The sequence below is a fragment of the Pelophylax lessonae genome (assembly GCF_965119305.1).
Source record: "Pelophylax lessonae genome assembly, chromosome: 2".
NCBI lineage: Eukaryota > Metazoa > Chordata > Amphibia > Anura > Ranidae > Pelophylax > Pelophylax lessonae.
The window spans coordinates 290,881,273-291,025,451 of NC_138769.1; the positions used below are offsets into that span (position 1 = coordinate 290,881,273).

Below are 144,179 nucleotides of genomic sequence, written 5' to 3' on the forward strand. Positions count from 1 at the left end.
CTCTCTCTGCATTGAAGGGGGCACACTGATCTCTCTCTGCATTGAAAGGGGCACACTGATCTCTCTCTGCATTGAAGGGGGCACACTGATCTCTCTGCATAGAATGGGGGCACGATGATCTCTCTGCATTGAAAGGAGGCACGCTGGTTATTCTGCATTGAAAGGGGGCACACTGGTCATTCTGCATTCAAAGGGGGCACGCTGGTCTTTCTGTATTGAAAGGGGGCACGCTGGTCATTCTGCATTGAATGGGGGCACGCTGGTCATTCTGCATTAAATGGGGGCAAGCTGGTCTGTCTGCATTGAATAGGAGCACGCTGGCCACTCTGCATTGAAAGGGGGCATGCTGGTCATTCTGCATTGAAAGGGGGCACGCTGGTCATTCTGCATTGAATGGGGGCACGCTGGTCATTCTGCATTGAATGGGGGCAAGCTGGTCTGTCTGCATTGAAAGGGGGCACGCTTGTCACTCTGCTTTGAAAGGGGGCACGCTGGTCACTCTGCATTGAAAGGGGGCACGCTGGTCACTCTGCATTGAAAGGGGGCACGCTGGTCACTCTGCATTGAAAGGGGGCACGCTGGTCATTCTGCATTGAATGGGGGCACGCTGGTCTGTCTGCATTGAATATGGTCAGGCTGGTCTGTCTGCATTGAATAGGGGCACGCTGGTCTCTCTGCATTGAATAGGGGCACGCTGATCTGTCTGCATTGAATAGGGGCACACTGGTCTGTCTGCATTGAATAGGGGCAAGCTGGTCTGTCTGCATTGAAAGGGGGCACGCTGGTCTGTCTGCATTGAATAGGGGCACGCTGGTCACTCTGCATTGAAAGGGGGCATGCTGGTCTGTCTGCATTGAAAGGGGGCATGCTGGTCTGTCTGCATTGAAGTAGGCACATTATACCTTGATTACTGAAGGCCCCTTTCACACTTTTGTGACCTCAAAGTCATGCAATTTTTACAGCGTTTTTTGCCGCAAAGCAATGCCTATTAAATTTTTCTGTTTGCGCCCCCCCCCCCCCCAAAAAAAAATTTTGAGCACCAGCCGCCACTGGTATGTAGGTAATCAAGGGTGGAAAGAAAAGATTCAGATCTTTATTTCTCTGGTCGTCTGTCCAGAACAACACAGAAGAGAGCATGACCCCACCCCTGGAGGCAGGAAACTGGAAGGACTTTTAAAGGGAGGTCCCAGGCCAAGGCTATCCTTATTTGTGTATTCTGTCTTTTTATTGTAAAAATTCCAGTCTAACCTGTTTTTAAAGATTCTTTTCTGGGGTACATATTGGATTCCATTAAAAAAAGAGAATTTATCTCCCCAAGGTCTCCTTTGGTACCCGTTCTCCCTGAGACTTATGAGGGATGCAAATGCCTGGGGCTTGGGCACATATATAGTAGAGAAGATGGCTCACGATTCCTAGTTCAGGATGGATTCCAAAAAGTCCTCAAATTGGAAACAATTGATAGCAGTTTGGGAAGCTCTTTAGGTTTTTGGTCAGGATCTGGAAGGTCACAATCTTCAAATTCTGTCAGACAATGTGGCAATGGTAATCTAACTAAAAAAACGGAGATACCTGCAGTCAAGCATTGAACTTTGACAGGCAGCATTCTTTCCTGGGCAGAGAATCCCCTTCTGTCTATCTTAGTGCTTCACCTCAAAGGGTCTCTGAGTCTGCTGACAGATTACTTGAGCCACCATCAGGTGCAGGGATTGGTGGTCTATGAATCAAAGAGTGTTTCTGTCGATAACCAGGGAATGGGGGGGGATGTGTATTTTTGTCTGCCAGTCAAGTGCCAAAGTTCCACTCTTTTCTCTTAGGGGAGATGGGGGGGAAGTTGACTAATGACACTATGGCTCACCTGTGGCACTTTTTGTCTTTGTTAGGTATTCCCTTGATTCTGACTCATTCCTCTAGTTTTAAAGGAAATTCAAATAGGCAAACACTACACTGATTCTGGTAGCTCCTCGTTCCCTGTTTTTTGCATATGGCGATGAAAACAAGTTTAAATTCTGAAGTGATCGACTTGATTTTTAAGGACCTGCCATATAGGGTAATAATCAGCACCTTCCTGCTCAGTAGGAAAAACGTTACTCAGGCTATCTTTTTGGTGAAGACTTGATTTTAGAAAAAACAAAGCATTAGTTGGTATTCCATTGGTCTTAGCATTTTTACAAAATGGAGCTGATCAAGGCCCTGCCATTACCACACTTAAAGTGCAGATGGCAGTTTTTTTCTTTTGAACAAAGCCTGGATTCTTAGATTTAGGTGTTTTTCAAAATTGGATCTTTCTCTTGTCCTGCTAAATAAGATTTCCCATGTGGGTGCGCTCCCGAGCCAGGTTGTGTGCATTCATAGACACACACAGTGCGGCTTGGCCTTTCTCCTCTGCTTCCTCACAGGATTTGACTGACAACAGAAGAAACCAATGGCTCCCATTGATGCCCATATCTCCTGTGAGACAGGAAAGCCCCGACCAACACACCAAGCCAAATGATAGTAGACTGGAACATAAAAGTAGAACATAAGTAGCTGGCGATGGGTACTCATGGACATTGCATAGCTGGAGTGGAGGTGAACATAGTTATGCTTTAATGCTAGCCCTAAGCTCAGGTTAAAGCCCATCTCTGAGCAGAATTGCTTCAACCTCTATAAAGCTCCACTCCTACCTAGTTACAAATTTAAAAACTTTGTTAAGCCCTTTTTACTAATCTGAGTCCACTGTCACTGGAACCTTTGCAGAGCCTCTTTCAGGAGATCCACTGCTGTAGCCTGGGCCCACAGCCAAATAGTCTTGTGTGCTGCCTCTGGATTGGAAATCAGCACACCACTGATGTAGTCTAAAAAAAAATGTGAAGACTCGACATCTACTTCATTTTGTTAACGAGTTTAAAGTGGAGTTCCAGGCTATACCTAGCTAATCTTAAAAATGTTCCATCCCCCCCCTCCTAACATCTATGCTGACTAACCTGTGTAAGAAAGGCGTATATGCTTACCTGTATCGGGCTGCTCCAGTCCGGTCACGTGATCCCCCTAATGTCAGGGGGGAGGAGAATGCCTCACTTAAAGCCTGCTGTATTCCACGGAAGGGCCCATACAACAAACCCTTGTGGGAGGAGAGTGCGGCTGCTGCTGGCTGACACAGGGGAGCTGGATCACAAGGCTGGACTGGAATGGGCTAAAAATAGGCAAATGTAATTATTTTACAGGTAAGTCAGCATAGGTGTTGGGAGGAAGGAGGAAGCATTTTTAACCCCTTCACGCCGACCGTACGCAAATATGCTGCCTCGGCTTGAAGGGGTTGTACTGGGGTGATGCCTGCAGCTGCACGCATCACCCCGGTAATGTTTCTTAGAGCCGGTAGTTGGCTTTCTTGGCATAACAAGTGATGCGGCTAAAAAGCTGCCCTGCTGTTATCCCAAGCAGCAGGAGGGAATGCCGCCCTTCCAGGAGGCCGAGCGACAAGCCGGCACTCCCGCTGGCTGGTCAGAGACCCGAGCAATGCCGGAATCAGCTTTGATTGAATCTCTGATCTAGTAATCTGGAAGCGACTTCAAGGTGGCAATTTTAAAAAAATTACAGCATTCAAAGCAGCCAAACTTGAATGCTTTTAAGTGCAAAGGAAGGATTTGGGGTCTTTTAGACCCCAGATCCCTCTATAAAGAGTACCTGTCACTGCCTATTACTGTCAAGGGATGTTTACATTCCTTCTGACAGCAATAAAAGTGGTAAGAATTTTTTTTTTCAAAAGGACAGTGTAAAAATATGGAAAAGAAAAACAAAAAATAAAACGCCCCATCCCTCGGTGCTCGCACACAGAAGCACATACATACATAAGTCACCACCACAAATGTAAACAGTGTTTAAACCACACATGTGAAGTATCGTCACGATTGTTAGTGAGTGAGAGCAATAATTCTAGCAAAAGACTTCCTCTGTAACTCTAAACTGGTAACCTGTAGAAATTTTTAATTCATCGCCTATGGAGATTTTTAAGTACAGTAGTTTGCCGCCATTCCACGAGTGTGCGTATTTTAAAGCAAAACAAGTTGGGTATCTATTTACTCGGCGTAATATCATCTTTCACATTATAAAAAAAAATTTGGCTAGCTTTACTGTGTTTTTTTTTAAATTCATGTGTATTTTTTCCAAAAAAGATTACATTTGAAAAAACCGCTGCGCAAATACCATGTGACATAAAATATTGCAATGATCGCCAATTTATTCTCTAGGGTCTCTGCTAACAATATTTATATAATGTTTGGGGTTCTATGTATTTTTCTAGCAAAAAAAAAAGATTTTAACTTGTAGGAAACAAATTTCAAAAAAAGGCTTAGGCATGAAGGGGTTAAGATTAGTTAGGTATAGCCTGTAATTCTGCTTTAAGGTAAACCTTTGGGCCATTCAATTGTTTTTTAAATTTTATTATTTAATGGAATGATTGTGTGGTTGGAGGTGGGGGGGGGGGTATTATTTAGTTGGGGACCCCTTGTTGGACCTACTGCTTTAGGGCCCCTTTCAGACCGAGTGGATCCGCTCGGCGGACTCCGCTAGCTCACCGGGAATCGCTCCGTTGATCCCCCACTGAGCAGGCGGATAACAGGTCAGTCTCTGTTCACTGTGCAGAAACGGACCCGTCAGAGTCCCGCTCTCCTATATGGGGAGATCGGATGAAATCGGACGGTGTATCCGTTTTCATCCGATCCCATTAAATCTGACCTGCTGGAAGGATGGTGAACGTATCACCATCTGTCTGTTTTAGGCGGATCTTGTCGGATCAGATGACAGATGGGTGTCAGCGGACACATCTCCATTGACATCCACCTCTCCATAGAGGAGAATGGGTGGCCCGATCAGGTCTGCCTGAAAAACGGACAGCAGACCTGATCGGTCCAATCGTGTGAAAGGGGCCTAACTGTTTAGGGTTATGACTTAAAGCTTAAAATGTTTGTAGTCAGAAGGAACACATTACTGGAAGCCAACTGTAATGTTCATACTGTAGTGTACATACTACATTTTCAGACATCTCAAGTCTCCCGCAAGTCGCGGGAGACTCCCGCTTTCCGCCCTGAGCTCGCGGGTGTCACGGACACCCGCGAGCTCAGGGCAATATCCCGGCTCTGTGTGTGAGTCACAGTGAGTCAGATGACTCATCGATGCAGGCAGAAGAGTGTGTCAGCTGTCAGCAAGCCTGCACAGAGAAATCATGTCGGAGCCGAAGTAGTGCCGGCTCACAGGCGGAGTGATATGAGTCATGCGCTCCGCCTGTGGGAGGAGCTGCAGAGAGCAAGCAGTGGCTTTGCTCTCTACTACAGCCACATCTTCTACTCCAGGAGGCATTTTGGCGCGCGTGGGACCAATCATCGTGACACCCCACTCTGTGACAGACACAGTGACCTAACCTGAGAGCAGCACCAGAGAGCCAGCACCTGAGACCAGTACCAGCAAATGACCAGCACCTGTGACCAGCGCCAGTACCAGCACCAGTACCAGCACCAGTGACCGGGCCAGTACCAGCACCAGTGACCAAGCCAGTACCAGTGACCAGCACCAGTGACCAGGCCAGTACCAGCACCAGTGACCAGGCCATTACGAGCACCAGTGACCAGTACCAGCATCAGTGTGCAGTACCAGCATCAGTGACCAGTACCAGCCTCAGTGTCCAGTACCAGTGTCCAGCACCAGTGACCAGTACCCGCACCAGTTACCAGACCAGTACAGTACCAGCACCAGTGAACAGTACCAGCATCAGTGACCAGTACCAGCATCAGTGACCAGCACCAGTGACCAGGTATACTGATTACATTTAATTTCATTATTCTCTGGTAGTGTTAAATTGGAAAGGGGGGGGGGGGGGTGCGGCGCAGGCGTGCGTGGGGGGGGGGGGGCTCACCTCCCTGAAATGACTTTGCCACCTCCCTGAAATTAGTTTTTGCAGGTTGGGATGTCTGCATTTTTGAGATGGTATAAACTGCCTTATTCAGTGTGAAGTGCAAAATGTTTAAAACTACAGATGAGTGTTACCAAAGACTTAAATATTAGTGAATAGAAATTTTGAGTATAATTATTATCAGTGTTGTTTGCCAGTCCTTCCAGTCTTCTAAATTAATCTGAATAGCTGGATATGTGTTTGAAGTTGAACCATGTGAAGCTAAAATGTTCTCCTTATGGCTACCTGCTGAGCAGGTGGAGTATATTTATGTATTGTTTTGTGTTTGTTATAGCTTCATAAATCTATAATTTCATATAGGTTTATATACTGGTGTAGTGCACTATGCTGAAACCACAGACGGAAGACTGGTGATGACTAAGCTTTTGTTTCAGCTCTGAGCTTGGTTTATTTTTGTCCATGTTTTGTTCTGTGGTTGTGAGTCAATGACACTCTTATGCTGATTTAACATTTAGGAAATGACCAGGATCATATGAGTGAACAGATGCTACATTAATCGCTGGTTGGTTCTTATATATGCAGGTTGGGGAATGCATGCCCCTTACACGCGTTCCCTGACCCTTCGGCAAAAGGCGCTGCTCTTCAGCAGACTCATGGCAATGCCATTAATTCTTAATGGCACCCATATACATCAGGAACTGCAAATGGCAAGTTCTGTGCGGCCAGGTTTTGAAAAAAGGGTTGGGGACATTTTCACTGCATTTCCTGCAGGAATAGCAGCCCATTTCAAATAAATAGGCTGCTGCGCCTGCACAAATGTGTCACACAGGACCCGCCCAAGTGTGAACTTACCTAACTGCTCTCTGCTGAATATTAAATAAATATCCTCTTGCTTGTTGTCCAGTAGAATTGGCATTAGCAACTTCAAAAGAGAAATATTTTTGGACACCAATCTCTGCTTAGCCCCTTTTTCCTTTTAATTTCCCTAAAACATTGTTGTGATACTGGTGTAGCACTGCCCCCTTGAGGGCTGCTGAATTCTTCACCTCTGGGTTACCGTTAGCAACTGCATGCACAACTTACCACTTTACTTTTCGGCTCAGTCAATAATCAGTCTAGGGGTTGTAGTTGTTTTTGTTGTTTTATTTTAAATAGGGATGGGATAGAGTGGGATACTCAAGAACTCACAGTTGATGAGGACTCCTATCTGAAGATGCGGCCAAGCTGTAGATTCACCTTGCCACTAGATGAATTTAAGGTAAAGTCTCTGAAGTGAAGACTTGACACCCGTGCTCTGTCTACTCTACCCTGGGGTGGCCCCTCACAGGTCAGGCCCTCAGACACAAACCCTTGTACTCACAATACTGTTTTTCCAGGTTCTCCAGTGTCTCAACCCCTCTAGTCCGCTCTCCTGGACCTCTGGGTTCAGCTCCTTCCTTCTGGTTCACAAGGCTGACTGCCTGTGACCACATGCCACCAATGCAGAGGAGGAGACAGCCATCATTCTCCCTCCAGGACTTTGCTCACCAGCCAAAGACCCCGAGCACATGTGCTCCTGGCTTTTATACCACACCCCACAATGCACTGATACAGCAGTCTGTGCCAATTACTGGGGCTGTATCAAAGCCTGTGTACCCATTGGTCCGGTTTCCTCCACTGTCCACTATGCCTCCCTATTGGACCAGTGTGAAACATTCCCTAGACCAGATGAATCACACACTGAGCACCATGAGCAGACCTAACTCACAGATCCTGCTATCTGTTAAGCAGAAAGCAATATAGAATTTGCCTGCTGCTCCTCTGATAGGCAGACAGAGCCAAAACTATACATTTAAATAATGCCGAGCAATCTAAAGTGCTCCAAAAGCATATACTGTATGTGTACATATATGTGCACAATACAATCACTGAGTATAAGATTAATAAATTATTGCATACATAAAGTGCATTCAATATTAATGTAGTGGCAATCAATCAGATATAAAGTGCATAACGTGCCAATACGATCAACAATAAATAAGTAAATATATAAAAGTTTCAAATAACTTATAAAATATAAGTGAAAATATCCAAGTGTATAAACGTATTAAAATTAAAATAGTTGGTGCAAAAAGTGCCAGGTGCTAATCTGGATGCTGGATATCGCACTTCCCACAGACTTCTATATGTAGTCCATTAAACAGTGCATCCAGCAACAGCCTCTGTGATGACCTCCACCAGTCGCTTTTCCCAGGGTCGGTGGTATGTCAGCCTCCCAGGAGAGTGTTTCACTTTGGTTGATGTCCCTCACATTACCATGCAATGTCACATGAAAGAAAGGGGGGGGGGATACTCCAATAGTGCTTATATCTTTTTAAAGTGAATTTGTGAAAAAAAAACAGTATTGTACTCACATTTAGTGGGTGCTTCAAGTGCACCAAGCATATAACATCTTTAATAGCAATCGCAAAACAGTGTTGTTGAGTCCGCCGTTCGCCTCTTTTCTGTGCACCATAGTTGTTTCCATCTGCTAGGAGTTATTTTGTTGACGTGCCTTCCGAAGGGTTGTGCAATTTATTGTGTTTTTTTTTTTTTACTTTTCAGTAGCCAAGTGAGCAATGTATCTCAAACACATTCTTAGCTGTACTATCTGGATGATTTTGTATTTGTCGCCCAAGTATAGCTTGGTTTTCCACTGTCCGGCCCCCCCGACCCCAAATGCCCACCCCCCCATGTTAAGGGCATGTGAGCGCTCACTTGTCCCCCCCTCCCTCCCCCTTTTTCTGACCTGCCAGGCTGCATGCCCGGATAAGGTATGGATTTTGGGGGCTTTTTTTATTTTGGCATGGTGTTCCCCTTAAAATCCCGTACCAGACCCGAAGGATGGACTGGGGGGGGGGGGGGGGGTGGCAACTGAACACAAATATTTTTCTTTATTTTTTTTCTTTATTTGTTTTTTACCTGCACTTTTATTTTTTATTCAGCTGTCAGTGGGAAAACCAATTGATAGCTGATGACTCATCGGTTAATGACGCAGCGGCCGGTTTCCCGGCCCCACTCCCTGACAATCCGCTTACACTGCTCCCTGATTGGGCAAGGCCTTGCCCAATCAGGGCATAGAATGCACGGTGCAGTGCTCAGTGTATTGCAGGGTGTGTGTCAGTGCGAACGGCCAAACAGGCAAATGTTCGGCCCCAACTTATGCTCAGGCCAAATCGTTTACCCATCCCTACTCGGTGGATATGCTTGATGCTACTCTTGTTTCTTCCTTTATTAGCTGCTGGAGCTCCCACTCCCAACTACTCTGATTCTCCTATGTGGCTGCAGGGCCCCCGATCCTTCGTCTGGACAGTGCTGATTGGCCCTGTGCTTATAACATGCAAAAAAATGATCTAGCAATACACACCAAACTGAGCATGCGCAGAGTGCCTCCAAGGCTCTGTACTATAAGGAGATAGATTGGGGACAGTGGAAGAAGGGGAGGATCAGATAGGACAGTATCAACAGCTTTTTTAAAATGAAAAAAACACGAGCGGGATAGTGAGGATTAAATTATCAAAAAAAAAAAAAAAGAAAAGAAATCTCACAGATTTCTGTTCTATTCTATTCAGGCAAAGTTTTCAGTTGGTCATTTCTGCTCAGTCCAAATCGATTCAGTTCTGGGAGTGGGACAGGAAGTTCCATTCTGCTGTCGGAACACAGTGATGTATACTGCATGTGGCAGATTCTACAAACTGTTTTTTCAGCACACAAAACTGCTGTATATGTTAGTTAGGGAAATAGTTTGTTTGAATCAGGTTGGATCAAATAAATTATTTAAACTTCGCTACAGCTTTAATATTGTATTTGTTATGAATTAAAAAGAAAATCCATAACAGTGTTATGATACATTGTATTTGCTTATGGTGGTGCATTGAAATGCTGTTTATATGGATGGCCTTATATACTCTACATCCACTTAAAAATTATTTATGCTTGTTTTTATATTGTTTTTTTTATTATATGCCCACCAAAAGTTCATAATGATAAAAGTTAATTTGTTGAGAAGCAGTTGGAAAAAAAAATAATAATTTGTTGAGAAGCTGATGAATGGGAGGTCCTATCCCTGAAATATGCTCCTGTGATTCCATAAGATCTCTGGTTAGGGTTTGTCCTGTGTTCTGATGGCTTCCACCTCTGCTATCTGTGCTGTACAGGTTCCATCTTCCAGATGCTGACTCAGTTGTGCTTCCCCTGCCTGCAGCCAGGGCAGGAGTGCATTGTTTGTGGATTCTTGTCAGTTCAGCAACTTAGGCCTCATATACACTGCTGCCGTTAAAATGACATTTAGGAGCAGTTGGGCGTTTTTTTCAGCAGCCCCTGAACTCTCCTCTGCTATATCTTTTCATGTACACTGAGTATTTTATAGTTGTTTAGAGGCAACATTTTTCCTGATGTCCGTTGCCAAAGGCTCGATCGCTAGGGCAAACAGAAGGGGGGAGAGTGGACAACCCTGTCTCGTGCCCCTTTGTAATTGAAAAAAGTTGGAGTTACACCCAGGGAGGCGAACTCTTGTCTGCGGGGACTCATACAGAGCTTTGAAGCCGTGAATGAACCTGTCACCCAGACCGTACTTAGGCAGAAGGTGTTCTAGATAGGGCCAGCTAACGCTGTCAAAAGCCTTGTGAATATCTAAACTCACAAGGCAGGTAGGGGATTTGCTAAGGTTAGCATCATGGACAATATTGGCGACCAACCTAATGTTGTCTGAGAGCTATCTCCCTGGAATAAAACCCGTCTGATCCAGGTGGATCAATTTATGAATAATAGTGGACAATCTGTTAGCTAGAAGTCGGCCAAAAAGTTTAAGGTCGTTGTTCATGACCGAGATGGGTCTGTAGTTTTGAGGGAGAGAATGATCTCTATCGGGTTTTGGAATGAGGGACATGTTAGCGAGGAGCATTTCCTCTGGGAAGCTTCCTCCCTGAAGGACGTGGTTAAATAGCTTAGTTAATCTAGGGGCCAGAAGTGGGGCAAAGGATTTATAATAAGAAGAGGAAAATCCATCAGGGCCGGGGGCGGTGGACGATTTGAGTGATTTGATCATTTCTAAAACCTCATCGACCGTACAAGGTGCTTCCAATAAATCTTTTTGGGTAGCCAAAAGGGACGGGACTGATAAACCATCAATCCAGGGGTGAAACTCGGTAAAGGCAGCGTAGAAGGTACTGAAAGAAGATCTTTATAGAAGTTTGTAAAAATATCTAAGACTTCTTTAGGGTGTGAAACAACCCTTCCATCAGGCCTTCTAAGCTTGTATACGTGAGTAGGTTTAGTTGTCTGAGTTAACTTTTTAGCAAACATGGTAGATGTAGAATTGCTGTGAAGGATAAATTTGGCTTTGGACCACCTAAGAGCCTTTTCCGTATTATTGGAGAGGATATCATCCAGGGCCTTTCTTTTAGTGTAAATTTGGTCTATTAGTGTAGAGGAAGGGGAGAGACTATGTTGGTTATATAAGTGATCTAATTCTTTCGTGAGGGATTTAATGTCAGACAATCTAGACTTGTTCTTGGCTGAGGCTAGTGCAATCAATTTACCCCTAATGACCGCTTTGTGTGCCGTCCAAACAATGGGTGTAGGTGAAATACCGTCTTCATTTATTTGAAAATAATCCACCAGAGAGGAGGAAATCTGGGCAACCAACGCAGGATCGTTTAGCAATGAATCATTTCATCTCCAGTTATACGTTGTGCCACCCAGTCCCACTCCTCCCGCTTCAAACATTACTACTTGATGATCGGACCATGGGCAGACATGGATCCACGCATCAGAAGAATTTGCCAACCAAACCGGTGTACAAAAAATATAGTCGAGCTATCGTGTGGGTGAGAATAAAAGGTATAACTTTTCACTCCGACATTGTGCGCACGCCAGGCATCTATCAGCTGCATATCACTGAGAGCTCGGGTCAGGCTTTTGGGGAAAGCCTTAGATGAGGCTGTAATGTTACTCCTATCTAATGCGGGATGAGCTGCAAGATTGAAATCCCCTCCTACCACCATATGGGGGGACTCAAACCTGCCTAGCACTTCGAAAAAGTGAAAAATGAGGCATGCGTGTCATTAGGGGCATAGAGAGAAGCAATAGGAATTGATTTGCCAGCAATACTACCCTTAATAATCAGAAATCTGCTCTCTGGATCACTATATGTGGAGGAAATATCGAATATGATATTATTTCGAATGAAAATAGCGACACCTCTGGTCTTATTCTGGAATGAAGAACATTTAAATTGTCTAAAGGATTTATCAAAAAATTTTGGGTGTCTATCTATCGCAAAGTGTGTTTCCTGTAATAGGAGTATAACCGCACCTAATCTTTTATACTGCTTGAAGGCCTTATGTCTCTTGTTAGGGGAATTGAACCCTTGGACATTATGTGACAAAATTTTAAGCCCCATGATCAATGTAAGGAGGACCACTCTCAAACTGAAGCAACTGAGGGTTGGGGTTTAGATTAAAAGGTAAATGGACCAGAACTGGTCTTGATTGAACCCATACAGAAAACACCTGGGAAACACAAGGATATGGCCCAGATCCAAATGTGGGCGGATTTCCAGCTACGGTGGAACGTGAACCAGGCCCCAATTTAAGGATCACAGGAGTGTATATCGACCAATGTACCAGCATTTTAAGTATAAGGACCTGAAAAAATGACTTTCTGTTTTCACATGAATTTTTCCTAAAACAACTACTGACTATACAAGAAAAGATCAACCAAATGTATTGAACCTGAACATACTTCTTGGAGATGGGCAGAAAAAGAGAACCCATCCAAAAAATTACCGCCCAATGGACATAACCGTCCAATAGCCGTGTGCGGAGACCCGGGCCCCAAAGGCGTGGAAGGCCCAGGAGGGACCCCCACAACCCAGGTGCCCGAATCCTCACAAAACCGCGCATAGGGGACAAACCAACGGGAGAGGAGAGAGAAAGGCAAATAATCAACTTCAAATATATGCGTCATTGAAAATAAACCATCTGAGTATCAATGCAAACACGCCGGCTGGCACTGTCGCCCCAGCACGGCCGCCCCATGGAGGGGGGAGCGGCCACCCAGGGGCAAGGGTCCACCAACGTCCATGGGTCAAATGGTATAAGCACGTAAACTCTAATGTAGCACCAGAAAAGCACCCATCAACTGCAGACTTAATCAGAATGCTCCATCTCTGAACGGATTGCGCCATCTACGCTGATCTCTTCTAGTTGCTGGGGTGGACCAGGTAGGTGAGGGCCTAGGAGTGATCTGCGGACGAGCATCAGGGGCAGCATCCAGGAGGCCCAGTTTGCAGAGAAGTTCCTTTCCTTCTGCTAGGTTATAGACCACATAAACAGTGCCATTGTGAGGGACTGATAGTTTAAAGGGGAAGCCCCATCTATACCGAATTCGAGCTGCTTGAAGCACAGAGGTGACCTCTTTCATTTTGCGGCGCCTTTCCAGTGTAGCCTGAGATATGTCAGGATAAATCTGAATACGTGTACCCTCCATTAAAATATTAGGAGTGTTTCTGGAGGCCCGCAAGATGTCCTCTTTGATCAGGAAGTCCTTGAGGCACAAGATTATATCTCTTGGGGGCTTATCAGGAGGAGGTTTGGGACGCAAGGCTCTATGAATCCTGTCACAGATGAAATCGGACTCCTGCTTGTCAGGCAGTAAGTCAGTGAAGAGCTTGGAAAGTGCAGGGATCAGATCGGTGACCGATTCTGGAATGCCTCTATGGCGCAAGTTATTCCTGCGATTCCTATTGTCCAAATCTTCCACCTGTGTCTGTAGTAAACTATAATTGTCTGATAGCAGCTCAAAGTCCTTTCTAAGGTCATTATGGGCAATAGAAAGTTCATCATGCTTGGCTTCTAATAGGTCTGTGCGGCCCCCTAAAGCAGCTATCTCCTGTGTCAATGTATTTGTTGATTTGTGAATCTCAGACTGGAATTTGTCTGCCAGCTTCTCATAAATGGCAGCAAACCCTGCATCTGCCTTAGTAACCCCACAAGAGTACTCACGAGTCCCGGATTGTGTGCTGGGAGTAGAGGGTGGCTGCATGGTCTCTGCTTGTGGCGATGGGAGAGCCTGGGCGCCATCTTGAGGCATCTTAGTGATCTCCTTGGTGCGCAGCAAATAAGTCGTCAGGGAGTGCTTTGGCGGACCTTCTGTAATGTTCCGGTACCTTTGGTACCCTAAATTACACTTTCCACAAGTGTATGCGCCCCACCATTTACTTTTGGAAAGGTGCGCATACACCTTTAAGACTGGAGCTGTCATCACCCAGCGCCGGACTAGATGGCTATTTAAAGCGCCGGTTCTCACTCACATGTGTTCGTTCAAACACCTTTACCTGGATGCTAACCTTGCTTGAAGCTTCCATGCTTGCAAGCTTACCTCGCTGACGGAACCTCGCCGCGCTGATCCCTGTATCCCGCTACTGGATCATCCGCCACTCCTGAACCACCCTTTGGCTGTATCGCTAATAGTGCTAAGTACCCCGCAGGGGAATTCTCTATAAACTTATACTAAGCTTACACTATCTAGCTCTGCATAGTAAAGACTGTTTATCACATCTGCATAACTAGATTGCTACTGCTACTTTTCTGCACTGGGTTGATCTCTTTTGTATGTCCACCTGCTATTCTGTCATCTGCTACCATACAACATTGCTAAACCTTCCTGCATCCATCTGCTACTGTCTCACCTTCAAGTGTCTATCACCTACCACCTCCACTCAACCTATCCCTCAACCTTCATCATTGTGTTACCACATACATAAAGTCATTCTAGGAACCAGCTTGCTAATTATGTGTATTTACTGGCTGAAATAAGACCTTCCACACATGATGAGTCATTGAGGTTGGGAATGGTATCTCAGCATATCTCTTACATGACTACTGACGTGGAACTATTTCTGCAGCTGAAAATCCACACCATATAAGAAACGCAGAAGCGTTACACCTCCCCGGTTCTTTTTCTTTGCTGACGGCATGCACAAGGTATTCCCACGGGGGTGCTGAAAGTTTCGGGCTAATGTGTGCAGGAATGGCCCCGGGGATCACGCCGATCTCTCTCCTCTCCGACGGAGCTGCGCTTTTAGCAACTGTCCAGCTTCGCGCCGCGCATGCGCCCCCTCGTTTTGAGATGTTTTGAATGGGGATACATTTCTGACCATTTTACAATGTAAAAACGCTTCTAAACGTAGACGCTGCATTTAAACGCGGAAAAACTGAAGTTTTTAACCATCGGTTGCTAGCTGTCAAGTTCCAGCGTTCAGGAGAGGTTTTCAAATGTCCCGTGTACATGAAGCCTTACTGTTCCCCTTTGATGTCACTTTATTGATAAAAGAATAAAAAATCGTACTCGCAATACACTTCCAACCCTTCTACGCTATGGATGTGCTCTGTGCTACTATTTTTTTTTTTTTGTTTCCTATTAGTCTACAGGTACTGCTGGAACTCCCATTCCTGTCTCTCAAAATTGGCTGCATGATTTATCTTTAGTTCTGTAATGCTAACCATAGATGTCTGTTTATTTATCCAGACTCTCCCTGTCAATGAAGTATGTAGTTTACATAGAATAACCTATCTCTGCTGAATATTATTATTATACAGAATTTAAAGATTGCCAACAATGTGCACAGCATTTTACATAATTATATTCCAGTTATATAATTTTTTTAAATTCTTGATCAACATAGAATTTATTTGCTTCTACATTATGTCCTTTATTGATGTAGGGCAGTGATGGCAAACCTTGGCACCCCAGATGTTTTGGAACTACATTTCCTATGATGCTCACCTACACTACAGAGTGCATGAGCATCATGGGAAATGTAGTTTCAAAACATCTGGGGTGCCAAGGTTTGCCATTACTGATGTAGTGGGTTGTGGGAATAACAAATAAGCGTTGCAAAGTGTTTCAGAAGACACTTCAGTGGTACAGGCAACAGTGGAGGTAAGTATTCACTTTGTTCTTTTACCTTTCTTCACATTTATTCTCTCGACTGCTGGCTTTTTTGTAGAAGCAATTCAGGAGATCCCTGCTACATCCTGAGGAAGGTTCCCCTTGGTTAGTGTGAGCCAGAAAGTACTCCGCTCTGAGCATTTCTGGGCACTTCTGGGTTTACAGCTGTCTGCTTCCCACCACTATGGCTATTACAATCTGTGTTAGATCAGCTTCAACAGTATGTACAGTTGACATTAGAGTGGGCCTCTGGGCCTCAGGGGTGTAACTACAGAGGTTGCACGGGTTGCAATTGCAACCAGGCCCCATGTTCCAGTGGGCCCGTGCGGCTCCCCGTTACACCTGGATAGGAGGGGTGGTGGGGGCAGCATGTAGAGAAATCACTGTCCTCCTTTTTCCTCCTGTAGCTGCATGAGGAAAATGGAGGAGATTGGTTCCTCTGCATGCTGCCCCTGCCACTCCTATGCAGTTCACTAGTGTTCTGCCATCTGTGGGCCCTTGTAATTTACCAGTTCCTTCCTTTTCTAAATGGACAGAGTCACAGTCAGTTACATTGTAAAAAAAATAAAATAAAATGATAAAAAAGAATACAATTAAAATACCAAAGAATAAAAACTACTGACACCAGTGGCTGAACTTCCAGGATGGAAAAGGTCACTCTTGCGTCTGGGCCCTGGCATTCCACCATCGTGGGGAGCCCCCAAGATGGCAGGAAGGGGGCCACTGCAGAACTTGTGAAAGGGTCCCTCTGCGGAACCGTAATAAAGGGCCCCGCAACAAGAGTAAAGAGCCCCAGGATCAGTGGAAAGAGCCCCAGGCTTGATTGGAAGGGCCCCGGCCTGGGGTCCGGGGGGCCCTTCATGGTTTCTTGCACTGGGGCCCTGAAGGTTCTAGTTACACCTCTGGTGGGCCTCCCCCTTGTGATAACAATATAATTAAGATAATGAAAAGAAAAAATGTTTCAAAAAAGTAAAGTTTAATGAAATAAAAAAAAATTAAAAATACCCCCACCCTTACACACATACATATGCTGTGTGTACACGTGTACGATAACCACAAATGCAACACACTAGATTTTCAAATGCATACCGGAGTGAAAGCAATAATTCTAGGGCTGTCATTTACTCTTCACTCTGAATTGATGAGAAGAAAAGGCTTTAAAGCATTGTCTAATGTACAATTTTGGGCGCTATGTTTTTTTTGTCATTTCACAAGCATATACAATTTTGGGGCCTGATGTTATTAACAGACTGCGTTCAGAGCCGCGCATCAGTCCTGCACAGTTCACAGTCATGTGAAAAAGGAAGAGAGAGAACTTGTTGACTTTTTCAACATTTTTGAACAAACAGATTTTAACCCCTTGGCGCCGGCTGCACGCAAATATGCGGCCTCTGGGCACCTGGGACTTGGCCTGAATATTTTCGTGAATTGCGATCAATCACGCTCTGCCAAGAGTGTGCGCCCAGCACGCTCCCGGCACAGTGATTGGCTTCTAACCGAAAGCAGCGGCAATCGGGAGTTTTCAGATTGCGTGACCGCTGAGACAGCCAATCGCATGATCTTAAGCCATGTCCCACCTCCCGGCATCTTAAACCTCATGAATAGCCGGGAGGCGCCAGTGTGTAGAGATTTCATCAATTAGTGCATTGATATGAACAAATGACACATACAGTTGTCATGGCATATTCATTTTCATGATCTTAATGCAGATTTGGCATGTATGCACACCCCTATATTTACCACCACTTGAAATTCATAACATTAGAATAGAGGGTTCCAATTTAAGTGCCAATGATTAAAACCCCGTTTTAGAATATGCAGATGGGACTTATGTTATTTAAACCTGAGATATATGGGGTCTGATGTTCTCTTTGCAATTGACATGTGTACTGCTATCATGCCAAGAATAACAGAGCTCTCTAAGGCACTCAGAAAAAGTATTGTTGAGTCGACTATACTTTCTGCATCCTTTCAATGTGTGATTGATGTGACTGTGAGGCAATCTGTCTAATCAGAAGTTGAAATTGGTCTTTCACGAGAATACTGATCTAAAGCACAAGTTTAAATCCAGCGAGGAATGGTTCAAAAAGAAGAAATAGAAGGTTATGGATTTCCCTAGTCCAAGGCCTGATTTGATTCTCATAGAATGCCTACATGAACTAGTTTTGAGCTAAAAGACGCAGTACTGGCTAATGCCAAGGGAGTTCTTACTTTTTCACAGTACACCATTTCATCTTTTATATTATTTTTTTAAATAGATGACTGAAAGGCAAATTTTTATTCAAGTGCTTAATATTTCACATGACTATTTATTTTATTGCTCTGTAATATCATATTCAAATTATTATTTTTAAGTATGGCCTGGTAGGTCATTCCTGCCAGTGTGGTTGTTCAAGTTGTCCCCTGTAAACATAATTTATATAGTCGGGACCACTATCTGGCTCTTCATATCTGTCTTCAGGGCGCAAGAGTTGCTCAGCTGATAAAAAAGGAAACGATTCATGTTTCAATCTGCAAGAAAACAGATTAAGTAATACATATCAGTACATGTGGCAGATATAGCACACTACAAATGTATTTTATTTATATAAATGTATATTATATAAATATGAACTTTATGTAAATATCTCTCTTATTTTTCAATAAATATTCTATGATTTAATGTGATATTATCAATTACCTGCCATAAAAGTCCCACACCCCACTCCCTTGGCTTGAGGTACCAACCAACATATACGATACTACAAATGTATATAAGATGCAAAATAGGAGTATTTTTATGCTCAAAACACTTTTTTAATGCACCAATAAATATAGCTAGTTGTAACCTCTAAAACAGTTATCACTAAATGGCAGACCGGGGGCTGGATGCGGACTGAGTGACTGTCCCATCCGGACCACAGCGGTTCCGCCATTTAGGAGACTGTTCTTTGCCGCTGTCATCACAGCACAGTAGCCGCGGGACAATGCTAGACAGGGATTGGGAGACAAAGCAACTTTGGATGAAGGACGGGGACTGCTGGAGTTAACTATTTAGGTGTCCCAGCAGGTGATTGGTTTTTTGGGTGAAGAGCCGTCCTAGCAACCAATCATCTACTGGGACACTTGAAAAAGGTAACTCCAGCAGCTCTCCTGTCCTCCATCCAAAGCTACTGTGTCTCCCACTGTCTAGAGCTGCCCTGCCTTCTGCTCTCCACACATAATCAGGGAGTAGCAGAATTTATTTAGCAGTTTTGTTTGGAGGGTTGTGGTAATGCTATAACAATATACAGCCTAAAAACATTTTTTTTTACTATTTTGGGCCAGTTTTTCTTTCATATTAAAACAAAATCAGGAGATATCCATTAACATTTACCACCAAATGAAAGTCCAATCTTTCCTTAAAAACATGATAAATCCACATGTATACATTTACATAGTTGGTAAGGTAGAATAAAGACCTCAGTCCTCCCAGTTCAACCTGTGTGGGTGTGTATATGCATTTATGTCTCTAACCGTTCCCATATCCCCGTATATTAGTTACACTAAGATGCCTATCAAAAAGTTTTTAAATTGTTGATGCTTTCTGCTGACACCACTGATTGTGGTATGGAGTTCCAAATCTTTACCTGTTTTAACCGCAAATAACCCTTTAAGCAGTTCAATGTTAAACTGCTTCTCGTCCAACTTCATTGAGTGACTACGTGTCCTCTTGAACAACTTGAGACTGAACAGTTTCACCATTTAGATATAGTAATATATTGCGATCCTTTCTCCTCTTTAAGTTTCTCTTATCCAAAATTAAGCTAAATGTGTTTAGCTTTTCCTCCTAACTGAGATCCTCTAGTCCCCTTTTTAGTTTAGTTGCCTTTCTCTGGACTCTCTCCAATTCCAGCACAACCTTTCTGAGGACTGGTGACTAAAACTGAACAGCATACTCAAGATGCAGCTGAACCAGAGTTTTGTAAAGTGGTGGAATTATGGATTTATCACTTGTGTATATCCCTTTTTATTGCATCCTAATAGTTTAGCCCCCAAGTGCATCACTTTACATTTCCTTACATTGAACATCATTTGCCTTGTAATTGCTCACCCCTCTATTTTATTGAGGTGGTCTTATAACATTTTTATATCCTATATGAAGTTTTTGCCCTGCTTAGCTTTGAATTGTCTGCAAATACCGAGATAGAACTATTTATACCAACCTCTATATCATTTACCGTATGAACAAGTAAAACTGGTTTTATCCCAGGCTGCTCTGGGGCACTCCACTTACAACTCCAGACCATTCAGAAGCTACGCTATTTATCTCTACCCGTTTGATGCGCTCCTGTAACCCATTCTCTATCCAGGTACATACACTTTCTGTGATGCCGACATACCTCAAATCAGGCCTTTATGGGCTACCATGTCAAATGCTTTGGTGAAATCAAGATACTCTACATCTACAGGCTTTGCCCTATCCAGATTACAGCTCACTGCCTCATAGAATGTTAACAGGTTGGTCTGGCAAGAACGATCTTTCATACACCCGAGCTGGTCACCACTAATGATATATGTTCATTGGCAAATTCTTGAATGTGGTCCCTTGTCATCCTCTCCATCCTCTCCAATAGTTTACAAACTATTGATGTAAGGCTGACTGGCCTAGTATGGATCTCTTACAGATACAGCCCTTTTTTGAATATTGGAACCACTTTGACTCTCTGCCAGTCCATTGTTACCATTCTGGTCAGTAGGCTGTCCCTAAAGAATAGGAATAACTGTCTAGCAATCATCTGGCTAAGTTATTTGAGGATTCACAGGGGTAATCCATCTGGCCCTGGTGATTTGTTCACATTATGCTTTTCAAGTTTTTTTAAGAACACTTGCTTCTGTTCGCCACAAAGGTACATTGCTTGCTGTGTTGCTAATTCTACTGTCTTGTTTATTATACGCCTTCTTTTCCAAAGTGAATACTGTGGAAAAAATGTAATAAATTTGCCTCCTCCCTGTTACAGGCGGTCCCCGGGTTACAAACATCCAACTTAAAAACGACTCCTATTTACAAACGTAGGGAGACAACAGGAAGTGAGGAGAAATCTCCCCCTAGGAAGGGAAATTTACTCCTGTAGGAGTTATCATGGGAAAAAGGTGTCACCACTGAAGCTTTAGCGCCAATCCTTGTTTCCACAAAAACTCAGAATTTTCAAAATCCAGTTGTCATAGGTGATATGGAAATACTCGCGCCAAGGAGTGCAAAATAATGTCTGTGGGAAGCTGCAATGTAATCAGGTGCACTAAAAATTAGTGATCTAGGATTGTGAACAGAAAAGCTTACTGCGCTACCCTTTTAGCTAGTGAAGAGCTCTTGGTATGGGTTGTTGATTAACAAAGTGCAGTAAAGTGAATAAAAATAAATAAATAAGTAAGTATGGATCACTCCAAACTTAAATGTAAAGTGCAATAATACCCATATAAAATAAAATGAAATAAATACAATAACAATATAAATATCAAAGAATGGTGCAACAACAGCATACATTAATACTATGACTTAAATAGTGACAGTCCGTTTATCGTGACTAAAGTGCAAAGTGTTGGATAAAAGTCTCTTGTGCAGATTTCAAACGGTGGTGACTCCTGTGACCCTTTGATCACCCTCCAGTGCTCGAAGGTAAGGTATCCCACTTACCAGATATGGTGGATTCTTATGGCGTACGCCAAAAAGAATCTATAAACGCTTGTGTGTTTCTCCTAACCTCGGATGGTCCGGTTCTGTGTTTGGCCCATAGGTACTCGGGATAAACAAGAAAGAGAAATGCTCCTCATAGTGTAGAAAGGTAACGACCTTTATTACTCGAACACATGCATAAAAACACACTCTTCATGTAAAAAACACATCCAATAAAAGTCCTTGAAAACTGTGATAAAAAACTCCAGAAACTCTTGTGCAAATATCGCAAAGGAAAACCGTGATAGGTCACAGCAAAAAGTGTGGGGTACCCATATGGATACTAGTACCGCTGCTGAGCTTCCATAGTGCCTCGCGGCACGGTAAGTCTGGACGCTGTGTAATCACCGCTGGGTTCGCCGTACCCGGAAGTGGTGTGGCGGCGTGCGGTCCAGCGATAGCTCAGAGCGAGGCAGCGTGCGTACCAACTTGACGCGTTTCGTCAGAGATGTGACGTCTTCGGAAGTGGTACGTGCGCTGCGTGTCAGCTTGGTTTTATGCGGAAGGATCAAGGTTCAGCCCATCTTGATCCCGCCTCAATAATTTATGCAAACCGGAAGTAATTCATTGAATCCGCGATCTAATTTCTATGTACATAATATTGAGGCTTGATGCGGATAGCTTATTTTGGGTCGGCCTAAGACCATTTGTTTAAATTCATCCCGAAGCCATTTTATTACTATTGTGCCATAATATATATATAAGGATCTAGCAATTACTTCCGTATGGAGCATAATCGATTCTCATTACATTCATAATTACTAAATCACTCTTTAACCAACAATAATAATTTACATCATTATCATTATACTTATAAAACATGTTACAATACACTAAAGGTTTAATTAATAAATAGCTCGCTCAATATTAATAGGCCTACTATAATACACTAAGGAATTTATTCAATGTGCAATAAGTATTGATAAAATATAATATATAAATCCCCTTACATTATTTGCATTATAAACCCCTTGGTGTGTTGCAAATATTAAAATGATAAAAAAGTATATGTCCATTTATATTAATAGCATTTGAAAATAAGTTACTTCAGATTGGAAACCCCTTATTCTATTTAAAAATTTGTTATGAAGCAGTTTATGTCTAAATCTTTGTTCATTCCACCAGGTTGTAATGTGCCTAACTCACATATCCAAAAAGTTTCGTTTTTAGATATTGCGATTTTTCTGTCTCCTCCCCTCCAATGTAGATCTACCGTGTCTATGCCGCAAAAACGTAATAATGAGGGGTCCCTATTGTGATGGGTCCTGAAATGCATGGAGAGGGTATGTTTCTTATATCCTCTTCTAATGTTACCCAGGTGTTCACCTATTCTTGTGCTCAGTTTTCTAGTAGTGCGGCCTACATATTGCAGACCGCATGGGCATGTGGCCAGGTAGGTGACATGGGTGCTTGAACATGTTATTAGTTTTTTAATTTCATATTCCTTAGAAGTGACGTGAGAAACAAAGGAAGTTTGTTTTCTAACCCTTGTTCTCACTGTGTTGCATGCCTTGCATTTATTGCATGCGTAGAAGCCCTTAAAATCCAAAAAGGTGGATACCATCCGCCTTGGTGGGTCAGGAATGTTATGGGCTAACTTATCTTTTAGGTTAGGTACTCTACGATATATGAATTGTGGCTTTGGTGGTAGTATAGTTTTTAGGGTGTTATCCCTCATTAATATGTGCCAATGTTGTTTAAAGACTTTTTCTACTTGTTTATAATTTCTATGGTACTGTGTAATAAAAGCTAAATTAAAGTGGCTGGTGCTTGGATCATTAGCCCTATTTTTATCTTGCAAAAGGGTGGTCCTGTCCTTATTTTTTACTTGATCTCGCAATGTGATTAGTTTTTGTGTATCATATCCTTTGTCTGAGAATCTTTCTATGAGGGTATTAGTCTGCTCAATATAATCCCTGTCATCCCTGCAATTTCTTCTCATTCGTAACATCTGGCCCTTTGGGATTCCCTCAATCCATCTAGGGTGATGACAGCTGTGGGTGGGTATGTATCCATTGCGGTCTGTACTCTTAAAAAAAGTTTTGGTATAAAATTTCCCCTCTCTGATGTAAATGGTCAAATCTAAAAAATTTACTTCATGTTTGTTGAATGTCCCAGTAAAACTTATCTTATAGTTGTTAATATTCATGTTTTCCATAAAAACTTTTAAAGACTCCTCTGTTCCGGACCACACAATAAAAATATCGTCGATGTATCGTTTGTAAATTAAAAGATTCTGATTGAATGTGTGGAATATTTCTTCATGTTCCCATTTGCTTAAGAAAATATTAGCAACACTGGGGGCATATTTCGCCCCCATAGCAGAAGTAATTGCTAGATCCTTATATATATATTATGGCACAATAGTAATAAAATGGCTTCGGGATGAATTTAAACAAATGGTCTTAGGCCGACCCAAAATAAGCTATCCGCATCAAGCCTCAATATTATGTACATAGAAATTAGATTGCGGATTCAATGAATTACTTCCGGTTTGCATAAATTATTGAGGCGGGATCAAGATGGGCTGAACCTTGATCCTTCCGCATAAAACCAAGCTGACACGCAGCGCACGTACCACTTCCGAAGACGTCACATCTCTGACGAAACGCGTCAAGTTGGTACGCACGCTGCCTCGCTCTGAGCTATCGCTGGACCGCACGCCGCCACACCACTTCCGGGTACGGCGAACCCAGCGGTGATTACACAGCGTCCAGACTTACCGTGCCGCGAGGCACTATGGAAGCTCAGCAGCGGTACTAGTATCCATATGGGTACCCCACACTTTTTGCTGTGACCTATCACGGTTTTCCTTTGCGATATTTGCACAAGAGTTTCTGGAGTTTTTTATCACAGTTTTCAAGGACTTTTATTGGATGTGTTTTTTACATGAAGAGTGTGTTTTTATGCATGTGTTCGAGTAATAAAGGTCGTTACCTTTCTACACTATGAGGAGCATTTCTCTTTCTTGTTTATCCCGAGTACCTATGGGCCAAACACAGAACCGGACCATCCGAGGTTAGGAGAAACACACAAGCGTTTATAGATTCTTTTTGGCGTACGCCATAAGAATCCACCATATCTGGTAAGTGGGATACCTTACCTTCGAGCACTGGAGGGTGATCAAAGGGTCACAGGAGTCACCACCGTTTGAAATCTGCACAAGAGACTTTTATCCAGCACTTTGCACTTTAGTCACGATAAACGGACTGTCACTATTTAAGTCATAGTATTAATGTATGCTGTTGTTGCACCATTCTTTGATATTTATATTGTTATTGTATTTATTTCATTTTATTTTATATGGGTATTATTGCACTTTACATTTAAGTTTGGAGTGATCCATACTTACTTATTTATTTATTTTTATTCACTTTACTGCACTTTGTTAATCAACAACCCATACCAAGAGCTGTTCACTAGCTAAAAGGGTAGCGCAGTAAGCTTTTCTGTTCACAGTTGTCATAGGGACAGAAAGTGAGGTGAAATCTTCTGAACAGGGGTAGAGACAGCAAAAAAATGTTACAGGGGTGTTAACCCTTCCCTATTCTATCCAAAAAATGTAAAAATGATTCTTTTGGCTGGGCTACACTTAAAGCGGCGTTCCGGCCACAAAAAAAAAATTCAATGAACATACCCCCGGGACAGTCAGGGCTAGTACATTACACTAGCCTCTGATCTGTCCCGGTTCGCACTTACCTTTTAGAAGAAATACTCACTTTTAAAATTTCTTCTCCAGCGCTGCCATCTCAGGTGTGGGCAGCTTGAAGCCAGCGCGATCCTCTTCTGCGTCCTCTTCCGTCCTCTGCGGTCCCACGGTGCACTGCACCAGCCCCGCCGTCACTTCCGGGGCCGCAGCGTCATCCCTGCACAGCTTCTGGGCATGCCCCGAAGCTGTTTAGCAAGGTATGACGCGCCTGAACCGGAACTGACGCCGGGGCCGGTGCAGGCGCATTGATTCCTGGGAGCGATGACGTTCAGCTCCCAGGAATCATTGCAAAGCGGAAGCGACGGCGCGGGCCGCGCGGCCGAGGGAGGAAGTGGAAAAAAGGTGAGTAAATATTTCTGCAATTACAAGGTAAGTAAAAAAAAAAAATCGTAACTACCCATTTCTTTTTCAGGTGACAAATAGGAAGCGGATGGCCCAAAATCGACTATGTCGATTTTGTGGCCGGAACTCCGCTTTAAAAAATGTACCTGTTCCGACTTAATATTCAACTTAAGAACAAACCTACAGTCCCTATCTAGTTTGTAACCCGAGGACTGCCTGTACTTGAAACCAACTTTCCCTGGCTATCCTTTATGGGGCAATATGTTCAGACTTTCATTTTTTAATATATATGTATTTAGAACATTTTTGGGGAATCTTTTTTTACTCTCCTTAAACATGCTGTAAATAGAAAAGACAGAGCGCACAGCCTCCTAGTGCAACACCGTTTATTGTTTAAAATGAAAAGATAACAAAGTAACACTAAACTCACATTATGTTCAGAGAACAAGCACGTCTATGTGAAACCGTAGTGACTCTCCCATATGTAGGGTAGAGATGGCCTTGCGGTTCGCCCGGCGTTGGTTTGCGGAAAACTTTGCTTGTTCGCTACACGCCAAATTTTCGGACACATGGCGTCGTTCGCGGCGGCCATATTTATTTACATTGGGGAGAACTTTGGCCCATGACACAGCCGTCAGGTGGAACGGGACAGCCAATTGAAACATTCCAGCACATGGACAGTCCCCCTACCGTATAAATAGACCTGACCTGGCGGCCATTTCACATTCTGTTTTCTGCCAGTGTAGGGAGAGGTCTGCTGTGCTCATCAGGGAGAGTTTGCTAGACACATATAGCGCTGTGAAGATCCACAAAAGTCCTTTCCAGGGCTGGTATTTCGGTATAGGTCTTCTACAGTCTCTTTTCAGGTTAGGGACAGGTATCCTGTGGTTGCTTTAGGGGCAGTTAGAGATCGGCTGCAGTCACAAATCGCTCTGTCAATGTCCACAAAAGTCCTTCTCAGGGCTGGTATTTCGGTATAGGTCTAGTATCTTTTGAGCTTAGGGAGAGGTATCCTGTGGTTGCTGTAGGGGCAGCTAGAGATCGGCTGCAGTCGCACAGAAATCGCTTTGTCAATGTCCACAAAAATCATTTAAAATGTTCCAATGTCGTTTTAGGGTCTATTACAGCCTCTTTAACATTAGGGCCAGGTATCCTGTGGTTGCTTTAGGGACAGTTAGATATCGGCTGCAGTCGCACAGAAATCGGTTTGTCAATGTCCACAAAAGTCATTTAAAATGCTCCTATGTCGTTTTAGGGTCTATTACAGTCTCTTTAACATTAGAGCCAGGTATCCTGTGGTTGCTTTAGGGACAGTTAGATATCGGCTGCAGTCGCACAGAAATCGCTTTGTCAATGTCCACAAAAGTAATTTAAAATGCTCCAATGTCGTTTTAGGGTCTATTACAGTCTCTTTAACATGAGGGCCAGGTATCCTGTGGTTGCTTTAGGGACAGTTAGATATCGACTGCAGTTGCACAGAAATCGCTTGGTCAATGTCCACAAAAGTCATTCAAAAGTCATTTAAAATGCTCCAATGTCGTTTTAGGGTCTATTACAGTCTCTTTAACATGAGGGCCAGGTATCCTGTGGTTGCTTTAGGGACAGTTAGATATCGGCTGCAGTTGCACAGAAATCGCTTGGTCAATGTCCACAAAAGTCATTTAAAATGCTCCAATGTTGTTTTAGGGTCTATTACAGTCTCTTTAACATTAGGGCCAGGAGGGGGCGGGGCCCGGAAGTAGCCATGTGAGTGCGCTCAGCTAGGCTCTCAGCGGTGGCGTGCACCTCTCCCTGCTCGATCTTACATGGAGGTTGAATCCATGCCAGCCGCCAAGGAGGGATAGCGGTCTACTAAGCCACGGACAAGCCGCTCTCCTAGGAAGGTCCCACGGAGCGAGTGGAGAAAGGAGGTAGCGGTAGAGGGCGGGCCAAGAGGAACGGATCGGCGGGCTTCCCCGCGGGATCGGTAAACCCTGAACGGCACCGTCATCCGCCTGCTGCTTCCACCAAGCTCCGCCCTGGTAGTGAAGGGACCTAGAAGCGCAAAACGGAAGGCTCTAGACCGGGAAGGTCTCGCCGGCAGATCAGCCAGGTACTATCAGCAGAGTGGAGGGAAGGAGAACTCTGAGGCTATCTACCGCGGCGGACCCCAGGAGGACCTTGGAAGGGTCCACAAGAGGAGCTGCAGTGCCCTGGTAGACACGACCCCTCTAAAAACCCTGGCAAGCTCGTTTTAAAAGCTGCAGCACTAAGAGGATAAGTAAAGCAGACAGGAGAAAGCCGGCTGGTAAAATTGGATCCTCGGGAGGGATCGGGTCCCGTGAGTACTGTGATCTGTGTACTGTGGAAATTAAGGCAAAGTAATATGTTAAGTGTCACTGCGGTTATGGGCTTTACACTTTAAATGGAAGGGGAATGAATCAACATAGGCTAATATCTGAAAGAGTCTGGTTAAAACTCTAGCGGCTAGAAATTGATCTTTCTGGAATTATTTGGTGGTATATCAAGAGAATAAAGGCCCTCACACGGCTAGTATAAGAGAAAGACAGGAAAGGAAAGGATGACCCTCACTAAGAGAAGGAAAGGAAGGAAAAATACAGAAAAGACAAATACTAGCAAGCTGGAAGGTGAAATTGGTCGTTTTTTTACCAACAGCCAGAAATCGGCCGAAGGCGCAAAAATGGCATCAGTAAGCCCAGAAGCTAGTGACCGGCCTAACTCTTTGCTCACTTCCCCGAATTCAGAGAATAGTGTAAATAGCCCAGGATCTAGAAAAGGAGAGTCGTCAGCTCCAAGTACCCCTACACAGACTTCCACACAGATGTCTGAACTTAAAAAAATGCTACAAGTTTTACCAACAAAAGCTGACATTGAAAAAATGATAACTAGGCTGGAGGAAAAACAGCGTCAGGAACTACAAGGAGTCAAAAAAGATTTACAAAAAATTAAAACTCATTTAGCAGAACAGGAGGCCTCCACAAGCCAGATAAAAGAAAGACTTGTAGCATTAGAGGTAAAAAGTGACATCCAGAGAGAAATGGAAGATATAATACAACTGCAACTTGAGGACATAGAGAATAGGAGTCGTCGCAGTAACCTGCGATTGCGGGGGATACCGGAGTCGGTGAGTAGTGAAAAACTGGAAGGATTAGCGACAGGGATCTTTAAACAAGTTTTGAAGGAAAAATATCCGGAAAACTTCGAAATTGAGAGGATTCACAGAGCCCCCGGCCCCAGAAGAACAGATCTAATGAGACCAAGAGATGTGATTTGCAGGATACATCGCTATATGCATAAGGAACTTTTATCGAGAGCAGCATGGGAAACTAGGGATTTATTGGTGGAAGGAATGCCAGTGAAAATATATTCAGACTTATCCAAAGGGACGCTACGGAGAAGAGCTCTTATAAGACCCCTACTAGATTTGGCGAGGAAGGCGGGGTGTACATATAGATGGGGTTTCCCCTTTTCCGTGACATTTAGTAGAAACGGCCGTTACTTTAACCTTAAAACTTATCAAGATAGAGGGGCTTTTTTCCGATTCATAGAGTCGGACCCAATAGAGGTGATAAACTGGTTAGGTCGAATCCCGGGGGAAAGAGGCACGGAGTTTTCACAACAGCAAGAAGAGAGAACAAGAAAGAGAGGAGTAGACCCTGAAGAACTGTAATAACTAGGGAACTCCTCTGAGTGTTCTAAGTACTATGGCTTGTCCCTCATTTTTGTCCGAATGTTCGGAGGATCAATGTCCCTTTAAAATTGTATTTCCTCCCCCCCCCTTTTTTTTTTTTTTTTTTTTTTTTTTTTTTTTCAAAATTTTTTAAAAATTCTTTTTTTTTTTTTTTTTTCTTTTTTTTTTGCATTTGAAAGAGGGGTTTTTTAGATCCTCCCCTGTGTCTGGATCACATAAGAGAAAAATTTCTCCCCCCTTTTTTTTTTTTTTTTTTTTTTTTTTTTTTTTTTTTTTTTGCACTTGAAGGAGGGGGTTTATAGATCCTCCCCTATGTTTTGATTACATAAGATAAAAAATTTTTCCCCTTTTTTTTTTTTTTTTTTTCCTGCACTTGAAGGAGGGTTTTTTTAGATCCTCCCCTGTGTTTTGACCACATAAGATAAAAATTCTTTCCTTTTTTTCTTTTTTCTTCACTTGATGGAGGGGTTTTTTAGATCCTCCCCTGTGTTTTGATCACATAAGATAAAGAATTTTCCCCTTTTTTTTTTTTTTTTTTTTTTTTTTTTTCCACTTGAAGGAGGGGTTTTTTAGATCCTCCCCTATGTTTTGATCACATAAGATAAAAATTTTCCCCTTTTTTTTTTTTTTTTTTCCCTTCCCCCCCTCTTCGACTTAGCACACTTGTATTATGTAACATATTCTGAATATTTGTAGTATATTGTTTTAAACAGCTGGCGCAAGAGCCTTGAGAGATTCTGCTGTATAGTTATGTTATCAGCTAGTGGTAATTTTTCTTTGTTTTTTTTTTTTTTTGCTGTTTTCTTTTTAGGGAGTGGGAGGGGGGGCTGGACGTGGGTGGGGATGGGAGGGAGAGGGAGAGGGAAACCAGAGGTGGACACAAGTATAGGGTGGTCTCACCTGAGGCTATAAGGCTAGCCGGGCACTGGGGTCCCTCCCCTTTCCCCCACCAACTCTCGCCTATTTCCCATTGCCCTCACCTAACGGAGGGGGGGGGGGCGGGGTGAGGAAATGTGATGAGATCTGGGGGAAACCCCTATATATAGGATAATAAGAGGAAGAGAGTAATACGAACTGTTACATATCGGGATTTGGGGACATTGAAGGGACGAGGAGATAGTATGGGGGGGCGGAGGGAGAGGGGGGAGGCAGTTAAGTGTCCCCACCCTCTGCCTGCCATGGGTGGGGGGGGGGGTGGGGGAGAGAGGAGGAAAATATATTTTTTTTTTTTTAATTTTTTTTTTTTTTTCTCTCACTTTAAGGATGGTTCCTTTTTTTTTTTTTTTTTTTTTGGACCTCCCTTATATTTGGATTGCACAGATTTAGAATATTAAGTCCCCCTTTTTTTTTTTTTTTTCTCTCTCACTTTAAGGATGGTTCCTCTTTTTTTTTTGGACCTCCCTTATATTTTGATTGCACAGATCTAGAATATTAAGTCCCTTTTTTTTTTTTTTTAACTTTCTTCTGCTCTCTCCACTCCTCTGCTCTCTATCCCCCCCCCTTCAGGTTGTAATTATAGCTTGTATCCCTAGGCGGGAGACGGGGGTAGGGGGAGGCTTTACTTGGAGTGAGGGGAAATTGGCTTGGGCTTTACAAATTAAAAGATCGAAGATAGATCGAGCGGGAGGGGGCGCGGGAGAGCCCGCAGGGGAACACTCCGGGGCATATCGACCCACGGAGAAAGTCACACAGGTGGCACCCATAAAGTGCCGTGTGAAATAGGGATAAAATATTTATCCAAGGTGACGGGAGAGAGAAGCGGTCCTTAGGGTAGGACTGGTATCTCTTACACATCATTAGAGGGAGAGGGAAGGGGTGGTTTTTGTTTTTCTTTTTTTTTTTTTTTTTTTTTTTTTTGAGTATTTAGTGATCCACGGCTGTCGATGGAGGATTTAAAAATTGTGTCATATAACGTTAAAGTGGTAAATGTACCAGAGAAAAGACATATGCTAGTGACAGATTTGAGACGTTTGCACACCAGTGTGGCTTTCATACAGGAGACACATTTCAGGACAGATAAACTACCTTTTTTAAAAAATAAACACTTCCCATATGTATATCATTCTACGTACTCAAAATCGAAGTCAAGGGGGGTATCCATATTAATAGCAAAAGAGATTCCATGGACCCTTCAAGATAGTGTTCGGGACCCTGAGGGGAGGTTCCTATTTGTCAAAGGATTATTTGGCGATATACAAGTTACAATGGCAACGGTGTACGCACCGAATAACCGACAAGATAGGTTCATATATAGAACTTTAGGTGAACTGGTAAATTTTACGGAAGGCCAACTAATTATAGGTGGGGATTTTAATGTTCCTATGTCACCAAAAATGGATACTTCATCAGGGTCCTCAACACTTACAGGGGGAATGAATAAAAGGATTTTAAAAGCTTTACATGAGGCCCAATTGATTGAGGTTTGGCGCCTGCAACATCCATCCGAAAAGGATTACACATTTTTCTCTATACCACACAAGAATTACTCCAGAATTGATTTTTTTTTTATACCACATGGGCAACTTCAGGCAGTGAAAGAAACCGGAATAGAAAGTATCACGTGGTCCGACCACGCACCTATAACGCTAATATATAGCCTAGGAATAAACCCTACTCAGAGGGGGAATATGTGGAGGCTAAATGAGAGCTTATTACAGAAAGAGGAGATATTAAAAGAAGTAGAGGAAGAGATGAAAGCCTTTTTTGAGATAAATGATCTGCCTAGTTGTAGCATAGGAACGTTATGGGAGACTCATAAGACAGTGGTTAGAGGCATTTTTATTAAACACGGCTCACGTATTAAGAGGGAAAGGAATAAACAGCTGTCACAACTTGTGGAAAAACTTAGGACCCTAGAGATAGAGCATAAACAAAGCGCAGAAGACAAAACAATAGCAGAATTAAAATCAGTCAGAAGGCAAATAACAGACTTACTGCAGTTTAAAGCGAAGGCCGCAATACAAAGAGGGCATAAGCTAAATTATGAATCTGGTAACAAATGTGGAAAAGTGTTGGCTAGATCCATACAAAGACAGAAATCAAGGTCATATATTCCCCATATAACTACAGCAAAAGGTATTAAGAAATCCTTACCAGCACAAATACTGGGGGAATTTGAAAACTATTATACTGCATTATACAATTTAAAAGAAACGTCACCTAGGCAAAAAGATATGGAAAGTTATTTAGCTCAATCACAACTTCCCAAATTAAAGGAGGAGGATAGAGAATATCTAGAGACTAAGATCACCATTGAGGAGATACAACAAACACTAAAAACAATGAAACAGGGGAAGGCTCCTGGCCCGGATGGCCTGACAACAAGCTATTATCAGACATTGATCCATATCTTAGGTCCCTATTTGGAAAAATTGTATAATGCAACAGATGTAGAGGGTAAGCTGTCTAGGGACACGCTTACAGCTCACATTTCACTAATATTAAAAGAAGGGAAGGACCCAGCACAATGTAGTAGTTATAGACCCATATCTTTGTTAAATATAGATCTAAAGCTGTATACTAAAATCTTAGCAAATAGACTAGCAAGATCCCTCCCGAGCATAGTGCAGCTAGACCAGGTTGGCTTCTTAAGATCGAGGGAAGCAAGAGATAATACTACAAGAATATTGAATATTTTACAAGTAGTGAAGGAAAAAAAAATCCCTTGTGTAGTCCTGAGCACGGACGCCGAGAAGGCATTCGATCGTGTGGGATGGCCCTTTTTGTTCTCGGTGCTTGGTTACATTGGCTTAGGAAAGGTCATGCTGGACAGAATAGCGAGAGTATACACAGAACCAACGGCAAGGGTGAAAGTTAACGGGCTCCTGTCAGAAGCTTTTCCGGTAAGCAATGGTACAAGACAGGGCTGCCCATTGTCGCCCTTGCTATTTGCTCTGACAGTGGAACCTTTCTTGTGTAGGGTTAGACTTAACCAAGATATCGAAGGAATAAAAATAAAGGGAAAGCAATACAAGATAGCTGCATATGCAGATGATCTTCTATTTTCTTTGTCGAACCCGGGAATCTCGTTGCCAAACCTGATTCAGGAGTTCAAAAAATTTAGGACCATGTCGTATCTAAAGATTAATTATGGAAAATCAGAGGCAATGGGGGTGGGGATGCCAACGAACCAAGTTAACCTGTTGAAAAGCAATTTTTGCTTTAAATGGAAAGACGAAGCAGTAAAGTATTTAGGGACATATATACCGGCAAAGTTATCACAAGTTTATGACTTAAATTTTCCACCCTTGTTGAATATGACCAGGAAATTATTGGAACAATGGCAGGGAGGGTTGCATTCCTGGTTTGGTAAATGTAATCTATTAAAGATGATGATCTTACCAAAATTCCTCTACCTGATAAGAGCATTACCAGTGAAAGTCCCAAGGGCCTTTTTTAAGGCAACACATTCCCTATTTCTGAAATATATATGGTCTTATAAAAAATCTAGAATAGCGCGTAGAACTTTATCCTTGCCAAAGGAGAGGGGCGGGTTGGCAATCCCTGACGTTTACATATATTATCAGGCAGCTCAGGTGAGCAGAGTACTCGACTGGTGGCATCAATCAGAAAATAAAGTATGGATACAAATTGAACAGGCACAAACGAAAGTAGACCTAAAAAGGGCTTTGTGGTGTTATGAATCCCTGCCCAAGGACCTGAAACAACACCCAATAATTGGCAACACACTTCGAGTATGTACACAACCAAGCACATATAATAAATTGACAGAGAAAGAGTCACCTTTGTTCCCAATTCTGGGGAATCCCCAGTTTACCCCAGGTCTAGATACTAGACAGTTCCCAACATTGAGGAAAAGGAAGCAGGAACAAGCCTCGTCTTTTGTAATACAAAATAAATGGCCCACAGTAAACCAACTGGTGGATAGAAACGGACCATTTGATATATCCTTTTGGCAAGCGGTCCAATTACATCACTACTTGGTCTCAATATCAAACCCGGGTAGCTATGGTAGAAAACTAACGAGATTTGAAAATTACTGTGTAAAATCAGAGAACATATCACGCACACTATCGGTTGCCTATGACATGCTAATAAATCCAGAGGAACAACCGCAGCTCCCGTGGGTGGCAAAGTGGGCAAGAGATTTGGCAATCGATTTGTCGGGGGACCAGGTCCAGAGGATATTGAAACTTGCTTTTAAGACAGCTAGATGTACGAAGATTCAGGAGCTAAATTATAAGGTCATAACAAGATGGTACATCACACCCAAGAAAATACATACTTGGTTTCCGAGAGAAACAAATAATTGCTGGAGATGTAGGAAAGAAATAGGCACGGTGTTCCATATCTTCTGGTCCTGTCTTGAAATAAAGCCATTCTGGGCGGGAGTCAGGAATATTATACAGAAATTCACGGAACATAAGGTGGAGGAGGACCCGGGGTTTTTTTTGCTACATCTATCAGATATACCGGTAAAGAGATATGAAAGTTCTATCATCCCCTTCCTGGTTAATGCGGCTAAAGCATGCATTCCAGGCAACTGGAAGAAAACACAACCACCCGCATTAGCAGAATGGATAAATAGAGTAGAAGAAATGAGAAGAATGGAAGAGTTAATTGCTTTTTCACAAAATAGACAGGAGAAATACAAAAAAATTTGGGATCCATGGAACCACTTTATGGTTTCTGAAGAGGGTAATAATATGTTATAGGACAAGTTAGGAAGAATAGATCTGAGGAGAAGATGACTTCTCCTAATCGACAGCCGTGGTTCATAGGGGTTTAGAATTTTTTTTTTTTTTTTTTTTGGGGTGGGACGGGAAAGGGGAAAAAAAAGTGGGAAAAAATACAGGATTATAGGATAAATAAGATATAAAAAAAAAAGGAAGTAATAATAACTATTGTAATAGAGATGGCTTTTTATGCTGAAATGTTACATGTATGCATTGTTGGAAAATCCTGAATAAAATTCATATTTGAAAAAAAAAAAACATTAGGGCCAGGTATTTAGTAGTTGGATATCAATTCTGTATCCTGTGAATGCCTACCGTACCTCTAGCCATCAAATACTAAGTTTTTTGCTGTCAGTTCAAACCATGTGAGCTAATTTTTGCAGCCTATACAGGCCGACACTTACTTCTGTATACTGTGTGAATGCCTAATGTACCATCAACCACAGAATACTTTATTCTTAGCTGTCAGGTAAACGCATTGTGGGCTAATTTTTGGGGCCTTTCATGGCCGACACTTACTTCTGTATCCTGTGAATGCCTAATGTACCTTCAGCCACAGAATACTATGTTCTTAGCTGTCAGGTAAACGCATGTGGGCTAATTTTTGGGGCCTGGAATGGCCGACACTTACTTCTGTATCCTGTGAATGCCTAATGTACCTTCAGCCACAGAATACTATGTTCTTAGCTGTCAGGTAAACGCATGTGGGCTAATTTTTGGGGCCTGGAATGGCCGACACTTACTTCTTTATCCTGTGCATGCCTAATTTTTCAGACTGGAAATGAAAAACAATGGGTTTGTAAAGGTTCCGCCAAATTGTGGAATGGATGCGGACCCATTTTACAGATGTGTGAATGGACCCTATATGTATTAGACAATGTATTTACCGGCTGCTGTCAGTCCTGGCTGATTTATGAAAGAAATATATATATTTTTTGCTGTAAAAAAAAATAAAAAAAATTTAGGGCAACTTTTTCAATTGCAATACTTCTTTTATGACATTGTCCATGTGCTGGGACTATTTGTGCACAGCGAGAACGTCTTTTGTGGCTGCAAATAGGACCTAAAGGTTTTTAAAGTTCGCCTCCCATTAAAGTCAACGGGGCCCGCCGCGAACTCGCAGTTCGCGGACTTTTGAGAAAGTTTGCGGCTGGCGTTCGCGAACCGCCCCGGCCGATGTTTGTCCATCACTAGTGTAGGGCTCCAGGCTGGAACCAGGGTAAGCTGACATGGGAGAGCCACTACAGTTTCACATAGATGGGCTTTTTCTCTGAACACAATGTGAGTGTTTAGTGTTACTTTACTGTTTAAAATTTAAAGACAACAAATGCAGGGGCGTACCATGGGGTTGGCCAGAACAGCGCCCGCACGGGCGCAGGCCGAGGGGGGGGGCCAAATCACTGGCAGTGTAGTGTAGCAGACGCAGTGACTTACAGATCCTCCATGCAGCCTGCGCCCCCGGCGGCTGGCGCCCCCCCCTGCTCCAAGGGCCAGGCAGGAGATGACAGTCTGTGTCGGAGCTCGGTGCGATGGACGGCTACTACCCTCGTCACAGTGCTCCGCCCACATGACCTCATCAGTTGGCTCCTAGGCAGCTCCAGGCTGGTGGATGAATACAATTTCTCTGCAGTGACGGAAGACCTGCCCTGGCTGGCCTCTCAGGTACCAGAAGCATTCTCTCCCTGTCACCCCCTCTCCCCCTGTCACTCCCCCTCTCTCCCTGTCACCCCCCTCTCTCCCTGTCACCCCCTCTCTCCCTGTCACCCCCCTCTCTCCCTGTCACACCCCCTCCCTCCCTGTCACACCCCCTCTCTCCCTGTCACCCCCTCTCTCCCTGTCACCCCCCCTCTCTCCCTGTCACCCCCCTCTCTCCCTGTCACCCTCCCTGTCACCCCCCTCTCTCTCCCTGTCACCCTCCCTCTCTCTCCCTGTCACCCCCTCTCTCCCTGTCACCCCCCCTCTCCCTGTCACCCCCCCTCTCTCCGTGTCACCCACCTCTCTCCCTGTCACCCTTTCTCTCTCCCTGTCACCCCCCTCTCTCCCTGTCACACCCCCTCTCTCCTTGTCACACCCCCTCTCTCTCCCTGTCACACCTCTCTCTCTCCCTGTCATACCCCTCTCTCTCCCCGTCACACCCCTCTCTCTCCCTGTCACACCCCTCTCTCTCCCTGTCACACCCCTCTCTCTCCCTGTCACACCCCTCTCTCTTCCTGTCACCCCCCTCTCTCTTCCTGTCACAAGCCCATCCCCCATACAGTTGGTAAACACTCCCCTAGGCTCACACTTAACCCTTTGATCATCCCTAGGTTGACCCCTTCCCTGCCAATGTTATTAATACAGTAATGGGGGGATATGATCAACATGTATAAATACATAAGGGGTCCATATAGTGAACTTGGTGTTGAGTTGTTCAATTTAAGGTCAACACAGAGGACAAGGGGCATTCTTTACGTCGTGAGGAAAACAGATTTCGTCTCCAAATACGGAAAGGTTTCTTCACCGTAAGAGCTGTAAAAATGTGGAATAGACTCCCTCCAGAGGTGGTTCTGGCCAGCTCACTAGATTGCTTTAAAAGAGGTCTGGATTCTTTCCTAGGTGTATGTAATATACATGGGTACTAAAATAATTTTAGGTAAAGTTAAACCAGGGAATATCCGATTGCCTCTCAGGGATCAGGGAGGTATTTTTTCCCCCTGCTGTAGTAAATTGGATCATGCTTTGCTGGGGTTTTTTCACCTTCCTCTGTATCAACTGCGGGTATAGGATTGTGTATATGGGATTGTATGGTTGGGTTTTCAAAACATTTTTTTTTTTTTTTGGTTGAACCAGAAGGACTTGAGTCTTTTTTCAACCTGACTAACTATGTAGCTATGTAACAGTAACAGTGCATATTTTTTGCACTGATTACTGTAGTAATGTCACTGGTCCCCCCAAAAGTGTCAAAAATGTCAGGGGTCCGATCTGTCCGCCGCAATGTTGCAGTCCCACTAAAAATCGCAGATCACCCCCATTACTAGTAAAAAGAAAAAAAAAACAATAAAAATGACATAAATCTTTCCCGTAGTTAGTAAACGCAATAACTTTTGCGCAAACCAATCAAAATACGCTTATTGGGTTTTTTTTTTTTTTACCAAAAATATGTAGCAGAAAACAAATTGGCCTAAAATGTTAAAAAAATTTAGATTTTTAAATTTTTTTTTGAGAATTTCATATAAAAGAATGTGAAAAATATTGTTATTTTTTCAATACGCTTATGGCGATTTTTTCTTTTTTTTAAGAAAAATATGTAGCAGAATACAAATTGGCCTAAAAAGGATGAAAATTTTAAAATTTTTAATTTTTTTTGGGGAATGTTGTATAGCAGAATGTGAAAAATATTGTTTCTTTTTTTCAGAATTGTCGCTCTTTTGTGGTTTATAGCGCAAAAAAAAAAAAAAATATTGCACAGGTGATCAAATACCACCAAAAGAAAGCTCTATTTGTGGTTAAAAAAAGGACATCAGTTTTATTTTGGTACAGTGTCACACGACCGCGCAATTTTCCATTAAATTATCACAGTGCTGAATCGCAAAAAATGGCCTGGTCATTAAATCCCTTCAGGCCAGAAGTGGTTAACCACTTGCCGACTGCCTAACGCCGATCTACGTCGGCAGTCAGCCCCTCACAGGCAAAGTGACGTAGGGCTACGTCACTAGCTTGTGAGGGTCTAGGGAGCGAGCGCGCGCCCCCGGAGGCGCGCTCCCGCTCCCGCGTGGTCACGGACCCCCCCGCGCGTGTGACCGGCGGACCCGATGTCCGCCGGTCACTCGTTGATCGGCGGGGGAGAGGGAGAATGTCAGGCAGCTTGTGTAAACAAGCCACCTGTCATTCTCCTTGCTGTTAGGATACTGATCACTCGGATCTAGTATGTAGATCCGTTGATCAGTGTCCATACAGCTCAAGCCCCAGCCAATCACAGTAGAAAGCACGCCCCTAGGGATACACACAGCCCCTCCCTCCCAAATAAAGTTAACCCCTTCACTACCAGTGTATTTTTACAGTAACAGTGCATATATATAGCACTGATTACTGTAGAAATGTCACTGGTAACCCCAAAAGTGTCAAAAATGTCAGTCAAGGGTCCGATCTGTCCGCCCCAATGTCGCAGTACCGCAAAAAAAAATCGCAGATCGCCGCCATTACACGTTAAAAAAAAAACAACAAAAATGACAGAAATCTATCCCTTTGTTAGTAAACGCGATAACTTTTGCGCAAACCAATCAAAATACGCTTTTTGCGATTTTTTTTATCAAACATAGGTAGCATAAAACAAATTGGCCGAAAAAGTTCTTTTTTTGTTTATAGCGCGTGATCAAAAAATCGCACAGGTGATCAAATACCAGCAAAAGAAAGCTCTGTTTGTGGGAAAAAAAGGACGCCAAATTCGTTTAGGTACAGCGTCGCACGACCGCGCAATTGTCCGTTAAAGTCACGCAGTGCCGAATCGCAAAATACCCCCTGGTCGGAATGGGGGTAAAATCTTCCGGGGCTTAAGTGGTTAAGGACAATTCTGATTGTTTAGGATCAACTAATTTTATTGGGGTTTTAATTTGTTCTTACAGACTCATTGGACTCAAGCGCTATGTTGATATTTTTTGTTTAATTTATTTTTTTTACTTTCCTTCACTATGTGTCTCTCGTGAGCTATTTTCACTGCCCTGATCGTGCTCTTAACATTTCTTTCTTTCTTTGTAATATTGGAATGCCAGAGGTGTCCCCTCGGCCCTATATTTTTTAAAGGACAGGTTTCTTTTCTCTTTATTGTGCCTTTTTGCATTCAAATTCAGCCACCCAGATCTTTTATTTTTTTTTTATTTTTGTTGCCTATTTGAATACATTGGCTAATGCTATTAATTAAAATGCTATTAAAGCGCTCTCACTTTTCGTCCATCTTTTTTGTTTCTAGAATGTCTTCCCATTAAATGTCAACTACATTGTGTAATTGCAATGATATCAATCAGTTTTACTAACACATGTCAACGTTGCAATATTGGGTCGGGCCATTGTTTCTTTTTGACCCTAGTTGCAATCATTTAAAATCATTTTTCCACATTTGCAGTCAAATTTGAGAGAACCTAGTTCCCATTTAAACAGTATACCTAAACAAAAAAAGTTAAAATGTTCCTTTTCTTTTTAGATGTTTGTAAGGGTGAGTGTTCATGGTGGACACTAAGAATTTCTGAAGTCTCACAGTGGCTTTGTCCCCACACAGACCAAGCTATACATCATTGCCATACAGTGCAGGAGAGCAGGTTGTAAATGTTTAACCCCTTAGTTAGGATAAACTGCGTTCACATCTAGTTTACAGCTGATAATGAAAAAATAGTGAACACAGTCCAGACGGGGTAATTATGGTAAGCTTTACTCCACAGCCCCCTCGTAAGCATTACAAAGAATGTACGGATTTTTAAGCAAAAAAGGCACTTGAAAAGGTAACCAACAATTATTTTTTTCTTTATGCTTTGGTAATGGAAACATGTAAAAAATATAAAGCTGAGCTCCAGCCTTCCCTTTGGTCTTGCAAAGCTGTGGAAGCAGCAAGTCAGATGAAGCCTGCCTCCTTTTTTGGATGGAAAACATCCAGCACCATCCAGTACTTTTCTCCTATGCCTTACTGTCCCTGGCCACCCCTTGCATTTATTAGATTTAAGTTTTTTAAATCCTGCAGACTCAGCATCACATGTGGCCATTATCTAGGGCAGTCTGCATGCAAATGTAGCCTGCCTAGAAATTCAGACTTCTCCAAACTGACACCCACCAATGTGGCATTTTGATGTCATTCCACTCCCTGTATCAGAGATTAGGGCTCTTGAGAGGAGTAGGGTACAGTGAAGTCGGGTATTGTGATGTTTTTTAGGAAGCCATTTACAACATCTTGCTAGCCCCTCCCACCAGCCATGATCTGGCTGCACTGCATAGAGAAGCACAAAGATCCATTGATAATGTTTCTAGGTCTAAATTAATGTATGCACAGAAAATGTAAATGTAAAATACCATTAGCATGTTGATGGGGTTAGAGGAGGAACCAAGGAAGACTGAACTTCCCCTTTAACAATGCAACATAAAACACAAGAGTGGCACCCTGGTCAGATGCCTTGCAACATGAAAAGCCCTAATCCTTTCAAGCATAACATGGTTTGCCTCCATTCTTACTTTTCTGTCTGAATTTTCCACCAGCTGTAGAGCAGTCCCATCACTAGCACTTTGCAAAGCAGAAGGCTGCTTCCAAGAATGAACAGCATCAAATTGAGTTGATTGTCAGACTGTGACCTTTAAAATAGGAAACACATAATGACTTATTTAATAAAATGCATTTAGAAACCTAACTCAACTCACTTTTTCAGCTTTGTCCCACTCAAGAGTAGCGATCACTTCAATGCACATGGTACCTGAAGATATGCGCATTACAGTGTGCTTTAAATCATTTTACAAGGCCCCCAATGCATATATTCAGTAAGTCAATAGAACACGACAATGCACAAATGTGGGTTGCTTGCAGTACACTACTTTTCCAAAACTAGTGCATATACAGTATTTCACAAAAGTGAGTACACTCCTAACATTTTTGTAAATATTTTATTATATCTTTTCATGTGAAAATGTCCAAATTGGGCCCAATTAGCCATTTTCCCAACCCTGGTGTCAAGTGTTACAAGGTCTCAGGTGTGAATGGGGAGCAGGTGTGGTAAATTTGGTGTTATCACTCTCACTCTCTCATACTGGTCACTGGAAGTTCAACATGGCACCTCATGGCAAAGAACTCTCTGAGAATCTGAAAAAAAGAATTGTTGTTCTACATAAAGATGGCCTAGGCTATAAGAAGACTGCCAAGACCCTGAAACTGAGCTGCAGCACGGTGGCCAAGACAGTGGCAACCTGTAAAGCTCTGGTGAACTCCATGCCCAAGAGGGTTAAGGCAGTGCTGGAAAATAATGGCGGCCACACAAAATATTGACACTTTGGGCCCAATTTAGACATGTTCACTTAGGGGTGTACTCACTTTTGTTGCCAGTGGTTTAGACAGTAATGGCTGTGTGTTGAGTTATTTTAAGGAGACAGCAAATGTACACTGTTATACAAGCTATACACTCACTACTTCACATTGTAGCAAAGTGTCATTTCTTCAGTGTTGTCACATGAAAAGATATAATATATTTACAAAAATTTTAGGAGTGTAGTAACTTTTGTGAGATACTATATATTTTCTATGTGTATTCACCTATTCAGAATCAATAGGCTGCCTTAATGCAATATTGTTTAACACATGAAAGCACATAGTTTGCCTATTAAGGAGATTTCCTTTCACTTCCTATTCTGTGTGAATCTTGGAAAGGAAGTGAGGAGAAATCTCCCTAATTGACCATACATGTAGCCATATAATCCTGATGGAGGCACTAAACCTTCCTCAGCAAAAAAAATAAAAAAATTATTTTCTGTGGACTATGTCATTTTTGGGGGTACAGTATTTCCTCTAATTTCCTATTCTGTATGACTCCCAATAAATAGAAAGTGAGGAGAAATCTCCCAAACAAGGATGCAGATATCAAGAAAAAAGTGTCGGCTGTTATAAGAAGATGCTGAAGTTGGTCTTTCAAGTGTATTTAAACCTTTTCAAAAATGTGTTTTGTATAGAGAGTGGAAAGGTAAAAACAGTTTTTTATCTGTGTACCTACTGGGGAGATTCCCATTCACTATTTGTCCCGCTGACCTTTGTCTCCAGTACAGTATGTGATGGGAAATACAACATTTTTAGTTGTCACAGGGACAAGAGATAAAGGGAAATCTTTCAATGGTCTGAGAAGGAATCTTCCTGCTGTGTCTATGGGGCAGGAAGAAACATCCCCGAAGTGACTCAAGATGCAAAAAAATTTTATAAAAAATTGCTTTACATGCACTTTTAGGAATATCTGAAGCCAGATTGGTTAGTTTTAAATAGAGTAGGAAAAAGTATGTTTTTTTTTTTCTTTTTTTTCCGTGTCACTTTAGGTAGATTTGCTTTCCAAGACTCAACAGCATGGTCGACCATGGGGAGTAGAAATCTCTCCGAAGTAAAGAGAATTATTTTTTAAACCATGTTACATAAGAGTGTTTTCCTTTACTGACAATTAAAAATTTTAGATTTCCCTCTCACAATGGTCACCAGGACACTAAGAAGGTGAATCTCCCCAGCAGGGACACTAACCGTTATAACTACGTTCTCTAAAACCGAAAAAAATATGGCTATACACTTTACAGAAGTCAGACTGATGAGCTTTGAATACTAAAATATGGTAGCAGAATAGTTGTTGGGGACCTAAAGTGGTTGTAAATGCAGCTACAGTCATCATCCAGATATTTTTTATTTCAGCCAGCAATTCTCTACAATGTAAAAGCCATCCTGTGCGATCGGAAAGCTGTAGATTTGATCCGACGGTGGCGCCGTGTTACCACAGAGCTAGCCGAGGACCAGATGGTCCCTGGCCATCTCTGTCACCCTGGGAGGTGAGAAGCAACGTCATGGCGTCACTTCTGGCTCTGACAGATGTAAATGCTGCCATTTTTTCCCCCTAGAAAGCAGCAATCAACATTTTTTTATCTTGTGCTTTCCAGGGTAGAAGAGATATAATTTGGGGTCTTTTAGACCCTGGATCTCTCCATAAAGAGGACCTGTCATGCCTTATTTCTATCACAAGGGCACAAGGGATGTTTACATTTCTTGTGTTAGGAATAAAACTGATCAAAAAAAAGAAATTAAGGAACCGTTTATAAAATATAAAAATAAATATTTTTTTTAAAAGCACCCTGTCCCCTCTTGCTTGCACGCAGAAGAGAACGAATATGTAGGTCACGCCCGCATATGTAAACGGTGTTCCCACCACACGTGGAGAGTGAGAGCATTAATTCTAGTGATAGACCTCTGTAACTCTGGACTGGTAACCTGTAAACATTTTAAAGGCATCCCGCTATGGAGATTTGTAAGTACCTTAGTTTGGAGCCATTCCACAAGCTGGTGCAATTTTAAAGCATTGCATGTTAGGTATCTATTTACTTGGTGTAACATCATCTTTTATATTTTAGCTAAAAAATGGGTTACATATTAAATTCCTTCAATCAAGTGTATTTTTAAAAAAAAAAATTGTCACTGTGTTACTTAAATTTCAACGATCGCCATTTCACTCTCTAGGAACATACAGTAATATTTGCTGGTTTTGAGTAAATTTCTAGCAAATAAAAAAATACAGATTTTTACATGAAGGAGAGAAATGTCAGAATTGGCCTGGGTGGGAACTAGTTAATAAATCATCACATAGGTTTTACTCTCAGCTACATAAGGGTTTTAGAGAGTTGTGGGTATGGAGAAACAGCTGCACACTGATCTTCCCAGTGAATGGCTGTGCAGGGGGGGGCTGTCAGAACAAGTCTGATCATTGGAGGACAGGCAGGCTGAACTCCCAGCACAGCCAGAAAACTGACCACGCTTGGAAGGATGTGCCCTCATGATTAGTGGGGTCGGTTTGAAATAGGAAAGCAGGGATATGACAGGAACATCAGGTATTTCACACAAGGGGAACAGGATACTTTTAAACACAAGTACATGGCACAACAGAAACCTATAAGGAATATGAAACGTTGGAGTAACATATACTTTAGAGAGTTTGAGGGGATATTGTGCGAACTTAACATGGTTCTGGGGCAGAATTTAGGAGACTGGTTTTAAAGGCTGAATATTTACTGATTGGAATAAAGTATTTCTTGGCATTAAATGGATTAAAGGTGCTATAGGACAGCTGTTATGGGACACAGCTAAAAACCCCAATTGGGAATTTCTGGACATGCTGCTCTTTGCATGGCATATGAGCATTTTTCCCACATGAAGTGTGAAAACTACGATGACTACGATGGAAGTAAAGAAATTCACTCTTCTTTACAGATCTTCTCTAAATCCTTAAGGTTCCCTGGCTGTCATTTGGCAACTCAAAGTTTTAGCTCCCTCCATAAATGTTCTATAGGATTCAGGTCTGGAGACTGGCTAGGCCACTCCATAACCTTAATATGCTTTTTCTTGAGCCACTCCTTTGTTCCCTTTGTGGTATATTTTTGGTCATTGTCATGCTGGAAGACCCATCTTCAGTGTTCTGGCTGAGGGAAGAAGGTTCTCATTCAGGATTTCACAATACATGGCCCCATCCATTGGCCCCTCAATGTAGCAAAGTCGGCATGTACCTTTAGCAGAGAAACCGCTCCAAAGCATGATGTTTCCACCTCTGTGCTTCACTGTAGGGATGGTGTTCTTGGGGTCATAGTCAGCGTTTTTCTTCCTCAAAATATGAGAGTTGCGGTAATTTGAAAGAGCTCAATTTTTGTCTCCTCTGACCACAGCGCTTTCTTCCAGTCCTTCTTTTAATCATTTAGATGTTCATTGGCAAACTTCAGGCGGCCTGTACATGTGCCTTATTGAGGAGTGGGACCTTGTGGGTGCTGCAGGATTTCAATCCATGGCGATGTATTGTGTTACCAATGGTTTGTTTGGTGACTGTGGTCCCAACTGCCTTGAGATCATTCACTACACTGGAAGCCATGTAGCTCTGGGCTGATTCCTCACTTTTCTCATGATCATCCTTAAACCATGAGGCAAAATCTTACATGGAGCTCCAGACCAAGGGAGATTGATGGTTATTTGTATTTTTTCCATTTGCGAATATTCGCTCCAACAGTTGTCTCCTCCTTACCAAGCTTCTTGCTGATGGTCTTGTAGCCCATTCGAGCCTTGTACTGGTCTACAATTTGGTCCCTGTCATCCCTTAACAACTCTTTGATCTTGCCCATGATGGGGAGTTTAAATAGAAGAAAGAGATTCTGTGGACAGGTGCCATTTATAACCATAATAAGTTGTCATTAGGAGAGCCATCTTAAATTGACAGGGCTGATATGTGTAGCGCATGAGCACATACTGTAGGGTAGCCAGTCTGTGGGAGCCATAATTATTGTTGGTTGGTAGGGTATTAAATACTTCTTTTACTCACTGAACTGCAACTCAAATTATAACATTTGTATCATGTGTTTTTCTGGATTTTTGTTTGATATTCTGTCTCTATCAGTTAAAATACACCTATGATAACAATTATAGACCCTTCATTTGGGCAAACTTACAAAATTATTATTTTCAAATGATTATTTTCCCCACTGTATATTGTGATATAATGTAAATCTATGCTTACTCTGCTTGTAACATTCTCTTTGTATGTTTTATAAAATATAAATACGACAAAAGGTTTCCTCCAGAAACTATGGTTTGCGTTATAACACTATAAAGGGCAAGACCTTCAGTTTCTATGGGAAATGCACTTCTATATATGCCACCTAAATATTAAATCTTGCAAAGAAAAATCATCTTATAATGGTAGTAGGCCATCTGCCACAACTAAGCTGAATACATTCTTAATGTCCTAGTACGGGTATGCTCCATGCTTTCAACCTCTTTCCTCTTATTGTATTTTTGCTCATAAGACATATTTGGACTTGAATGCAATATTTTTTCATCATTACATTACTGTTTCTGTTGTGGGACAAAAAGTATCAACAGGGGGAGATATTTTTTTTTTTTTGTCTTGCAACTTTTTTTTGACACCTCTGCACTTTATGTGTACCCTAGACACTTCTTGTTCATCACATGCACTTACTCCACACTTGGCTGCATATCATTGCTCAAGACTAGCTTCCTAAAATAGTGAGAATCTGGGACCATGACTGCGCATTGTATATCATCACAGTTGCTTATAGTCTCCACCAAGTGAATGTGCCATGATTTACTCCTTTCGCACCTGAGCGTAGCAATTTTATGGCATTTTTTCCGGCATTTTTTTTTTAAGTGTTTTTGAAACTTTTTGCAATAATTTTTAAAGGGTTTTAGAAGTGTATTACAACAGTTTTACAGCTTCAGGCATTTTTGTTTAGCCAATTGAAAGCACAAGGGGGGAGGGGGGGGGGGGGGTTAGGGGTGGAGAGCTGCTGTTTGGGCAGAAAATGAGTGAAAAAATGACAGGCATTTCTATTGAAGTCTATGGGACAAAAAATGCTTGTAATCTGCTAAACAGAAGCACATTTACTTTGAGCGATAGGCATTTTGCTTCAGGTGTCAAAATGCTCATATGTGAACAGGGTACATTGAAATGAAGCGTTTCAGAGCTACAAGCTTCAAGTAGAAAATTGCTCAGAATGGGGCCTTAATGATACGGCCATGAATGTCCCTATGCAAACACAGATATGGGGTAACAACTGTCTCCTAACTGTGCTCCTGCATGGTCAACCATCCCAGGATCACTTTCACTTTTAATTAAATCTGCCCATCTAAAAGCCCTGATAACATTTAAAATTACACTAACTAACATGTTAAAGTTTAGAAATTCTTTAAATTATGTTAAAAATGTGTACTAAGAATAGGGTTTTTCACACACACTCTTATTTGCAGTTGTATTACCACTACATTATGACTGGTCCTCGTTAATTCATTTGTTTAAACTGTGTGAAATAATATGTACTGAACAACCAATGACTAATGCAAATAACTTGAGCCCCTTTCTTACCCAGAAATACTATACTGGACTTTATCCAAAGGTGAAATATTTCCTGGTAGATTCTCTTCGAGCACTAGCACTCTGATCTTCTGTAGAATGGCAACGTCCCCAAACATGACTGTCCTGCACTGATATACACCAGCATCATCTTTTTGCAGATTAGTAATATTTACTGTAACCATGCTTTCATACGCATTATCGGAGATTGTGGTGCTCCCTCTTGTTTTGCTGCCAGACAGAGAATAGCGATGAGCACTGACCACAGCCTGGCAATCACCAACTTCATCCTCTTTGCACCATAACTTCCTTGCCCATCGATCTGCACGGTATCGGTATGGACAAACAATGGTCAGTGTTTCTCCTAGTTGTCCTGAATATACAGTGATATTGTTTGCCAGACACGGGCCTGAAAAACCTGAGAAATAAGCAGAATGACAAATCCACTGTGAAATGACTGAAAGGAAAATAATAATTATTAATAAAAATGTGTATATATAGACTGTACATGTGCTATTGACTTGAGCGCTATTTCAATTACACAATTGCATACACATATCAATGGGGTTGATTTACTAAAGGCAAATATACTGTGCATTGCAAGTGCGCTTGCTCCAGAGCTCAGTAAATGGGGTAAAGCTTTACTTTGCAAAGAATACTCAATCACGTGCAACGAAAAAAAAAAAACAGCACTTTTGCTTGAACATGATTGGATGATAGAAATGAGCAGAGCTTCCCCTCAGATCTTGAGCAACTGCAGTGCACAGCATACAGTATTTAATTTTAGTAAATCAATCTCCCTGTGTGTTTGGATAGTCTGGCTGGGTTAAAAAGGCCTAAGCCAATTCACATTGCAGCAGATGTGTGTTACAGTCATTTCTATGTTCCATTTCCTTTTATATTCTGCTTATATACAGTACAGGTTATTAGCTTTCATACTACTTATGGCATTTGTAAATATGGTATATTTGTTCAGCATGAATATGGTTTTTTTTTTGGCTCTAAATTTTTCTCCCTTATCTAGTCATTTTCGCTCTGTTATTAGCCCCAAACCTAGTCCTAGCTGTTGCCCCAAGGCCTTGTTCATTTCTCCAATCCTTGTCTTTAATTTTGAAGTGATTTTTCACTCTTCCCCCCCCCCCCTACTTTTCTTTTAAAAGCATCTGATTACCTGGTGGTGTGTTCTGCACTTTTTAGCTACTTACCCACCCAGCAGATCAGCAGTGTGCTGCTGAGATTCTATTCTCTTCTGGAAGCACTCAGTCCCACGCCGCCATGTTTTGTGTGAAGTCATGGAGAGGCTGTCAGCTCTTCTGAATTTAGCCGTTTTGGATTTTGAAAATAAAAGTCTATGCCTGTCACATACATATCTCAGAAGACAGAGGCGTAACTAGAACCTTCAGGGCCCGGGTGCAAGAAACCAGGAAGGGCCCCCCCGGATCCCTGGCCAGGGCCCTTCCCTTCAAGCTTGGGGCTCTTCCCACTGATCCTGGGGCCCTTTACTCTCGTTGCGGGGCCCTTTATTATGGCCCCGCAGCGGGACCCTTTCACAAGTTCTGCAGTGGGCCCCCTTCCTGCCATCTTGGGGCCCCACGGTGGTGGAATGCCAGGGCCCAGTCGCAAGTGGGACCTTTGTGATCCTGGAAGTTCACCCACTGGTGTCAGTAGTTTTTATTTTTTGGTATTTTAATTGTATTATTGTTTATAATTTTATTTTATTTTTTTCACAATGTCACTGACTATGACTCTGTCCATTCAGAAAAGGAAGGAGCTGGTAAATTACATATTTACCGACCCCTTCCTGGTTCTCTATTGTGACACATCCCCTGCAGCAGCCGGCAGGAGAGGAAAGGGAGCACAGTGGAGGGGAGGGGGGGGGGGGGGTCAGCACAGTAAGGGGGGGGGGCCAGGGGAGCACACAGGGGCCCAGAGACAGCAGAACATAAGTGAACTGGATAGGAGGAGGCGGGGGCAGCATACAGAGGAACCAATCTCCTCAATTTTCCTCTTGCAGCTACAGGAGGAAAAAGGAGGACAGTGATTTCTTTACATGCTGCCCCCACCCCCCTCCTATCCAGGTGTACAGGGGAGCCGCACAGGCCCCCTGGAGCATGGGGCCCGGTTGCAATTGCAACCCTTGTAGTTACGCCCCTGTCAGAAGACATAAGGAGCACAGTGCATGTCATTTGCCAAGGTGAGTGACGTGTATAGGGAAAGGAGGGGAGGATAGGTGGCCCGAAGACATTTGTCTAAAAAATTTAAATAAAAAAAAAAAGCGCTATCTGTGTAGAAGACCAGGGGAGGGGTGGCGAGGAGACATGATGGTTTTAAGCTATAGTTGTTACGTGAAAGCTAAGAACCAATGACTGCCCTTTAAAGTTACAGGAAAATGGCTGACTGTTTCAAGTAAATACAAAATCATAAATACATAACAGGGCTCATGGAATATAAAAAAAAAAAAAACCTACAGTGAGCAATAAACCTTCAAATACCATTATTACGTAATTTATCAAAAGGTACCATTATTACGTAATTTATCAAAAGGTAGTCTATTAGGTATCTATGCTAAACCATGTAATAGGAGCTACCATTTTTAAATTTTAGGGTCATCCTAATTAGGATCTTAAGACAGCGTTGTTTGTAGATGTTTACCTGCAGGTGATTCTGCAAGTTCTCACTTCCTGTATAGTTGTACTTGCCTTGAAAGCCCAGATTTAATTCCATGTACTGCTAGTCTGATGTGCTCTCCAGCCCTGACTCACTTCTGCTACTTTGAAGAAACCGTCCGAGGCAGAGACATGTGCTTAGTATGTATTTATTATTGTGGGGCTTGCAGAAGTCTAAAAAGAAAAGCCGTGGCAGGAGCATGCTTGCATAAGAAGATGAGCTAGGAACTGCTAGTCAGTGTTTTTTCATTAATTGATGACTGACAAAAGCAGTTCGTAAATTAAAAAAAAAATAATGCAAAATGTGAACAAATAATACATCATTTTTTTTTAACACAACATGATGACATTTAATGAAATATAACATAAAGCAATTCCTCTAGGAACATGATTAAAATGTGTTTTAGAGCCTAACTCTGGGCAGTAATAAAATATTTAATATTGCCCTCCTCCCTAATGAAGTATTAAGTGCTCAGTGTTCTGGGGAATGGTTTCATGTCATTTGGTTCTCTTTATGACCACAGGTTCTCCAAAGCAGCTCTTCTTGCAGGTCTCCTACTGGTCTGGTCTCCCCTCCCACCGACATCATCACATACAATACAAGAGCAGCTGCCATGTCCTAGCCTGGTGACTTGGCTGCTGGTCCTGCATTATATCTGATAATAATTTAGGAGTGCTTGCCCCCCCTCCAGCTTGGGAGATAGGTAGAATCTAATACTTACCTGAGCCCAATCTCTATCCATTGATGTGCAGGAGTGCCTTGGCCAGCTGGGGCTCTACCTCCTGATTTGCTGACTCCTGCTGCTGTCAAACTCAGTTGACCAATCAGGAGAGATTGCTTAGGAAAGTGTATATAATGTTTTGGGGTTCTAAGTAATTTTCTAGTATAATAAACGCTGATCTTTACTTGTACTGTATGTGAGAAATTTCAGAACTGGCCTGGGCAGCAGGTGGTTAATTTATTATTAGTTTATTATTTAATCCGCTTATCTTTAAACATGTAACAAACCAGAACATGTAACAAATTTCTTATGCACTGAACTCATTATTACATGGGGTAAAATAGGTGGATGACCCAAGCACACACTGTATGTTTGACTGGCTGTGTCTTCAGGTTAAATCAGGGGTGGGGAACCTTTTTTCTGCCAAGGGCCATTTGGATTTTTGTAACATCATTCGGGGGCCGTACAAAATGTATGCCTAAATGTAATAGGCATTGCTTTGCGGCAAAAAAACGCTGTAAAAAATTGTGTGACTTTGAGGTCACAAAAGCGTGAAAGGGGGCCTTCAGTAATCAAGGTATAGTGTACCCCCTTTCAATGCAGACTTACCACAGCGTGCCCCCTTTCAATGCAGAGTGACCACAGCGTGTCCCCTTTCAATGCAGACTGACCACAGCGTGCCCCCTTTCAATGCAGAGTGACCCCAGCGTGTCCCCTTTCAATGCAGACTGACCACAGCGTGCCACCTTTCAATGCAGAGTGACCACAGCGTGTCCCCTTTCAATGCAGACTGACCACAGCGTGCCCCCTTTCAATGCAGACTGACCACAGCGTGCCCCCTTTCAATGCAGACTGACCACAGCGTGCCCCCTTTCAATGCAGACTGACCACAGCGTGCCCCATTTCAATGCAGACTGGCCACAGTGTGCCCCCTTTCAATGCAGACTGACCACAGCGTGCCCCCTTTCAATGCAGACTGACCACTGCGTGCCCCCTTTCAATGCAGACTGACCACAGCGTGCCCCCTTTCAATGCAGACTGACCACAGCGTGCCCCCTTTCAATGCAGACTGACCACAGCGTGCCCCCTTTCAATGCAGACTGACCACAGCGTGCCCCCTTTCAATGCAGAGAGACCACAGCGTGCCCCCTTTCAATGCAGACTGACCACAGCGTGCCCCCTTTCAATGCAGACTGACCACAGCGTGCCCCCTTTCAATGCAGACTGACCACAGCGTGCCCCCTTTCAATGCAGAGTGACCACAGCGTGCCCCCTTTCAATGCAGAGTGACCACAGCGTGCCCCTTTTTCAATGCAGAGTGACCACAGCGTGCCCCTTTTTCAATGCAGAGTGACCACAGCGTGCCCCCCTTTCAATGCAGAGTGACCACAGCGTGCCCCCCTTTCAATGCAGAGTGACCACAGCGTGCCCCCCTTTCAATGCAGAGTGACCACAGCGTGCCCCCTTTCAATGCAGAGTGACCACAGCGTGCCCCCTTTCCATGCAGACTGACCACAGCGTGCCCCCTTTCCATGCAGACTGACCACTGCGTGCCCCCTTTCCATGCAGAGTGACCACAGCGTGCCCCCTTTCAATGCAGACTGACCACAGCGTGCCCCCTTCCAATGCAGACTGACCACAGCATGCCCCCTTTCAATGCAGACTGACCACAGCGTGCCCCCTTTCAATGCAGACTGACCACAGCGTGCCCCCTTTCAATGCAGAGTGACCACAGCGTGCCCCCCTTTCAATGCAGAGTGACCACAGCGTGCCCCCCTTTCAATGCAGAGTGACCACAGTGTGCCCCCCTTTCAATGCAGACTGACCACAGCGTGCCCCCTTTCAATGCAGAGTGACCACAGCGTGCCCCCTTTCAATGCAGAGTGACCACAGCGTGCCCCCTTTCAATGCAGAGTGACCACAGCGTGCCCCCTTTCAATGCAGAGTGACCACAGCGTGCCCCCCTTTCAATGCAGACTGACCACAGCGTGCCCCCCTTTCAATGCAGACTGACCACTGCATGCCCCCTTTCAATGCAGAGTGACCACAGCGTGCCCCCTTTCCATGCAGACTGACCACAGCGTGCCCCCTTTCCATGCAGACTGACCACTGCGTGCCCCCTTTCCATGCAGAGTGACCACAGCGTGCCCCCTTTCAATGCAGACTTACCACATTGTGCCCCCTTCCAATGCAGACTGACCACAGCGTGCCCCCTTTCAATGCAGACTGACCACAGCGTGCCCCCTTTCAATGCAGACTGACCACAGCGTGCCCCCTTTCAATGCAGACTGACCACAGCGTGCCCCCTTTCAATGCAGAGTGACCACAGCGTGCCCCCCTTTCAATGCAGAGTGACCACAGCGTGCCCCCCTTTCAATGCAGAGTGACCACAGTGTGCCCCCCTTTCAATGCAGACTGACCACAGCGTGCCCCCTTTCAATGCAGAGTGACAACAGCGTGCCCCCTTTCAATGCAGAGTGACCACAGCGTGCCCCCTTTCAATGCAGAGTGACCACAGCGTGCCCCCTTTCAATGCAGACTGACCACAGCGTGCCCCCCTTTCAATGCAGACTGACCACTGCATGCCCCCTTTCAATGCAGACTGACCACTGCATGCCCCCTTTCAATGCAGACTGACCACTGCATGCCCCCTTTCAATGCAGACTGACCACAGCGTGCCCCCTTTCAATGCAGACTGACCACAGCGTGCCCCCTTTCAATGCAGACTGACCACAGCGTGCCCCCCTTTCAATGCAGACTGACCACTGCGTGCCCCCTTTCCATGCAGAGTGACCACAGCGTGCCCCCTTTCAATGCAGACTGACCACAGCGTGCCCCCTTTCAATGCAGATTGACCACTGCGTGCCCCCTTTCAATGCAGACTGACCACAGCGTGCCCCCTTTCAATGCAGACTGACCACAGCGTGCCCCCTTTCAATGACGCAATGATTGTGCAGGCCGCATGTGGGGATGAATTGCGATAACCAGATCTCCCTCTTAGGGAAAAATGGGGAGATTGGACAAAACAAAGCAGATTGGATATGCATGACATTACTGTAAAACGCCTTGGTAAATTTGAATTAGTATTTTAGTTCTGTTGAGCTTTTAATAATACATCTCTTATTTTTACTCCAAAGCACAATATGTATCTGAATTTTCATGATTAAATTGCACCTATTGCCATAGGTGGACCTGAGTTGTTTGATGCAGAATTCTTACCTAGATTTAGACACTGCATTTCATGGGGTGGATTTACTAAAGACAAATAGGCTGTTCACATTGCAAGGGAATTGTTCCTTGGCTTAGTGAATGTGGTAAAAATGAATTTTGAAAAGAATACCCAGTACCATGCAAGGAAAAAAATAAAACAACAAATTGTTGCTTTCACATGAGTGAAGGATGGAGAGCTTAATTAAAGCAGAGTTCCACCCTGAAAATTTTTTTTTAGCTAAAAATACCCCCGGGACATTTAGGGCTAGTGCATTTCAGCAACGATCGCCTCTGAACTGTCCCCTGTTTCACTTACCTTTTAGAAGAAATACTTACCTTGAAAATGTCTTGTCCAGCGCTGCCATCACAGGTGTGAGCAGCTGAAGCTGGAGTGTCCTCTTCAGTGACGTCGGAGTCCCAGAATGCCCTGCACCGGCCCTGCTCGTCACTTCCGGTGCAGGCGCGTCATCCCTGCACAGCTTCTTGGCATGGCCAGAAGCTGTTTAGCAGGGAATGACGCGCCTGCACCGGAAACGACGAGTGACTCCGGTGCAGGCGCATTGACTCCTGGGAGCGATGACGCTCATCTCCCAGGAGTCAATGCAAGCAGGAAGAGACGGCGCGGGCCGTGGCCACAGAGGGAAGAAGAGGAAGGAAGGTTGAGTATATTTTCTTTAAAAACAAGGTAAGTAAATAGAAAAAAAAAATGTAAACCATCCAATTCTTTTTCAGGTAAAAAAAAGCAAGTGGATGGGGCAAAGTTGTTTTCGAGGGCGGAACTCCACTAACCTCTTTGACTAGGCTAAAAGGAATTCCCCTGCAAAGTGAAAAGCCTGCTAGCCTTTAGTAAATCAGCACAATGTATCTACATGTCTGCTTCTTGGCAGTAAGCAATGACACTTCCAGAACTTGGATACATATACAGGAAAAAGACAGTTTGTACATGGTTTACAAAATTAGTTATTTTTCTTTCCTACTTTCCAGAATTAAATGTTTTAAAAAGCAAGAGTTATATGGTCATAAATAATTTGCTAAATGTGCTTTACTAGTCAAATATCAGACCTTGCTATAAATATTGAACATCTAATAGGAAAATATAGTTTCTTACCCAAAAGAGTGACAATACAAATAAGCCAGGTGCAAATGTCCATTTCTTAATTATCTGGCACAGCAAATAACCACAAGACTCCCTTTTTCTGACACCACGCCGCAAATGAAGTAAAAGAGAGGAACCAGGCAGTTTGTACAATGTTGATTGTGTAATGTGCTGAGCTAGACTTCATTAGGGCTAAATGTAGGATTGATCTCTGAGGGAGCATTTTGTGTGTGAAGGAATTGCGTAATCCTGGTATTATGTAAGAAGGAGACCAAAGGGCTGTATACGGTGATAGGTTGTGCCTTTTAGCTTTGGGGTGATATGAATGCAATACTCAACTTTAAACAGAACTCTTGGCCAAACTGAAAAGGCATAGTATAGTTTTGTATTCATTAAAATCATGTATTATAGAACATTCTTTGTAAAAGATTCTGAAATCTTTGGTTGTAGTTGTTGTACAGGGGCACAGCAGAATTTAGATTTAGAGAATGGTGGCAGTTGCATTTAAATGTCTAACGTGTTTTCAGGTACTGGGAGTGGATAAGGTGCTTAGGCAGCTTAGAGGAGACAGAGCATGGGCAGCACAATGACTAAGTGCTTAGCACTTCAACCTGGCAACACTAGGGTCGTCTGTTCGAATCCTAGCCATGGCACTACCTGCATGTGGTTTGCATGATCTCCCTGTGCCTATATTCCAAAGACATTATGGTAGGTAAATTGGTTCCTGTCTAAATTGGCCTTAGTATGTGTATGTACTGTATGAATGTGGGTTGGGGACAACTTTCAATTGAAAGCTCCTAGAGGACAGGGGCTGATGTGAATGTACAATATACATTATATCACAAAAGTGAGTACACCCCTCATATTTCTGTAAATATTTTATTATATCTTTTCATGTGACAACACTGAAGAAATGACACTTTGCTATAATGTAGTGAGTGTACAGCTTGTATAACAGTGTAAATTTGCTGTCCCCTCAAAATAACTCCACACACAGCCATTAATGTCTAAACTGCGGGCAACAAAAGTGAGTACACCCCTAGCAGAAAATGTCAAAATTGAGCCCAAAGTGGCAATATTTTGTTTGGCCACCATTATTTCTCTTACGTCCTCCGACAGTCGCCGCCTCTTCATATTCGTCACATATGGGGTATTAGACTTTGCTCCGAAGGAGTAGCTAGGCAACAGAATATGTTAACAATAAAGCTTTAACATATCCCACCCTCAAGGGGTGGTCCCCTCAGTCAATACCCTCCTACTTCCTGCAACCATATCTCAGTTTTAATGTCTAGCTTGTCAGGAGTGGCTGGCTCTCTCTGTGCTGGGACTTTCTGTCCCAGACTCTTTCTTCTTTTTAATATTTTGTTTGAGTTTTTCTCTCTACCTTTATTTAGCTGTTATTTTGTCAGCGTTAGTTAGTTCTTCGGACGAAGAGGATCATGCGGACTGGGTCTCGGGCTGATCCCCCTGGTCGCAGGTCGTGGGTCAGTGGCTTCCCAGTCTGCCATCGAGCGTTCAGCCAGGTAACGCTCCTGGCATAGTGAACGACCCATCCCTGTTCGGTGCAGGGATGATTGGTGAGGTGGCTACCTCACTGGACGCTGTGCGGTTTCTTAACCCCCATTTTGTGCGTCTTGAATTGCGACTCTCCCTGCCTCATGTGCAGCGGCTTGTTCGCCTGTGCGGGTCCCCCACGCCATGTGAGGTAAGTGTATTTATGTGGGGACCTGTCTGTCTGGGGGGGTGTCAGTCTGGGACTGTGTAACCTGCCTCTATTCACGCTGCTTGTCTCCCTATCTCTCGGCTGCATGCTGTGGGCTGCAAGGGGGGGGGGGGGAGCTGTATGACACTGTGTGTGGCAGACTGGTCAGTGTGAGAAGCTGTGTGCTGTGGGGCATGTTTTTTTGGCATGTTTGGGCATATACAGCGATCGCTGCGGCGATCTGACATGTATTCTTATATTGGAATGTAATGTGTGTTTTAATGCACTGTGGAGCGGCGGTTTCGGCGCCAAACGACGCCATTTTGCCTACACCCGCTCCGGCCGCATGGTTTACATGCATGGCGGCCATTTTCTTGTAGCCTCCATAGGCTTACATAGAGCGCCCTGGCAGCATCACTTCCTCTTTCCAGGAACACCGATCGAGGCAGCAGCAGCGGCGAGGGTCTCCTCAGGTTTTATCCTTCTGTTCTTGCTATCCATTGCCTGTGTTCAGTTTGCATATTCCCTGTGGGGGTCTCATTGTGCTTGAGTGTGGTGCGGTGGGCTGCGCTTGCCGCGCTTGCTTGAAAGGGGCAGTTAACCCTTGGTTGTCTGGCATTACAGGGGCAATGGATTCTCAGGAGGGCAAATTTCCTACAGTATTGGTGGAAAGCCAGGGGACCGCTGTTTCCCCCCCAGGGGGGGATTTAGCCACTATTGTGGCTGGCCTTGCTGCTCAGGTGCAAATGCTGGTGGCTGCTCAATCTACTAAAAGGCCCAGAGTTGCTCTTTCCTCTGATTCTGAGGGTGAAGGTGATGGGGCTGTTCTGGCAGGGGCCTCCTTATCGGGGTCCCGCTCCTCTCTTGATCTAGTGGGGTCTGAGGTGGAGGCTGAAGTTGAGGGGGTTGATAATTCTCCCCCTGGCTCGCCTGAAGAGCTTGCAATCATGGATGAGTTGATTGCTTCCATTAAGCAAACGCTGCGTTTGCAGGACGAAGTGTGTCCCCCCGCTGCCTTGGCGGCTTATGGGACGCAGAGGAAACGCAGGACGCCGCAGGTTTTTCCCTGCAATGCTGATTTTCAGCGCGCTGTTAAGGATCAATGGCGCGATCTGCGCAAACCTTTTGCGGTACCAAGTAAATTCAAGCTGCGTTATCCTTTTTCGCCTGCCACTGATGAAAGGTGGTGTGTGCCTCCACCAGTGGATCATGCAATTGCGGTTTTGAACAAAGCCACTGCGATTCCTGCAGAGGGTTCCCCTGTTTTCCGTGATGCCACGGATAGGAGACTGGAGTCTCTTGCCCGTCATACTTATTCTGTTACGGGTTCTATGCTTAAGGCTCTGTTTGCTTCTCTCATGGCGGCCCAGGCGATCGCAAGTTGGACGCAGATGCTTAGGCGCGTCCTAGTGGCCGACTCGGCCTCGCCGGCGACCCTGGATATGGTGGATCAGATCCACCAGGGTGTCATGTATCTGTGTGATGCGGACCTGGACCTGATTCCGTTGGCTGCACGTGTGCACAGCGTGGCGGTGTTGTCTCGCCGCCTGGTTTGGTTAAAATGTTGGTCGGTGGACCAATCTTCACGTAAGACCTTAGCCAATCTGCCTTATGATGGGTCTCGCCTTTTTGGGGAGTCCCTGGATGTGTTGATTAAGGGGATCACCGGGGGTAAGAGCACTCTCTTGCCTCATTTCCCCAAGGCTAAGGGGGCTTCTGGGAAGAAGCATGCTAATTTTCGGCCCCCTCAGGGGTCCTTTCGTGCCTTTCGGCCGCACTACAAGGGCAAACCGTTCAAAGGTCAAGGCTCTCAGAAGAAGCCCTGGTCTGGTAAACAGAAGTCCGGCCAATCCGGACCTGCAGCCCATAACAGTTCGGCCTGAAGGGGCGCCCTCACCCAGTTTTGGGGTGGGGGGACGCTTGCTCGGTTTTCTTCAGCCCTGGTTGGCCCGTGTACGGGACAGATGGGTTCTGGAAATCGTTCGATCTGGTTACAAGATCGAGTTTCTCTCTCGGCCGGAGAGCAGATTTTTTCCCTCAAATCTTCAACTGTCTCCAGAGCGCTTGCGGGACCTACACCTGGCGGTGCGGGACCTGAGGGCTCAGGGAGTGGTGGTTCCGGTGCCTCATCGGGACAGGTTTCGGGGGTTTTATTCCAATCTGTTCACCGTGCCCAGAAAGGAGGGCAAGGTTCGTCCGATTCTGGACTTGAAGGCTCTGAACCGCTCTGTGCGGGTTCGCAAGTTCCGCATGGAATCCCTGCGGTCGGTGGTGGCTGCCCTGGTTCCGGGGGAATTCATGGCCTCCATCGATTTGAAGGATGCGTACCTTCACATCCCCATATTCGAGGGTCATCAGAGGTACCTTCGATTTGCCATTGCGGAGGATCACTACCAGTTCGTGGCGTTGCCCTTTGGTCTCGCCTTGGCTCCGCGGGTCTTCACCAAGGTGCTTGCACCGGTTCTGGCATTATTGAGGGCCCAGGGCGTTTCTGTCCTGGGGTATCTGGACGACATTCTGGTTCGGTCTGCGACCAGCCAGGGTCTGGAGGAGGACCTGTCTGTCACGATGCAAACTCTGCAGGAGTTTGGTTGGACGATAAATTTTCCAAAGTCGACACTGAGTCCGTCGGTTCGTCTCCCCTATCTGGGAATGATACTGGACTCTGTGCAGGCGAAGGTCTTCCTGCCGGAAGACAAACTCAGGACTCTCCGGGAGGAAGTCAGGTCCCTCAGGGACGTTCCGAACTCGTCTCTGCGGACGTGTATGAGATGTCTGGGATTGATGGTCTCGGCCTTCGAGGCGATTCCTTTCGCACAGTTTCACACGCGGGGTCTCCAAGCGGAGATCCTGTCCAGGTGGGACGGGCGACCTCAATCTCTGGATCTTCAAATCTCGTTGAGTCTTCGCACCAGGGAAAACCTTCTGTGGTGGCTCCAGTCCCCGTTGGTGTCCGGGGGCAAGTCGTTTCGTCCGATCTCGTGGACGGTAATCACCACGGATGCCAGCCTGTTGGGCTGGGGTGGAGTTCTGGGCGTTCTGTCCGCTCAGGGGACTTGGTCGGAGGGGGAGTCTTCCCTTCCGATCAACATTCTGGAATTGCGTGCGATAAGTCTCTGTCTTCATCGCTGGACGGACCGGCTGCAGGGTTGCCCGGTTCGGGTGCAGACGGACAATGCCACGGCGGTGGCCTACATCAACCACCAAGGGGGCACCAGGAGTGCCCGAGCGGCTCGAGAAGTGGCCGACATTCTGTCTTGGGCCGAGACTCATGTCCCGGCGATAACGGCGGTTCACATTCCGGGAGTGGAGAACTGGCAGGCGGACTATCTGAGTCGCCAGACCCTGGATCAGGGGGAATGGTCTCTCCATCCGGCTGTCTTCCAGACGTTGTGCGCGAAGTGGGGTCTTCCAGATGTGGACCTGTTCGCGTCTCGCCTCAACAACAAGGTGAAGAGGTTCGTGGCAAGGACGCGCGACCCTCGGGCAGACGCGTCGGACGCGTTAGTGGTCCCGTGGCATCAGTACAGGCTGATGTACGCGTTTCCACCGATTCAGTTGCTGTCCAGGTTCCTTCGCAGGTTACACTCGGAACGCAACACGGTGATTCTTGTGGCACCGGACTGGCCTCGCCGGTCCTGGTACGCAGACCTCGTGAATCTGGCGGTCGACGCCCCGTGGCGTCTGCCTCTTCGAGACGATCTACTGTCTCAAGGACCGATATACCATCCTGCTTTACAGTCGCTGGCTTTGACGGCCTGGCTGTTGAGACCGAGGTCCTGAAGGAGAGGGGTCTCTCTCCGGAGGTCGTTCATACTTTAATCAACACGAGGAAGTCTTCCTCGGGGAAGGTTTATTACCGTACTTGGAAGGCCTATTTTGCCTGGTGTGAGTCCAGGGGGTTTTCACCCCGCACGTACTCGGTGTCCCGTGTGCTGTCTTTCCTTCAAACGGGTGTTGATCAGCGTTTGGCGCTGGCTACGATAAAGGGTCAGGTGTCTGCTCTGGCCGTTCTGTTTCAACGTCCCGTGGCTTCCAACCCATTGGTTGGCACCTTTGTTCAGGGTGTGCGGCATCTGGTTCCCCCGAGGCGGGATCCTCTGCCCCCTTGGGACTTGAATCTCGTTCTATCTGTGTTACAACGTGCTCCTTTTGAACAGATCAGGGAGATCTCGTTGTCTATGTTGTCCAAAAAGGTCGCCTTTTTGGTGGCGATCACTTCGGCTCGCAGAGTGTCGGAGCTGGCGGCTTTGTCCTGCAAGTCTCCGTACCTGGTTATTCATTTGGATAAGGTGGTCTTGCGACCTAATCCTTCTTTTCTTCCGAAACGAGTTTCGGAATTCCATCTTAATGAGGATATTGTCTTGCCTTCGTTGTGCACGAAGCCTAAACATCCAAAGGAGGTGAGATTGCACTCTCTGGATGTTGTTCGGGCGATAAGGGTTTACCTTAAATCGACTGAGTCTTTTCGAAAGACGGACTCCTTGTTTGTTCTTCCAGAGGGTCCTCGGAAGGGCATGGCGGCTTCGGCCTCTACCATCGCCAAATGGATCAGGCAGACCATTGAACAGGCCTATGCTTTGCAGGGGAAGGTTCCCCCTGTGCCTGTGAAGGCGCACTCTACTAGATCTCTGAGTACGTCTTGGGCCTGTCGTCATGGGGCTTCTGTAGCCCAGGTGTGTAAGGCGGCGACTTGGTCGACCGTGCACACTTTCACAAAATTCTACAAAGTAGATGTTCAGGCATCGGCGGATGCTTCCTTTGGCCGCAAGGTTCTTAGTGCGGCTGTTCCCTAGGGTCCCTTGTTGGGGACTCCTGGCTGTTGGGATAAGTTTTGTATCCCCTGGTTTTTTGTCTTTTCCTGGGTTGTTGCTCCTGTTGAGCACTTGTTTTTTGCTGTTGCCCAGCTGGTTTCCTTCTTTTGGTAAGGTTCCTTCTTTGATGCGGAGACTGCGTTGCCTTTCGGCGCGGATGCGTTTCCCACCCCTCATGTTTGCACTGCTTTGGGACGTCCCCATATGTGACGAATATGAAGAGGCGGCGACTGTCGGAGGACGTAAGAGAAAACGGAATTTTTGTAAAATCTTACCTGTAAAATTCCTTTCTCTGAGTCCTCTGACAGTCGCCGCCCCCGCCCCTCTTTTGGGGTTTGATTGTATACTCTACTGCTATTCCACTAAAACTGAGATATGGTTGCAGGAAGTAGGAGGGTATTGACTGAGGGGACCACCCCTTGAGGGTGGGATATGTTAAAGCTTTATTGTTAACATACTCTGTTGCCTAGCTACTCCTTCGGAGCAAAGTCTAATACCCCATATGTGACGAATATGAAGAGGCGGCGACTGTCGGAGGACTCAGAGAAAGGAATTTTACAGGTAAGATTTTACAAAAATTCCGTTTTTCCAGCACTGCCTTAACCCTCTTGGGCATGAAGTTCACCAGAGTTTCACAGGTTGCCACTGGAGTCCTCTTGCACTCCTTCATGATGACATCATGAAGCTGGTGGATGTTAGAGACCTTGCGCTCCTCCACCTTCCGTTTTTAGGATGCCCCACAGACGCTCAATAGGGTTACATAGTTACATAGTTAGTGAGGTTGAAAAAAGACATCAGTCCATCCAGTTCAATCTATGATGTATGTGTGTGTTTGCTTTTAACCGTACATTGTATACCCCTGTATGTTGTGGTCTTTAAGGTGCCCATCTAATAGTTTTTTGAAACTATCAATGCTCCCTGCTGATTCTACTGCTTGTAGAAGAGAATTCCACATCCTTACCGCCCTTACAGTGAAGAACCCCTTACGTATTTTAAGGTTAAACCGCCTTTCCTCTAGTTTTAGTGAGTGGCCACGTGTCTTATTGTATTTCCTTACTCTGAATAGTTTGTTCCTTATGCTAGGGTCGCCAGTACAGTATTTGTACATTGATATCATATCCCCCCTCAAACGTCTCTTCTCTAGAGAGAATAGGTTCAGTGCTTGTAGTCTTTCCTCATAGCTGATGTCCTCCATTCCCCTAATTATTTTTGTTGCCCTTCTCTGGACTCTTTCCAATTCCAGCACATCCTTCCTGAGGACCGGTGCCCAGAACTGGACAGCATACTCCAGATGTGGCCGAACCAGAGTCTTGTAGAGCGGGAGAATAATCTCTTTATTTCTGGAGTGAATCCCCTTTTTTATACATCCCAATATTCTGTTGGCTTTGCTTGCAGCTGCTTGGCATTGCATGCCACTGCCAAGCCTGTTGTCAACCAGTACCCCCAAGTCTTTTTCCAACCTAGACTCCCCCAGAGGTTCCCCCCCTAGTGAGTAGCTTGCTTTCCGGTTTCTGGCCCCCAAGTACATTACTTTACATTTATCAACATTAAACCTCATCTGCCCACCCCGTTATTTTGTTCAGGTCCGCTTGTAAGGTTTCCACATCCTGCATAGAAGATATTGGCATGCTTAGTTTAGTATCATCCACAAATACTGAGATTGTACTAGATATCCCCTCCTCTAGATCATTTATGAATAAATTAAACAGGATTGGTCCCAGGACCGAACCCTGGGAGACCCCACTTTCCACATCCGCCCAATCCGAGTATTCCCCATTAATCATCACCCTCTGGACTCTCCCCTGGAGCCAGTTCTCTATCCAGGTACTCACCTTATGGTCCATACCTACCTTCCTTAGTTTGTACAGTAAGTGTTTGTGGGGAACGGTGTCAAAGGCCTTTGCAAAGTCCAGATACACCACATCCACAGGCTTACCTTTATCTAGGTGGCAGCTCACTTCATCGTAGAAGGTTAAAAGATTGGTTTGGCAAGAACGATTTTTCATAAATCCATGCTGATTACTACTAATTATATTGTTTTCATTACTAAAGTCTTGTATGTGGTCCCTTAACATCCCCTCCAAAATCTTGCAGACTACAGATGTTAGGCTGACAGGTCTATAGTTACCCGGGATACACCTCGGCCCCTTTTTAAATATTGGTACTACGTTGGCCTTTTTCCAATCTGCTGGGTTTAGGTCTTGAGACATGCTTGGCCAGTTTATCACCTTTACCTTCTTTAGCAAGGCAGTGGTTGTCTTGGAGGTGTGTCTGAGGTGTGTCTGGGGTCAATATCATGTTGGAATACTGCCCTGTGGCCCAGTCTCCGAAGGAAGGGGATCATGCTCTGTTTCAGTATGTCACAGTACATGTTGGCATTCATGGTTCCCTCAATGAACTGTAGCTCCCCAGTGCCAGCACCACTCATGCAGCCCCAGACCATGACACTCCCCCCACCATGCTTGACTGTAGGCAAGACACACTTGTCTTTGTACTCTTCACTTAGTTGCCGCCACACACACTTGACACCATTGGAACCAAAAACATTTATCTTGGTCTCATCAGACACACAGGACATATTTACAGTAATCCACTTCCTTAGTCTGCTTGTCTTCAGCAAACTGTTTGCGGGCTTTCTTGTGCATCATCTTTAGAAGAGGCTTCCTTCTGGGACGCCAGACATGCAGACCAATTTGATGCGGTGGGAGGTGTATGGCCTGAGCACTGACAGGCTGACCCCCCACCCCTTCAACCTCTGCAGCAATGCTGGCAGCACTCATACGCCTATTTCCCAAAGACAACCTCTGGATATGATGCTGAGCACGTGCACTCAACTTCTTTGTTCAACCATGGCGAGGCCTGTTCTGAGTGGAACTTGTCCTGTTAAACTGCTTTATGGTCTTGGCCACGGTGCTGTAGCTCAGTTTCAGGGTCTTGACGAGCTTCTTATAGCCTCGGCCATCTTTATGTAGAGCAACAATTCTGTTTTTCAGATCCTCAGAGAGTTCTTTGCCATGAGGTGCCATGTTGAACTTCCAGTGACCAGTATGAGAGATTGAGAGAAATAACATCAAATTTAACACACCTTCTCCCAATTCACACCTGAGACCTTGTAACACTAACAAGTCACATGACACCGGGGAGAGAAAATGGCTAATTGGGCCCAATTTGGACACTTTCATTTAGGGGTGTACTCACTTTTGTTGCCAGCGGTTTCAACATTATTGGCTGTGTGTTGAGTTATTTTGAGGGGACAGCAAGTTTACACTGTTATACAAGCTATACACTCACTACTTTACATTGTAGCAAAGTGTCATTTCTTCAGTGTTGTCACATGAAAAAATATAATAAAATATTTACAAAAATGTGAGGGGTGTATTCACTTTTGTGAGATAATGTATGTAAAGTGCTGCATAAATTGGCAGCGCTATATAAGTACCTGTAATAAATAAAATAAATAAAAACAGAGTATTTCAGCCCACTCCACAACTCACTGATCATAGAAGGGATACAGGAAGCAGCAAAGCAGCAGCAGTGAAGAATGGTGTCACCATTCTGGCTATGAATGGAATAACATATATTTCTCTGACGCTCATTGACAGACGTAGTCCTCCTTGATTAATATCAACTCGGGTTATACTGCCCTCTACAGGAGTAGGACTAGACAGGAAAGAAAACGTTCTGGCCACACCCTAGGGGCAGTCCCAGAGGGTATATCCTCTCACTTCCTGCTACAGCAAATCAGTTTTTTTCTGTCTAGTTAGGAGTAAGGACCTAGATTCCTTGCTAGGATCTTCGGTCCTGGCAAGATTTTTTTTTTTTAGAAATACTTTTTTAGACAGCTTTTTTTCTCCAGTGTTCCTGTGAGATCTTCAAGCAAGTACGCTGAAACTGGGCGACGGGCTGGATGTTGAGATCCAGTGGTCTCCCCAGTTCAGCCTACGAGCGCGTGCAGGCCCTAGCTCCGCGCTGGGTCGGCCGCGACATAGTCCCACTGGACGGGGACTGACCCTGTGAGTTAAACGTCTCGCCTGGACGCCAATGACCAACAGAGTCACGGCGTCCGTATTGGTCGACAGCCCCCCCACCCCGGTGGAGAGGGGTTCTGTCAGGAGTTGGCGCCCGCCTGGTTCCGGTATGGTGAGTAGAATGTTCCCCCCTCTCCCCCTGTCGGGTTTGTTGGTGGACGCGGGCCCCTCTCTGGGATGGTCGGACACTCGGTTTTCTGGGTCTCCCCTCTATCCTATAACAGGTCACAGATCCCCCAATTTGAGTGTGATTTTTGTGAATAGAAACCAGGAGGCTTGGTTTGGGAGCTGACTATCTAAAGTCACTATATGACTGTAAGGGTGACTGAAGTCAGTGGCAGACTACTAAAAGGCATTACTATTGAGGTATAGAGGTATCCTACCTGTCTAATGTGTACACAGGCCGATGCCTATGCCTGAGTTACTGCAGCCACAGATCGCCATCCCTCCAGAAAGCCGGTCACTTCCACAGGCCACACAGCCTCCCGCAGGCCGAGGACACCTCCCGCAGGCCGAGGCACTTACGCAGGCCGCACAGGCCGAATGCACACATCCCGCAGGCCGCTGCTAGCTTGCAAGCCGCCGCTATCCTACACAGGCCGCCTCCATTTTCCTGCAGATCGCACGAGGCCGCCATATTGGCGTAGCCTTGTGTCTCCAGCATAGGGGCGGCCATGTTTGAGGTGACCAAACACCTCGTGGAGTAATTGGGAGGCGCCGGAAGGCGTGTAAAGGGGCGGAGCCACCTCCTTGGCCCAGGGAAAGCAAGCCAAAGACTTCCTGTCTGTAACAGACAGTGCTGGAAGCAGTTTGATAAGAAACTTCTGTGCATCAGGTGAGCCTTGGGGTCTCTCTCTCTCTCTTTCTGAGGGGTCCAAGCAGGTAGACTGAGGGGCGCTACTGCGCTGGGGGACTAAGTTAAAAAAAAAAAAAGTGTTTTTTTCTTGCAATTATTTTTTTTGTGTTTGCTGGCAAGTGTCTTGTTACATGAACCCTGCCACTCATGTATCCCCACCTGATCCCCTCGGGTTGGCCGCAGGACCCTCCAGTACCCCACTTGTAATTGATGCATTATCAGCAGTTTTGGAGTCTTTGGTATCCCGGGTGGAGGTAGCCTGTCAGGGACGGGGGTCAAGAAGAGCGACCCCCGCCTACCCCTATATCATCTGATACTTCAGATACGGATTCTGAGCTTGTCATTGCCGGGAAACCTTAAATCTTGAGGTTACACCGGCAGAGGTAGCTGAGACTCCTATTCCTTTTTTGGTACTAGCAAGCCTACCAAAATGGTGAAGGGTTTCCCTTGCCCAAATGGGGTCTTCCGTAAACGAGCCCCTGCTATTTCCAAACGCATTGCTAGGCGCTATCATTTTGAGGAATCCCTCATTACAAAGATGGACGGTACCACCAATAGTGGACTCGCCGATTTCCAGACTAAATAAAGCCACTGTTATCTCGTTGGATTGACAGAATGGGCCCCACCCATCTCTAGGGTGGGGGGACGTCTTCACCGGTTTCCGGATCCAGGGCTTTCCAGAATCCCGGATAAAGGGGTTCGCACGGTCATATGGTCGGGATACAAGATCGAGTTTCGATCACTTCCACCGGTGCGATTCTTCCCTTCCAATATTCGACATCCCCGGGTCGCTTAAAAAGCTTTGCGGGGAACAGCTTGATGCAACAAGCAGTGGTAGTTCCCATTCCTTGGAGGAGTTCTAGTCAAACCTGTTCACAATGCCCAGGAAGAAGGGCTAGGTGCGTCCAATTCTGGTCTTGGAAGAGATGGAGTCCATCCATACAGTGGTGGTCTCCCTGCATCAGGGGGATTTCCTGGCGTCCATAGACATTTAGGATGCCTATCTTCATATCCCCATCTTTGCAGGACATCACCGTTTTCTTTGCTTTTCCCAAAGATCATCCCTGGTTCCCACCAGGAGACTGAACTATCTGGGCCTAATTTTGGATACATCCTTGGCAAGAGTGTTTCTCCAGGCGGACAAACTCCAGAAGATTCAGTCAATGATTCGGATGTTGCTGTCCGTCAACTGGCTGGGATTGATGGTCGCCTCCTTAGAGGCAGTACCGTTTGCCCAGTCTCATACCCGATTTCTCCAAAGAGGAGATTCTTCTCATATGGAATCGGAATCCCGATTCCCTGGACAATCGGATCCAATTGAGCGAGCAGACCAGGGAGGCTCTGGTCTGGTGGCTTCGGTCTCCGATGCTCAGCCAGGGGAAGTCATTTCTTCTGATAAATTCCAGGTTACCGATAAAGGTGTTGGAACTGAGAGCGATCAGACTTTGTCTGATTTACTGGACCGAGCAGCTCCAGGGCAGTCCGGTTCGGATCCAATCGGACTATGCCACGGTCATGACTTATGTCAATCACCAAGGGGCACCAAGAGTGCCCTGGCGGCCATAGAAGTGGCCAACATTCTTTATAGGGGGAACAGTTGTTCCAGTTCTCTCCGCGATATTTATCACGGGGGTGGACAGGCAGATTATTTCAGCCGTCAGATTCTGGATCAAGAGGAATAGTCTCTTCATCCAGAGGTATTTCACCAACTGTCCCTTCATTGGGGCACCCCGGATATGGATCTGTTGGCAGGTTGGCTCAACAGGGCTCGCGCCCGCGATCCTCTAGCGGACGCAGCAGACGCACTGAGCGCCCAGTAGGGGAAGTATCAGCTACTGTATGTCTTCCCCCCTCTCAAGTTACTGCTGAGATTTCTCTGCAGGATAAAGGTGGAGGGAACTCCAGTTATCCTGGTAATTCCGGGCTGGCCTCGTCAAGCCGGGTACGCCGACTTGGGCAGGCTAGTCGCAGACGCTTATTGGAGACTTCTTCTCAGGGAGGATCTGCGGTCTCAAGGACCGATCTTCCATCGTGCTTTACAGTCGCTGGTTTTAACGGCCTGGCCATTGAGACCCAGGTACTGAAGGACAGGGGATTGTCAGCTTCAGTTATTCCTACTCTAATTAAAGCAAGGAAAGCGACTTCCAGCAAAGTCTATTATCGCACATGGAAGACTTATATTGCGTGGTGTGAATCGTTGGAATTTCCCCCATGTACCTATTTGGTGACTCGAATTTTGGCTTTTCTGCAAAAGGGGGTTGAGCAGAAACTATCCTTGAGCACTATCAAGGGTCAAGTTTTCAGCGTTAGCAATCTTCTTTCAAAAGCCGCTGGCTACTCATTCCTTGGTGCGGAATTTCATCCAGGGGGTGCGGCACTTGGCTCCACCAGTGCGCGCGCCCTTACCGCCCTGGGATCTTAATTTGGTTTTGTTGGTTCTGCAGAAACCTCCCTTTTAAAATATCAGGGAGATTCCCTTGCTTACATTATCCCAGAAGGTGGCCTTCTTTCTTGGTGGCTATCACTTCTGCACGCAGGGTGTCAGAACTGGCTGCATTATCATGCCATTCCCCATATCTTGTGGTTCATAGGGATAAGGTAGTTCTTCATCCGAAGCCATCCTTTCTTCCTAAGGTGGTTTCAGACTTTCATCTGAATGAAGATATTGTGCTACCTTCCTTGTGTCCTCAGCCCAATCATCCTCGGGAATATGCGTTGCATTCCTTGGATGTGGTTCGGGCAATCAGGGTATACCTGAAGGCTACGGAATCGTTCCGTAAGACGGATTCACTTTTTGTGATCACGGATGGCCCCAGAAAGGGGTTGCCTGCATCTGCCGCGACTATCTCCAAATGGATCAGACAGACGGTGGTACAGGCTTATTCGATTAGGGGTCGGAATCCTCCGTTCCCTGTTAAGGCGCACTCCACTCGAGCGCTCAGTACTTCCTGGGCCTACCGCCATCAGGCGTCAGTGGTCCAGGTGTGCAAGGAGGCGTTCATACCTTTACAAAATTTTATAAAGTTGATGTGATGGCATCGGCGGATGCCTCATTTGGCCGCAAGGTTTTGCAGGCCGCAATTTGAGGAGACCGGTGGTCTACCTCGAGGTTTTTTTTCCGTTGGAATTTCAGTTGAGTCTCATCGTGTGATTGATGAGCCTTTAAAACTTCTAGTTGGCACCGGTTGGGCCTTCTAGATTGGATTTTGATTTCCATTTTCCCACCCCTCATTTGTGGCACTGCTTTGGGACGTCCCGAGTTGATATTAATCAAGGAGGACTACGTCTGTCAATGAGCGACAGAGAAAAATGGATTTTTGTAAAATCTTACCGTAAAATCCTTTTCTCTTAAGCTCATTGACAGACGTAGTACCCGCCCCTCTGGTTTTGAGTTGGGTTGGGTTAAATTCTCTAAACACTGCTTTGTGACATAACTGATTTTCTGTAGCAGGAAGTGAGAGGATATACCCTCTGGGACTGCCCCTAGGGTGTGGCCAGAACGTTTTCTTTCCTGTCTAGTCCTACTCCTGTAGAGGGCAGTATAACCCGAGTTGATATTAATCAAGGAGGACTACGTCTGTCAATGAGCTTAAGAGAAAAGGATTTTACGGTAAGATTTTACAAAAATCAATTTTTTGATGTTTCACATATTACCTTGTATTCTTAAGTGCCTTAGAGTCATACATTAGAACAACCTACTCAAAAGGGGTTCTGGAAATTTTTAAACTTGCACATGTAGTCAAATGATGGAAAACAAGCTTAACCACTTTACCGCTGCTCACTAGAGCTCTACTGCGGCAAAGTGGTTCGTTATTAGACCTGCGTCGCCAGACACTCCCCCTTCTCAGCGGCGCGCTGTGTTCAGTCACAGCGGGAGTCGGGCCAGGGGAGGAGCGGTGGTGATCGCCGCTGCTCTTCCCCGATCATCGGGGAATCGAGTCTGGAGATCCGCCCGCTTGTGTAAACAAAGCGGGCGGATCTCCTAAGTGACAGGCAGGGTCAGATTGCAGGGTTCAGCATAGCTGAATCTGCGATCTGTCCCTGTGTCACTCAGTCACCTTCCCCCACACACGTCATTAAGCACCAGGCATACATTAACCCCTCCCTCTCCAATAAAATTAACCCCTTCCCTGCCAGTGTTATTTTTACAGTAACAGTGCATATTTATAGCACTGATTACTGTAGTAATGTCATTGGTAACCCCCAAAGTGTCAAAAATGTCAGTCAAGGGCCCCATCTGTCCGCCGCAATGTCGCAGTCCCGCAGAAAAAATCGCAGATCACCGCCATTACTCGTTAAAAAAAACCCACCAAAAACGACAGAAATCTTTCCCTTAGTTAGTAAACACAATAACTTTTGCGCAAACCAATCAAAATAGGCTTATTGTGATTTTTTTTTTTACCAAAAATATGTAGCAGAAAACAAATTGGCCTAAAATGATAAAAACTTTTGATTTTTACATTTTTGGGGGGGGAATTTCATATAAAAAAATGTGAAAAATATTGTTATTTTTTCAAAATTGTTGCCCTTTTTTTGTTTATAGTGCAAAAAGTAAAAATCGCACAGGTGATCAAATACCACCAAAAGAAAGCTCTGTTTGTGGGAAAAAAGGACGTAAATTTAGTTTGGGTACGGCGTTGCATGACCGCGCAATTGTCAGTTAAAGTCGCACAGTGCCGAATCACAAAAAGTGGCCCAGACGTAAGACAGCAAAATCCTCCGGGGGTTAAAGGGTCTGGGTGGCTTCCACATAGCAAGACCTTCCTTGATGGGTACATGACAATAGTTCTATTCAAAGTTATATAGGATTAATTAAAGCGGAGTTCCGGGCACAGAAATAATTTTTCAACAAACATACCCCCGGGACAGTCAGGGCTAGTACATTCCACAATGGCTAGCCTCTGATCTGTCCCGGTTCACACTTACCTTTTAGAAGAAATACTCACTTATAAAATTTCTTCCACAGCGTTTCCATCTCTCTTGTGGGCAGCTGAAGCCGGCGCGGTCCTCTTCGGCGTCTTCTTCCGCGTCTTCTTCTCCCAGAATGCGCCTGCACCGGCCCCTCTCGTCACTTCCGTTGCGGCGCCGCATTCCTCCACAGCTTCTGGGCATGCCCAGAAGCTGTTTAGCAGGGGAATGCGGCGTCGCCCGGAAGTGACGAGCGGGGCCGGTGCCGTCGCATTGATTCCTGGGAGCGATGACGTTCAGCTCCCAGGAATCAGTGCAAGCCAGGAAGTGACGGCGGAGCCGCGGCGCTGAGGGAGGAAGTGAAGACTAGGTGAGTATATTCGATCTTCAATTACAAGGTGAGTAAATAAAAAAAAAAACCTAACTATCCAATTCCTTTTCAGGTAAAGGGGAACAAGCGAACGGGCACAAAAAAAATATCGATTTTGTGCCCGGAACTCCGCTTTAAGAGACCAAAACTGTATGAAAGAGTCAAACATAATTTTATTTGTGATGTAGCACCCTCCTAGGTAGGTCCTAGGAAAATGCATCTATTGCTCCTTCTGCTTATCAGGGGAGTCTGATCTATTAGGGTGCCTGTTGCATGTCTCCAGGTGTGATTCACTGGGTCTGAGGGAGTGTCCCCACTGCATCCAATAGGGGAGACTGTTGGTGGAGGAAACCTAGCCAGTGACTTTTTTATGGGAGTCCCAGTGGGAGGGAATTCTTGCAATGCATCCTGGGATTGCTAATAAAAGCCAGGGGGGCACGTGACAGGGCGTCTTTGGTGGGAAGCAGAGTCCCAAGAGGAGGCAGACGGTTGTCTCTCCTCCTGCTGTGTGCAAGGAAGGTGGTCTTAGGCAGTTGGCCTAGTGAACCAGGTGTGGAGCTGAGCTGCAGAGGATCCAATGGAGCTGACGGTAGAGCTGCTGGCAGAGTCTCTTGGGAAAAACAGTGTCCCACCCACTTTGCACCCCACGTTGTTAAATCTGAAAAACATATATACCATTTGTTAGTGCTATGTTTGTAGCAATTGTTTTTTCTAGATAATATCACCCAGCCCCCCTACAACAGCAAAAATAAATGAAACCGGGCTGGTTGGTTAGTGCCGCGTTTGTGCCATCTTACGGTCTATTCTATCTCCTTCTGTTTTTCAGTTACTATTGATTTATTAAAGGTCACCAAAGCTCACCCAGCCCCCATACAAGAGACAAAAGACATGACACGGGCTGCTTGGTGCCAACTTTGTGCTGTTCAAAGCGGAGTTCCACCCAAAAGTTGAACTTCCGCTTTGGGTAGTCCTAACCCCCTGACATGCCACATTTGGCATGTCATTTTTTTTTTGGGGGGGGGGGGGGGAGTGGGTACCTAGTTTTGACAGGGACCCGCTCCCACTTCCGCTCGGAGCGACACGGCATCCTGAGCGGAAGTTCTCCTCTTTCCTTCCCTCCCTGCAATCTTCTGGGACATGTCAGAGGTCCCAGAAGATTGCCGGCCAATCAAGACGCGCGGCGCAACTCGCGCATGCGCAGTGCGTACCCGGTTGTGAAGCCGCAAGCTGTCACAGCCGGGTGCCCACACCAGTGATGCCGGCGCCGCCGAGACCAGAGGGAGAGGATCGAGGCTTTGGGCGGCCGCATAGCTGGACCGTGGGACAGGTGAGTGTGTGTTTATTAAAAGTCAGCAGCCACACTTTTTTTGTTGCTGCTGACTTTTAATAAACACAGAAAATGCTGGAACTCCGCTTTAAATCTCAGTTCTACGGATTTTTTTTTTTCAGTTATTTATTGTAAAGGTTATCAAAGGTCACCCCCTATAGCATCAAAAAAAAAAGCATGAAACCAGGCCGGTTGGTTAGTGCTGTTTTTGTACCAAATAATGTATATTATATTATATTAAATATACTATAATATTATATATTATATAATTGATCTAATATTATATATTATTATTTTTGTGGTGCTTTATTTTTTTTTAGTTATAACAGTTTTTTCTTTAACCCAGTACTCAATTTGACTTCATCCAAATCTAACTTGTTTGCTAAGGCCTTGGATGCATCCATTTGGGTTTAAATAATTGATCTACTGTATGTGCCCACCAGAAAGCCTCTTTACTTCATATGTGCCCATCAGATTGCCCCTTTAAATGCCATCCAAGCGAACAGCATACCTGCAGATGTCCAGTAAGGCACGGCACAAGCTTGGAGAAGGGAGGAGCTTCAGGGGGTGGGAGCTGGCTGAACGAATGAGCTGCAGGGTCCGGAACTGGGCAGAGAAACTTGCTACAGAGGGCGGGACGCACATGTGATGTCACTGGTTGCTGGAACATTGGCAGTCCCAGCAACGAATGACTGCTGAGCAGCAGGGATTGCACACTGCAAACTGGTGAGCTGATGGTCCAGACAAGGGTATCACTCTGTCCGTGTCCATACTGCGGTCTGCCATTTATTGAAGACTGCTCTAAACATTTCCAACCACCGCATGCACAGTACAGCTACTTGAAGATTTTGATAAGTTGGAGATCTTGACAGAACAATGGTTTCGTTTTAGAGAAACTGCACATTATATTTTACATTGTGTCACTTCCAGTCCTGTCCACTTTGCACCCCATGTTATTAAATTTTAAATGTAAATGTACCATTTATTTGTGCTACTTTATGTACCTAAAAATATTTACGCTGGTTTGGTTTCTAAAATACAGTATTATATCTTAATAATCCCCCCCCCCCCCCCGTCTTGCACCCCGTGTAACTAAAAGCTACAGCTTCTCCATGCATCAATGTCTTCAACACAGCACAATCTGAGTTATTTCATGATCTGGTTTTAACTCTTATACTTGCTGTGTGTGTGTATATATATATATACAGACTTGTATAAAGTACTCGAAATTTCTACTTGAGTAAAAGTACAAGTGCTCGATCAAAAAATTACTTGAGTAGAAGTGGAAGTGCTCGCAGAAAAAGTTACTTAAGTAGAAGTACTAAAGTATTCAACATTTTTTTTACTTAAGTATTGCAAGTAGTTTTTTCAAAAAATTTGCTACTTAAGTACTAAAAGTAAAAAGTACCAGTAGTTTTGAAAAAAAAATTCTACTCAAGTACTGAAAGTAGAAGTACAAGTACTGTGTTATGTAGTTATTAAAGAAATAAGTCAAAAGTTTGAACATCATATTGTTTTTATTATTTCAAATGATTTATTCAAATGATTAACCTGTGTTTGTTAGTAGTTTCTTGATGCACTTTAAGCGCTGTAGCACCATTTATTTGTTTGTTTCATATTTTCTTTTTATTGGAAAGATTTGGTATAGCAGCTTTTATTATACACAGCCTTTATTTTCCTATGCGCTGATTTACAAATGACATTATACACATTTTTTTGAGCTTTATGCAACCTGCCATCTACTGTTCTGGCAGTCGTAATTTTTTTAAAAGTAACGAGTAACTATGCAGCACAAAAAAAAAATACTTGAGTAGAGGTATCGAAATCATCGAAAAAATGTAGTGAAGTAAAAGTAGAAGTAGGAGAAAAAAATTCTACTCTAGGAAAGTACAGATACCGCATTTCGGTACTTAAGTACAGTACTTAAGTAGTTCTACTTCGTTACTATACATCTCTGTATATATATATATATATGTATATGTATATATATATATATATATATATATATATATATATATATATATATATATATATAATTTCTCACATTTGTGTAAGGTGTTGAATTGTAGAATTTTACCAGTCTGGGCTAGCATTTGCATTTCCCTTACAATTCACCTTTTAGGGAAAAGACCAGTTAGTCAGAACAAAGAGGTTCCCAGTCTGGGAACTGTACTCCCAGTTTTGTAAATTTAAATGTATGCCCAATGGACCCTTGTGTGTAGACAGGCAATGGTTTAATGATTTCAGTATATTGCTACAGGGATTTTGGCTAACCCAGAACACAGTGTATACACAGGGTTGCATCACTAACAAACACAGCAAAAGTAAAAATAAGTGGGCTATACTTCAGTTTACTTGATTTACCCCGTATTGTCTCAGGTAGCAGTCAACACATCAAGCATTAGGTTGCTTAAAGTGTTACTAAACCCACAACAGTAAAATTAGTCTGTATATGCAGTAAAGCATGCTTGTTATACTCACTGTGAAACCTAAGGGGTTAATCCTCTGCATTGTGTAAAAAGGCTGTTTGATCCTGTCTTCTCTGATCCTCCCCTTCTTCCACTGTCCCCAACCCATCTCCTTATAGAACAGAGCATTAGGGGCAAGCTGCACATGCTTAGTTTGGTGTATATTGTTAGATAGTTTTTTTTTTTTCTCTTGGGAGAGTGCATGTGATCAGCACAGGGCCAATCAGCACTGTCCAGACACAGGGTCAGGAGTCATGCAGCCTCATAGCACAGTCAGAGAATAAAAGCTCCTCCTACAAGCTTTAACCAGACACTAATAGAAGTCACAAAACTGCTATATACTACTGATGAAAAAAGGTAGTTAGCAGTTTATATTTACTAAAATAATTGCATTTCCACGTCCTGTGTACTGTGGAAGACCAGATATAGTGAATGCAGGGTCCTGGGATTAGTAACACTTTAAGCTGTATTGGTGCCTACCCCTAGGTTACAGTGTGCAGTGCTTACAGAGCCCAGTATAAAGGAGGAGCTTTACAAAGATAAAACTCTAGGCTGAGTGTGGGGCCTAGCAAGGAACAACTTAAACATTTTTGCTATTATAACAATACGGATCTTACAATATAGAATAATAAAAAAAAAAATGTCCTGACTAAAAGTGTTTGTGTAATTTGCACTACTCTTTCACCTGTTTTCATGATTCCTTAAACAACAAGACATCAATTATGCTCTTTGCCCTATTTTATCCAGCAAACCAATAGATATAAAGTACAAATTGGAATTCTTCTTTATATTTATTCAAGCATACATGAAAATAAGTTATTTGTTTTAAATAGCACCCTCATTTTGTATCTGAAAGTATGGTTTTAGACTGTTGAAGAATTGGGAAATGTTTAGCAGGAGAAGGAGAAATGGTTAGCAGTAGATTCTCACATGTGGAGGGGGTTTGATCAACTATATTTCACAATATCTCCAAAACCAAACTAGCACAAATGTTATTTTTGCAGCACAAATCAGCAAGAACAAATGGTATATTTGGTTTAAGCCTGATTCAGATGGGGTGCAAAGTGGGCAGGGGTGGGGTTTGATTAATTATAATGTGTAATACAGGCAGTCCTTGAGTTACATACATAAGACTCACCCAAGTGAGGGGGGTTAGCTTGGCAGCGGGTGTATGTGACCCCCTGGATGAGTTCACTACATGAAATTAGACACGAAAAAAAGCATTGCAGGTGAAAAAGACAAAGGTGCTGTATTTTTTACTCTATATACAAGGTAAAAATAGCAAAAAAAGAAACCTGAAAATAGACCCTTGCCTACTTGGCAACTTATTACACACACAGGTTCCCTGCCTATCAGCTAGGTGCAGCCTTGTGCTGCCCCAGCACCTATCTCCCGGTCTATGGGGATTGCCACACTGGCTATGTCTCACCATACAAGCCAGTATCAAGATCCCCAGTCTATACAAGCATAAAACTGGTTCCAGAATGGAGCAACTCTCTAAGCACGCCGGGAGTTTTTGTAGAGGCCCTAATGAGCCAACTTACTTCAGCTGGGCTCATTACCTCTACCACTGAAGGACTCTCAGCACTCCCCCTAGGGCAGTGATGGCAAACCTTGGCACCCCAGATGTTTTGGAACTACATTGCCCTTGATGCTTTTGCACTCTGCAGTGTAGTTGAGTATCATGGGAAATGTATTTCCAAAACATCTGGGGTGCCAAGGTTTGCCATCACTGCTCTAGTGGAACAAATCTGCATTGAGCCTGAATCTAGGACACACATACCTGCCATTCTGGATGCAACCAGGCGATTTTACCTGCCTGCTGTCACAATATTTACAAATGGAGAGAGACAACAGGAAGTGAGAAGAAATCGGCCTCTAGAAAGGGAAATTCACTCCTGTAGGAGTTACCATGGGAAAATGGTGTCTCCACTGAAGCTTTATCACCAATTCTTTTTTCCACATCGTCACAGGGACAGAAAGTGAGGTGAAATCTTCTGAACGGGGCACCCACCTCAAAACAAATGTTATAGGGGTGTTACCCCTTCCCTATGCTATCCAGAACTTATAAAAACAAAATTTGGCTGGGGTTACACTTCAAAAAGGTACCTGTTCCAACTTACAGACAAATTCAAGAATAAAGAATATGGAGAAAATGGGGTTTTTATAACCCTACATTTTCTCTATGGGATGGGAGCAGGTTTACTAATTTTATAAAATAAATTTTATTAGTCAGGATCAGTCAGTGTAGTCCTTTTCATTGTATTGTAAAGGCAAGGCTGAACTTTTGACCCGAGACAGGTCAGTTTCAAGCTTCCCGCCCAGAGTCAGTAGGTATCTGGGCAGATTTTATGTTTTTTCAGGTTTTTCCTGCTCAGGGGAGCAGTGTCTCCAGGCAGATCAGCGCGTGGACCCCTGTTCCCGCCTGAATCTTCCCGCTTCTGGGGGCTAACCAGCCCCAGCCAGTCTCGATTCAGGGCTATATAAGAGTGACTGCGGGGCTCCGAGTCACTTCATCACCTCAGGAGATTCTGGAGCGTTTCTCTCCCCCAAGTCTGTCTACTTAGATTGTCTGCCTGATTTTGGAGCTACCCCTGCTTTCAAATGAGTCTGCTGCGGAAGGTTATTGAGCGTGCCGGTGAAGCTGGGGGCGATGCCTGGCTGAGGCACTGTCTGGACTTACCTGCATCTGAGGTCCCGGTGGCGGCAGAGGTCGAGCCCGTGGAGCGGCGGGAACGGAATCCCTCGGCGGAGCTGTGCGGGTCGGCATCAGAGATGGATAGACGCCATGAAGATTCGTCACGTCCGGAGGTTCGGGCGGAAGTCGGTGGTACGGCTTCGGACATGCGCAGTACCGGGCTATCGGCGACTACGGAGGCCGGTCCGGCCAAAAGAAGACGGACGCCCAGGAGGAGCTTCCCTTCGCCTTCTCCCCCCAGTACTTCCGGGGGAATCACACCACAAGTCGTCCGGCAGGAAAAGGAAGGAGGGGACCGTTGCCAGCACACCAAGGAGCGCAAATAGGAGACCGAGCGGGAGGTCGGAGGTCAGCACGCCGGGAGCATCATCAGGAATCCACCATCCCCCTGGGCTCAGGGCTTCGAGGAGGGATACGGAGTCTGCTGTCAGCGCTGAAGCCGCCGCTGCTACCCACAGGGCATCATCATCGGAAGTCGCCGACCAACAACCTGCCTCTGCGTTGCCTGTCTGGGGTGAGTCATCAACTCCAGCAATGTCAGGAATGTTAGCTGTAATGTTAAGAATGTGTGAGGAATTCAAATCGGTCTCCGACCATTTGAAAAGCTTCTCTGTTCCTTCTGCTGCAAACGTCTGGACAGCGCCATCTTGTGGCGCTTTACCAGATTGTCATCCTATTGAAAATACCCCTTCTTTGACAGCTCAATCAGAAGGTCATCCTATTGAAAATACCCCTTTTTTGACAGCTCAATCACAGAACCTCCCAGAAACTAGCCTTAGGGAAGCCATAGTTTGTGAAATTTCACCTTTAGGTTATCATTTATCCGAGGCTGTGAAATAGAAGATTTGGTCTGGTGTTTATATAGACATGCTATCTCTTTTACCCTCATCAAGGGATTTCGTATCCAAACCTGAAAAAAAGAACGATGAGGAGGAAAGGAGACGCCCCATCACCAAATCGTTCAATAATTGGCTTCAAGCATTTTTAATTTTTTCAAGCGTTTTGTGTGAAAAACACCCGAACAGGAGTGTGGGCCTATTTCAACACATTGAGGTGATTTTGGAGGCTTTCAAAAATTTCGGTGGGGTAGCGTGGTTTAGCTACGATGTCGCTTTTCGGCAAAAGCTGGCTGTGCAGCCTTCACTGAAATGGGGGGTGAAAGATGTAGGATTATGGTTGGATTTATTTCTCCCCCAGCGATCCTTTCCCCCCAAGCAGCCTTCTACGGTCCAGCAATCAGGAAATCAATCTTTTAGGAAAGGCTTGTGCTTTAATTTCAATGAGTCCCAGTGCAAGTGGCCTGGCTCGTGTAAGTTTAAGCACGAATGCGCTTTCTGCTCAGGCACACACCCAGTTTACAAGTGCTTCAAAAAGATGGGAAGCTCGCAACAACCAGGGATTTTTCAAAAGGGCCCGCACACCAGTGAGGTTTCCAGAAATGCTCCCCTGGCTGCTCCAGTACCCAGACAGGGAGAAAGCACTAAAACTAATTGAGGGTTTTCGTGACGGTTTCCTTTTACCACCATTTCGTGGTCTTGGTTGTACCATACATAGGAATTTGAAGTCTGTTTTTGCTTTGCAGGATATAGTTGAAGAGAAAATTTCTAGTGAGCTGAGGGAAGGCAGGTTTGAGGGCCCATTTTTAGAACCTCCTTTTAAAAATTTTAGAGTATCCCCTTTGGGAATTGTCCAAAAAAAGGAGCCGAACACCTACAGACTGATTCACCACCTGTCCTACCCAAAGGATGGCTCTCTAAATGACGACATAGATGAACATTTAGCGTCTGTTCAATACGCTACTTTTGAAGACGCTCTGGAGAGACTTCGTTGGGCAGGACAGGGGGCGCTTCTGGCGAAGGCAGACATAAAGTCTGCTTTTCGCTTGTTACCTATTCACCCTTGCTCTTTCAATTCATTGGGTTTTTATTTTAATGAACGTTTTTATTTTGACAAATGCCTCCCAATGGGCTGTTCGTTATCGTGTTTTTATTTCGAGACTTTTTCCACTTTTTTGGAATGGGTGGTATCCCAGATCTCGGGATCTCATCTGGCGGTTCACTACCTAGATGATTTCCTGTTTATGGGTCCCGCCTCTTCTAACACTTGCGCTTTGTTATTGAAGGTTTTCACGCAGGTTTGTGATCATTTTGGGGTCCCCTTAGCCCGGGAAAAGACCGTTTTTCCGTCCAGTAGCATAGTATTTTTAGGTATCACCATAGATGCTGAGCGGATGGAATTCCGTTTACCCGAAGAAAAGATTGAAAAACTTCGCAGAGTTTTGTTGTGGATAATTCGTCGCAGAAAGGTTTGTTTAAAAGAACTGCAATCGTTATTAGGCTTATTGGCATTCGCATCTAGAGTGATTCCTATGGGAAAAATCTTCTCTAGGCGAATATATGCAGCGATTGCAGGGCTTAAATCCCCTTCATCGCATGTTAAAATTTCTGAAGAAATGAAGGAGGATTTTTTAGTATGGCTGCAATTTCTTCTCTATTTTAACGGGTCAACGGTTTGGCAGGAAAGGTTTATTTTGGATAGAGATTTCCTGTTTTATACCGATGCGGCAGGTTCCAAAGGTTTTGCTGCAATATGGCAGAACCGCTGGTGCGCTTCTGGGTGGTGCGATAGGTGGAAGGCGTTAGGTTTGACCCGCAACATCGTTTTGTTAGAGTTATTTCCTATAGTGGTGGCCCTTGAGCTGTGGGGCCATCACTTTAGGAATAGGCGTATAATGGTGAGGACGGACAATAAGGGCGTGCTCTTCGCCATAAATTGTCTTTCCTCTAAGTCACCTCCGGTCACCATTATGCTCCGGTATCTGGTGGCAAAATGTTTCTTTTTTAACATTTGGCTAAAAGCTTCCTTCGTGCCTGGAAAAGACAACACTCTAGCTGACTGTCTGTCTCGTTTCCAGATGGAAAAATTTTTTCTTTTACTACCAGAGGCAGAACCAGCCGGACACCTATGCCCCGATCATCTCTGGAAGTTGATTTGACAGCTATTTTTGACAACATTGATAAATCGCTTGCTCCATCGACATTGGCCGGATACCGATCGGCCTGGTTGTTGTGGCTACAACATCTGAATTCTTTAGGCCTGCCTGAGGACTCCTTCTCTGAAATATTGGTACTGTCTTTTTTAAATTCCCTTTTTAAACAAAAATTGTCATGGTCTCATGTGAACAAATTGTTGGCTGGGGTGTCCTTTTTCAGCAAACTGCAGAATCAGCCTGGCTGTTTTTCCTTCTTTTCCGTGCATCAGGCCTTAAAAGGTTACAAAAAAGAACATTTCAGGCTTGATGGCAGGAAACCAATTTCGCTAGAACTATTAATCTCCTTGTGCGCAGCTCTGGACGGGGTTTGTTTCTCGAGATACGAGGCTCATTTGTTTAGAGCCGCCTTTGCGGTGATGTTTTTCGGCGCCCTCAGAATTTCGGAGCTAATTCCTGATAGGCGGTTGGGTTTTCATGGTCTGAGGATTCAGGACATTAAAATTTTTGCTTCCAGTGTCAACATTTTTGTAGCTCACTCGAAAACTGATCAATTAGGGGTTGGGTCAAGTATAACTTTGCATGAGTTTAGGAATGCGTCAGTATGTCCGGTTTTACTGCTTTCCAAGTTTGTCGAGGTTAGACCCGCCCTGAGCGAGGTTTTATTCATTCACGATTCTGGTAAACCCCTCTCTCGTTATCAGTTCACCTGTGTTTTGAAAATGTGTTTGAAATCTTTGGGTTTAAGTCCCGATAACATATCTACCCATTCTTTCCGTATAGGGGCGGCCACGGAGGCGACCAAGTTGGGACTGGGGGGGGGACGCAGTCAAAAGGATTGGGAGATGGTCATCAGACAGTTTTAAGTCATATGTCCGCCTTAACATTTCTATTTGATTCTAGGCAACAAGATCTCTGTATGGATCCTCGGACACTCTTATATACACTGGGCTTACCAACGAGCTATGAAGAGGGTCTACACGGAGAATCTAGGACTGGACAGGAACAAGTACCAGGTTTTATGGTTCAGTAAGCGGGGTATGGGTTGGTCGGAATTGGTTCCGGCAGTTGACATTCTAATCTCACAGTTGCCTGCTCCTGAGATTTTAGTCATTCATCTTGGGGGTAACGATTTGGGAAAACAAACAACGTTAGATTTACTTTTTAGAATTAGGGACGATTTGGGTCTTATTCAATCTAAGTTACCTAATACTATTCTTATTTTTTCAGAGGTGATACCGCGGCTGGTATTTTTTAAATACCGGGGTCTCAAGCCTTTGGAAAAAATGAGAAAACGTTTAAATAGGGGGTTAGCCAAACTTCTGAAGGAATTAGGCGTCATTTCTTTTAGACATTCGGAGCTCGAGGGCGGTTTAGAGGGGCTATATTGGAAAGATGGGGTTCACCTCTCAGAAATCGGTTTGGACATTCTTAACAACAACTTGAGTTCTTGTGTTGAACAGGCCGCGCTTTGGATTGGTGGTGACAGGCGCAAAGGTGCTGCCTGTCTGGTGGAAAATGTTAATTTTAAAAAAAATAAAAAAAAAAAGGATATTTGGTAATAAAATTATATGGTAATGTTATTTATTGTCAGCCCGAGCCGTGGTGGCTGGGCTGGTTCTGGACGTTTTTAAACTGATTTTTTAAACAAAGTCTAAAGTATGTTTTTATTGAATTTGTGTTAAAAGTCAATAATAAAAAACAGCCGCGGCCTTTGTCCAAACCTTTTTCTTGTCTGGTGTTATTTATTTATTTATAAATATTTTAAATGTTGTTGTAGGTTTATTTAACTTAAGAAAAGGGACATCCTGCTTCCCATTCCCATATGGAGAAAATGGGGTTTTTATAACCCTACATTTTCTCTATGGGATGGGAGCAGGTTTACTAATTTTATAAAATAAATTTTATTAGTCAGGATCAGTCAGTGTAGTCCTTTTCATTGTATTGTAAAGGCAAGGCTGAACTTTTGACCCGAGACAGGTCAGTTTCAAGCTTCCCGCCCAGAGTCAGTAGGTATCTGGGCAGATTTTATGTTTTTTCAGGTTTTTCCCGCTCAGGGGAGCAGTGTCTCCAGGCAGATCAGCGCGTGGACCCCTGTTCCCGCCTGAATCTTCCCGCTTCTGGGGGCTAACCAGCCCCAGCCAGTCTCGATTCAGGGCTATATAAGAGTGACTGCGGGGCTCCGAGTCACTTCATCACCTCAGGAGATTCTGGAGCGTTTCTCTCCCCCCCCCCAAAAAAAAAAAATAAATAAATATAAATATAATAAACACTTAGTTTGTCGCGGCCAGTTTTAAATTATTTGACTTATGGCTATCGCCTTAGCTAAAGTGCTTTGGTGGATGTAGTTGTTTATGTTTGACTAAGAAGTGAATTGTTGGAAAATGTTAATTTTAAAAAAAATTAAAAAAAAAAGGATATTTGGTAATAAAATTATATGGTAATGTTATTTATTGTCAGCCCGAGCCGTGGTGGCTGGGCTGGTTCTGGACGTTTTTAAACTGATTTTTTAAACAAAGTCTAAAGTATGTTTTTATTGAATTCGTGTTAAAAGTCAATAATAAAAAACAGCCGCGGCCTTTGTCCAAACCTTTTTCTTGTCTGGTGTTATTTATTTATTTATAAATATTTTAAATGTTGTTGTAGGTTTATTTAACTTAAGAAAAGGGACATCCTGCTTCCCATTCCCATAAACCTAGCCTGTATCTTCAAAACCAAACTGGCAGAGATGTTATTTTTTTGTACAAATTAACACAAATGCAGCACAAATGAATGGTGTATTTGGTATAGTACTTAATAACATGGGGTGCAAAGTGGGTGGGGTTTCATTTAATAAACACAAATTGTTACAAATAAAAAATCAAAGCAGCACAAATAATAATTTTAACAGCACAAACCGACACACTTTACAGCACGAAAATACAATAAAAGATAGAATGGAGATTTAAACGGTACAAGCGCGGCACTAACCAACCAAGCCCGGGTTTTGTGTATTTTGGCTGTTGTAGGGGATCTGAGTTACCTTTGGTGATCTTTTAATAAATCTGTAATAATTCAAAAACTTTAAAAGATTGTACGGAGATTTAAATGGCAGAAACTAGCACAAATGCAGCACTAACCAACCGGCCGGTTTCATTTCTTTTGGCTGTTGTAGGGGGGCTGGGTGATGTCCTCATCTAGAAAAAAAAAATTATTGCTAATATCTTGAAAATCAAAGTAGCACTAACCAGCATGCCCGGTTTGGTGTCTTTTGGCTGTTGTAGGGGGGCTAAGTGACCATTAATAAATCATTAATAACACAAAAATTATACAAGATTGAAAGGAAATTCAAACAGCACAAACGTAGTACTAACCAACAAGCCAGTTTCGTGTCTTTTGGGTGTTGTAGGGGGGCTGAGTGACCTTTGGTGACCTTTAATAAATCATTAATAATGCAAAAATGATAAAGGATAGAACGGAAATTTAAATGGAACAAACGTGGCACTAACCAACCAACCCAGTTTTGTGTGTTTTGGCTGTTGTAGGGGGGCTGGGTGATGTCATAGTCTGGACAAAAAACAATTGCTAATAGCGTAAAAATAAAAGCAGCACAAACGTAAATTGTTACGACACAAAAAAGCGCAAATGTAGCACTAAAGAAACACACTTGAGATTTTATTTGTGGTGATTGTAGGGGGGGGGGGGGGCAGCTTGGCTGAGCTCATGCAACACTGTACTCAAATTACATTTATATGAATTTTTTTTTTTTCACACAATTAGAGCTTACTTTTGGTGGTGATCACAACTGGGTTTTTTATGGTTTGCTATATAAACAAAAAAAGACTAAACATTTTGAAAAAAAAACCCCCCACCATTTTCTACTTCCTATTACATAACCTATCCAATAAAATCAAATTTCAGCCAAAATGTATTCTGCTACATGCCTTTGGTAGAACAAAATCCAAATACATGTAAATGAACTGGTTTGTGTGAAAGTTATAGCGTCTACAAACTATGGTAAATAAATTTGAAAATTAATAAGTCCTGATATACTGACAGCTAATCTCATTTTTTGAGGCTTAAAAAAGCTAAGGCAGGACAAATACCCCCCAGATGACCCCTATTTGAAAAGTAGTCTGAGCTATTTAGTAAGAGACATGGCAAGTTTTTTTTTTTTAAGTTGTAATTTTCTTGTCACAATTTTTTGAACAATGAATAGATTAAAAATGGAAAATTGATATCAAATACTTACCGTCATTTTCCTTTCCTGATGGACTCCATGGCAGCATACGTATCGGATTTAGTCCCGCCTCCAAACTTACCCTATAGGACATCCAATCCCATAAATCTTTGCACCTGTTCAGCACACGTGTTCTGTAACTATCCTCCATAGAAACTGGGAGGGAACTCCTGCTGCCATGGAGTCCATCAGGAAAGGAAAATTACGGTAAGTATTTGATATCAATTTTCCATTTACTTGACAGATGCCATGGGAGCATACGCATCGGGAAATAACTCGCCGTACACAAGCAGGGTGGGCAGGTGCTGAACAAAAGTTTAATTTACTCTGTCAACTGACAGGACTTGTAGACCAAAATTAACAGAAGAAAGAGCCACCGGCTCAACACAATAGTGAGACAAAAAGGTATTTATAGAGGACCAGGATGCTGCTCTACAAATTACTTCAGGCGAGACATGTCTGGAGACTGCCCAGGAAGTGGAAACACTCCGAGTCGAGTGAGCTGTAATCGCCACTGGAGGAGTCAAGCCCTTAGCCCTGTAAGCCCATTGGATAGCTTGGATGATCCAAGAAGAAATAGACCTTGAAGAAGCCAGAAGTCCCTTGTTCTTTCCACTGAAGGTGACGAACAGATGTTCTGACTGCCGGAAGGAAACCGTAGCTTCCCGATACTTGTTTGAGGCAATTTCCAACATCCAGCGGATGGACAGAAGAGCACTCTTCCTGCCTAAAGGTAGGCAAGACTATCTCCACATTGTCATGAAAGACAGAGGTAACCTTTGGTCTTGCTTCCAACATAGGGATTAAGACTACCCTGTCTGGAAAAAAGATTAGGAAGGGCTCCTGCGCCCCTAAGGCTCTGATTTCAGAGACTCTCTTCGCGGATGTAATGGCTACAAAGAAAACAAGTCACCAATGTCAATTCCTTGATGGTAAGAGTTTCATCTGTATCACAAATCCGTTGTGATAGAAAATCCAGGACTAAGGGGAGATCCCACTTAGGGAACCTTGGCTTCTTCTGGGGCCTGAGTCTTACTGCCCCCTTGAAAAATTGTCGGACCAGAGTATGGCTGGCCCAAGAGATGCCGGTAAAAGCTGAAATAGCCGAAACCTGGACTCTAAGGTAGCTCACTGAGAGTGGAAGATCTAGACCAGACTGCAGAAAGCTCAACACATCCTGGATCCTGATGGATGAATGAGGGTTGAACCTGGCGGCCAGATGTGGGGAGAATCTCGACCAGATTCTCTCATACACCCTGTTGGTTGAACTCCGTCTGGCACTCAGAAGTGTAGAGATAGCCTCTTCGGGGCACCCTAAGGCCTGTAGCCTTCCCCTCTCAATAACCAAGCCTTCAGGTGTAGCCGGGCTGGACAAGGATGCAGTATGGTGCCTTGTGATAGCAGATCTTGCCTGAGGGGCAGTGGGATCAGATCCGGAACACTGGGGAGTGTTAGAAGAGGGAACCAAGGCCTGTTGGGCCAGAATGGTATCAACGCCACTACTTCCACTGCTTCTGACCCGAGTCTAAACAGGAACTGCAGGATTATTGGAACTGGAGGTAAGGCATATGCCCTGCGGAACCTCCACCGATCCGTGAGGGCGTCTACCCCGAGAGCTTGAGGATCCCTGAACTTCGCATAGTATTTCTGCAACTTGCGGTTGTGAGGGGAGGCAAAGAGGTCGACCTCTGGGGAGAAACCCAGGTTCCGGATCCACTCAAAGACATCTTCGTGGAGAGACCACTCGTTGTTGTCCAACTGCACACGAGATAGACAATCGGTTTGGACATTTTGGACCCCCGGAACATACACTGCTGACAGGTCAGACAAGTTCTTTTGTACCCAGGCCATAATCAGTTCCACCTCTCGCAGCAAGGACCAACTGCGTGTCCCTCCTTGCTTCCTTATATATGCGACTGCCGAGGTGTTGTCCAGTCTGAGCATCACTGGAAGCCCTTTCGTCAAGTGAAGGAACACTTGCAGAGCTCGAAGAGCCGCCTGAAGCTCCAGAATGTTGGAAACTATTCCCCGAGAGGAAAAGTTCCATTTGCCCTGAGCCACTTCTGAGAGGCAATGGGCCCCCCAACCTGTGCTGCTGGCGTCCGAGGTCACCACAATCCATGAGGTTGGCACAAGAGAATGGCATCTCAGAAGATGTTCCCGATGTAGCCACCACGGAAGACTCGCCCTCATGGCCGGGGTCAGGAAGATGGACTGATCCAGATGCCAGGTGTCCCACTGATGAAGAAAGCCTTTCTGGAAGGGTCTCATTCTCCATAGAGCCCATTTTAAAAATGGGAGCCACGGCTACCATGGTCCCGATGATTCTCAAGCACTGACTCGCTTGGAGGTGAGCTAATGAGAGGGCATGGAGAATCCTGTCCCGGACCACTGCGACTTTCTCCTCCGGAAGAGACACTGTCGCTGTATTGAACAAGGCCCCAAAGTATACGAGGGACTGGGTGGGGATTAGATGGCTCTTCTCCAAATTTAGCAGCCAACGGAACATTTGAAGGGTGGATACGACTTGGTCCAGGTGCACCAACAGCTGAGTTCTGTCTTGGAACAAAAGAAGAAGGTCGTCCAAATAGTGATGAAGACGAATGCCCTTCGTTCTCAACAGAGCTAACACAGCCAGCAAAACTTTCGAAAAGGTTAGTGGAGATGTGGAAAGCCCGAAGGGGAGACAAGTGAACTGCAGGTGCAATTGACCGACTGCAAACCGGAAATATCTCTGGAAATCTTCTGCAACAGGGACATGAAAGTATGCGTCTTTTAAGTCTATGGACACCATCCAGTCTGCTGGTTGGACCGCCTGTTGAATAGAAAGAAGAGTTTCCATCTTGAACCTTTCCTTTCTGATAAATCGATTTAGGAAGGTCAGATTGATGACTGGTCTCCACGATCCATTTTTCTTTTGTACCAAGAAAAGAAGGGAGTAGATTCCTTGGCCGCGCTCTGGTTCTGGTACGGAGATGACAGCCCCTTGAGACACCAGAGACTCTATGTAAGAAAATAGTACCTGGCGCTTCTCTCCTGAGGGTGGCAGGGAGGTAGGAAGAAATCTTGGTCTTGGTGCTTCGCTGAAGGCCCACTTGTGCCCGCCTGAGACTGTCCTGACAGTCCAGGGGTCCCGGATTGAGGCCGCCCAGATATGCCTGAAGTGTAGCAACCGAACCCCCACCCGACATGCCTGAGCGGACCCAATCTCAAAAGGACTTGGTCGCATCACGGTCGCCAGAAGGGACACTCTTTGAGGGTTTCCGAGAGGAGGTTTGTCTTGATCCCAAGTTACGATCGAACTCTCTGCCAGGTCTATAGGTGCGTGCTTCCAGGTCTATAGGTGCGTGCTTCCCTGGCACAATCTGGAACATACCTCCTGGGCTGCCCCTTCTTTGGATTGAGAGGGCGTCAATTCTGAGGGAGAAAACCAGACTTGCCGCCTGTAGCCCGGGTTATAGCCTCATCCAGCTTATTTCCAAAGAGGGAGGAACCCCCAAAGGGAATACGACACCAGACCTGCTTGGAAGCTGGGTCCGCCATCCAAGGGCGGAGCCACAGAGCCCTCTTGGCCGTCACTGAGTACAGCATAACCCTGGCCAACAGACGGATAAGGTCAATAGATGCCTCCCCCAGAAAAGACAAAGCCATCCTAAGTTCCTGAATCGGGGAACTTCTGGCAGCCTCCTCAGAAACACTCCGAAAGGACTCATCCACTGAGTTGGACCATAACTCCATCGCTTTGGACATTGCGGCCAAGGCCAGTGCCGGCTTGCAAGCCATTCCTGCAGTCAGGTAGATTCTCTTAAGATCAGAATCTATTCTTCTGTCTAGAGGATCTTTAAAGGAGGCTGTATCTTCTAGTGGAAGGGTCACATGTTTGACCAGCCTCATGACTGCGGCGTCCACCAAGGGAGGAGATTCTAGATGTTTAATATCTTCTTACTTGAAAGGATATAGCCGGGACATTTTGGAAAGCATGGAGTTCTTCCTTTCCACTTTACTCCACTCCTCCGTAATAATGTCCCCCCAATTCACCTAGAAAGGGGAAGTTAAGTCTCTCTTTGCAGAGCTGCGTGAAGAATTTCTTCTGCTTTGGCGGAGAAACAGCCTGATCTTCCCAATTCAGGGTCTCTCTTATCGCCCTCACCAGGGAGGGGACGAGAGCATACTCGAATCCCAAGCAAGGGTCCTCCACCTCTGAGTCACTATCTGACAGGAAGGCTGACGGTTGACTAGGCTGAGGGGTTTTAGGATCCTCCCTAGGCTGTGCTCTTCCAGGGGGAGGGCTTGGAGGAGTCACTTCTGGGCTTTGTGCCCGACCTACTTCCAATTCTGCCAGGGAATCCTTGATGACCCTCTTCACTAGGGCCTCCAGTCTTTGGTCTGAATTGTCCCTCTCTCCCGCAGCCTGGGAGAAGCACATCGACTTGTCTTCAGGGACATGTGCACCACAACCCCAACAACCCACTCTATGGGTGTCGCGAGGGGCCAGCTGAGGCAGATGCCTTCCCCTGATGCTGGGAGCCTGATGTGGACCTCCGAGCGCATCTCGAGGAGGAATGCCGTTTGGTGAGATCTCGAGCGATGCTCATTCCTGCGTGAGGAGTGCCGAACATCCGACCTAGGAGGGCTGTAAAACAAAGGAACAGGGCAAAACAAACAGGGAGCCAGGGACATAAATAATGCCCCAAACCCCCCTCTCTATGCACCCCAACCCCCAAGCCCTGCATACCGGTTAAGGGCAGGCTGACCACCGGAGGGCGGAGAGGCTTCCATTCTGGCGCTGACCTGCAGGGATGAGCCGGACAACGGGATCAGGGAAGGAAGAAGGGCGGCACAGTGGTGTAGTGGTTAGAACTTTCACCTAGCAGCAAAAGGGTCGCTGGTTCTTATCTCAACCACGACACTACCTGCCTGGAGTTTGCATGTTCTCCCTGTGCCTGCGTGGGTTTCCTCTGGGTACTCTGGTTTCCTCCCACACTCCAAAGACATGCTGGTAGGTTAATTGGATCCTGTATAAAAAAATTTGGCCCTACTGTGTATGTATGTGAGTTAGGGACCTTAGATTGTAAGCTCCTTGAGGGCAGGGACTGATGTGAATGTACAATGTATATGTAAAGCGCTGCGTAAATTGACATATATCAGGTAGCGCCGACTCCTATAGGGTAGGTTTGGAGGCGGGACTAAACCCGATACGTATGCTGCCATGGAGTCTGTCAGGAAATGTGTTTCTAGCACTTTCCGAAATATCGGTAATATCGGCCACCTTGGTGGCCGATTCTAATATATCAGGGAAAGTGCATATCGGCCCTCGATATATTGGCTTTGCCGATAATCGGTCGATCCCTAGTATGGGGGATTTACTCATTGGATGAACACAGAGACCTGTGTTGTTAAATAGGAGGAACACAGGATCCCTGTGTTCATCTTTGATTACATAGGCAGACCGCCATTCTGTCTCCATGGGGAGCGATTGGCTCCCCCTCTGGCCAATCGGCGCGTGTGCGCGCCTCCCCCCCACTATCTGTTACACAAAGGCACGTAATAGAGTCAATCTGCTGCAGTAAAACTACGGCAGCTGGTCGGAAAGTGGTTAATGCATTCTATGTATTAAGATAAAAAACGTTCAATGTGCAGCAGCCCCCGTCAGCCCCTAAAACTTACCTGAGCCCCATCTCAATCCAGCGATGTGCACAAGTGCATCGGCCACCTGGGACTCTCCCTCCTGATTGGCTAAGACACGGCAGCGGCATGATTGGCTCACGCTGCTGTCAATTAGTCAGGTAGCCAATGCGGAGAGAGAGGAGGCAGGACCAAACCGCAGCTCCGTGTCTGAATAGACACATAGAGCTGCGGCTCCAGTGCCCCCATAGCAAGCTGCTTGCTATGGGGGCACTAGACAGGGGGGAGGGGCCAGGAGCACCAGCGAGGGACCCGAGAAGAGGAGGATCCAGGCTACTCTGTGTAAAATCATTACACAGAGCAGGTAAGTATAACATGTTTACTATTTTTAAAGAAAAAAAAAAAAAAAAAAAGAGACTTTAGTCTAAAATGTGTTTATTTTAGGTTCATTGTTGTGATTGGGTCTAATATAGCTGTTAATATTTGTAAAACCGCTTGCAATAATTTTTCTGCATTATCTACATATGCAGTTTTGGGCTATACATAAAAGTGCAGCGCTAAAATATATACTGTGTATATGTGTGTGTGTGTATATATATATATATATATATATATATATATATATATATATATATATATATATATATATATATATCCCACCACCACGGATAAGGGTATTGCGCTTACCAGAAGCTGTGGTCACACATGCAAGGATAGTTAGAAACAACTTGGAGGCCTTGATTACTCAGGAATCTTCAGTATGGATATCCACAATGTATCACCACAGTTCTGATGGCAATGGACATTGCCTAAAGCCCCGTACACACGTACCGATCGTCGTCATACAAACGTTCGTCTTTTCTCCCCGGGATGTCGATGTCTGTTGAAAAGTGCAAAGACAGCACAAGAATGTTGTCCGCCGACTTCAGCTGACTGCAGAAGTGATGTCATGTAATGGTTAACTTTCCCTGTGTTTTTTCTTTTCTGAGCATGCCCAGTCTTGCAAATCTGCGGTCTGTCGGCAGAATTCTGTACTGACTGGCGAACAATCGTCCGTTCTGGTGTCGGCATACAAAAATTTTCATGTTTGCAAGAAAGACTCTTGTCCGCAGAATGTGCGCAGACATCTGTCGGAGGCACCATACTAACAAGCGTACAATCGGCAGATCTTTCGTCCGCCGACGTTTGTATGACGACGATCGGTACGTGTGTACGGGGCTTTAGATGGACTGTGTCTCCAGGTTTAAGTCTTTGTGCCCGATCCTCCTCCAGGGCCTCCTGTCAGGTTCGTCGGCCCCGGAGGCAGATCTGGCCCGCACAGGCTTAAACCTGGAGACATGGTCCATCTAAGGCAAGGTCCATTCCCATCAGAACTGTGGTGATGTGATACATTGTGGATATTCATACTGAAGATTCCTGAGCGATCGGGGCTTCCAAGTTGTTATCTATCTCTGCACGTGTGACCCATTTACTGTATGGTATCTGGGTCCACAGCTTCTGGTAAGCGCAATACCCTTATCCGTGGTGGTGGGATTTTCATGTTGGTGACCATTAGTATCTTGATCGCCCTGTCTTCGTTCAACTTTTAAGCACTTTAATTCAAGCACTTTTCTGGATGTTGGATTTGTTATGGATACCTTTTTGGTCATGATTATGTGGATTTTTTTTCTTCTCCTTTTTTCTCATGAACTTTTTATTTTTTTTTTATTGATTCTTCATGGATGTGTATATATGATCATACATAAATATTTTTTAGCTCTGCATTTTTATTTATAATTTGTTTACACAATTTTTGGTCGATTGTGGTGCTAGCAGCTTTGATTTTCATTTTATATTTTTTCACTAGTGTGGTATAATTCTTTTTATTTATGTTTCAGATGCCCAGTGGTGTGCAATAATACATTTACATAGTTTGATTGAAAAAAGACACTATTGAAAACTATTGCTGTTCTGTCGGCTGAAAAGTGCAAAAGACTGCACACAAAATTTGTCGGCCAACAACAGCCGACTGCAGAAGTGATGTCATGTGATGGTTAACTTTCTGTGTCTTTTTTCATTTCTGAGCATGCCTAGTCTTGTTAATCTGCTGTCTGTCGGCCGAATTCTGTACTGACTGGCGAACAATCGGCCGTTCTGGTGACGGCCAACAAAAAATTTAAAGTCTGCACGCCAGATTCTGTTTGGCCAAAAATTCGCTGTCGGTTGTCGGAAGCATCATACTAACAAGCCTACAATCGGCCGATCGGTCGGTGGCCGAATATTTACGGCCGACAATCGCTACGTGTGTACGGGGCTTAAGTATGATGCTTCCGACAACCGACAGCGAATTTTCGGACGAACAGAATCTGGCGTGCAGACTTTAAAATTTTTGTTAGCTGTCACCATAACGGCCGATTGTTCGCCAGTCAGTACAGAATTCGGCCGACAGATTAGCAAGACTGGGCATGCTCAGAAAAGAAAAAAGACACGGAAAGTTAACCATCACATGACATCACTTTTGCAGTCGGCTGTTGTTGGCTGACAAATTTCGTGTGCAGTCTTTTGCACTTTTCAGCCGACAGGACAGCACCGGACAAAAGACGGCCGATCGTTCGGCCGACAATCAGTATGTGTGTACGGGGCTTTAATACAAGAATGATTTTGCTCGCTTTGGAAACTGCAGCTTGGCATTGCATGGTATTAAGCTTATGATCTACCAGAACACCCAGATCCTTCTCCACCATTAAATCCCCCAGTTTTACCCCCCCCCCAGTATGTATGATGCATTTATATTCTTAGCTCCCAAGTGCATAATTTTACACTATCAAACTAAACCTCATCTGCTACATAGATGTCCAATTGAACAGTGCAGTGTAAATTGGGGACATCCTGTAAGGAAGTTATTCCACTGCATAGCTTGGTGTCATCTGCAAAGACTGAAATGGTACTTTTAATCCCAGACCCTGTAAGAATATTTAATAATAAATATCTCGCGCTCGTACTTATGTCAGAATATTTATACTGCTCTGAATATAGCAGTGTATTTATTTATGGTTAATAAGCAAAGATCTGTGAAAAAGGAGAGTCTTCACCTATTGCCATAAATCAATGTCGTGAATTCTTTTTAATTGATTAATTTCTTTTTAAAAGCATATACCAATCTTAGTGAGTACAGTCTACAGTATGGAATATATATAAAATATTTATTCTCAAGACATGTAATTCACAATATATGATCAAACAGGAAGTGACACAAAAAGATAACTCTAAGATAACATAAAATACTAACTTAAAACAATCAATGCAATGTGATGTTTAGCTCAATAATGAAAGTGAAACTAAAACCAGTGGCGTAGCGTGGGGGGTGCAGGGGGGGCCGGCCGCACCGGGCGCAACATCTGGGGGGGGCGCACTCGCACTCGCAGCTCTGCCCTGCCTGGCTCACTCATTATCTCACTGCAGTGCTGGCTGTGGCGGCGGCGCTGTGCGAATCCGATCCGAGCCGCCGGGTCGCCGCCCACTGTGGAGGGGGGGTGGTGCCAGGCGTGCGGAGAGCGAGGGACCATCTGGGGGAGGGACAATGCACTGCAGCGGCCGCCCAGCGCAGCGCTGAGCGCGGGAGCCACACCAGACCAGCCCAGGCATGCAGCAGCAAGAAGAAGCTGGCAGCGGCGGCAGGTGACATAGGCCAGAGAGGAGAGAGCCAGTGGTGAAAGACGCAGGAGGAAAACCTAGGAGCCGGAGGACCTGGAGGAGAAGACATAGCCTGCTGTGATCGGGTGCACCTGCAAAAAAAATGTAGGAGTCACGAGTGACACAGGACAGGAGTCAGGACTGACTGGACTGTGACTGGAGTTGTACTGGGCTCAGTGGGCTGGCTGTGTACAGTGCTAGTAGTAGTGACTAGACTGAGTCTGACTGACTGAGTGTCTGTGAGAACTGAAGAAGAACACTGAATAACTGTATGCATATGGGGGGGGGTCAGTGTAGAGGAGGGTGTGTCAGTGTAGGGGGGTCAGCATAGGTGTCAGTGTAGGTGTCAGTGTATGGGGGGGATCAGTGTAGGGGGGTCAGTGTATGTGGAAATGTAGGGGGGTCAGTATAGGTGTCAGTGTATGTGGCGGTCAGTGTAGGGAGGTCAGTATAGGTGTCAGTGTATGGGGGGAATCAGTGTAGGGGGGTTCAGTGTATGTGGAAATGTAGGGGGGTCAGTATAGGTGTCAGTGTATGTGGCGGTCAGTGTAGGGAGGTCAGTGTAGGTGTCAGTGTATGGCGGGATCAGTGTAGGGGGGTCAGTGTATGTGGAAATGTAGGGGGGTCAGTATAGGTGTCAGTGTATGTGGCGGTCAGTGTTGGGAGGTCAGTATAGGTGTCAGTGTATGGGGGGGATCAGTGTAGGGGGTTTCAGTGTATGTGGAAATGTAGGGGGGTCAGTATAGGTGTCAGTGTATGTGGCGGTCAGTGTAGGGAGGTCAGTGTAGGTGTCAGTGTATGGGGGGATCAGTGTAGGGGGGTCAGTGTATGTGGAAATGTAGGGGGGTCAGTATAGGTGTCAGTGTATGTGGCGGTCAGTGTAGGGAGGTCAGTATAGGTGTCAGTGTATGGGGGGGGATCAGTGTAGGGGGGTTCAGTGTATGTGGAAATGTAGGGGGGTCTGTATAGGTGTCAGTGTATGTGGCGGTCAGTGTAGGGGGTCAGTATAGGTGTCAGTGTATGGGGGGTCAGTATAGCTATTAGTGTAGGGGTCAGTGTAGTGAGAGTCAGTGTATGTGGAAATGTAGGGGGGAGTCAGTGTAGGGGTCAGTGTATGGGGGGGGGGGGTCAGTGTATGTGGGAATGTAAGGGGGTCAGTATAGGTGTCAGTGTAGCTGTCAGTGTACGGGGGGGTCATTGTAGGTGTCAGTGTATGGGGGGGGTCAGTGTAGAGGAGGGTGTGTCAGTGTAGGGGGGTCAGCATAGGTGTCAGTGTAGGGGGGTCAGTATAGGTGTCAGTGTATGGGGGAGGTCAGTATAGGTGTCAGTGTATGGGGGGGATCAGTGTAGGGGAGTCAGTGCATGTGGAAATGTAGGGGGGTCAGTATAGGTGTCAGTGTATGTGGCGGTCAGTATAGGTGGGTCAGTATAGGTGTCAGTGTATGGGGGGTCAGTATAGCTATTAGTGTAGGGGTCAATGTATGTGGAAATGTAGGGGGGAGTCAGTGTAGGGGTCAGTGTATGGGGGGGGGGGGGTCAGTGTATGTGGGAATGTAAGGGGGTCAGTATAGGTGTCAGTGTAGCTGTCAGTGTACGGGGGGGTCAGTGTAGGTGTCAGTGTATGGGGGGGGGTCAGTGTAGAGGGGTCAGCATAGGTGTCAGTGTAGGGGTCAGTGTAAGTGTCAGTGTATGGGGGGGTCAGTGTATGTGGAAATGTAGGGGTGTCAGTGTATGTGGCGGTCAGTGTAGGGGGGTCAGTATAGGTGTCAGTGTATGGGGGGAGGTCAGTATAGGTGTCAGTGTATGGGGGGGTCAGTATAGCTATTAGCGTGGGGGTCAGTGTATGTGGAAATGTAGGGGGGAGTCAGTGTAGGGGTCAGTGTATGGGGGGGTCAGTGTATGTGGAAATGTAAGGGGGTCAGTATAGGTGTCAGTGTAGCTGTCAGTGTACGGGGGGGTCAGTGTAGTTGTCAGTGTATGGGGGGGGGTCAGTGTAGAGGAGGGTGTGTCAGTGTAGGGGGGTCAGCATAGGTGTCAGTGTAGGTGTCAGTGTATGGGGGGGGGATCAGTGTAGGGGGGGTCAGTGTATGTAGAAATGTAGGGGGGTCAGTATAGGTGTCAGTGTATGTGGCGGTGAGTGTAGGGGTGTCAGTATAGGTGTCAGTGTATGGGGGAGGTCAGTGTAGGGGGGGTCAGTATAGCTATTAGTGTAGGGGGTCAGTGTATGTGGAAATGTAGGGGTCAGTGTATTGGGGGTCAGTGTATGTGGGACTGTAAGGGGGTCAGTATAGGTGTCAGTGTAGCTGTCAGTGTATGGGGGGGGTCAGTGTAGGGGGTGTCTGTATAGGTGTCAGTGTAGGGGGTGCTAGTGTATGGGGGGGTCAGTGTATAGAAATGTAAGGGGGAGTCAGTGTAGGGGTCAGTGTATGGGGGGTCAGTGTATGTGTCAGTGTAGTGGGGGTAAGTGAAGGGGGGGTCAGTGTAGGTGTCAGTGTATGGGGGGGGGGTAGGTCTGTGTAGTGGTCTAGTAGGTTTGTGTAGGGGGCGCAAATTACTTGCCTTGCCCCGGGTGCTGACAACCCACGCTACGCCACTGACTAAAACAAAGTGAAAGTGAAACCAAAACGAAAGCAAAATGAAAGCAAGATTACCATTTCTTCCCAGGTATAGCATAAGCCATAAATAAATGTTCTATATAAACAGACTACAATGGTCTGCGTTATCACATAGCCCAAAGTCATTCCACTGCAGATGAAATGAGAATAAGCCATGCAAAACGGAAGACTTAAAATTGCAAATAATGCACTAAATCTGATATTAATAAAAATGTATAAAAACAAAAATCAGCTTTTTAGAGGAAAATCTACTATAGCTTATACGGCTGGGATTGTAATCTCTTTACCCTTAAATATGCAATATAAAACATATAAGGAAGGAATAAACAATTGTTGAATAAAATCAAATAACATAGAAAATTATATTTACCACACTTAAGATGGCCGCTAGCTTCAAATGGTGTTACCAGAGTCCTAAGATGGATACCAGTGAGGGAGGAGTTTCCTCCAAGTTTCAGATGAATGATGGATGATGGAAGTATGTCTGGATGAGTCTATCGAGGAATGTAATAGCGTGTGTGTGATGTAAGTGTATTGTATGTTGGGCAATGTAATGTGTCCTATCTCTCATCTGGGTTGGTCTTTTATATGGTAAGAACAAAGAGCTATAAAAATTACCATAAGTAAAACCCAGAGGGATGAAACATTATCCCAATTGGTCGGGATATTCTATACCTAAACTGGTGAGGTCAGAGACACACCTCTTTTGATAATTAACCCAATACTTGGTATAATAAAATTAAATGATGATTTCTCTATATGTAAGAGTAATCATAAAACACATATAAAACTTTGTCCAAACTCCCAGTACATAGATAAATATCCATCTGTATCTCCATCATTCACCTTGGCAAGTAATGCCATTTCAATAATTATATTATTTAACACAATATAATATTTTTATATGGGAATATCTAAAATTATCTCAAGACTGCACCTGGTATTTTGTCTCCAGAGGGCAGTATCGTACCGTTCATTAGATTTTGTATTTAACATAATTAAAACATTTTGTTATCTGATGACCTATTGACCTCTAGCTAGTGAATAGCCATTACTTATTTGGATTGTGACATAACTGTCAGGCATCTGGTCTAGGTTTGGAAGATCTACAGTGTCATAAAAACTTGCACCAGACCTACACACAAACTTCTCTGAAATGAGGTAATTAGTGACGAGATACATCTGTCCTACACTTAAAAATAATGTATTCTAAGTAAGATTACTACGGCAAGAATATAAACCCAAAAGGTAATATAATTTTCCTAAATATATAAGTACAGTATATGCCTAACATAATATAATAACATAATTATGGCTAATATCTTCACACACATATAATAATGTATCTATAAAAACATATATAGTTCTCATTTTAAAATGTCTGATGAAAAACACTGAGCCATTGTCTATTGTTAAATACTTATAGACAGACTGGCACTACCATCCCCTTAACATCTGGTCAGACTGACTAAGTCTTATCTGATAAAGATGTCAAAAAGGCCTCTTATTTATGATTTTAAAAGAAATACAAAGATCTTTGTTGAAACCATAGACCCTTTGTAAACTTGTAAGAGACATTTTGCAACAAGACATATATGAACCTTCCTTCACCTTAAAAACAAGATGGATCCTGTCCTGTTCAGAACCTTTTATGCATAATATGAATATACATGGCTTTTAAAATCATTTTTATTTTACCTATTATTATTTGAATCACCCCCAATAGTCCCGACAACCCTATATCATTTATAAAGATGATAAAAAGTAAGGGTCCCAACCAGTGGTGTATTTAGGCTTTGTGCTGCCATAGGCTGGACTAAACTCGTGCACCCCCTAATTTAACTATGACCCACCCCTTCCTATCCAAGGCCACACCACTTCCTGTTTTTTTTCAGAATTGTCGCTCTTTTTTTGTTTATAGCGCAATAAATAAAAATCGCACAGGTGATCAAATGCCACCAAAAGAAAGCTCTATTTGTGGGAAGAACAGGAAAAAGGTCATCAAATTTATTTGGGTACAGTGTTGCAAGACCATGCAATTGTATGTTAAAGTAACGCAGTGCGGAATCGCAAAAAATAGCCTAGTCAATAAGGGGGAAAACCTTCCGGTCCAGAACTGGTTAAATCTTAGAACAGGTTGTAGTACATGAACTTTCACTGCATGTGAACTGTTCATTAAGTTTGCATTGATTTCAGCATGCATGGAGCACTTTGTACATGCTGAAACCAATGCAAACTAATTTAACAGTTCACATGCAGTGAAAGTTGATGTACTGCAAAGTGCTCCATGCATGCTGAAATCAATTCAAAGGCATTAAACAGTCCATATTCATAGAAAATATATTTACTGTAAGTTTAAATGTGATTGAAGTAATAGTAGCAAATCGTGATTCCTACCTGCGTCCTGCTGTCCTGGCCTGGGCCCTGGCTGGGGGTTACCTTGTCCTCCTCCTCAACATAGACAGACCCTGGCCGCCCCGGGGAGAAGCTAGTTTGTAAGAAGGAATGAGGATGGCGTGCGGAGGAGGGCAGGCGGAGCATTAGGCTCCGCCCCCACCAATTGAATGCAGTGCAGGCGGCCTGGCCTGTCCTGTCACACTCTATGGGGGCAGCGGGTGCCAGTGACCAGTCCTTCCCTCCTCGGCAACAGCAAAGTACGTACGCCCTGAATGAAAGAATGCCGATAAGTGCCACAAGCCGCCGGGGAATGTACGTGTGTGGGAGGCGGGAGGCAGACTCAGACGGGACTAAGAGGATAGATCGGGGTTTTTTCTTTCATGCGGGGGGCGACTTTTCTGCCGCCCCCCCACAAAGTGTTGCCCTAGACCGTGGCCTTGTCGGCCTAGGCCAAAATACAGCAGTGGTCCCAACGCTGAACCTTGCGGGTAAACCACTGATAACCTTAGACCATTCAGAGTAAGAATTCTTTACCACTACTCTCTGAATTTGGTCTTTTAGACAGTTTTCTATCCATTAACAAACTGATCTTTCCAAGTCTGTAGACTTTACTTTACATATTAGCATAGGTGTGCGCAGCCTATTGCATTAGGGTGTGCACCCCAAAGTTTAAATACACATGCATGTGTTTGCCTACATGTACATGGCTCCGATACATTACTCTCCCTGCTGGCAAAGTGAAATAGAAGTGTGTGGCACTTCTCTTATGGCAGAGCAGGTCCGAGGGAGATCTTTCCCATCTCCTCACTGGCAAACAGAGCGATAATGCTAATGTGCCCTAGGTGATTAGGGTGTGCCCAGGCACACCCGGCACACCCCGTGCACACGCCTATGCATATTAGCCGTGTGTAGGAAACTGTGTCCAAGGCTTTTGCAAAATCCCAAGTATACTACATCCACAGCCAGTCCTTTGTCTAAGGTTTTACTTATCCCCTAATAAAAATAAATCAGATTTGTTTGACAACTTCTGTTATTTCAGAACTCATCTACGGTATGTGGTCTTTTATTAAACTATCTAGTATCTTCTCAACTATAGAAGTTAAACTAACAGGTCTTTAGTTAGTTGACCTAATTCCTTTTCAAATATAGGCATCATATTGGCCTTATCCCAATCCAGTGGTACTATTCCAGTCATTAAAGAGTATCTAAAAATTAGAAACAAAGGCTTTGAAATGACAGAGCTCAATTCTTTTCCTATTGCTATTGTTGCTATTGTACCTGACAGTCTTTGACTTGGGTAATGCACTATTCTCAAATATCCACAAGATGGCAACATAACCCTGCCAAATGTCAGTGTTGCATAGTTTATCAGGATCATCAGGATTGTAGGACAGCTTCGTCTATAGGTAAATGCGGAAGAAAATTTAAATAAAAAAAAAAAAGTACTATCATTACTTGTGTTAACCCCATATAGTTACTAGAATACCATTATTTTCCTTATAGTGATCCTTTAAGTTGTGTGTCAACCATTGGCAATTAAAATGGAAGCAAAAGGAAAGGTCATCAGTTTGGGTTCACATCAGACTGCTGCTGGAATCACCACCTTTTAACTGTTAAAGGCCACTATAGTGAAACATTTTGGATATTTAAATTCATTTTTTTATTTTACATGCCTAATGTTTTTCTAACTTTTTATCTGCAGGTTAAGCTGTCCAGGAAAAGGGTGGATGTAAGCCATTTTTTTCAAGAAGGTAAGACTGTATACTGTGTATGTATGTATGTATGTATGTATTTATGTACAGTATGTGTGTGAAATAATAGAAATAACTTCTAAGGCTTCATGTACACTACAACTCCTAAACTTTTTTTTGCCAAAGCTCGTAAACTTAACTCCATAAGCCCCGGTTCACACTACTGCGTGTGCGGGGTTCGCATGTCATGTTGGAGCGCACTGCTCCGACATGACATGCGATCAGCTGTGCGGTGCGAGTTTAGCCATACAGTTTGTATGGCTAAATTCGCATCGCACCCGCAGCAAACACGCACAGGAGGCATTTTTGCTGCCGCATCAGGATCGGATCGCACAGCGGTTCACACTTGTGCGATCCGATCCTGTGCGAACTGCACGATCGCACTGCGATATGCAATCAAACTGGGGGTGTCGTTAAGATTACATTGACACCCCCAGCGGATCGCATATGGCAGTGTGAACTGCCGGGGGTGCGTGTGCGATGCGGGAACAGGCTGCGAATTCGCAGCCTTCCCGCATCGCATCAGTGTGAACCGAGCCTTAATGCCTATGTGTCTACGTACACATAGGCTTTAGCAGAATTTAGGAGCTGCTGCGGTTAGGGGAGCTTCCCTGAATTTTAAAATACATGTTCAGGATAGGAATATTTTGAATGTCGGAAACTGTGGCAAATATTGTGGCATGATTTTGCAGTGTTTTGCATTTTCTGGCTGCCGACGGTCAAAGTAGGCTGTGTGTACATGAAGCCTACCTATGAAAGAACAGTAAAAATCAGGTGGCTTATCCGTGTTTTTACTGGCCATCTAAAACCTACCAGGGCAGCTAGAGTTGGTGGTACACATGCTGTGGCTACAGCATATTTTACCCGACTCGCCAAACTTTAAAGGGTGACACTCCATGTTAAACTTGCCCATTGAGGCCAATGGAATTCCTATTGCTGGCGGCAATCAACCAGAAATAGATCGCTACATCAGTGATTTACTACTGCAGGGAGATGCTGTCCTAGGCTCGGTACTCAGTAAGTTCTATAAAATCCTTACACATCTAATGTAAAGTAATACTGAAGCATTGTGTTCACATTGATCTGCTAGAATAGCTCCTGAAGCACTGTGTAGCAAAATTAGAATCTTAGGAGCCAAATTGTTTGTTTCAACTTCTGGGCATAGTGCTGAATGTCAGCTGTCAGTGAGAGGCAGCACTTCCAGCCTAACCGGCTAGAGCTTGTAGGAACTCCTGTTCCAGTGCCATTTACAGTTCTTAAGTGGTTAAAAAGCTTGAGTAGATGGAGATATATTTTTCTGGCATGAAGTATAGCAGTTTACAGTGAGAGTACATTGAATGTACTCTGCTAACTATGTGTGTTTATAGTCAACAGCACATCAGCACCTCGAATCTGCAGTACATTAAACCCAACAACACAGATTTCAATCAAGCGGAGATGTGCATTATCTGATAAACTGTGTGTTTGTATATAAAGTATATATTTATATACAGTGTATACATGTGAATATGTGAATATCTCTCTCTCTCTCTATATATATATATATATTTATTTATTTATATATTTATTTATTTATTTCAGGTTGTTATATAGCGCTGTAAATTTACGCAGCGCTTTACATATACATTGCACATTCACATCAGTAAATAAATAAATAAATAATAAAATATATATATATATATATATATATATATATATATAATATTGAACTATGCCAAAAAGTGACTATGGCTAAACAGGCATTTCTTACCCAGCAAACAAATTGTTACAGACTCTATTGAGTACGACCTACAGCTCTGCATTAGCAAATCTCATACTGCCTACCGCTTAGAGAGCTCTGGCTTTGTGATTTTTTCATTTTTTTATTTTGCAGAGGCCCGTCTTACCCTCTGCGAGTCACAAAAAAGAGCTTTTCAGCTAGCAAGACTGGCAAGGAGCAAGGGGATAAATAATAAATGTAATGGCACTGGCATCACCTATTGCCTGAATTCTGGAAGCCAGGCAAAATTAAGATGGTCCTGTCTGTGTTGGTTCTGATGCTGTGGCAGCCAAACAGAAAGGATCTCTATTGTTGTTCATACAAGCCAGACATAGAAAGAGCTCAGTGTGCAAATGTAGGTTATTGCACTGTAGCACACTCTCACATTGGGTTATGAAAGCCTTAATATAATGCATATACCACCTGTGTCATTTGCTCCTTGAAAGTGCTGACGGAGCAAGCTCTTACCAATAGCATAAGCATAGTTATCCACATAGTAAAATAATTTTAATGGACATTGTTGCTGACTTGTTTATTACAATAATATATTAAAACACCATGGCATATTACAAGAGCTGTATATGTATTATTAATATTTAAAATAAGTATTAAATGATATGTTACTGATTTTTTATGAAAAAAAAATCTAAAGCTGACATTTCTATGAACAAAGTTTAAGGGAAAAATAAAGAGAGCGAGGATAACTGGTTAATAATAATATTAAAGGGTGCTTTCTAATTTTCCTGATGACCACAAGGTGGCATAGTCTCCTAAAAAATGCATATGATCTATGTAAGTGCCATAACCCATAAACACCAAAGCCCTGCCATTAAAAACAATTCAAATTTCAGCTAGTGGTATTTTTGTCTGAATTGAAAATCATACCTCAGAAGGTATATGGAGGACAAAGCCTACCTTCCCAAGGCTTGTGTTTTTCAAGCAAGCACACCTGTAGTATAGCAGCCAAAATCACCTGCTAAATGGTTGAGCCACATAAGGGTAGGCTAGCTGTTCTCAAATCAATCCTATAGTAGCCATCATTCTGCCTCTCGGAGATTAAGATGGGAACTGTTCAGTATTCAAACATGGAACAAGAAGATTCATTCCCACTCTGAAGCACATGTAAGACCATCCAGGTGGATTTCAGAGTGGACTGACATCTGACGTTTCCATAGGTCTAGTGTTTCCTGATTGCCTTAAACGTTCATTGATTGACTTAAAATGATTGTAAAGTCTTGTATTTTGTGTTTTTTCTTCTAAATAACAAACATGTTATACTTACCTGCTCTGTGCAGTTGGTTTTGCACAGAGTGGCCTAGATCCTCCTCTTCATGGGTCCCTCTTCTGTGCTCCTGGCCCCTCCGTACTGGTGTGTGCCCCCACAGCAAGCAGCTTGCTATGGGGGCACCCGAGCCAAGTCACAGCTCCCTGTAACCATTCAGACACGGAGCCGTGACCCGCCTCCGCCCTCACCCCTCTCTCTCCTGATTGGCTGACTGAATTTGACCGCAATGGGAGCCAATCGCTCCGTGCTGCTGTCTCAGCTAATGAGGAGGGGAGTCCTGGGCAGCTGAGACACTCCTGCAACATCGCTGGATATAGACGGCTCAAGTAAGTATTAGGTGAGCTAAAGGGGCTGCTGCACACAGAAGAAATGAATTAAGATAAAACAAACCTGCCTTTACAATCCATTTAACTTGTTTTTTAGGAGTTGCTCTTTAAATACGTGGAAGTACTAAAAATTAGATAAGACATTATAAGCATACACCAACAGGAACATTTATTTCTTATGGCATTTATATTCAACTGTAAGTCATAACAGAATGGTACAATCATAAAACAAAACATGGCAACAAGTAAACAAATCAAATTGCCCCTGTTCACCATGCTTCACATTAGGGATGGTAATTTTGTCACTATAGGCCTCGTTGACCCCTCTCCAAACATAGCAGTTATGGTTGTAACCATAAGCACTTGTTCTCAGTGGCGCAGCTTTGAAATCACGCACTACTCTGATTTCCACTGCTGATTTCATTGCGACTTCATTTAACAGAAGACTTGGCAAGTCATAATGAAATCAGTAAAAAGTATTGTGATTGTCATGACTTGTCATGCAGTTTGGAATTGTCAAATAACCTGACAAGTCGCACTGGGGTAAACAGGGGCTAAAACTCTATTTTGGTCTTATCACTCCAGATTACAGTGTGCAAGAAGCTGTGAGGCGTGTCAAGGTGTTGTTGGGCATATTCTAACTGCTCTTTTTTGTGGCATTGGCGCAGTAAAGGCTTCTTTCTGGCAGCTCAACCATGCAGCTCGTTTTTGTAAAAGTATCGTCATATTGTGCTCCTTGAAACAACCACACCAGCTTCCAGAGAAGCTTGCATTTCTCCTGAGGTTACCTATGGGTTTTTGTTTGCATTCCAAACAATTCTTCTAGCAGTTGTGGCTGCAATTTTTCTTGGTCTACCTGACCTTGGCTTGGTATCAAGAGATTCACATTTCTTTCCACTTCTTAATAAGTGATTGAACAGTACTGACTGGCATATTCTAGGCTTTGGATATCTTATTTTATCCTTTTCCATATTTATAAAGTTCCATTACCTTGTTACGCAGGTCTTTTGACAGTTCTTTTCTGCTCCCCATGGCTTAGTATCTAGCCTGTTCAGTGCGTCCACGTGAGAGCTAGCAAACTCATTGACTATTTATACACAGACACTAATTGCAATTTAAAAAGCCACAGACCTGGGAAATTTACCTTTAATTGTGATTTCCTGTGTGTGTGTGTCACCTTGTGGGTCTATACCAAGGCCAAACATTCCAGGATATGTAAGCTTTTGATCAGGGTCATTTGGGTGATTTCTGTTGTTATGATTTAAAAGGAGCCAAACAACTATGTGAATAAAAAATGGCTTCACATTATCTCTATCTTTCAATAAAAGACCGCTTTTGGCACAAACTTATTTTCAATATCAATGCCAAAACTTCACAATTTCTGCCAAGGTATGCAAACCTTTGAGCACAACTGTACTTGGTATTTATTGTTTTAATTTTTTGTAATAACTTTGGTTTTACCCATATGCTTTGCTGCCGTATGTTGAAGCCATGAAAAAATTATACTAATGGCATTATACCTAAATTATACATCCCATTCAGTTTAAAATGGAAATGAAAGGCAAAACATTTTTGTATAAATATAAAAGAAAAATATAAATACCCTTTTTCCCTTTTTTTATAAGTGAGTACATTCTTTCTGTTCTCAGCTGCAATGGAGCTGGGGGGAGGAAAAGAAGCAGCACTCTGAGCTTCCCAGTGAATGACTGTGCAGGGGGCGTGGCGGGACAAGTTTGATCATTGAAGGAGAGTACACTAAGTTCCCAACATAGTTAGATGACTGACCACAATGTGCTCTCCTGCTTAGTGTGGTCAGTTTTTAATAGGAAAGCAAGGGGACATGCAGGAACACCAGTGATTTCACATAAAGGAAGCAATACAAAGAGAATAAGATACTTTCTCATACAAGTACATGGTACAGCAGGCATATATCAGAAATATACAGTATCTCACAAAAGTGAGTACACCCCTCACATTTTTGTAAATAGTTTATTATATCATGTGACAGCACTGAAGAAATGACACAGTGTACAGCTGGTCACTGGAAGTTCAACATGGCACCTCATGGCAAAGAATTCTCTGAGGATCTGAAAAAAAAAAAAATGTTGCTCTACATAAAAATGGCCTAGGCTACAAGAAGATTGCTAAGTCCCTGGAACTGAGCTGCAGCACAGTGGCCAAGACCATACAGCGGTTTAACAGGATAGGTTCCACTCAGAACAGGCCTTGTCATGGTCGACCAAAGGAGTTGAGTGCACGTACTCAGTGTCATATCCAGAAGTTGTCTTTGGGAAATAGATGTATGAGTGCTGCCAGCATTGCTGCAGAGATTGAAGGGGTGGGGGATCAGCCTGTCAGTGCTCAGACCATACGCTGCACACTGCATCAAATTGGTCTGCATGGCTGTCGTCTCAGAAGGAAGCTTCTTCTAAAGATGATGCACAAGAAAGCCTGCAAACCATTTGCTGAAGACAAGCAGACTAAGAACATGGATTACTGGAACCATGTCCTGTGGTCTGATGAGATCAAGATAAACTTATTTTGTCAGATGGTGTCAAGCATGTGTGGTGGCAACCAGGTGAGGAGTACAAAGACAAGTGTGTCTTGCCTACAGTCAAGCATGGAGGTGGGAGTGTCATGGTCTGGGGCTGCATGAGTGCTCCCGGCACTGGGGAGCTACAGTTCATTGAGGAAACCGTGAATGCCAACATGTACTATGACATACTGAAGCAGAGCATGATCCCCTCCCTTTGGAGACTGGGCCGCAGGGCAGTATTCCAACATAACAACCCCAAACACACCTCCAAGACGACCACTGCCTTGCTAAAGAAGCTTAGGGTAAAGGTGATGGACTGGCTAATGATATCTACCTATTGAAGGTAGAGGAGCGCAAGGTCTCTAACATCCACCAGCTCCGTGATGTCATCATGGAGGAGTGGAAGAGGACTCCAGGAGCAACCTGTGAAGCGCTGGTGAACTCTATGCCCAAAAGGGTTAAGGCAGTGCTGGAAAATAATGGTGGCCACGCAAAATATTAAAATTTTGGACTCAATTTGGACATTTTTCTCACTGTACTCACTTTTGTTGCCAGTGTTTTAGAAATGAATGGCTGTGTGTTGAGTTATTTTGAGAGGACAGCAAATTTACACTGTTATACAAGCTATACACTCACTACTTTACATTAAAGCAAAGTGTAATTTCTTCAGTGTTGTCACATGAAAAGATATAATAAAATATTTACAAAAGTGTGAGGGATGTACTCACTAATGTGAGATACTGTAAAGCAGGACTTCCCAAACTGTGGGTCGCGAGCCGCATCTGAGTGGGTCGCCGACAACGTTAGAGCAGTCAGATCAGCAGTGCCTATGCCTATACCATCTCCTGTACCGTGACCTATGCCATGCACATACCATCATCTGTGACATGCCTGTACCATCACCTGTGCCATGCCTATACCATCTCCTGTACCATGAACTGTGACATGCCTGTACCATGACCTGTGCCATGTCTATACCATCATCTGTGCCATGCCTGTGCCATGCCCTTACCGTGACCTGTGCCATGCCTATACTTTCTCCTGTACCATGACCTGTGACATGCCTGTACCATGACCTGTGCCATTCTTATACCATCTCCTGTACCATGACCTGTGCCATGCCTGTACCATCACCTGAGCCATGCCTATACCATCATCTGTGCCATGCCTGTGCCATGCCTGTACCATCACTTGTGCCATGGCCTGTGCAATGCCCTTACCATGGCCTGTGCCATGCCTATACCATCTCCTGTACCATGACCTGTGCCATGCCTATACCATCATCTGTGCCATGCCTGTACCATCACCTGTGTCATGCCTGTACCATCACCTGTGCCATGCCTATACCATCTCCTGTGCCATGCCTATACCATCTCCTGTACCATGACCTGTGACATGCCTGTACCATGACCTGTGCCATGCCTATACCATCCTCTGTGCCCTGTACCATGCCCTTACCATGACCTGTGCCATGCCTATACTATCTCCTGTACCATGACCTGTGACATGCCTGTACCATGACCTGTGACATGCCTGTACCATCACCTGTGCCATGGCCTGTGCCATGCCTGTACCATGACCTGTGACATGCCTGTACCATGACCTGTGCTATGCCTGTACCATCACCTGTGCCATGCCTATACCATCATCTGTGCCATGCCTGTACCATGACCTGTGCCATTGCCTGTGCAATGCCTTTACCATGACCTGTGCCATGCCTATACCATCTCCTGTACCATGACCTGTGCCATGCCTATACCATCATCTGTGCCATGCCTGTACCATCACCTGTGCCATGTCTGTACCATCACCTGTGCCATGCCCTTACCATGACTCGTGCAATGCCCTTACCATGACCTGTGCCATGCCTATACCATCTCCTGTACCATGACCTGTGACATGCCTGTACCATGACCTGTGCCATGCCTATACCATCATCTGTGCCATGCCTGTACCATGCCCTTACCATGACCTGTGCCATGCCTATACTATCTCCTGTACCATGACCTGTGACATGCGTGTACCATGACCTGTGCCATGCCTGTACCATCACCTGTGCCATGCCTATACCATCACCTGTGCCATGGCCTGTGCCATGCCCTTACCATGATCTGTGCCATGCCTATACCATCTCCTGTACCATCACCTGTGCCATGCCTGTACCATCACCTGTGCCATGCCTGTAGTTACATATTAATTAAGTGTATTCAATAATAAATTGAAAAGTAGTAAATTGATATTTTTAATTCAACATCCCCCTCCCTTTAAAATATGCAATATTATTATTATTATTATTTGCATTTATATAGCGCCAAGTGCTTTACAATATTCAATTACAAGCAAGTGTATTCATAAGTGGGTCTCGGCCCAAAAAAGTTTGGGAAGCCCTGCTGTAAAGTGTTGGGGTAACAAACACTTTAAGTTTATGTAGAAGAGACATTACAATTGTAATTTAGTTATAATTGTTTAAATTGTCACTCTTTAAAAGCTTGATGACCTGCGTTGATCAAAGTACTAATATTTCCGTAAATATTCTAGGTACAGCATATTATTGCTGTCTGCACGTGTGCACATTGATAATATACACATTCTTTGTGAACATGATTCTAATGCATGTAGCTACAAGGAAGGATGGCCTCTAGTTGCCCCTTGACATATGACCTCCCAGTCTAGGCCTCTACTGAGCTTCTAACCAACTGCACCCCCCTCTGCAAGAGAGATGTCTCATTAATAACTTGAATCTTGAGTGAAGCGAGATTGCTAGAAGCTCCATAATGAGACCCTTTTACTCACAGGACTGCTTAGTAACAGGCACACAGAATTTGAAAGAGTAACTAAGGAAAAGTTTTTTTTTTTTTTTCAACAAAAGGCCACTTCTCAGTTTCAAAAAAGACTGGACAGCCAAAGAATTGTGTCAGTTTAAGAACTAGTAGTCATACAGTTGAAATGTGTGTGTATATATACTCTGGGATAGTTGCAAGCTCAAGAATAATACAAAAAACTAAATCAGTGCAATCATATAGTGACAAAAAAGTCAAGATGGTGAACAAATTCAAACGGCTGCTATCACTAACAATGTTTTCACTACACACAATAACAGATCCAAATCCAAATAAAGTGCTGCGCCAAAAGAAATAAACATATACTTTAAAAATATTCAATAATGAAGCGTTACTAAAAAATAAAATATAAAGTGAAGTCCATATATCATATGTACCTCTTGACGGAATCCATCAGTAAAACATCCCACCGCGCAGTGCAAACAAAATTGCTGGTGCTCATGTGCAAACAGGCCGCTCACCTCATGTTCTGACTTCTGTGTTACCAGTGGGCCAGAAAAACAGTTCCCCTCTAGGGATGAATAAATCTGCTGGCTCCTCTACACCTTATTTTCCCTCCAGCCGGCTCTAAAGAGCCTAGATGATACTCCACAGCATATGGGAACAAAAAGATAACATCTAGTGCTCTCTGTCAAACAGTTTATTGTGTAAATATAGATGAGGATAAAAAAAACTTACAAACATAGCATTTGAGCAGTGCTGGCTGATGTGGCTTAAACATGTATTTCCTTCCACTCCTCCATGACAACATCACGGAGCTGGTGGATGTTAGAGACCTTGCACTCCTCCACCAATGCTCACAGATGCTCAATAGGGTTCAGGTCTAGAGACATGCTTGGCCAGTCCATCACCTTTACCCTAGTTTATGAGATGTGTTTGGGGTCGTTATCATGTTGAAATACTGCCCTACGGCCCAGTATCCAAAGGGAGGGGGGTCATGCTCTGCTTCAGTATGTCACAGTACATGTTGGCATTCATGATTCCCTCAATGAACTGTAGCTCCCCAGTGCTGGCAGCACTCATGCAGTCCCAGACCATGACACTCCCACCGCCATGCTTGACTGTAGGCAAGACACACTTGTCTTTGTACTCCTCACCTGGTTGCTGCCACACATGCTTGACACCATCTGAACCAAATAAGTTTATCTTGGTCTCATCAGACCACAGGACATGGTTCCAGTAATTTATGTCCTTTGTCTGCTTGTCTTCAGCAAACTGTTTGCGGGCTTTCTTGTGCATCATCTTTAGAAGAGGCTTCCTTCTGGGATGACAGCCATGCAGACCAATTTGATGCAGTGTGCGGCACATGGTCTGAGCACTGACAGGCTGACCCCCCACCCCTTCAACCTCTGCAGCAATACTGGCGGCACTGATATGTCTATCTCCCAAAGACAATCTCTGGATATGACGCTGAGCACGTGCACTAAACTTCTTTGGTCGACCATGGCGAGGCCTGTTCTGAGTGGAACCTGTCCTGTTAAACCCCTGTATGATCTTGGCAACCGTGCTGCAGCTCAGTTTCAGGGTCTTGGCAATCTTCTTATAGCCTAGACCATCTTTATGTAGAGCAATAATTCTTTTTTCAGGTCCTCAGAGAGTTCTTTGCCATGAGGTGCCATGTTGAACTTCCAGTGACCAGTATGAGAGACTGAGAGCGATAACACCAAATTTAACACACCTGCTCCCCATTCACACCTTAGACCTTGTAACACTAACAAGTTACATGACACCAGGGAGGGAAAATGGCAAATTGGGCCCAATTTAGACATTTTCATTTAGGGGTGTACTCACTTTTGTTGCCAGCGGGTTAGACATTAATGGCTGTGTGTTGAGTTATTTTGAGGGGACAGCAAATTTACACTGTTATACAAGCTGTACACTCACTACTTTACATTGTAGCAAAGTGTTTTTCCTTAGTGTTGTCACATGAAAAGATATAATAAAATATTTACAAAAATGTGAGGGGTGTACTCACTTGTGTGAGATACTGTATATACATACACACACATGCCTCTATATGCACACCTAATATGTACACACACATAGCATGTGCAGCTCCGTCTATGGGTAAATTGTGACCTGTATATACACAGTTGTGCTCATAAGTTTACACACCCTGGCAGAATTTGATTTCTTGGCCATTTTTCCAAGAATATGAATGATCACACAAAAAGTTTTCTTTCACTCATGGTTAGTGCTTGGCTGAAGCCATTTTTTATCAATCAACTGTGTTCACTCTTTTTAAATCATAATGACAACTGAAACTACCCAAATGACCCTGTTCAAAAGTTTACATACCCTGGTGATTTTGGCCTGATAACATGCACACAAGTGGACACAAAGGGGTTTAAATGGCTATTAAAGGTTTACCATCCTCACCTGTGATCTATTTGCTTGTAAATAGTGTGTGTATAAAAGGTCAATGAGTTTCTGGACTCCTGACAGACCCTTGCATCTTTCATCCAGTGCTGCACTGACGTTTCTGGATTCGGAGTCATGGGGAAAGCAAAATAATTGTCAAAGGATCTGTGGGAAAAGGTGGTTGCACTGTATAAAACAGGAAAGGGATATAAAAAGATATCCAAGGAATTGAGAATGCCAATCAGCAGTGTTTAAACTCTAATCAAGAAGTGGAAAATGAGGGGTTCTTTTGAAACCAAACCACGGTCAGGTAGACCAACTAAAATTTCAGCCACAACTGCCAGGAAAATTGTTCGGGATGCAAAGAAAAACCCACAAATATCTTCAGGTGAAATACAGGACCCTGAAAACATGTGGTGTGGCTGTTTTCAAGATGCACAATAAGGAGGCACTTGAAGAAAGATGGGCTGCATGGTCAAGTCGCCAGAAGAAAACCATTTCTACGCAAATGCCACAAATTATCCCGCTTCCAATCGCCAAACAGCACAAAGACAAGCCTCAAACCTTCTGGCACAAAGTAATTTGGAGTGATGTGATCAAAATTGAGCTTTTTGGCCACAACCATAAACGCTACATTTGGAGAGGATTCAACAAGGCCTATGATAAAAGGTACACCATTCCTACTGTGAAACACGGAGGTGGATCGCTGATGTTTTGGGGATGTGTGAGCTACAAAAGCACAGGAAATTTGGTCAGAATTGATGGCAAGATGAATGCAGTATGCTATCAAAAAAAACTGGAGGAAAATTTGCATTCATCAGCCCGGAAGCTGCGCATGGGATGTACTTGGACATTCCAACATGACAATGATCCTAAACACAAGGCCAAGTCGATCTGTCATTGGCTACAGCAGAATAAAGTGAAGGATCTGAAGTGGCCATCTCAGTCTCTTGACCTTAATATCATTCCCCACTCTGGGGAGATCTCAAACATGCAGTTCATGCAAGACAGCCCAAGAATTTACAGGAACTAGAGGCTTTTTTCCAGGAAGAATGGGCAGATTTACCATCTGAGAAGATAAAGAGTCTCATCCACAGATACCACAAAAGACTTCAAGCTGTCATTGATGTTGAAGGGGGCAATACACGGTATTAAGAACTGGGGTATGTAAACTTTTGATTAGGGTCATTTGGGTAGTTTCTGTTGTCATTATGATTTAAAAAGGGTAAACACAGTTGATTAATAATAAATGGCTTCAGCCAAACACTAACCATGAGTGAAAGAAAAGTTTTTGTGTTTTCATATTCTCTGAAAAATGGCCAAGAAATCATAAATTCTGCAAGGGTATGTAAACTTATGAGCACAACTGTACCTATCTCTCAAAAAAAAAAAAAAAAAATTCTGGAAAGAATGGTTACTGTGGGATGTTTATTATGATTAGTGTACCTGTATTTGAATACACCTGTACAACAAAGTACGCCCATGCATTTCTCATATGATGATGAAGGGATATGCTCACAAGTTGCTGGTGGAAAGGTAAAGCAGAAAAATTCACATCCTAGTTGTGGGTAGAGGTAGGTTGCTGAGGGCAATGAGTTGGTTGTGAGAGAAAATAAAAAAAAGGGAAGATTTGAATGTGTGTACCCGCTCATACACATCCTTGCGCCCATAACATATGTGTGCATACACATCCTCCCATCCACATGAAAAGTATGAGAGGGAGAGGAAATAACATGGTAGTGGATAGATCTAGAAAGCGTGAATCTGGGGATAAAGGAAGAATTCATTATGCACTGCATTTGTTCATTTTTAATATGATTCTATCATCTCATTGAGTCCATTTGGAGTAAGGGTATATCCAAAAAGATTCCCTTTGGCACAGTCTGGTGTATTGATTTTAGTAGACTCTAGAATCTGTCCTATGATTATGGTGGTCATTAGGTCCGATTTGCGATCCTGATGCATGATGACACGGTGTTCAGGGACTGCATTCTTTATGTTAAATCTGTGCTCATTGAATCTTTGGTGGAAGGTCTGTATGGTCCTTCTGAGGTATTGCATATTGCATGGGCACATTAGGTAGATGATAAACTGAGAGGAGCAGTCTAGGTGAGAGGTAATATGCCAGGTTTTTGGGCAGTTTGTTGACTTGAAGGTTTTGTTCCTGTTAGTGAGTATGAAGCAGGAGAGGCATGCATCTGTTGCATCTGTAGCATTGTGCGTCCTCTGAGGACCTGTGGTCCCATTGAATGGGAGGTAATCTGCTGGGGGCTACGTGGTTCTTGATGGTTTTGGCTCTCTGGAAAATGAGTCTGGGTTGGCGGGGGGCAATGTGGATTGGAGGAGTGGATCTGATTTTAAAATGTGCCAATGCTTAGAGAGGATGTCCCTGATAAGAGTGTGGCCTGTGTTATATTTTGTGATAAAATTGCACTGTGTGGGGAGATTATTTGGACCCTTGATGGTTGACTCTTTCAGGCAGTCTTCATGTGGGGTAATGAGGGCAATTTTGCATGCTCCCTCAATTAATTGATCGGGGTATCCTTTGACTTTGAACCTTGATCTGAAGGTCCTTAAATGAGTGAGAAAATCTTTATCCATTGTACAATTCCTTCTGAGTCTTTTGAATTGACCGAAAGGGTATGTTCTTCAGCCATGGTTTGTGGTGGCAGCTTTTATAATCTAGGTAGCTATTGCTGTCTACCTTCTTAAAGAGATTGGTCGTAGTGATTGTGTCATCTGTATTTCCATTGATGGTGATGTCTAAATAGTCTATGGTGGTTGGGTGTGTGTGGTGGGTAAAGGTGAGCCCCCAGTTGTTCTGGTTGAGTTGGTTGATGAACTCTGGAATCTTCTTTGGGTCGCTGCACCAAATAAGTATTAAGTCATCTATGTAACGCTTATAGAAGTGGATGTGTTGGGTATAAGAAATTTGAGACAAGATGTATTCTTGTTCGAATTGACCCATGTAAAAATTTGCATAACTCAGGATGAGCCTTGTTCCCATCGCTGTTCCCTTGGTTTGGAGGTAGAAGTCATCTAGATGGGTGAAGTAATTGTGGGTAAGAATAAATTGGATGGCTTCTAGAAGAAAAATGGCTTGATGTTGATGCTTGGGAATGAGTGGGTCAGAAAATAAGTACTGTTTGATGGCTGTGATTCCGTTAGAATGAGGGATTTGGAGTATAGCAAGGCTACATCCAAAGTGAGCCAGTGGAGGTCTGTGGACCAGGTATAGTCCTTTTAAATTGAGTAGGAGATCTGTTGTTTCTCTAAGGTAGGATGGTAATCCTTTTACTAATTTTCTAGGTGATGATCGATGAAATGGGATAGATTGGATGAGAGAGAATTGATACCTGATATAATCGGTCTGCCTTGGGGGTTGTCCTGAGACTTGTGGATCTTTGTAAGGTGATAGAAAAACAGTATGTTTGGGTTTTCTCTGGTGAGGAATTCCTTTTCGTATTTTGTTAGTAGGTTCTCAGCATGCGCTCTTTGAATAAAATGTTAGTACTGTATTCCTTTGAGAACCTTTCTGTGGGGTCTTCCCTGAGGGTCATATAATATTCCTTGTCTCCCAGGATTCTTTTTGCTTCTGCAATATAGATTTCTTGATTTTTGGATTACTATTCCTCCTCCTTTGTCTGCATTTTTTATGACAATTATACTGTTCTCCTCGCTCTTGAGTGCTTTGTGCTCAGATTTGTTCAGGTTCTTAGAGGTTTGTCCTCGATTAGTGGCTAGGTTGTTAAAATTGGAAGGTAGAGAAAAAATTGCTTTTGTATTGTACAGAATAGGCTCTGGATTTTGCTCTGAAGTTTGTGGTTACGCATCTGGAGAAGATACCATCTGCGGGTGGAGGGCTGTCCAGCAATATTGGGATTGTTTTCTCTGTGATTTTCTGTTATTCGTTTTTGGGATGCATGGTACCGCTGAGGAGTAAGTTTCCTTATGTAACTCTGTAGGTCCACAAATAGTTTGAATGGGTTTGGTTGACGGGTAGAAATTTAAAATTTTCAAAAGTGATTCTTCAGCCTGGGGAGAAAGGTTGAAAATTTTCACTGTGTTCTGTGCTTCTTATTGATTCCCTTTTCTGGCTCCACCTTTATATTTTCTTCTCCCGGCATCTGTGTGTTGGCGCTTTGTTCTTAGAGGTGTGAAGAACTGGGTTTTTTTCTGGGGTCTTGGACTCTGAATTTGGGGGTTGTATTCGGATTATTGTTGAACTGGTTGGTAAGTCTAAAAAATCAGTGGGAGTGAGGGTGGTGGATTGTGATAGGTTGGAAGGGGAAGTTCGAAGATCTTTGGGGACTGTTCCTGTAGGGGTTGCGAAGGCTGAAGAGGAGGATTCTCCTCCTTCTACTTGATTGCTTCTTCTTGTTGTTTGTGGGGTAAGGTACCTTTGATGACTGGGCTCTGGGGAGACTTTTGATTTGGTCTGGAGTTTCTGGGGTTGGATCGGTTGTTTGGAAGTTGGCTGTTGGTGAATGTTCTGTTTCTGTACCTATTTTGCTTCTGGTTCACTCTTGATCTATTGTTTGTGTAGATCTGGGGTTTGTTGTGTGTGGTTTTCCTGTAGTGGGGTCTGGAGGTGGAGAGCATTCTTGGTCTTTGATCTTTTGGGTTCAGGGACACGTGGTAAATTCAGTGGGAATTACCTTTTGTATTCCCAGGATCTGGTCTTGTTTTTTTCATAGTGTCGCTCATCTCTGTGTGTTTTTTTTTTTTTGTGTAATTGACTTTTTTTATTTAGCTTTTTGTATATAGGAGAGTGTTGGTAAGGAAGGAGTCTTTCTCTGAGGGAGGCTTTTTCTATTTTGAGTTTGGCTGCTAGATTTCTCCTTTTGACAATGATTAGGCCGATCGCTTGTCATGATTTTTTGTCCCAATATTTGTACCAAGTGGGGCAATAAGCATCATCCCCAACCAGAGGCGTAACTAGAACCTTCAGGGCCCTGATGCAAGAAACGATGAAGGGCCCCCCAGACCCCTGGCCGGGGCCCTTACCTTCAAGCCCAGGGTTCTTCCCACTAATCCTGGGGCTCTTTACACTCGTTGCATGGCCTTTTATTTCAGTCCCGCAGCAGGATTCTTTCACAAGTTCTGCAGTGGGCCCCCTTCCTACAATCTTGGGGCCTCCCCACAGTGGTGCAATGCCAGGGTCCGGTCGCAAGTGTGACCTTTGCGATCCTGAAAGTTCACCCACTGGTTTGCTACCGGGCCCCCTGGAGCATGGGGCCCGGTAGCGATTGCAACCCCTGCAACCCCTGTAGTTACGCCCCTGTCCCCAACAAAAGCCGGTGCTATTGTCACTCTCAGTCCCCCAGGTACTTGTTTGTCTTGCTGGTACTTCTTCAGAAACTCATTATCTAAAGCGTTTGTCTCATCGCTTGAGAGTTTTTCGAGTTCATTCAAAAGATCTGAGATTACTTCCTGTTCGGATTTATCTGAACGGTCTGATGGTTCTTTTGATCGATAGAGATATGCCCACCAGGACTCTCTATTTTGTTGGTAGTCTATCTTTGGACCTTGACGGAATGTCCTGCTGCGAGTCCGCTTTCCCCTGGAGGGGGTAAGAGGTAATTCTTGAAGATTAAAGATCACGCTGGACTTACCTGCTCAGTAGAGGGTCTGTGAGTAGGTGATGGTGGGGGCGGCTTGGGATAGTTCAATCCCGAACTGGTCAAACTGGATGGAAAGGTGGTGGTGAGCCCTTTTGAAGGGCTTTGGCTGCAACGTCTGGGTACAGCCTCAAGGTCGTTTCTGCAAATACTTGTGGTGGTAGGGTAAAGGAGCGCCCGATAACCAATAAGAAACAATATGAAGTAAATATGTCGTCTTTTTTTTTCTGAAAGTATAGCAAAACATGATGAAGTTAACGCGCTTCCGGGGAACAAAGACTCCTCCCCCCTTCTTCAGGGCTATCAGAGACAAAATAAAAAAAAATGCATATATATATATATATATATATATATATATATATACATATATATATATATACACACACACACACACACAGTATGTCACAAAAGTGAGTACACCCCTCACATTTTTGTACATATTTTGTTATACCTTGCCATGTGACAACACTGAAGAATTGACACTTTGTTACTATGTAAAGTAGTGAGAGTACAGCTTGTATAACAGTGTAAATTTGCTGTCCCCTCAAAATAAGTCAAAACACAGACATTCATGTCCAAACTGCTTGCAACAAAACTAAGTACACCCCTAAGTGAAAATGTTCAAATTGGATCTAATTAGCCATTTTCCCTCCCCGGTGTCATGTGACTCATTAGTGTTACAAGGTCTCAGGTGCGAATGGGGAGCAGGTGTGTTAAATTTGGTGTTATCGCTCTCACTCTCTCATACTAGTCACTGGAAGTTCAACATGGCACCGCATGGCAAAGAACTCTCTGGGGATCTGAAAAAAATAATTGTTGCTCTACATAAACATGGCCTAGGCTATAAGAAGGTTGCCAAGACCCTGAAACTGAGCTGCAGCATGGTGGTCAAGACCATACAATGATTTAACAGGACAGATTCCACTCGCCATGGTCGAACAGGCCTCGCCATGGTCGACCAAAGAAGTTGAGTGCACATGCTCAGATATCCAGAGTTTGTCTTTGGGAAATAGACGTATGAGTTCTGCCAGCATTGCTGCAGAGGGTGAAGGGGTGGGCATCAGTCTGTCAGTGCTCAGACTATATGCAGCACACTGCATCAAATTGGTCTGCATGGCTGTCGTCCCAGAAGGAAGCCTCTTCTAAAGATGATGGACAAGAAAGCCTGCAAACAGTTTGCAAACAGTTTGCTGAAGACAAGCAGACTAAGGACATGGATCACTGGAACCATGTCCTGTGGTCTGATGAGACCAGGATAAACGTATTTGGTTCAGATGGTGTCAAGCGTGTGTGGTGGCAACCAGGTGAGGAGTACAACGACAAGTGTGTCTTGCCTACAGTCAAGCATGGTGGGAGTGTCATGGTCTGGGGCTGCATGAGTGCTGCCGGCCCTGGAGAGCTACAGTTCATTGAGGGAACCGTGAATGCCAACATGTACTGTGACATACTGAAGCAGAGCATGATCCCCTTCCATGATCCCCTCTTATTTCAACATGATAACGACTCCAAACACACCTCCAAGAAGACCACTGCCGTGCTAAAGAATCTGAGGCTAAAAGAGATGGACTGGCCAAGCACGTCTCCAGATCCAACTCTATTGAGCATCTGTGGGGCATCCTCAAACGGAAGGTGGAGGGAGCGCAAGGTCTCTAAAATCCAACAATTCCATGATGTCGTTATGGAGGAGTGGAAGAGAAATTTAGTGGTAACCTGTGAAGCTCTGGTGAACAGCATGCCCGGGAGGGTTAAGGTAGTGCTGAAAAATAATGGTGTCCACTCAAAATATTGACACTTTTGGGGCAATTTTGAAATTTTCACTTAGGGGTGTACTCACTTTTGTTGCCAGCGGTTTAGACATTAATGGCTGTGTGTTGAATTATTTTGAGGGGACAGCAAATTGATACTGTTATACAAGCTGTACACTAACTACTTCATATTGTAGCAAAGTGTCATTTCTTCAGTGTTGTCACATGAAAAGATATAATAAAATATTTACAAAAATGTGAGGGGTGTATTCACTTTTGTGAGACACTGTATGTGTATGTATTGTATAAATGTGTATGTGTATATAAATTATATACAGGGCTCAAAATTTCAAGTCCTGAGCTACTAACTAGGCCTTAAGAGCTACTCGCCACCAGTTGCCCCACCCAACCTTACCCTGCCCCGCCTATTGTTCCACCCCAAAACACACCCTCTTAAATTATCTCATTAAGTGCAACTGTTAAATGTTGTATGCAGAATTAGGTTACAAAAATAAATATTAACAACTTTAACATTAATAATGTAAAGTATATTTCATTGATTTGACTGTGATAAATAAAATAAGGATATAATACAATTGGCTACTATATGCGCTGTACATATCATTACTGCCTTGTTAAGTGAATATACACTACATACAGAGTGCAGGATTGAGAGGTGCGCTACGTACAGACTGCAGGGTTGAGGGGTGCCAACGTATACTCCACAAACGCCTTAAAACATCCCAGTGCCAGATTCCAAAAGGACCATTTTGGGACCTGCCACTGGGATGTTTTAAGCCGTTCACAATACCTATTGACTTTTTTTATGTTTACATACAGTACTTCATGTTTTTTTTTCACTATTGTCACACATGCACGGTCACTTTATTTGTTTACAATAAAATTTAGATCCACATGTGTGCTATAGTCAAAATTTTCAAATAACTATTGGGACATCATGCATTTTCCGAAAAAAATAAAATCTTTTTTGTCTGTATGAGGGCTTTTAGCGCTGCACACATTGTTGTTTTCTAATTCTATACAGGAGTCTGTCAACCTGCCAGCATGTTTTTGGATTTTGCAAGGAAACCCACATAACCAGGGAGAACATGCAGACAGCATCCTGGACAGGATTTGACCCCAGTGCGAAAAGGCAGTAGTACTAAGCCACTGTGTATTATTGCTTAGTGCTATCTGCTCTTTTACTTGTACAATATCCTGTATCCTGTCCTGCCTATCCCAGAAAGTGGCATACTTTGGGCGGTGGCATAAATGTGGGGCCTCCAAAGGTGTCCAAATTGTTCCTGATATACAGGGCGCCCTCTGCCATCTGGGTCCACTATAAGCCAACAAGTGGCTCTCCGCATACAGTGCCAGAATTTTATATTTCATTATATATTTCAGTTGGAATAGAGCACAATTCTGTTCTGGATAAAATAATACAATATCTTTGTTTTCTGCATTCAACTCTCTTTACTTGAGGGACCCCTCTGGTGGTATACTGGTATATTTTATGTGAGGCTAAGATAATTGTGTGCCATCAGCATTCAGTTCTGCATATTGAGTTAGTTGTTGTGGTTTTATTTTTAATTGTACTATAGTGAGTGGAGTTTGCATGTAGGCTGTTACCCGAAGTCTTGCCCGCTGCCGACTCTTCTTCCTCCTCTTCGCTGCCCTGGGATGCACATCTTCTCTGCTGCCTTGAGTCTAGAATGTCAGTGAGAAGAGAACCCAGGGGGCTGTGCTGGAAACTACAGTTCCCAGCGTGCAGCGCGGCTCACAGAGAGATGACTGGGGAGGCGGCTTGTGCGGCTTGTCTAAGAGCGAGCAGACCCGCCCCCCACTCTAGCCAAGCCAAGCGGATCCGCCACCAGCTGTGCTGGAAACTACACTTCCCAGGGTGCAGCGCGGCTCACAGAGCGCTTCATAGAGATTCATAGAGATGACTGGGGAGGCAGCTCGTGTGGCTTGTCTAAAGCTGAGCAGACCCGCCCCCCACCCTAGCCGAGCTGATCTGCCACCACCTGAGCCAAGCTGAAACAGTCGCCCTCAAATAAATTCCACTCGCCAAATGCGAGCAGGCGAGTGGAAATTTTGAGGGCTGAATATATATATATATATATATATATATATATATATAAAAGCATGATGTACATATGTTAAAATGCAGGTAAAAACATGTGAAAATCAAAAAAAAAAAAAAAGTTTGCATGTCCTATATTTCAGAACATCATATAAAGGAGTAAAGCTGTATTTAACAAGCCTACAGTGTACATATTTTGCATTATATTAAAAATGAATAAAATAAGTCAAAAGGAAGGAAAAACAGATATTGACAAGACTAGGGGGAGTTTCTTGAAAAGAGATACTTTAAAGCATGCTTTAAAAACCATGTATTTAAAAACAATATATTTTAAAGAAAATTCGTTTTGTGACTGCCCTCTTGCGGTATGCTAATAATAAGTGAGGATGTAACCCCACCGGTGTATCTGTGACACCACAGAACTGTGGGGAAAAAGTACGATATTAGTGCCGGGTAGGAAAAAAAAAGGCAGTGTGGAAGAATGGGAGGGGGAGCGGAGATGGGGAAGAATTGTGAGGTCAAGGGGGGGTGGTAGGGAGGGAGGGGCACAGCTGAGGGGTGAGAGAAAAGAGGGGGGAGAGATGGGAGGGTGGAGGGAGATGGGTGGGGTGGGGGGGAAGGGGAGACCACAGAACTGTGGGGAAAAAGTACGATATTAGTGCCGGGTAGGAAAAAAAAAGGCAGTGTGGAAGAATGGGAGGGGGAGCGAAGATGGGGAAGAATTGTGAGGTCAAGGGGGGGTGGTAGGGAGGGAGGGGCACAGCTGAGGGGTGAGAGAAAAGAAAAGAGGGGGGAGAGATGGGAGGGTGGAGGGAGATGGGTGGGGTGGGGGGGAAGGGGAGCAAGGTAGGCTGGAGTGGTGAACCCAGAGCATGGGAGAAAAGGGGAGAGTTAGCTTTTGGGTGTGTGGGGAAAAGGGGACACTAGGAGGGGTAATGGAAGGGGGAAGGTATAGGAGGGGGGCATGTGGGTGGGGGAGGTGGCAAGATAAAGTGAAGGATAAAAGTGGGAGAAGGACCTATAATGGAGGCGGCTGGTGGGGGATCAGCTAAGGGGGGCACAATGGCAGAAAATGTGTCAGTGTGTTGCCTGACCCTTCATCCCCAAACACACACCTTCCAAACCTGCATCAAATAGTGGTTGTGGTGAATTTTCACTAACAGTGGGAGGGTCTTAAAGGGGCATTAAATATCAGGAGTGAATTGCGTAGAGTGCAGAGTTCAGGACGGGAGGGGGTTTACACCGAGTGCAGAGTACAGGGGTGTACTACGTCAGAGTTCGGGGGTGCGCTACATACATAGTGCAGTGTTCAGAGGCGCACTGCATACAGAGTGCAGAGTTTTTAGCCTTCCTCCACAGCTGCTTACCTCTGCATCCCCATCCACATCTCACTTTCACTCCTCTTCAGCTCTGACCTCTGCATGCAACCCCCCCTCCACTGCCCCTGGACCTATCTTTTCCCCCTACCCTGAAAGTTCCACCATCTTCCATATGTCTTACTTTTGTTGCTGTATTAAGCTGAAGCACCCAGCCGGCTCTAGTACCTCCCTGCTCACTGTAGGTGGCTCTGCCTCTCACTTGCAAGGAGATTATCCAGTGGGATTGTTGGCATCTGCATTGCATCCCAGGCACCTGCATCTCCCTTGTGGGAGCAGCTCGGGAGATCAGTTCTGTGGGAGCCATTGGGAGACAAGTTGGACTTATGTTTTTACAAGTGATAATGGTGAGCAAGGAGCAGAGGGCTTGAGCCAGAGGTGGTGGAACTGAGTTCCACCAAGTTTCAGCTGAAAAAAAGCCCTGACAACAACAATACAAAAAATGGTCACTTCCCCCACCTATAACTGGTCTTGACAGCAAGGAGCACTAGAAGGGAAAACGCATGTCAAAAAAAGCCAAGACAGTCGACACAGGAAGCCTCTAGTGTCTGAGTTATGGGATCAATACCCAAAGTTCCCAGTGTATATACCAGAGTAATATAGGCCCCCTCCTAGATTGCAGAAAGTTATGTAGACAACTAAAGGGTATTGCGTTACCATAATCCCTAAACATAGGTTTAGAAAGAAAACCCCCTAAGTGTCATGTGGGACTTTAAAGGTAACAGTGGGTTATATCCAGAGGCGTAACTAGAACCTTCAGGGCCCCGATGCAAGAAACCATGAAGGGCCCCCCAGACCCCTGGCCAGGGCCCTTCCCTTCAAGCCCGGGGCTCTTCCCACTAATCCTGGGGCTCTTTACTCTCGTTGCATGGCCTTTTATTATGGTCCCGCAGCAGGATCCTTTCAGAAGTTCTGCAATGGGCCGCCTTCCTGCAATCTTGGGGCCTCCCCACAGTGGTGCAATGCCAGGGCCCGGTCGCAAGTGTGACCTTTGAGATCCTGGAAGTTCACCCACTGGTTTGCTACTGGGCCCCCTGGAGCATGGGGCCCGGTAGCAATTGCAACCCCTGCAACCCCTGTAGTTACGCCCCTGGTTATATCCATAAACAATCAATATTGTTTTTCTAAAATATTTTGAATTTTATTGAAAATTGATATCACTTATATTCAATATTATTTCTCCTATGAATATACAGAGTATTGTAACTTGTTATACAGATAATAGCTCATCCATTACATTGTAACGATACATAATACAATCATGATGTGACTTAAAGGAGTGGTACATAGTCCAACGCGTTTCGATACATGTGTGATCTATAACATATAAATCTTCATCAGGGATTCTGATTCCACTCCTTGACACTAGGTCTGGGTCCAGGAGTTTTTAATCCAAAGTGAAGCAATCTATGCTCTTAAAGGGAAAGGGGCAAAACGGAAGCCCACTTGTGAAAAAGAGCGATTTCTGGGCCTTTTTTCCAATCTTGGTAATTTAATTCCAGCAACATTCACTTTAGTTTTCGCACTTTATATATATATATATATATATATATATATATATATATATATATATAGGAAACGCCACCCAATCAGGGAAGGGATTCCCATGTATTATTGCCCCGTCCAGATAGTAGATACTCTTTTTTTTGCCCTTGATTAACACAGAGAAAGGGCCACCCAGTCAGGAGAGAAAAAAGTTCCATATATTTTGCCAAGTCCTGGTAGTAAATTGTCTGTTAGTTGTCCCTTGTTCTGCTCCTACGTCTTCCTAGACTGGGTGTCCTAATAGACAGTTTATGGAGAGAGGTAGATCTTCATGTGGGGACGCCGAGAGACACATGAAGAGCTACCTCTCTCCATAAACGGTTATGCACCGTTTGCACCGCTTAAGCACCTTTCTTGTTCATATTTGGTAGCAGATACCGCCCCCGCCGCTTCCTTTAGCCTATTGCTTATTTTAGGTTTTTTTCTTTCAGTTTACCCCAGAGTTTACTCTCTAAAAAACTGAATATTCTATTTTTATATCATATTGATCATTTGACTTTTTTCACTGGTCGTCACAATGACACAGGATACCATCCTGTCAGGCCTCATTGGGGATAAGTGGAACAATCTTATGGAACAATATCAACAAGATTTTGAGGGCAATGAATTCATAGAGACAGAATTGTCATCCATGTTTTTTCAATTGTCTAAAATGCTAGAGAGGAAATCGATGTTCTTCTGGAACATAAGATCTTTCCAGGAACACATAAAAGAAAATGTTAGCCCATTCGGCCTAAGAGCCCAGGTCTTTCCCATTCTCGAAGACCCAACTCCCTCTTTCAAAATCAAATGGGAACAAGCTTTACAACAATGTTCTGTGGCTCTTATGAGTCTCCTCATCGAGGAGTATTCATTAAGAACCACAGAACTGGACAAACATATAGCCTCTACATGTGAAAAATTGAAAAAGTATAAAAGTCACACCACTTTCCCCCATCGGGAAGCTAAACTAAAACAACAACTAGACACCTTTAATAAAAATACCCTTATTAAGAAACAAAAAATTCTTAACAAGGACAAAAACATTTACCTACAAGGTAAGGCCTTCCATTGGATAAACAACAAACCTAATATTCGACCATCTAATAAGGATACCAATGCTGTAGCACCTCCACATACAAATAAATTACCACCTTCTGCTAAGAATTATAAAACACCAATGGAACGCACTAAGCGACCCCAGGCGTTTGGTCTAGATCCAGCATCCAAAAAGTCTAATACCCAACCTCAACATAAAGAGGGATTATCCCTCTTTCCTACATCCTCAACATCTACACTGTCTAATATTCCCTCTGCACAACAAGCACCATCCCTCACTCATTTACCCAATTTACCTACACATCATTCTTCTATTTCTCACTTAGATGACCAAACTTTTTTAGATGTGGTTCATCAACGAGCCTCACAACTCACATTCACACCACCACCACCCCTCCCCCCCACTTAACTCCCTCCACCATCACTCCCAATTCCCTCACCAATGTGGTACAAGACAATGTGGATTTTTCAATTATTAACTTATCCAATTACAAATTGTCTGAATCTGAATTATCTATATTACAAAAAGGGTTGAATTTTTGTCCTACTAACAATATCAATAAATTTGATTTTATTAAGGATCTTCATTTGTTTGCTCGCAAACTAAATTTCAAATATATGTATCACAAAGGCAATAAAAGACCACCTGAACAGGATCCCATCTTAGACACGCTAATTACCCTCCTCGAAGAAAATGAGGATCTTATAGATCGTGTGGACCTCCCCTCCTTACTTGCTGGTATCCCTTCTGAATCTAGGGAACAAAAGACAGCAGGCACGGACTTTCGCAAAAAATCTGATGCCTACCCTCCTATTCAGAATGCGAATATCAACGCATTTTTAAAAATAGTATCGAAGGAAGTTGAAAAATTAAACACACGTCCTTTATCCCAACCTAACATCTCTCAAGCACAAAGAGAGGCGATTAACAACTTGGCCACTAACAAACTCATTACCATCAAGCAAGCCGACAAAGGTGGGAACATTGTGATAATGGACAATACCCAATATATAAAAATGTGTACAAACATTTTAAACAATATCAACTGGTATAGGCGTATCACACCAGATATAATTGCCAAATATAATTTGGAATTTTATCAGTTGGTGGATACTGCCTACCTCAACAACGTTTTTTCCAAAGATGTTTGGAACTTTGTCCGCACCAAATTCCCTGTCACTCCCACATTTTATGGCCTCCCAAAGGTGCACAAAAGCACTATTGATCCTCCCGGAAGACCGATTATTTCGGGGTGTGGATCTATCACAGACAACGCAAGTAAGCTAGTTGATGCGTATCTTCAACCCCTTGTCCATAAGCTACCTTCCTTTACAAAGGACACCATTCACTTTATCAATAAAATTAAGCAACTTTGGGTTCCCCCTACTGCGTCTTTAGTCACGATTGATGTAGAGGCTCTCTACAGCTCAATTCCCCATTCCAGGGGCATTGCAGCTGTGAAGCATATTCTATCCAGCCAAAGCCAATTAGATGCCTATGGAGAGTTCATTTTGGACTTATTATTGCACATCCTCACCCATAATGTGTTTACTTTTAATGGTTCCCACTACCTCCAGGTGCAGGGGGTAGCGATGGGCACCTGTTGTGCCCCATCCTATGCCAACCTGTACCTGGGGGAGTGGGAACATTCTCTTATGGACGATGATGTAATGTCGATGTACACTGGTCACATTCTTTTTTGGACCAGGTACATCGATGATGTGTTCCTCATCTGGGACAGTCCCACAGAGTCTCTTCAAGCCTTCTTGGTTCATATGAACAAGAATGACTTCAATCTTTCATTTACAATGAATATGGACTCTGATCAGATTACCTTCCTTGATGTCGAGATTATACGTAGTAAAAATGGTACTCTCCAAAGTAACCTTTACCGCAAATCCACCGCGGGAAACACCATATTGCATGGATCAAGTTTCCATCCTACCCCTCTACTTATATCTATTCCAACTAGTCAGTATTTGAGGCTTAGACGAAATTGTTCAGACCTCAAACTGTTCCAAATGGCTGCTGACGCACTTCAAAAACGTTTGCTACGCAGGGGCTACTCTAAGAAATCCTTAAAACAAGCGTATCAACGAGCTTTAAACAGTGATAGACATCAATTATTAGCTCCAAAAACATCAACCATTCCTAGGAAGGAGGATACAATAAGGATTATAACTCCCTATAATCAACAACATCAAAAAGTTAGGCGTATTGTATCTAAACACTGGCACCTACTGGCCTCAGACCCCATATTGGGCCAATATGTGTCAGATTCACCAAACTTCACTTAAAAAAGGGCTCCAGCATTGAGAGACAAAGTAGTCCGCAGTGAGTTTCGCGACACCAATATGTCCACCTGCTGTAAATATAGTGGGACATATATGTGTGGTAATTGCAAATATTGTGGCTACATGTTCACACAAAGATCCCCTATACTGCCCAATGGAATCGTCCACCAACCAAAACATTTTGCAAATTGCCGCACGATGGGCGTGGTCTATCTCCTGCTTTGTTCCTGCCAGTGTTTTTACATTGGCAAGACCAAGCAGGAATTTTGGCAACGCGCCTATCGTCATCTTCTAAGCATGAGAAAAGCAGACCCTGAGTTACCGCTGGGTAGGCATGTAGCTACAACACATGCCGACAAAATGCCCAAGGTTAAGTTCTTGATCCTTGACCGAGTCCATCCTTCCCCGAGAGGAGGTGACTGGAATAAGTCCCTCCTCCAGCTTGAACTAAGGTGGATCTTTTCGCTCAGGGCCACTGAGCCCCCAGGGCTTAATGGATCCCTGTCGTTCAAGCCCTTCCTTGAGGGCTTTAACTCTGGAGGGATGGAGATTTAATTCTCCCTCCCAATCTGACTGTCACCAGTCTATCCACCTTTAGCACAATAGGGTCTCATGTAATATGATATTATATTTTGGTGTCTATGTATCAATATGGTTCTTTTGCCTTATTTTAAATTATATTGTATAAGTGCAATCTTTTTGATTACAAAATCCTATGTTCGATATCCTTATGTACTTTCAATGTATGTATATATTTTCTAATGATTGTTTCATTTTATGTTATATTGTTCCTCTACAATTTTCCACTATTGACATACATTGTTATGTGCATTTTCCCCTGCTTGTTGATGACCCTGTCATTTGTGTTTTCCAGTGTTTTCAATAGTTTACATCTGTGGGTTGTGCCTTTGCTGACAGGCATATGCAATAAGTATAGTTACTATCTACACCCTTGATTTATACAATCACATTATATTCTTTTGTATTGTAACTAATTTACCAATCTCATAATATTTTTGCTATTGCAAAACTTTTCCCAGCAATTTGTTTTCGTTCCGGGTTGTGCCCCTCCTTCACTGGACGTCCCGGCACGGGGAGACATACACCGCGCTGTGCGCGCGGTAGTTTGGTCCTCTTTTTCCACCATCTGTCCCCATGTGGTTCAGCTTTGACCAATCAGGAGCCGCAGTGTGTTCACACTTCCGGCTCTGATCTCCGTGTCGGTGGAGCGCAGATGCCGCTCCCGCCCACATTGTGTCATGTGTGACGCACGTCGTTTGGGGGCGGGCCCGGCACCAGCGTTCCGGGAAGCCCTTCCCCATGAAGCCAGCTGATACACATTTTGTATCAATCGGCCAGCACTCTTATAGTGCACCTCTCGCAACACACAGCCAGCGCATTTGTTTGCTGGCTGTGGTGCAGAGAGGACGCCGATTATCGTATCACCTTGAACATACAGGTACTGCCCCTTCTTCTCCCAATAGATTTTTTTCATCATGCAGTAAATTTAAGCGATCTTCTGGCTCTGTATTTAGCCACTATATTTTTATTTCATATTGTCTCTAAATTCCCTTCTAATGTTGGGCTACTTATGGCACATTTTATTGTTAAAGTGCTATAAATAAATTTTTCTTTGCTTATGAACTAAGTACATTTACCAATATAGCCCTGATCTGTCTATTTTTCAGATCGGTGCTACTTATACTCCTGACATATACCCATGTTACAAGGCTATCCCTGGCTTCGTCAATTTGAGGACTTCAGATGTCCAGTGATTGTAGGCTATACACCTGACCTAAACAGCTGTGGTCTACTAACCGGTTTATCAATCTACCATCTATATTATTGCATTCTGTCGCAAGGACACTCACACCCACCAGATGTTTTTAATCGTGCAGGCTACCTAAGTACAGCTATTTTTCAACCCTGTGAGTACTCGCCAATGTCATTGTATTCATCATGTGAACTTTTATAGTCACGTTGCAATGTTTTTTGTAAAAAACCTTTTTTAAAAAATTTATGTTTTTTTATATGTCAATTTATCTATTTAGTAGAGTACCGCTTGAACCATCCCCTGAAGAAGAAGCAAATTCCTTTGGCTTCGAAACATGTCGGGTTTTTAGTTCAGACTATTGTGGTTGATCTACCTGTCTTTATTTGCTTGCACTGTTCTTAATTCATTAATATATATGTTTACAAATAAAATTATTTTTCTTAAAAATTATCTTTCATATAATTTTATGTGCCTGTAAAGTCCCAATAAGGGGAACCTCACTTTTTGCATTGGATTATTCTTGTGGCATTATCCTGTTTCTTATTTCCTTTGGATTTGAAAATCAAATCATGTCTTGTAGTGTCCCCTAACATAGAAGAAAGAGGAAAACCGCTCCGGTGTATAAATGTCCAAACAGTCAAACAGGGTGCTGGTTAGGTCCGCAATCCCGGCAGCTGAACAAAAATAGAAAGTAGGCAACTGCACTCATGATTGAAAGTATGAAATAAGTAAAATCCATTTACCGTGATGGTTATGACTAAGCAAATTTAATTTCGTGAAATGCGTCAACTGTATTCATCCTCTGTCTCTGATGTTTGTCACTATGGACCGTTTGGACCTTCAATAAATGGATTTTACTTTCAATCAGGATTGCAGTTGCCTACTTTCTATTTTTGTAGTGTCCCCTAACTCTATTAACCGCTTTCGGACCGCCCGCTGCAGAAATACTGCGGCAGGCTGGCCCTCCTGCGCGAACCGCCGTAGGTATACGTCGGTCGCACGCCTGCAGGTAGGGGGCGAAAATGCGGCAGCGGGGACTCTGATGCACGTGGCAGGCGGCTCCGAATTGCCGCTCCCCGCTGAGAGAGAAGAACGTCAGCTGTTGTAAACACAGCTGACCGTTCTTCTCTCTGGAATGATGACAGAGCTCCTGTGATCCTTCCACATAGGATCACAGGTCTATGTGATCATTTCACAAGCCCCGACCCCATACAGTTAGAAATACGCCCCTAGATACACATCTAACCCCTTCCTTGCCAAAGGCATTATTACAGTAACAGTGCATATTTTTAGCACTGATTACTGTAGTAATGTCACTGGTCCCTCCAAAAGTGTAAAAAATGTCAGCTAGGGGTCTCATCTGTCCGAAGCAATGTCGCAGTCCCGCTAAAAATCGCAGATCGCTGCCATTACTAGTGAAAAAAAAAAACAATAGAAATGACATAAATCTTTCCCCTAGTTAGTAGACACGATAACTTTTGCGCAAACCAATCAAAATACGCTTATTGCGATTTTTTTTTTTTTTACCAAAAATATGTAGCAGACAACAAATTGTCCTAAAATGTTAAAATATTTTTGGGAATGTTATATAGCAGAATGTGATTTTTTTTTTTTTTTCAGAATTGTCGCTCTATATTTGTTTATAGCGCAAAACGGACAAAGGGATAAGCCCCGGTTTACATTTGTGCGATTGCGGAGATCGCATGTAATTCAGAGCGCACTGCTCCTAAATTACATGCGATCTTATGTGCGGTGCGAATTTCAGCCACTTTGTATGCAGAATCGGATCGCATAATGGTTCACACTATTTGGGTGGAAGACACCCGCTCCCCTATGTTGGGCCACATTCAAGGTAGATTTTCTTTTTAGTTTTCCTACATTCCCATTATTATCAATATCCTTTGCTTAATCAATGGGTTTTTATAGTCTTTACATTTTCATTTCCCATAAAAACCTTGTTAATTATCCAATGTGGAGTGGGGTTGATCCGAGCTGTCCTTGTTTCCCTATCCGCGGGCTGCGATGGTTGGTCAATCGTCTCCCCCTCCGGCTTGTCTCTGCCGTTCCGGCATCCAAGCTGCGGGCGGAGCTTGATCCCTCCCATCGGCGCCATGCCTGTTGTGCTTGGTGCGTGACGCCCTTTCGGCGTCACGGCACCATGGCAACTTTTCCACCTGACGCCAGTTGTGGTCTGTTCCTGCTAACGTCCGGTCCCCTTTTGAACCGGATGTGGGAGGTTCTCTGACCCATATATACTGACGTTGAGCATGGCGCTGGCGTGTATTCATTCTGACACCTGGTCATGCACTGTTTGGACTGGATCTACACTGCCTTTCACCCGCTATTTGCATTTGAACTTGGTATCTTTGGAATTCTGATTTTCTTCTTTCCATCCACTTAGCATGCACTTTTCTTTTTCGCACTAGCCTTGGCTATGCCACTGTCCATCTTGTTTCATCCACTCACCCTTCCATGTTCTAATCCGGAATTCTCACATTCATCTATGGAGGTCTCTCTCTCCTGTTCACTCTATTGAGGCTCTTATGCACTTTTCAACACATCGATTTTTCACTTGTTCCTTTTACCACTCTCTTGGTGCTTCCTTCTTTGGTGTTCCCTTGGATTTATTTGGTTATTCATCCTCTTAATATTAATATTAATTTATTATTAATATTTATCAATTGTTTCTATAGCATGCCAATGCAAATCTATATATGTTTTTCAGAAACCATTTTGGCCCGATGGGTGCCTTGAATATTAATCTCTGGATCAATGCCCGTTACTATCTTATCACTTTTTATCCTTGGCCCTTTCCTTTCTGTTGCCCCTGTGTGTCGAATGGTTTCATGCCTCAGCCCCGGATGGGGTTTATCGGGATCAGCTCTGGTCTCCCATTCCATTATTGGATTGTTCGTGGATCTATGACATTGCTTAAGGTAGTGTTTTTCCACGAGTCTTTATTCTGCATCCCTCAATATCCCTTTTTTCAATATGTAATGTGACTATTCATATATATTTTTTAGATTTCCTTTTTGTCAAGGCTCCTGATGAGTGGACGGAGGTCCATGAAACGCGTCAAGCCTACAATATCTACCTAAATTTTATGAATTTCATCATGAATTATGTTACTGTGCAAGATCGTTGACACACACAGATTTGGTTATTCTATTGTATTTTTTGAAATGTATTGAGTGATCCATTATGATCCAAATGTTGATGCCTATATTGATGCAATATGTATTGTCTAATCGTTCGATTGTTCATTTCTGTGTGTGGGCTGCAACAATGCTTTCATAGTGATTTGTTATACTTTATGTTAATCAATACATTTTTATGTCCATTTGATCTCGCTCAAAGTCCCACTGGCCCTCTCATTTTCTTATACCCTTTTATGGGATGGAGACATTTGGACTTAGAATGTGGCAAAACATATAATTTATTTTTCTAGGTATTTTAGGAATATAGGCTTTAATTGACATATATGTCTATTTAAAGGAATATACCAATTAGTCAGTTTTACCTGAGCTAAAGCCCTCGAGAAAGGGCCTAAAGCTATTGGCCTCATTTAAACCGGGGGTGGCATTAAGGTATCTGATCCAGCGTGCTTAATGCTGGAGTAGGGTCTTATTCCAATCCCCTCCTCTTGATGGAATGTGAACATGATCAAGTACTGTAAAGTTGACTTTGGGCATCCATAATTCCATGGTTTTTAGCAACATGTCATCCCAGGGGAAGATAGAGATTGCCAATCCTCATGCTGTGGTACCTGGTGACAGCTGGGGGATGGGAATGGACCGAGGTGGCTGTGGGATAGGGGGAGGGAGCTGTTGAGAAGGCAGCTTGTGAAGGCGAAGTGAAGCAAGTAAACTGGCTGGAGCTGCGATGGTGAATAGGAGGGAGGAGAGAAGGGGAGGGTGGTGTGCAGTTGAGGGAATATAGGGTGGGGGAAGGTACTGACCAAAAATATTGCTGTGTAACTCCGGCAGTGGCAGCGTAGTGAGAGGCCATTGGCACCACTGGAACTAAAATTTGACAGTTGGGCTGGGTTTAGGTGTGACAGATGTGAGAGCGGACTGGGTCTGATGGGTATGATGTGTGAGTGTGCTGGGAGGAGTGTTCCCTGATTGGGTGGAGAAATTATATGGGGACTGGAAGGGGATCTTGGGTTGGAACATATTTGCATATCAATACATAACTACATAATATAAGATGCCATCTTTAACTGCAATGGGATCATTGTTTCTAATTTGCTCAATGGTAATATATGCTGCTTTCAAAATTTTAAGTATGGGCAGTTTTGGGACTTTGAATGAGACACAAACCAGGATATTAGGAAAAAATACTTTAGATGAGGTGCGTGAGAACAACCGGCCCTAAAAACTGCCCATACTTAACCTACAATCAGGGCTGGAGGTGCGTGCTCCTCAGCCGGTCATTCTTAGTTTCAACCCTATGGCTATCACACAGCCATTGGATCATATTTACTTGTGATTTTGTAATATACATTGAAGGCCAGTCATAGATGGGGCAGGTTGGAGGAGGCATGGGCCACCTCCATGCCCACCTGTCCCTCATCTATCCATTAGCTAGCATGTGCTCCCACTGTGGAGACACTTATAAATTAGTAGTGTTAGGACTGCAATAATACAGGGTGCTGTGAAGGGGCCTTGCAGCTTACACATGCGCTTGCAAATGTGTGTTAACCAAACCCCTGTTTTCAACCTATATTTTTTGACAGATTGATTCAGTTTGTTAGCAGACTGGTTGGTGAGTATGGTTTACTTAGGGCCGGTTGTTCTCACGCACCTCATCTAAAGTCTGAATCTTTTTTCCTAATTTCCATCACAGGGATGGAGACGCAGAGTTTTACCTGGCTTGTGTCTCATTCAAAGTCCCAAAACTGCCCATACTTAACATACAATCAGGGATGGAGGTGCGTGCTCCTCAGCCGGTCATTCTTAGTTTCAACCCTATGGCTATCACACAGCCATTGGATTGTATTTACTTGTGATTTTGTAATATACATTGAAGGCCAGTCATAGATGCTGGAAGGTTTGGAGAGGCATGGGCTACCTCCATGCCCACCTGTCCCTCATCTATCCATTAGCTAGCATGTGCTCCCACTGTGGAGACACTTATAAATTAGTTGTGTTAGGACTGAAAGTAATACAGGGTGCCGTGAAGGGGCCTTGCAGCTTACACATGCGTTTGCAAATGTGTGTTAACCAAACCCCTGTTTTTAACCTATATTGTTAGACAGGTTGATTCGGTTTGTTAGCAGACTGGTTGGTGAGTATGGTTTACTTAGGGCCGGTTGTTCTCACGCACCTCATCTAAAGTCCCAATCTTTTTTCCTAGCTTTCAAAATTTTTACCTCTGTCCATTTAACACTGATGTTTATTTTGATTTCTTATTGTCTATACCTAAATTATGAGCTGTTCTTAGCTTTATAACCCTGCCATTCTGCTCTCTTGCGGTTTCTTTGGTATTTTTTCTGTTAGCCATGTGTCCCTCCTAGGCAATCCTAATTGATTAATTGGCAATACCCACCCCACCCAAATCAGTATAAATTGAAGCCCTTTCTAGGGGATGCACAGGCAGGGGTCGCACAGGCAGGGATTGCATTGGCAACTATCATCTTGGATAAAGTATTAATATTTGATTAAGTATTACACTGCGGCTCAGCACTTGAGTGAATGCACAAAGCGAACATCCAAAGCAGACAACTGCAAAGCAGATGCAAAACACTAAACAGACTACAGGTGACCTGATTCTCTATACAACATTTCCATCTCTCATTCAGTCTATTTCTCAATCTCACCACCCTGTATTATGCAATCCCTAATTCTCCTTCTCCTATTTGCATCCTCTCTCCTAAACTCTCTCTCCTTCACCTCTCTTCTCCACCCCACACCTTGTGTATATATAACGCTCACTCCTACATAATTACATAGTTAGTGAGGTTGAAAAAAGACATCAGTCCATCCAGTTAAACCTATGATGTGCGCGTGTGTTTGCTGTTAACCGTACATTGTATACCCCTGTATGTTGTGGTCTCTAAGGTGCCCATCTAATAGTTTTTTGAAACTATCAATGCTTCCTGCTGATACGACTGCTTGTGGAAGAGAATTCCACATCCTTACCGCTCTTACAGTGAAGAACCCCTTACACATTTTAAGGTCAAACCGCCTTTCCTCTAGTTTTAGTGAGTGGCCACGTGTCTTATTGTATTCCCTTACTCTGAATAGTTTGTTCCTTATGCTAGGGTCGCCAGTACAGTATTTGTACATTGATATCATATCCCCCCTCAATCGTCTATTCTCCAGAGAGAATAGGTTCAGTGCTTGTAGTCTTTCCTCATAGCTGATGTCCTCCATTCCCCTAATTATTTTTGTTGCCCTTCTCTGGACTCTTTCCAATTCCAGCACATCCTTCCTGAGGACCAGTGCCCAGAACTGGACAGCATACTCCAGATGTGGCCGGACCAGAGTCTTGTAGAGTGGGAGAATAATCTCTTTATTTCTGGAGTGAATCCCCTTTTTTATACATCCCAGTATTCTGTTGGCTTTGCTTGCAGCGGCTTGGAATTGCATGCCACTGCCAAGCCTGTTGTCTACCAGTACCCCCAAGTCTTTTTCCATCCTAGACTCACCCAGAGGTTCCCCCCCTAGTGAGTAGCTTGCTTTCTGGTTTCTGGCCCCCAAGTGCATTACTTTACATTTTTCAACATTAAACCTCATCTGCCATGTAGTTGCCCACCCCGTTATTTTGTTCAGGTCCGCTTGTAAGGTTTCTACATCCTGCCCAGAAGATATTGGCATGCTTAGTTTAGTATCATCCGCAAATACTGAGATTGTACTAGATATCCCCTCCTCTAGATCATTTATGAATAAATTAAACAGGATTGGTCCCAGGACCGAACCCTAGGGGACCCCACTTTCCACACCCGCCCAATCCGAGTACTCCCCATTAATCATCACCCTCTGGACTCTCCCCTAAGGCCAGTTCTCTATCCAGGTACTCCCCTTATGGTCAATACCTACCTTCCTTAGTTTGAACAGTAAGCGTTTGTGGGGAACGGTGTCAAAAGCCTTTGCAAAGTCCAGATACACCACATCCACAGGCTTACCTTTATCTAGGTGGCAGCTCACTTCATCATAGAAGGTTAATAGATTGGTTTGGCAAGAACGATTTTTCATGAATTAATGCTGATTACTACTAATAATACCATTTTCATTACTAAAGTCTTGTATGTGGTCCCTTAACATCCCCTCCAAAATCTTGCAGACTACAGATGTTAGGCTGACCGGCCTATAGTTACCTGGGATACACCTCGGCCCCTTTTTAAATTTTGGTACCACGTTGGCTTTTTTCCAATCAGCTGGTACCATACCCGTCTGTAAACTATCCTTAAAGATCAAGAATAATGGTCTGGCAATCACCTGGCTGAGCTCTTTAAGAACCCTCGGGTGCAAGCCATCCGGTCCCGGTGATTTATTTATGTTAAGTTTCTCTAGTTTAGCTTTAAGTCTATCTTCTGTTAGCCATGGCGGCAGTTCCTGAGGTGTGTTGTTTAGTTCGGCCTTACAAGCTGGGTTAGTGTAGCCCCCCGATTCTTTTGTGAAGACTGAAGAGAAGAAATTATTTAACACTCCCGCCTTTTCTCTGTCCTCAGTGGCCATATTTCCTTTGTCATCTTTTATGGGGCCAATGTGTTCTGGCCTCGCTTTCTTACTGTTTATATACTTAAAGAACTTCTTGGGGTTCTTTTTACTCTCCTCCGCTATATGTCTCTTGTGTTCTATTTTAGCCGCCCTGATTTCGTTTTTACATTTCTTATTACACTCTTTGTAATGCTTAAATGCTGCCAATGACCCCTCAGTCTTGTATTTTTTGAAGGCCTTTTCTTTAGCACTAATATGCATTTTTATGTTTGAGTTTAGCCACCCAGGGTTTAGTTTTGCTCTTTTAAATTTATTTCCCTTTGGAATGCACTGGTCAATTCCCTTGTTAAGTATGCTCTTGAAGCACTCCCATTTTTCCTCCGTGTACTTTGTTCGCAGGGTTCTATCCCAATTGATATTTTCTAGCAGCGAGCGCAGTTTTGGGAAATTGGCTCTTTTGAAATTCAGCGTCCTTATATTACCCCTCTGCTTCCTATAACTGTAATTAATACTGAAACTTATTGACCTATGGTCACTGTTTCCTAAGTTGTCCTGTATTTCTATATCCGTGAGCAGTCCTATCCTCATCTTATAACTGCGCTCATCAACTCTTGCTGATTCTGAACCTACACACCATTAAAACCCCCAGGACACTGAGACATGTCCCCCCACATAGGTCTCACTCCCATATAACCTCTTCACCCTTCTGCTTCTCCTAACCTCTGGAGATATTTCCCCAAATCCTGGACCCCAATCATTTACTTTGGCAAACATTCCCAGCACCCCCTATCCTCTGACAGCAGCCGAAATACACACACTCTGGTTTCTATTCCTCTTCTGCCTAGAGCAAGCCTCCCCTTCTCCTGCGCCCTCTGGAATTCCTTCTCTGTTTGTAACAAACTCACCTCTGTCCATGACCTATTTATCACAAACTCCTCCAACCTTCTTGCAATTACTGAGACCTGGCTTCAAGAATCTGACTTTCCTTTTCCTGTTGCCCTCTCCCATGGTGGCCTCCTGTGGACTCATTCTCCCAGGCCTAGTGGACAGATAGGAGGTGTTGTTGGAATTCTCCTTTCTCCTCAAAGCACTTTTCAGGTTCTTCATCCACCCCCCTCCCTGTCCCTCTCCTCGAAGCTCACTGTATTCCTCTAGTTTTTCCAGTTTCGTTGAGAGTTGCTGTGATCTATCGGCCTCCTGGACTTCTCTGCTTGACTTCTCTGCCTGGCTACCCTACTTTCTCTTTTCTGAAATTCTCACAATCATTCTTGGTGACTTCAACATTCCTGTTAATCTTAACACCCCTGCTACTTCTAAACTTCTGAGCCTAACCTCCTCTTTTGACCTAAAACAATGGACACACGCTTCTACTCACTCTAATGGCAACTGCCTTGACCTCATATTCTCCTACCTATGCACTCCTCACAACCTCTCCATCATTCCATTTCCTCTCTCTGATCACCACCTCATTAGTTTCACTCTCTCCTTGTCCTCCTCCTTGCCTTCCAACTACCGAACAATTACCCGTAGAAACCTTCGCCATCTTAACCCTTCACTTCTTTTTCTGTTACAGATTGTCTCTACAACAAAATCTCATCCCTGTCCTGCCCCAATCTGGCCACTTCTGTCTACAACAGTTTATGGTCATCCACCCTAGATACCTTGGCCCCCCTCACTACACACAGAATCAGGCCCCGACCTCTACAACCCTAGCAGACAGACAATACCAGAAGCCTCAAAAACGTAGCCGCGCTCTTGAGGGTCTGTGACGTAAGACTAAGTCACAGCAAGATTTCAGCCAATAAAAATCTGTCCTCCAAAAATACATTTCCTGCCTCCACACTGCCAAACAGACCTATTTTATCACTCTCATTAACACCCTCTCACACAGTCCCCTTCAACTCTTTTCTACCTTCAACGCTCTACTTCGTCCTCCATTACCTCCACCCACTAACTTACTGCCCAAGAGATTGCCAATCACTTCAAAAATAAGATTGATACAATTCGTGATGATATCTATACTCTACAGATATCTCCCTCACCTTACACTACTTGTCCTCCTGCACAATCAATACTTCCCTTGATTAACCCAACTACTGTAAAGAAGGTCACTAAACTTTTTTTTGTAATGTCCACCTAACTTCCTGCCCCCTGGACCCTGTTCCTTCTCAAATACTACTGTCACCCTCTGGCTCTATCCTACACTATTTAAATCATATCTTCAACCTCTCCCTCTCCACTGGCATCTTCCCCAACCCTCAAAAACATGCACTAGTCACTCCCACAACAAAGAAAACCTCACTAGACCCCACCAATCTTAACAACATAAGACCCATCTCCTTACTCCCTTTTGCCTCCAAATTCCTTGAATGCCTAGTCTACAACCAAATGAGCCATCACCTCATTAAGAATAACCTTCTTAACCACTTAAGCCCCAGCCCTATTTCGGACACTTCTTGTTTACAAGTTAAAATCTGTATTTTTTTCCTAGAAAACTACTTAGAACCCCCAAATATTATATATATATATTTTTTTAGCAAAGACTCTGGAGAATAAAATGTCAGTCATTACAATATTTTTTGTCACGCGGTATTTGCGCAGCGGTCTTTAAAACGCAATTTTTTTGGAAAAATTTAGAAAAATCACATTTCACTGCATTTAAAAAATACTAAACAGTAAAGTGTGACGGTATTCACCATCACTGGAATTTAAAGACAGATAAGTAATGGTTTGGATTGCTTCATATTTGCCAGCAATATCTCCATATAGAAATATTACGATTTATTCCCATTTGCCATTAAATCTGTAATTCCTAAATGCTGTGTATATTACATACAGTGGGTATGGAAAGTATTCAGACCCCCTTAAATTTTTCACTCATTGTTATATTGCAGCCATTTGCTAAAATCATTTAAGTTCATTCTTCTTCCTCATGAATGTACACATAGCACCCCATACTGACAGAAAAACACAGAATTGTTGACATTGTTGCAGATTTATTAAAAAAGAAAAACTGAAATATCACATGGTCCTAAGTATTCAGACCCTTTGCTCAGTATTTAGTAGAAGCCCCCTTTTGATCTAATACAGCCAGGAGTCTTTTTGGGAAAGATGCAACAAGTCTTTCACACCTGGATTTGGGGATCCTCTGCCATTCCTCCTTGCAGATCCTCTCCAGTTCTGTCAGGTTGGATGGTAAACGTTGGTGGACAGCCATTTTTAGGTCTCTCCAGAGATGCTCAATTGGGTTTAAGTCAGGGCTCTGGCTGGGCCATTCAAGAACAGTCACGGAGTTGTTGTGAAGCCACTCCTTCGTTATTTCAGCTGTGTACTTAGGGTCATTGTCTTGTTGGAAGGTAAACCTTCGGCCCAGTCTGAGGTCCAGAGCACTCTGGAGAAGGTTTTTGTCCAGGATATCCCTGTACTTGGCCGCATTCATCTTTCCCTCGATTGCAACCAGTCGTCCTGTCCCTGCAGCTGAAAAACACCCCCACAGCATGATGCTGCCACCACCATGCTTCACTGTTGGGACTGTATTGGACAGGTGATGAGCAGTGCCTGGTTTTCTCCACACATACTGCTTAGAATTAAGGCCAGTTCTATTATATAAAGTTCTATTTTGGTCTCATCAGACCAGAAAATCTTATTTCTCACCATCTTGGAGTCCTTCAGGTGTTTTTTAGCAAACTCCATGCGGGCTTTCATGTGTCTTACACTGAGGAGAGGCTTCCGTCGGGCCACTCTGCCATAAAGCCCCGACTGGTGGAGGGCTGCAGTAATGGTTGACTTTCTACAACTTTCTCCCATCTCCTGACTGCATCTCTGGAGCTCAGCCACAGTGATCTTTGGGTTCTTCTTTACCTCTCTCACCAAGGCTCTTCTCCCCCGATAGCTCAGTTTGGCCGGACGGCCAGCTCTAGGAAGTGTTCTGGTCGTCCCAAACGTCTTCCATTTGAGGATTATGGAGGCCACTGTGCTCTTAGGAACCTTAAGTGCAGCAGAAATCTTTTTGTAACCTTGGCCAGATCTGTGCCTTGCCACAATTCTGTCTCTGAGCTCTTCAGGCAGTTCCTTTGACCTCATGATTCTCATTTGCTCTGACATGCATTGTGATCTGGAAGGTCTTATATAGACAGGTGTGTGGCTTTCCTAATCAAGTCCAATCAGTATAATCAAACACAGCTGGACTCAAATGAAGGTGTAGAACCATCTCAAGGATAATCAGAAGAAATGGAAAGCACCTGAGTTAAATATATGAGTGTCACAGCAAAGGGTCTGAATACTTAGGATCATGTGATATTTCAGTTTTTCTTTTTTAATAAATCTGCAACAATGTCAACAATTCTGTGTTTTTCTGTCAGTATGGGGTGCTATGTGTACATTCATGAGAAAGAAGAATGAACCTAAATGATTTTAGCAAATGACTGCAATATAACAAAGAGTGAAAAATTTAAGGGGGTCTGAATACTTTCCGTACCCACTGTATCTTTCAATGTCAGCAAGGTTTTACTTTTGTTTGTGTATTGGGAATGTGGATTGCCTTGTCTCATTGTAAGTGCTAATGACCTCCCATTGTTCTGTGTCTGGCTATTGTGTACATTGATTGCCCCCTGGGGGCTTCTGTCTCATTGCACATGGCAGTCCTTCTGGTCAAGCTATCGCACCAATTCCTGCTGACTCATTTTCAAGTCCTCATTTGCATGGCTAAGGAGGACCTGAAGGAGACCACAGGTACTTTACAATTGACCAATAGGAAAGCGGTTGTTGGGGGCGGGATGTTCCAAATTCTGTATATAAGTCTTGTTCAATAAAGTTGTTTTGAGTTCCTTCACCTCAATCTAGAGTTCTGTCTCTTATTGGGGGAATCTGCTGCAAGGGATTGCTATGGTCTTCCATACTCCCTTGGATAATCACTGAGCTCTTGTAAGAGCTTGTGTAAGAGCTTGTTCTGCTGCACTCTCTGGGGAAAGAGAGGTTCACCCACAGGAACCTGGAGCCTTGTCGTAGGTCCAGGGTGGGTAGGAGATGCCAAGACCCTAACCAAGCTGCGGCGGTTCGTGGAGTCTGAAGTGGTTACGGTGTCTGGTGGAGTGCTTGGAGCCCCTCGGGAAGCACTAGGAGCATCTGTCAACGGAGGTACCCGGTCCGGGGTGCCCTGTTCCGTTACATAAAGTTAACCCATTTTTTGTATATTGTGAAAGATGATGTCACGTCGAGTAAATAGATACCCAACATGTTACGGTTTAAAATTGCGCGCCCCCGTGGGATGGCAACAAACTACGGTCAATCGAGATCTCAATAGGCGATGTTTTAAATTTATTTAACGGTTACCAGTTTAGAGTTAGAGTGTAGCTCTTTTTTTTTAATTATTGCCCATGCTCTGGCGATTGCGGTGATACCTCACATGTGTGGTTTGAACAGCGATTTCATTTGCGGTTCGACTTCCGTATACGTTTTTTTTTTTGTGTGAGAGCTAACGGTGACGGGGGCGACTAAAATTTTTTATTTTTTTTTTCCTATTTATTTTTTTAACTTTATTACAGGTATTTCCGGCATTCATCGGGACTCCATCCAGCCGGCTGGGTGCTCGGGGCTCCCTGAGCAAAGTCACGGAAGGCAGCGGGAGGGGGGGGCGTCCCCTCCCGCTCGCTCGGGTAACGATCGAGCGGCTCCCGAGCCGCATCGGTAGTTACCGACGGAAAGCTGACCATTGACACTAAACCACGGTACCGGGATGGTGTCTCTAGCTAGAGGCATCATCCCGGTATACTACCGCAAGGTCTACCGACGTAAATATACGTTAGTATGCGGTAAGTGGTTAATCCCCTTCAGTCTGGATTTTGCCGGCAGCACTCTACAGAAACCTCTCTCCTAAAACTCACAAATGGCTTACTAACAGCTAAAACCCATGGTCACTAATCCGTACTCCTGCTCTTGCACCTCTCTGCTGCCTTTGATACAGTTGACCACCCCGTCCCCCTCAAAAAACTTAATTTGCTTGGTCTCCGTGACTCCGCTCTCCATTGGTTCGAATCTTACCTATCTGTCGGACTTTCCCCTAATCTATCCTTCCATAGATGATACCTGAAAACCCTTCTCTTTAAAGAAGCCTATCTGGCTTCTAACTAATGCACTGTTCCACTTTCTCCATCAGCTCATCCCCCACAGCTATTACCTTTTGTGTCAATTGAGCCTCCCTTTTAGATTGTAAGCTCTAACGTG

General features: G+C 44.1%; 1 protein-coding gene across 1 annotated transcript; it reads right to left on the reverse strand.

Moving 5' to 3' along the window:
- Positions 1 to 18,223: 18,223 nt before the first annotated feature.
- LOC309546566 (triggering receptor expressed on myeloid cells 2-like) lies at positions 18,224 to 55,401 on the reverse strand. Its single transcript, XM_082246316.1, has 4 exons — positions 55,283 to 55,401; positions 47,589 to 47,994; positions 41,179 to 41,295; positions 18,224 to 18,367 (listed from the first exon to the last, which is right to left on the reverse strand). Exons 1-4 carry the CDS (start codon positions 55,323 to 55,325, stop codon positions 18,226 to 18,228), a joined length of 708 nt encoding a protein of 235 aa, XP_082102442.1. The 5' UTR covers positions 55,326 to 55,401; the 3' UTR covers positions 18,224 to 18,225.
- Positions 55,402 to 144,179: the final 88,778 nt, after the last annotated feature.

What these genes read in the sequence shown, in the direction of transcription:
- LOC309546566 (XM_082246316.1), bottom strand. Translation starts at nt 55,325, where the DNA reads ATGGACATTTGCACCTGGCTTATTTGTATTGTCACTCTTTTGG. An exon ending in TTGTATTGTCACTCTTTTGG is followed by an intron (nt 47,995 to 55,282) that starts GTAAGAAACTAT and finishes CTTATTTCTCAG; the next exon opens with GTTTTTCAGGCCCGTGTCTG. An exon ending in TGGAAAATTCAGACAGAAAA is followed by an intron (nt 18,368 to 41,178) that starts GTAAGAATGGAG and finishes GTTTTCTTGCAG; the next exon opens with ATTGAAACATGAATCGTTTC.